This window comes from Pleurodeles waltl, chromosome 1_2 (genome assembly GCF_031143425.1).
Source record: "Pleurodeles waltl isolate 20211129_DDA chromosome 1_2, aPleWal1.hap1.20221129, whole genome shotgun sequence".
Classification (NCBI taxonomy): Eukaryota; Metazoa; Chordata; class Amphibia; order Caudata; family Salamandridae; genus Pleurodeles; species Pleurodeles waltl.
In genome coordinates this window covers 1,068,408,179-1,068,552,357 of record NC_090437.1, presented here as the reverse complement: position 1 = coordinate 1,068,552,357, position 144,179 = coordinate 1,068,408,179, and positions in this window count along the sequence as shown.

Here is a 144,179-nt window from a genome sequence, read left to right as displayed (position 1 = left end):
ATATGCATCGGAGTCATTTTTTACGACGGGAACGCCTACCTTGCATATCATTAACGCAAGGAAGGTGTTCACGCAAAAAAATGACGCTAACTCCATGAACTTTGGCGCTAGATGCGTCTAACGCCAAAGTATAAATATGGAGTTAGTTTTGCGTTGAATTTGCGGCGAAAAAAACGACGCAAATTCGGCGCAAACTGAGTATAAATATGCCCCTAAATATTTCGGGATGTGGACCCTTACTTCAACAGTAAACACTGTAGGTATGCTGCCATCATTGCTGCTAGACTCTACTTGCATGGCTTGAATACCCAGCTGCCTGAGGCTCAGCTTATGGCCTATTTGCTTTTCCTTCATGGCCAGCCTCTTTTCCTCTAGAGCTTGCTCCAGCTCAATTTTTTATTTGGCATGCTCTAGTTTCAAATTGATGAAGCATGACAGCATGGGTGTGTGAGGTTACTTGCTCCTAAAATTTAGGACTCTCCCCCTGTATCCTTTCTCTCTTGCTTAGCTGGAACAGTGATTTATATATATCGACGTATTACTTGGGCTCTCATACACTGGACCATAATTCCTCCCCATCCCTCTGATTATTATTCTATTGAGTACAGAAGCCTAGCTGTGGGATTCTTTTTTCCTTACACCCCCAATGATGGATAGTTTCCAGGGTCTTAGTTTTGATGATGACATCGTGTCTGCGATTCTACAGACTCCATCAATCTTGGGAAACGACGGGGCTGGACCCTCATCTCCGTCTAATGAAGAGTGGGACAAATTATCTACACTCAAGCGTGATCTTATCAAAACTGTCCTACATGGGACCCTTATGACTGAATATCTGAGAGCAAACATAGCTCCAAATGGTCTCCTTGTATCTAACATACCTAGGATCTTCCTTCAGGATTTAGCCTTTAGGAAAGACTGGGCCCAGATCGCCTGGAAATGCACCAGGGATTGGTTGGTACTTATCATAAATACATCCAAACGGATAGCAGAATCTATCATGGTACATATTAGTCTCATGGAGGGTACGCTCAAAGCTACAGTTTCACTTGCCGCTTTCAAGAGTCGGCTGACTGAAATCAACTCCGAACTCAATGAGACAAATGAATTCTTAACCCAACAGAAAATTACGAAATTACAAAAGGATATCACGAGGTTCTGCAGAGAAAAAGTCTATCCTTATATTACAGATGACTTCACTGCTGAGACACTATAATTTTCCTCAGATGAATCCTCCTCCTCTATTAGGAAACCTCGGAAATACAGCAATAGTTCTTCATCTGATGGGTGTAGTACAGATGATGATGGAGCACATCCTTTCTATCACTATCCCCAATATCCTCCTGGGCAACCCCTTACATGGCAACAGCCCTTCCCGTTTTACCAACCACGCCCCATGTTACCGTATCTGCCTTTTTTAGGCCGGGGCAGAAGAACAGGCAGAAGGAGAGGAAGAGGCAGGAGGGTACACTGGGCCCAGGACGAACCTCAAATGGTGACTCGCAGCCAAGGCAAGAATCCACCAAATCGGACCTAATGGTGAATCTTTCATCTAGACCGCTCTCCTCAGCTGAGACCCAGGTCTTGAACAAAGGGTTGGGCTTTGTACCCACACCTAAAGAAGATTCCTTTCGTCTCCATTGTGGACTGTCTCAGCTCTTCAGCAAGATCAGACTACGATTTTTCTTTAACGATAGACCTAGTATGGAACAGCTCCTAGACTCAGGTCTCAAGAGACCGTCTAAATTTATGCCCCCAGCCTCATCGATGCCGTGCGAAGTATTGGCATTTGAAAAAGCAGTACTAAGTGACATCACTTCTTTACAACCTAAACAGTGTTTTCTCAATACTTCCAATGTTGAAAAAAGTGCCCTTAAGACTTTGGCATCCAAAACTAATATTGTTATCAAACCAGCAGGTAAAGGTGGGGCCATAGTCGTGATGAACTCGACTGACTACAGACAGGAGTGTCTGCGTCTACTTGGGGACTCTACCTACTACACCCAGATTAGTAATGATCCTACTGAGAGATTACAAGCTGAAATACGTGGGATGATAGAGGAGGCCTTAAGTAATTCATGGATTTCGCACAGAGAAGCAGAATTTTTGGACACAGTGAATCCACGTACCTCCTACTTCTACTGCCTCCCCAAAATTCACAAAGGTAGAGTGCCTCCACAAGGTTGTCCAATAGTCTCTGGTATAGGCTCAGTCCTTGAACCGTTGTCGGTTTTCTGTGACCATTTTCTACAACCTATTGTCCAGGAATCTGCCACTTATCTCAAAGACACTAAAGATGTCCTCAATTTGATAGTGACTATTAATTCAACGGTTCATGTTCATGCTTTAATTAACCTAGATGTCGAGGCATTGTACACTAACATCCCGCAAGAGGCCACATTGCAAGTAATCAAAACTTCTCTTCTGTCTGTCAATCAGCCACTTACCACCCCGGTTCATTTCATTATGCACTGTACTGCCCTAGCTATGAAAGAGAATTTTTTTCAATTTGAGGAACCAACTTTTCCCCCAGATCTGCGGGACATCAATGGGTAGTACTTTTGCCCCTAGTCTCACTTGTCTCTACATGTTTGACTTTGAGTCACGGTTCATATTACCGAATATGAATCCTTTTCACGGCAACATCAAATTATGGCGTAGATATATTGACGACATCCTGATAGTGTGGCAAGGCACTCTTGCTGAGGTCGATCAATTTACAACCTGGGTCAATACTTTGGATCCTTTTTTGAACTTCACTTCTTCTGTATCTAGTACACAGATACCTTTTCTGGACTTCCTGATCTGCATAGAGGGTGGCAAATTGTACACTTGCACCTACCAAAAAACACTGATCGCAATAGTCTTTTGTTATATGAGAGCCATCATCCAAAAGCACTAAGAGATAATCTACCCTACAGTCAGTTTCTTTGATTACGACGCAATTGCAGTAGTACGCATACATTTAGATCTCAAGCAAGCGACTTGTCCACCAAACTCGGCAGCCGCCACTAGCCAAACCCGGTGGTCAAAGCAGCTTATAAGCGGGCGAAGTCTTGCAATAGAGACACTCTGCTATCTACTATTCCACGGACTTCGGATACTAAACTAAACTGTGTGTCCACTTTCACCCCTCTGTCTAATTCCATTACGAAAGTTGTGAATAAGAGATGGTCCATATTGTGCAGCGGAGATGACATGTGACAAGCCCACGCAATAATACCAGTTCACTTTTCGCACTAGAACAACGGTAGGTGTTTAAATTACGCACCAATATAAATGCACGTAATGATGATATCCCATGGACCAGTTTGGCCCATTAATATATTTTTCTATACTGACGCTACACCAATATGCTCTTAAGCATTTGCTTTGTCTTGACCAAATACACCTCTCTGTTATGATAGAAGAAACATTTTTTCATGTCTACTTGCTCTTATTCATCATTTACCATATGCACTCCATCTCTACATTTTGGAAAGTAACTGTCAATGGAACTTCAATTGTATGTTGATCTATGGACTCCTTAATGTTCTGAGTCCTTTCTTTGTTTCCACTCTTAGGGCTCTCAGAGATCGAGTCCTTCTTTGCTCTCCGTTTTTCGAATGCTGGATCCCGGCAAATACTATTCCAGGTGACTCAGCAATGTTTCCTGGTCACGTGGGATTCACTTCCGAATCGCGGATTTTTATTCGAATGTACCCCAGTGTTCCACACTCATTCAGGAACTCAGACCCGGGTAGGTTACCCGTTCTGGCAGCGATATTACCAATTAAGTCATCATCGAATACTGTCTTACTTTTATGATAACGATGACCCACGTCTTTTGACAAGATTCTTACCGCGCCGAGACCTTCGCATTAGCGACTCTGCCTTTTTACTACACGCGCGCTCAACTCTCCTTTTTAATTCCTCAGGGGAGCATGATTTACTTACCCACGCTGTGCCTTGTTTAAATCAAGTATTACTCTTTTTAGCCACAGCCTTAGCTACTTTCAACAATTCATTCCTTTTACATCTAACGAACGGATCGCCTCCGTTCGTACTCGCATTGGGTGCTTGACTGTATACTATAAGACCTTACCTATGTGACTAAACAGGATAAGCTTTACCCTGTCAGACCTATAGCTGTGAGTTGATTACTTACCATGTAGTTAGATGTTTATAATTTGAAAAAGATTACTGGATCAGGCTTGAGATAAAAAACATTAGTACCATGCTATACATTTTTGTCCTTGGGCATAAATACTTTTCTAGGTTTTTCCCATACATTTGACCTAGACATTTCACTTTTTATATCATATAATAATTGTACTACTTCATGTTTATTTTTTTGTACCCCACCTTTAGAGTTGTTTTGCGTCTGACCACTAGTCTCTATGGTCCCATGAAGCACGCTCCCTAATGGGGATGGTAAGCTGGCTTACTTCTATGTGCATGCTGCTTGTATCACGAGTTGACACTCTCACTGTGCCGCACCATTGTTTTGACACCGTCGCTTCCTTAATTGATGTTGATGACGCCTTCGCTATGTAAATATGCATTGCCCTTGTTTGACCTGGGCTTATTTAATTACAGGTCGACAGTTAGGAATAATACATCCTTCTCTCGTGAACTAGTGTAAGTGACTGGATACGTCTTACTTAGAATTTCAGACTGTAGTGATCCACACATTTTACATTTAGGAGATAACACATAGTCATAAGGTCCTGAAGAAGCGTCGATGGATCCCACACATTTCACATTTAGGAGATAACACATAGTCATTGGTCCTGAAGAAGCGTCGATGGATCCGTATGGACCAGAGAGACGTGAAACATGTTGACCCCTGAGAGGGATGGTTTGTAAATTTCTCCATCCCTGTTTTTCTTGTGTTATAGAGTGATTGACCATTACCTCTGTTTCACTCTTGCGACTATCTTTTAATCTTGGCCTCTATCCTTTATTTGGACTAACAAATTAGTTACCCGCTATTTAGGTTTTGAGAGCCAATTTTAATCCCTCGCTTTCATCTCCTATTTTTCTATTTTTCTTACCCACACTTGGGGTCGTGGCATCATCACTAAAAAGATCTCCGGCAAAGAGCCCCCCCTTTTGGGGTGGGGCCCGTCAGACATTGCAGTGCCGGTCTGACGAGGAGCAACTCCGATGATGAAGCATGACACCCTTATGGGTGTGTGAGGTTACTTGCTCCTAAAATTTAGGACTCTCCCCCTGTATCCTTTCTGTCTTGCTTAGCTGGAACAGTGTATTATATATATCGACCTAGTTTCAAATTCCTTTACTCCCTCCGGGCCTCCATCTCCTATGGATAACACACTGCTCGCTGCACTTGAGTAGACTTCCAGTCCTGGAAGAGGTTTCCCCCCTCCTCAACAGGCTGCCTGTCTCCTCTGGCAGGCCTTGTTCCAACTCCTTCTCGTTGTCTGTTTCAGTCTGGTGGGTCTCTCAACCCATGCTTTCAAAACCTGATAGGGCTCTGCCTTCCGTTAGCAAGCAACCTCCTCTCCTGGCAGAATCCCTAGAGCTGGGGCTCTGTGTAGCACCTTAAAACATGTCCCAGGCCTGAGTGAAGGTCTAAAAAAAATGTTGACTTGGCATTAAATCCTCCATGCCAAACCCTAAACTCCCCTTTTATTTCATATAAGTCAACACTGAGGTAGGCAGTAGCTAGCCCATAGGTCAGAGTGGCTTGTAATTGTAAGGTGGGACTTTTCAGTTTTGCAGACCTGATAGTGAGAAAAGAAACTCCTAAATTTGTTTTTCAATATTGTGAGACCTATGCCTCCCATGGGATAACTTTGGAGATACCTTATTATATTTAATAAGCTGTAAATTCCAATTAGGAGCAGGTACCTTTGTTAGTTTGTTGTCTTTGTCATTGACATGAAAAACATTATTTAATGGTAAAGTTGGGGTTTTGGTCACAATTTTAAAAATGCCAGTTAATGAAGAAAGGGGTTGGATCCTTGCAAACAGGCAAGGTTGTACCAAAACAAATTGAAAAGGAAAATAAATACCTCGCCTAGAACAATTTAAATAGCCACATTTGTCCTGATGATCAAGAATTTATTTTGCATGATCATATATATTTATCACCATTTATAAATGAAATTCTTGTTCATCACATTTGTGTCTAGAAAAAGAAATTCCACAATTCATAAACATCATAACAACACTGTCAAACATACTCAAAACAATGAAGCAGTGAGGAATATGATATCCTTGTTAGACCTGACATCCTTAGGGTGGTCTTCCTCCATACCTTTTCCCTGTTTGCCTCACTTTTTTGCTGATTTCAATTGTGTTGGCCTTAGGACTCTGTTCACTTTATCATTGGTAACCAGTGCTAATGTGCATGTGCTCTCTCCCCTAAACCTGGTTTGATTGGTACATCCACAGTTGGCATACCAATGTACTTATAAACCCCTAGTAGATTGCAGTACATGTTTCCAGGGCCTGTAAATTAAATGCTACCAGTAGGACTGCAACACTATTTGTGCTACCAACTCAAGTAGCTCATAAACAGGTCTCAGGTCTGCCATTGCAGTTCATGTGCATACAGTTTACACTGCTGTTTCGACTTGGCATTTGCCAAGCTGTACACTCCCATTTTATTACACATGTGTCAAACCTAAGGTAGGCCGTAGGTTGCCCACAGGGCAGGGTGCTAAGTAACTAAAAGTTAGGATCTGTAGTTTTACGTTTTACATGTCCTGGTAGTGAAAACCCCCAAATTCATTTTTTACTACTGTGAGGCCTAGCCCTCTCATAGAATAACATTAGGGATTTCTTATTACGTTTTATAAGCTGTAATTCCTATTTGAGAAGCATTAGATATGTCATGGTTAGTAATTATGGAATTGTAATAATAAATCCTCTTTGATAGTAAAGTCAGATTTATTCTTGTAGTTTGGAAAATGCAACTTTTAGAAAGTTGACATGTTCCTGCTCTTAAGCCCTGTGTGCCTGCAGTCTATCTCCAATAAATGTCTTGGTTGGGGTAATAGCGTTGATTGGATTGTGCATTCCCTCTTGACGGTCACACACAAAGGACACTTAGGTGTGACTAATGGGCCATCAACATCCTGATGGGCCATCCTGGGCAGGATAGGAGAGAGGAGCTGACATTTCCACCTGAATAGAGGGTCCTGCTTCAACAGAAAGGGCTGCATACTCCCCTGTAGTGAGTCGAGAGCTGGTGCAGGAAGAACAGACCACTGTACAAAAGACCCTTCTCTGAAGTCACCCCGAATTCAAAGGCATAAGTACTGGACCTTTGAGCTACCAACACAATACACTGTGAAGAACTCTACCTGGAAGAAGGACTGCTGTGCTGCTACAAGGACTGCCACTATGGGCTGCTGCTCTGGATAACTGTTTTTCTGCTGTGCTGCCCTGATGCCCTCTGCCCTGCTGAGGAAGGACTGGGCCCATCTCACTTGATGCTAGAGTGACTCGAAGGGCATGTTGGCCTGCCACCTGTTCTAAGTCTTAGGGAAATCAAAGACTTCTCAACATCCTGCAACAGCACCTGGACTTTGCTTTCTCTAAGTCTTGCCCTGCCAAGTGGTGCCAACCCAGTCCTGGGCCTTGAAGTGGGTATAAAGTGCTGCAACTGGCCGAACCAGCTCATCGGTGCAAGTGCGCCAATCAAAACTGGTACATCTCCATTGATGCCGATGCATCACTGCTGCTCTGAGGATCGAGGACACCGCATTGTGGTCGATGCCAGTGGATTGCCACTGCTGTGAGGATCAGGATCATCACATTGCTAACTGTGTGACACATTGCCTCCATTCCTGATGTATCTTTGACTTTGCCCAGTTTGGAGCCGATGCATCACCTAGATCTTCAGGATCAACACCAACACATTGCCTTCCTTGTTCCTCTCATCTTGTTCTCAACATCAACGTAACTCTGAACCAAGGTACTCTTTCGGCAGGCCAAGGCTGGTCCATGTATGCAACCCATTCTCCATTGCAATCAGCCGGTTGGCACTTCATGCCTCTAAGTACTCCAACTAACTTTATTCTTAAAAAATGCATATTTGAACTACTTATTGGATTTTTGATGTTTTCATCTTGTTTTGTTCATACTTATATACATTATTTTTCTTACCTGATGTGGAGGTCTTTTGTGTTTTTTTCACTGTTTGAAGGGTTGCACAAATATTTTACACATTGCCTGCCTGCTCTGCGCCAAGCTACCAGAGGGTGAGCACAGGTTAATGTATTACATGTATCTGACTTACCCTGACCAGGATTGTGGTTCCTGCTCGGAGACGGTGCTTACCTCTGCCAACCAGAAACCCGATTTCTAAGCATCGTTAATCAGCAGTGAGGATAGGACTTGTGCAGTGCTATGCAGTGACTTGGTGTACCCTACTACCCATATCTAGACCAATTCAAGTCAATTTGTCCTGATTGACACTTTGGATTTTTCTAAATGTTCCCTAATCTCATGTTTCACTGTTGTGTCTGTGGACTCAACTGTCAGGATGGAGTTTGAACTGGCTACCTTACAATTACAAGGCACCCTGCCCTATGGGCTAACTATTGCCTACTTCAAGGTTGACCTATATCGAGTAAAAGGGTAGTTTAAGGTTTGGCAAGGAGGATTTGCTGCAAAATCAACATTGGGAGTTTAGACCTGCACTCTGGCTGCAGTGGCAGGCCTGTGAAATGTTTTAGTGTGCTCTTTAAGCGGGTGGTACAATAAATATTGCAGGCTCACTGGTAGCATTTCATTTATAGGTTTTGGGTATATGTTATACCACTCTACAAGGGACTTATAAGTAAACTAAATATGCCAGTTCAGTATAAGCCACTTTAACTGTGCTTAGAGTAGTGAGCTCAGGCACTTTAGCACTGGATAGAAGTGGTAAAGTGGACAGAGTCCTAAGGCTAACAAAAACAAGTTCAGCAAAATGGTTGCTGAGTGGCAAAAACTGTGGGGGAGACCACCCTAAGCTGAGAGGTTTAACATCATATGATAGCAAGATGCAGCTGCCTCCAAAACAGATAGAGAAAGTGAAAAATAGAAAGTATAGACCACAAACTCAGGCTTTCTTGATTTCAAGAAAAGTGATTTTAACACAGCTGACACAACAATATTGCAATCAATGCTGAACGAATTAACTGATTGGCCAAACTGAGGAATATTTTGAGAAAGACAATAAACCAATACTCATTTTACGTAATACAGAAGACAGTACTTCACATAAACAATCAACAATAGTGATTTGTTACTTCTTTGATTGCTGCACATAAACAACCATTAATGGTGTTTTGCACTTTCTATGTATGGTGCACAATGCACCATACACAGAAAAAGCAACAACGAGGAGAAATACAAATAATTTTCCTTGTTGCACCACTCTAACATCAACCCTTGAGTAGTTTTTGGTGCTGCCTCAAGTTTATGATTTCTCGTCAGTCTGGGTCAATGCCAAAAGCAATGGATGTTGCATGGAAACACCCACAGCAACACCCATTGCACAGCCCTCTGCCGTAGAAAACTGTGTCAGGCCCATATTTACAAGGCAGTATTGAGCCAGACAAGGTGGCTTAGCGTCACCTTATAAATGTGGAAAAGGGCACAGCGCCACCAGAGTGTCACTGAAAGTGATGCTTCGGTAACGATAGGGGCTTGTAAATAAGCCCCTCTAAGTGTTTATAACTTGTGTAAGAAAACGGCACAAACTTCACATTCACAGCGTCTTATGTAATTCAGAATGACATTATAAACCGAGCCATCTGATTTTTATTACCTGTATTATTAATCAATGTTTTAAATTTTGTATTACTGGCAGCAGTGTTTAGCAAAAGTCTCTACCATTTTGTACCTGAGCTCTGACTAGCCATAACCCATTGGCTTTCTAGACACCTAATTCCTCAGTGACCAAGAGTTTGCTTCAAAGTCAACCAATCCATAATCATAAATGTAATTATGGAACTAAAACGTAAATGCCCATTTGCCGAAGAACTCTCTAGGTTTCATGTTGTATATTAAAATTCCAAGCTATTAGAACGATCTTTAGACCGTGCCTTGTTCATTATTCTCAGATGTTTGCAACATGCTCACCAGCGGTATCTACTACTATTGATTCTATATGGTATTGATATTTGTCCTTACAATTAAAGATAGTGAAGGATCAATAGTGATATAGTCATGGTTTCAAATGTCATTCAGGCCAGTGTGAGCACTGGTGCAAATGCATTTTAAGTCACCCCAAATCCTCATCGTCAACTCAACCGATATACAACCTTAAAATTCTTTGATAGTTTCAGATTGACATTTTGATGTTTCTGTTTCAAACATGAGATCATTGCCTAGCCATAGGAATTCATTTCTGCATTTACCCTACTATGTTTCAAGCCATAACAGTTTTGTGTGGGGAAATGCAGTGACTTACAAAAGAGACATCATCTATCCCCCTTACAATATGATGTTAGAAATCTATAGTCAATCCAATGATTCATTGTCAACAAACCTGGGTTCTGAACTCAGGGTGCATGAGCCTTATCCAGGAAAGATTTGAGATCCAAATCGGCTGACTTGGTTTTGTCAGTGAATGGCCGACTGTGGGTGTGTGTACATACAAATAGAGGTTTGAATGGGGTTTAACTTCCCAAGCAGTAGTAGTATGTGGATTGAATATGCTTGAGCCGACGGATCAGGAAGGGTAAACGTGAACATGGGTGTAATTGGATGGTATAACCTCTCATTATACCCTCTTCATATTGCCAGAGCCACCACCTTCCATTTTTGTGCTTGATTATTTTACATTAGTACTTCAATCGAGAAAAGGTAACATCGTAACAGGTCATCTCTGCGTGATGTACTGATGTAGCAATTACATCTCAGAGCAAGTGGCAATGATGGCTTATAGGGACAAGTAAACATAACTTACGTAGCAGTGTGGTAAGCAGAAATATGCAGTAATAAATAGTGCAAAAAAGCATACAAAAATGTATTGCACAGTTTCAGTCTTTTCATAAGATGCTTGACACCCAGTAATACGAAGAGTAACTGAAAGGATAATGGGTAACTGATTGTTCAGTTTGTAAGTCAGACGTTCGTGTGCCACTGTTGTCACCATGCCCTCCATCCAGTCCTCCAGAGTTTGCACTTTGGTTGTCGAACTGTTCCAAATTAGACAGATCTTCACCGAAGCTAGCGCCCCAGCTATCCACCCTTCAAATAGTGTTTCTAAAGTGCAGCTACACACCTGTAAGGGTCTCAAGGTGCTGGGAGTATTTGTGTTCTGAGCCTCAGTTGAAGAGCCAGGTTTTGAGGTCCTTCCTGAACTGATGCATCAAAGGTGACTGCCTGAGGTGCAGGGGCAGGGTGTTTCAGGTCTTTTCCATGAGGAAGGTGAAGGATCTTCCACCAGCTGAGGTCTTCCATATGCAGGGTATGGTGGCTAGTGCTTGTTGAGCGGAGTGGAGAGGTCTGGCGAGGGAGTAGAAGGTGATGTAGTGGTTGAGTAAGCGGGTCCTACGTCATGGAGGGCCTTGTATGCGTGTACAAGGAGATTGAAGTTAATCCTTTTCTCGATAAGAAGCCAGAGGAGGTTTCTTAATTGATTGGAGATGTTCATGACAGAGGCGTTTTGGATGTGCTGTAGTTTCTTCAGGTTCTTCTGGGTGGTGCAGGTATAGAGGGCATTGCCATACTCGAGCCTGCTGGTGACCAGGGCATGGACCATGGTTCTGCGGGAGTCCTTTGGGATCTATTTGTAGATCTTCCAGAGCAGTCAGAGGTTGTGAAAACAGGATGATGCAACTGAGTTAACCTTGCGGGTCATGGTGAACAATGAGTCCAGGATGAAGCAGAGGTTGTGTGCATGGTCTGTAGGGGTGGGGGAAGCAAGGGTGGATGGCCACCACAAGTCATTCCAGTCTGATGTTGACTGTTACAGGATGAGGACCTTGGGCTTGTCAGAGTTTAGCTTGAGGCAGCTCCCTTTCATCCAGGTGGCAACGGCTTCCATTCCGTTGTGGAAATTCGTCTGGCAGTTTTGGGTTGTCAGTCAGAGAGCTCATTAGCTGAGTGTCGTCTGCATAGGAGACGATGTTCAACCCATGGTTCCTGAATTTGGATGTGAGCTGGCCATGTTGATGTTGAAGAGTGTGGGGCTCAGGGAGGAGCCCTCAGGAACTCTGCAGCTGATCTCTAGAGGTTCTGACAGGCAAGGTGAGAGTCTGTCTCTCTGGGTTCTGCCAGACAGAAAGGAACGTATCCATTGCACGGCCTTTCCGCCGACGCAGTTGTGTGGAGTCTGTTGCAGAGGGTGAGGTGTGAAACCATGTCAAAGACAGGCGATATGTCCAGTAGGATGAGGGCTGCTGTGTGGCCATGGATGAGGAGTGAGCAGATGTCATCTGTGGTGGTGAGGAGGACCGTCTCTGTGCTGTGGTTGCTCCTGAAACCTGATTGGGAGATGTCCAGGATGTTGTCCTCAAAGTGCCTGCGGAGCTGAGTGCTGATGGCCTCTTCGATGACCTTGGCTGGGAAAGGCAACAGGGAGATGGGGCAGTAATTCTTGAGGTCCACAGGGTCAGCCGTTGGTTTCTTCAGGAATGGGTGGATCTCGGCATGCTTCCAGTCCTCTTGGAAGGTGGTTGTATCTATGGAGCAGTTGAGGGTTTTGCGGAGCTCGTGTGTGATGGAGGTGTTGGCTTTGTTGAAAATTTGATGAGGACAGAAATCTGGAGTGGATACTTCTCGTGATGGTGAGGGTCTTATCCATGAGGAGGGTGGACCCGCAGTGCAGGATCTCTCATGGTTTGGGGTGTTGGAGCTGGGGGCTTGTAGGAGGGCTCGGAGGGTCTTGGCGTCAGAAGCTGTCATATATGACTTTGATTCTCCCATGGAAGAAGGTGGCTAGTCTGTTGCAGCGGTCTTGAGATGGAGGGATGTTTGTTGCTTCCTATTTGGGTTTGGCAAACTGCTTGACCATGGTGAAGAGCTCTTTCGTGTTGTGAGTGGTGGTGCTGATACGGTCCCGCAGGGCAGCTTTTCTAGTGACTCTGATGAGGTGGTGATGGGATTTGGTGGCAGATTTAAAGGCCTCAAGGTCTTCCGGGGACTTGCTGTTTCTCCATTTTTTCTCCAGCTGTCTGCAGGTGAGTCTGGAGTTCTGGAGTGCAGGGGAGAAACAGCTGGCCTTCTTGGGGTGGTGTTTGGCTGAGGTCTTTCGGGGAGGTGCTAGGGTGTTGGCGCATTCCGAGATCCATTGGTGGATGCTCCATGCAGAGATGTTCGCATCTGCAGTGAGGGACGAGGGAGACTTGCTGAGGTTGTTGGTGAGCTGTTTCTCAGTAATCTGGTTCCATTTTTTGCTTCGGGCTCAGAGTGTGCGGAGGAGGATGGTCGGTGAGATGATGGTGAAATGGATGTAGTGGTAGTCAGTCTAGTGAAATGTGGAGGTGTTGTTGACGGTGATGTAGTTGCTGGTGGAAAAGATGGTATCCAGCGATGTGTGTTGGCGAGGTGACCAGTTGCTTCAGTCCTATTGTGGCGAGGTTATCAAGCAGGGAAGCTGTGTTATTGCCGTTGTCAATGTGGTAGTTGAGGTCGTTGAGGAGGAAGTAGTTTGAGGTTTTACCCTGTAGATGAGGGTGCCATGAAAGTTAGACTTGGGGGTGGTGTGAATCTGGAAATTGATATGCTCCATGAGTGGGGAGTGTTCTTCCGTGTTGGTTGTCAGGTGGATGGTGGATTTGTGTATGATGGCCAGGCTGCCGCCTGAGCTAGACGGGCAGTCTTTGCAGAGCATTTTGTAGTCGCTGGGGATGATGATGGCAATGGCCGGTGCCGACACTGGGTCTGTCCATGTCACAGTGAAAAAAGGTGATCTCCGGGTGGTTGGAGTCTAGAAGGTCCCATAGTTCTACGGTATGTTTGTGAAGGGATTGAACGGTGAGGAGGATGCAGCTTAGGTGCTCTGGGATGGTGTTCAGTGGCTCAGTGGCAGGAGGGCCAGAGCTTGATGTAGAGTGAGGGTGTGCTAGCAGTGGAGACAGGAAAAAGGTCCATGGGTGTTCCTAGGTGATGCAAAAGGTTCATGGTGCTGGGCGCGGTCCAGGCGCAGATGGGTGCAGTTGGGCTTGCCTTTGACATGCGTTCGGTGCACCCTCTGCATGCGCCCGCTGCACAGCCACCATTAAGAAGGGGAGGTCCATTCGGCTGGGAGGTGGAAATGTGGAAAAGCACTTAATGGGGAGGGGCTACAGGGACAGCACCAGCAAGGAACGGAGTGCTGGGAGATTAAGAGGCTGAAAGAAAGGTTAAGAGACACAAATGAAAAAAAGGAAAAAATAAATAAAGATGACAGAAAAAATAGCAAAAAGAAAACAGACAGCAGATACTTACACTCAGATGGCCACTAGGTCACCAGGGATGAGGCGCAGGCTGGAGCCTGGGGTGGATGTGGGCCTCAAATGAGAGTCAAGTGGGCTCTCAGTTCACTCACAGCAGAGGCAGCAGCAGCAGCAAAAAGATGCAGCGTCACATAGGAGGGTGAACAGACACTGACCAGGTGGTCAGAGGAATTCGCCCTCTCAGTGTGCAGCGAGTGCTATTACAAAGGGGAGGGAAGGAAATGGCTTTGCAGGTGGGAGGGGGCGTGCCGCAGGGGCCGCAGCAGCAGGGAACTGAGCACGGGGAGAGAAAAAGGCTGAAAGGAGAAAGAGACAAGCATGAAAAGAGAGGAAAAAACAAATAAAGATCACAGAAAATAGCAAAAAGAAAAAAATAGCAGATACTTACACTTAGATCGCCTCTAGGCCACCAGCGATAAGGCACAGGTAGGAGCCTGCGGGTGCAGGTGGGCCTCAAACTGAGAGTCAGGCAGGCTCTCAGTTCACTTGCACAAAGAAGGGCGAACAGACACTGACCAGGAGGTCAGAGGAATGGAGGCAGGGGGTCCATTCAGCTGGGAGGCACCTTGTCTATGGTTGGACATCTCCAGAATATTAGAAGTGTCATGGAGCCAGGCAAGGGCTGCATTCTATGTACCCTGGAAGTCCAGCGTCTCCAGCATCACCCTCCATATTCAGGACCAGAGTTTTTGTATCCTTGAGTAGGACCAGAGAATATGTAAACAACCCCCTCCTGGTTGTTTGGTTTGTTTCTTGAAGTATTGAAAATTCAATAGATTTTTAGCATTCTATGTAGCTAGTTTCAATGTTAACATTAAAAGACCAGACATTTTGGGGCCGAAGTGTGGAAGCATCCCATTATAGAATCACAGTATAGCTATGAGTCAGTCATGGAGTGGGCGATATTGAGGGTAGAGTTATCCTCACTGCAAGCGGATGGAGACACAGTGGCAGGAGGTCCATGCACTTTATGATCAAAGTCTGTCCTCCGGATCTCAGCCCTGAATTATTCTTTTTTTGCACCGCATTTGCATCATATTATTACGCAAAAGAGGTGCAAACTTACAAAATACAATTGTATTTTGTAAGTTTACGCCGCTTTTGTGTCAAAAAATTATGCAAATGCGGTACAAAAAAGTATAAATTAGGGCCCTAGAGAGTTGTGTGGATGGAGCTTTCTGTCATTCATCTGCTGAACTATCTTTGGTGTGGGTAGCAATAACATCCAGGAGTCCAACCGCTACTGAGTTCATAACAGACTTCACATTGATCCTCGTATGAGACAGGAGAATATTGTAGGGATGTTGTCTCTGAAATGCATGATGGTCCTCTTTCAGCTACAACTAGTTCTATTTGCTCAGTGTTTAGACCCAGTATGAATTCCTGATTGGGGAGCAATTAACAAGCCCAACTCAAAACTCCAAGAAGTCCTCAGAAAGGTTAAAGCAGGAAAATGTCAACTTTCTAATTGAACAGATGATGGACAGAATGCTGAACAATGCACATATTCAACCCCAGTTGCATAGATCTGGGTTTAAGCCATCGTTTTTTTTGCCCACTTTTAGAAATGGGTCTTTGATTGGCAGTCAGGTTACCCCTGCCCAAGCAAGGACCCTCACTCTAGTTAGGGTAAAGGAGACCCCTCAGTTAACCCCTGCTCACTCTGTTGGTAGTTTTGTACGAGCAGGCAGGCTTTACTTCAGAAGCAATGTGTTAAGTGTTTGAACCAACACATACAGTAATACAGTGAGAACACTACAAAATGAACACCACACCACTTTAGAAAAATAGGTAATATTTATCTAAATCAAACAAGACCAGAACAGCAAAAATCCAACATACACAAGTCAAGATATGAATTTAAAAATGAATAAGTCTTAGGGCCAGATGTACTAAACTTTCTGCATGTCGCAAACAGTGAATTTTGCTGTTTGCGACTTGCAAAAAGCACATCGCGATGCCCAAACCCCATTTTACGATTCAGTAACCTGGTTACCGAATCGCAAAACGGGATTGCAAGTCGCAATTAGGAATTGCGAGTCACAGCCCAAAACTGTATTGTTTTGTGACCGCGAACGCGGTCGCAAAACAATTGCAGTTAGCACCCATTTCAAATGGGTGCTAACCTATTCGCAAAAGGGAAAGGGTCCCCATGGGACCCCTTTCCCTTTGTGAATGGCATTAAAAACATTTTTCCAGAGCAGGCAGTGGTCCTATGGACCACTGCCTGCTCTGAAAAAATGAAACGAAAATGTTGAATTTTTTTGTTTTGTAATGCATCTCGTTTTCCTTTAAGGAAAACGGGCTGCATTACAAAAAAAAACTACTTTATTTAAAAGAAGTCACAGACATGGAGGTCTGCTGTCTCCAGCAGGCCACCATCCCTGTGAGTGCCGCGAGTCTCAAGGGGGTCGGAAATTGCGACCCACCTCATGAACGTACATGATGTAGGCCTTTGTGACCCCCTTGCGAGTCTCAGATTGTGTCAGGGACACCATCCTACATTCCGATTTGCGACTCGCAGTTTGCAAGTCTCAAATCGGAACCTACCTACATCTGGCCCTTGATCCGTAGAAAACAGTGAAATTGCTGTTGTTACACAAAGTACCTGGTTGGCGTAAAAAATAAAGCTTCGTGGGCGAGCGCGCATCGAAAAAGGACAGCAATACGTTGATTTCTCACTTGCAAGTGAGACAGTTCATTGTTCCTTCTCTGATCAGGTCGGCATGCATTGTTTCCTCTCTCCTGCAAGAGAGCAATGTGTTGATTCCCCGGCGGGCACCTCAGGTCTGGGCAGGCTTTGCGTTGATCTTTCATACCCAGCAATGTTGTGTTTGAAATCCTGTCACCTTGTGTCAGGAAACCACTCTGCCTGGGGCTTGCGTCATTATCAGCAGCCACTAATGGGTATTGCGCATTGTCTCTCCAGCCATGATGCGTCAATCTCCCAGCCACGATGCAGGTGGAGCATCGAATTTAGCCGCAAGGTTGGCAGCTCGTCGTTTATCAGACGCCTTGTGAATGGTGTGTTGAAGGGTGATACCCTGAAACCGGTCCCAGAATGCTTGTTTCTGGTCCAGGGAGGACCTGGCCTGTCAGTTCGGGCTGGACTGTTCCCCTGGGGAACAGGGTCAAGACTGATTTGCATATGGCTGGGTCCAAACTGGGGTGGCATGGTGAGCAAAAGAACGATGGATTAAACCCAGATCCATGACTGGGGGTGAGTGGTTGAAAAGTTTCAGCACTCCGTTCATCATCCTTTTGTGTTGCTATAGTTGCCCTAAGTGGGAAGGGTATGCCCAGATGTGGGGCCCTTGCTCACTGTGCCACTGGATTCAAGCTAGCCTGGCTGATGATGGGTGATACCCTGAAACCGGTCCCAGGATGCTTGTTTCTGGTCCAGGGAGGACCTGGCCTGGCAGTTCGGGCTGGACTGTTCCCATGGGGAACAGGGTCAAGACTGATTTGCATATGGCTGGGTCCAAACTGGGTTGGCATGGTGAACAAAAGAATGATGGATTAAACCCAGATCTGTGACTGAGGGTGAGTGGTTGAAAGTTTCCCCACACTGCGGTCTGTGCCTGAATTTTGGTCCTTTTCCACCAGCTTCACCTTTCAAGGGCCCAAACACAGATTAGGGCACCACTTGCCAGGGCAGGAGTCTCAGGAGAGAGACCAGGTGCTGGCAAAGAGAAGTCTTTGTTGTCCCTGAGACTTCAACAACAGGAGGAAAGCTCAGTTCAAGCCCTTGGAGATTCTTTGCCAGTGGAAGGTCACTCAAAAGTCTTTGCTCCCTTTCAGGCAGAAGCAGCTACTGCAAGCCAACCCAGCAAAACACAGTCACAGGCAAAGGGGCATTACTCCTCCTCCAGCTCTACAGCTCTTCTCCCTGACAGAGGTTCCTCTTGATTCTACATGTAATCTGATTTTCAGGGTTTTTGGGTCCAATACTAATACGCCTTTCTGCCTTTGAAGTAGGCCTACTTCAAAGCAAAGTCTCTTTTGTTCACAAGATCCTGCCTTGCTCTGGTCACGCCCCAAACACACACCAGGGGGTTGGAGACTGCATTGTGTGAGGGCAGGCACAGCCAATTCAGGTGTAAGTGACCACTCCTCTCTAGCTCAGATGGCTCATCAGGATATGCAGGCTACACCCCGGCTCCCTTTGGCTCACTGTCTAGAGAGGATTCACACACAGTCCAACTGTCAAACTGACCCAGACAGGTAATCCACAAACAGGCAGAGTCACAGAATAGTTTAAGCAAGAAAATGCCTACTTTCAAAAGGGGGCATTTTCAAACTAACAATCTAAAAACCAACTTCAATAAAATATGTATTAATAGATTGTGAATTCAGAGACCCTAAACTCCAAATTTCCCTCTGCTCCGAAAGAGAAACTGCACTTTAATAATATTTAAAGGCAGCCCGCATGTTAACCTATGAGAGAGATGGGCCTTGCAACAGAGAAAACTGAATTTAGCAGTATTTCACTATTGGGACATGTAACACACAACATTATATGTCCCACCTTTAATATACAGTGCACTCTGCCCATGGGGCCACCTAGGGTCCACCTTAGGGGTACCTTACATGTATGAAAAGGGAAGGTTTAGGCCTGGCAAGTGGGTGCACTTGCCAAGTGAAATTGGCAGTTTAAAACTGCACACACAGACACTGCAGTGACAGGTCTGAGCCATGTTTACAGGGCTACTATTGTGGGTGACACAACCGGTGCTGCTGGCCCACTAGGATCATTTGATTTAAAGGCCCTGGGCACCTCTATTGCACTTTACTAGGGATGTACTAGTAAATCAAATATGCCAATCATGGAAAAGCTAATCTACACATATAATTTATACAGGGAACACTTACACTTTAGCACTGGTCAGCAGTGGTAAAGTGTCCAGAACAAACAAAACAGCAAGAACAGAGTCCCGCACACAGAAACAACCTGGGAAGTAGATTCAAAATGTTAGGGGAGACCACGCCAAGGATTCTAAGTCTAACACCCACCATGCTGCCAGTTTGGACCCAGCCATATACAAATCAGTCTTGACCCTGTTCCCCATAGGAACATTCCAGCCCAAACTGCCAGGCCATGTCCTCCTTGGACCAGAAACAAGCATCACTCTGTTGGTAGTTTTGTACGAGCAGGCAGGCTTTACTTCAGAAGCAATGTGTTAAGTGTTTGAACCAACACATACAGTAATACAGTGAGAACACTACAAAATGAACACCACACCACTTTAGAAAAATAGGTAATATTTATCTAAATCAAACAAGACCAGAACAGCAAAAATCCAACATACACAAGTCAAGATATGAATTTAAAAATGAATAAGTCTTAGGGCCAGATGTACTAAACTTTCTGCATGTCGCAAACAGTGAATTTTGCTGTTTGCGACTTGCAAAAAGCACATCGCGATGCCCAAACCCCATTTTACGATTCAGTAACCTGGTTACCGAATCGCAAAACGGGATTGCAAGTCGCAATTAGGAATTGCGAGTCACAGCCCAAAATTGTATTGTTTTGTGACCGCGAACGCGGTCGCAAAACAATTGCAGTTAGCACCCATTTCAAATGGGTGCTAACCTATTTGCAAAAGGGAAAGGGTCCCCATGGGACCCCTTTCCCTTTGTGAATGGCATTAAAAACATTTTTCCAGAGCAGGCAGTGGTCCTATGGACCACTGCCTGCTCTGAAAAAATGAAACGAAAATGTTGAATTTTTTAGTTTTGTAATGCATCTCGTTTTCCTTTAAGGAAAACGGGCTGCATTACAAAAAAAAACTACTTTATTTAAAAGCAGTCACAGACATGGAGGTCTGCTGTCTCCTGCAGGCCACCATCCCTGTGAGTGCCGCGAGACTCAAGGGGGTCGGAAATTGCGACCCACCTCATGAACGTACATGATGTAGGCCTTTGTGACCCCCTTGCGAGTCTCAGATTGTGTCAGGGACACCATCCTACATTCCGATTTGCGACTCGCAGTTTGCAAGTCTCAAATCGGAACCTACCTACATCTGGCCCTTGATCCGTAGAAAACAGTGAAATTGCTGTTGTTACACAAAGTACCTGGTTGGCGTAAAAAATAAAGCTTCGTGGGCGAGCGCGCATCGAAAAAGGACAGCAATACGTTGATTTCTCACTTGCAAGTGAGACAGTTCATTGTTCCTTCTCTGATCAGGTCGGCATGCATTGTTTCCTCTCTCCTGCAAGAGAGCAATGTGTTGATTCCCCGGCGGGCACCTCAGGTCTGGGCAGGCTTTGCGTTGATCTTTCATACCCAGCAATGTTGTGTTTGAAATCCTGTCACCTTGTGTCAGGAAACCACTCTGCCTGGGGCTTGCGTCATTATCAGCAGCCACTAATGGGTATTGCGCATTGTCTCTCCAGCCATGATGCGTCAATCTCCCAGCCACGATGCAGGTGGAGCATCGAATTTAGCCGCAAGGTTGGCAGCTCGTCGTTTATCAGACGCCTTGTGAATGGTGTGTTGAAGGGTGATACCCTGAAACCGGTCCCAGAATGCTTGTTTCTGGTCCAGGGAGGACCTGGCCTGTCAGTTCGGGCTGGACTGTTCCCCTGGGGAACAGGGTCAAGACTGATTTGCATATGGCTGGGTCCAAACTGGGGTGGCATGGTGAGCAAAAGAACGATGGATTAAACCCAGATCCATGACTGGGGGTGAGTGGTTGAAAAGTTTCAGCACTCCGTTCATCATCCTTTTGTGTTGCTATAGTTGCCCTAAGTGGGAAGGGTATGCCCAGATGTGGGGCCCTTGCTCACTGTGCCACTGGATTCAAGCTAGCCTGGCTGATGATGGGTGATACCCTGAAACTGGTCTCAGGATGCTTGTTTCTGGTCCAGGGAGGACCTGGCCTGGCATTTCGGGCTGGACTGTTCCCATGGGGAACAGGGTCAAGACTGATTTGCATATGGCTGGGTCCAAACTGGGTTGGCATGGTGAACAAAAGAATGATGGATTAAACCCAGATCTGTGACTGAGGGTGAGTGGTTGAAAGTTTCCCCACACTGCGGTCTGTGCCTGAATTTTGGTCCTTTTCCACCAGCTTCACCTTTCAAGGGCCCAAACACAGGTTAGGGCACCACTTGCCAGGGCAGGAGTCTCAGGAGAGAGACCAGGTGCTGGCAAAGAGAAGTCTTTGTTGTCCCTGAGACTTCAACAACAGGAGGAAAGCTCAGTTCAAGCCCTTGGAGATTCTTTGCCAGTGGAAGGTCACTCAAAAGTCTTTGCTCCCTTTCAGGCAGAAGCAGCTACTGCAAGCCAACCCAGCAAAACACAGTCACAGGCAAAGGGGCATTACTCCTCCTCCAGCTCTCCAGCTCTTCTCCCTGACAGAGGTTCCTCTTGATTCTACATGTAATCTGATTTTCAGGGTTTTTGGGTCCAATACTAATACGCCTTTCTGCCTTTGAAGTAGGCCTACTTCAAAGCAAAGTCTCTTTTGTTCACAAGATCCTGCCTTGCTCTGGTCACGCCCCAAACACACACCAGGGGGTTGGAGACTGCATTGTGTGAGGGCAGGCACAGCCAATTCAGGTGTAAGTGACCACTCCTCTCTAGCTCAGATGGCTCATCAGGATATGCAGGCTACACCCCGGCTCCCTTTGGCTCACTGTCTAGAGAGGATTCACACACAGTCCAACTGTCAAACTGACCCAGACAGGTAATCCACAAACAGGCAGAGTCACAGAATAGTTTAAGCAAGAAAATGCCTACTTTCAAAAGGGGGCATTTTCAAACTAACAATCTAAAAACCAACTTCAATAAAATATGTATTAATAGATTGTGAATTCAGAGACCCTAAACTCCAAATTTCCCTCTGCTCCGAAAGAGAAACTGCACTTTAATAATATTTAAAGGCAGCCCGCATGTTAACCTATGAGAGAGATGGGCCTTGCAACAGAGAAAACTGAATTTAGCAGTATTTCACTATTGGGACATGTAACACACATCATTATATGTCCCACCTTTAATATACAGTGCACTCTGCCCATGGGGCCACCTAGGGTCCACCTTAGGGGTACCTTACATGTATGAAAAGGGAAGGTTTAGGCCTGGCAAGTGGGTGCACTTGCCAAGTGAAATTGGCAGTTTAAAACTGCACACACAGACACTGCAGTGACAGGTCTGAGCCATGTTTACAGGGCTACTATTGTGGGTGACACAACCGGTGCTGCTGGCCCACTAGGATCATTTGATTTATAGGCCCTGGGCACCTCTATTGCACTTTACTAGGGATGTACTAGTAAATCAAATATGCCAATCATGGAAAAGCTAATCTACACATATAATTTATACAGGGAACACTTACACTTTAGCACTGGTCAGCAGTGGTAAAGTGTCCAGAACAAACAAAACAGCAAGAACAGAGTCCCGCACACAGAAACAACCTGGGAAGTAGATTCAAAATGTTAGGGGAGACCACGCCAAGGATTCCAAGTCTAACACCCACCATGCTGCCAGTTTGGACCCAGCCATATACAAATCAGTCTTGACCCTGTTCCCCATAGGAACATTCCAGCCCAAACTGCCAGGCCATGTCCTCCTTGGACCAGAAACAAGCATCCTGGGACCTGTGTGGGGGTACGACCCCTCATCAGCCAAGCTATCTTGAATCCAGTGGCGCAGTAAATACGGGATCCAATCAAGTGCAAGCCAACTGTAGCATAATTTAGGCAGAGAGCACAAGAACTTTCACACTGGTTACCAATGGTAAAGTGTACTGAGTTCTAAAAGCCAACAAAAGGGATTAAGAAAACAGGAGGTGTAAAGGCAAAAAAATTGGGATTGACCAAGACCAACACCAACACCAATTGATACTCAAAGCTAGATAACAATACTTCTTGCTAAATATTTTCAACACTAAAACAGAAGATAGATCAATTGTAAGAGCCAAGTTCACATTCAAATTATGAGAAACAAATATCTATATATTACCCAAGAAACTATGGCCACACTATTCCAGTTATATAGGCACACATCATTTTCTTCATCATAGTCACTTCTTTTTCCAGAGTTCATTCATCTTTACGCTCGCATCAAACCACATATATATTGAACTCCTAAATAAGGTGGTCAGACATAGAACATTTCGATGGCCAAACCTCTGTATAATGCCATTTGGTATTGGGCAAAGGCCATCTCCAGAGTATGAGGTTTCCAAGAATTCTCCATACTCTACAAATTTATTGTAAGGGTGAGAACAAAATGATACCCAAAAAAGTACATTGTCTTAAGTCTTGCATCCCCTTTCTTTTTAGAAAGGAGAAGGACACAGAGTAAAGTTTGAAGAGATCTGCCCATTTAAGTTTTGTTTCATATGTCACCTATGACAAGAATATTACATTCCTACAGCTCAATACCCTTTAAGCTTTCTTGTGACAGTTGGAGGGGTACACTGACATTAAAACATTAACCTATAAGCAGTAAACATCTACCTAAGAAAGATAAATATTGAATAGACAGAGTAGAGAGCAAGCGCATCATTAGCATCCTGGTGGATGGCTCACTGGTCTGCCAGAGCAGCTGAGGCTATCGCCTTTACCCTCTGGCACAGGACTATCTATCCTATTCAGAGATGACTGTCTGATAAAATGTCTTTGTAGAGTGAGAGAACTATGGGGCATATTCCTGTTGTGACAGATTTCCTGTCACTGATAGTGCCTACCGCCATAGTTTTCATGGCAGTAAAGAAGCCACGAAAGCCATGGCAGTAGGTGGGGTCATATTCCCGCAGGTGATACAGTGATGGCCGCCGGGCTGTAGATTGATATCTCGTGCCCGGCAGCCGTTACCGCTGTGGTGGTCGGTGTGGTACATTAGTCATAATATTGTGGAAAGTACCACCAGCCTGTTGGCAGTACTTTTCACCATATTACCGCCAACTGCCAGGGTTATAATGAGGGCCTGTATGTGCTTTTGTATTTTTGTATACATTTTTGAGTATTGAACAAATCTAATTAGAAAAGCAATGTGAGAAAACAGGGCTGATTGCAGAGGCCCCGTAACGTTTTGCACCCATTTTCCACTTTTTGCTGGTGTTTTCCTGACTCTGATGGTGCCCTGGGTACTGCTAACCAGTCCCGGGGCCCGTGCTCTGTGTAAAATGGATATGCAAATTAGGCTAATTATAATTGGCTAAGTTAACCTACCTATAAGTCCTCAGTATTTGGTAGGGCATGTAGGTTTAGGGACCACAGCATAGGTAGTGCACCCATAGGCGCACTGCTGAGGTGCCCAGTGTCATTTTAAAGGCAGGCCTGCCTTGCTGGCTGCTTTTAATTTAAAGTTATATGCAAATTCGACTTTGGAATTAAAAGTAGTTCCAAAGTCTTCAACTACCTTATATTTACATATAAGTCACCCCTAAGGTGTGCCCTATGTGCCCCTAGGGCTGGGTGCCATGTAACTATAAGCAGGGACCTTATAAAAATAGTTTTATAAGCCCTGGTGAGGTAAAAACAGCAACATTAATTTTTCCCTCATTGTCGTAAATGGCCTTCATAGGCTAGAATGGGGAGACTTTATTTTAATTTTTAAAGTCTCCTTAAATGATGCATACCAAGAGTTTGGTGTCAAATTAATTGTTGTAATAAATCCCACAACTTCCAGTTGTTGGATTTAATATAACTTGTTCAGGTGAGTTTTAAACTTTACCTGAAAAGTTGCCAATTTCAGCCCTGCATTGATTTTGCTGCTGTGCTCTGATTGGCCAGCCTCTAGCAGCTTGGCCAAGCTGCCTTGATGAGGTGTGATGTGGCCTTTCTTCACACAAAGGAATGTGACTGTGGGAAGGAATCTCCCCTCAGCAGATGGTAAGGCAGAAAGGGGGAGGACTGCCCCCTTGATTAGATTAGGAGAGGGCAGGAGAGGGGTGTGTTTATGATTTTTAGCCACACCAGTGGGTGGGCTAAGCCAGATGTAACCTCCAAAAATCAGATTCAGCCATGATGGATTTGTAGAGAATGTTGACTCCTGGGATTGATTTTTGCCACACTTCCCAGGAAGTGGTCATCACAGGGGGAAGGACCCTGTACCTGATTGGAGAACCAGGACCCCCCTGCTTTTCACCGAGGAGCAAGGATAAAACTGGCAGACCTGCACCCACACCTCAGTTCCCTACCACATCCAACAAGGAAGAACAACAGAAGAAGAAGGACTGCCCTGCTGGACCCCTGGCCTGCACCTGGAACCTGCACTCAGAAGGACTGCACCAGCTGCACACTTGGGCTTCACCACAAGAAGGACTTTGCCTGCCTTCAACTGGTTCAAGGAGGGACTCCCTGTTTGCTACAGGTGAAAAATTGCTAACCAGAGTCCCCTGCACCAACTCCTGAAGAAAGCGACCAGCTGACCACTGTCCAGTGGCCAAAAAGGAGTTTGCACCAGGTGCATTCTGGGAGTTGTAGTTCGCACCCCCAAGGACCATCTCAGAACTTCTGGACCCTTGGGGTGATCTGTGGACCTCAAAAGAACCTTAAAAGGACATCTGGGAGAAGACCCAGAAGTTTGGAGAACTTTTGTAAAAAAGCTCCATAGAGGGACCGACACGCCGCGGCAACTCTAGCCGGCTTCCCTCAACTGCGACCCGGCCTGATTTGCTGGTTCGTCCCGGTAAAGAAAATCTCAGAAAAAGAGACTAAGTCCGAAGGTAAAAAGTTGACCGGGACCTCCCAGCCAGCGTATCCGAGGAGGGCTCCATGGACGTCGGATCAAGATCCAGGTTTACCCCGGTCGAAGGATTTTCACCTCGAAAAAACAACTAAGTCCGAAGGTAAAAATCTCCACCGAGGATTCCCGCATCGCGTATCCGGAGAAGGGCTCCAGGAGGTCGGGTTGGACTGGCGGGTTCGTCCTGCTGAAGAAAATCTTCGAAAAAGAGACTAAGGTGGTCATTATGACCCTGGCGGTATTATAACCGCAGGGCCAAAACGACGGGAGCACCGCCAACAGGCTGGCGGTGCCTCCCGGCGTATTTTGACCGCGGCGGTAGCACCTAGGTCGAACCGCCGGCGGATGTAATCCGCCAGGGCAGCGCTGCCCTGGGGATTATGACATCCCTACCGCCAGCCTGTTTCTGGTTTTTTTTGCACCGCCAGGAAGAGGCTGGCGGTAAGGGGTGTCCTGGGGCCCCTGGGCACCCCTGCACTGCCCATGCCACTGGCATGGGCAGTGCAGGGGCCCCCTAACAGGGCCCCAGCCAGCTTTTCACTGTCTGCATAGCAGACAGTGAAAAGTGCGACGGGTGCAACTGCACCCGTGGCACGGCCGCAACACCGCCGGCTCCATTAGGAGCCGGCTCCTATGTTGCGGCCTCATCCCCGCTGGGCCGGTGGGAGCAAACTTGGTTTGTGCCCGCCGGCCCAGAGGGGATGTCGTGATGGGGCGGCGGGAGTGCGCCCGCATTGGCGGCTACCGCCGCCCGCCAATGCCGTAATGACCCCCTAATTGTAAAGGTATACTTTTAACCGAGGCCTCCCGCGGCCTGAAGCCGAGCAGGGCTCCATCGCGGTCGGCCTGAAACTTTGACTTTGCCCCGGTCGAGGTGCAACCAGATGACCCGATTGGCGCTTTTTGTTGCTAGGTGCTAAAAAAATAATAATTCTTTAAAAATTTATATCTCCGGTTCCCCTTATCCGATTTTATTCGTTTTGGTGTCATTTTAAAGATAAAAATATAGGTGGTCATTATGACCCTGCCGGTATTATAACTGCAGGGCCAAAACTACGGGAGCACCGCCAACAGGCTGGCCCCGCGGTCGCACCGCCGGTGCCAGCGGTTTACCGCCACAATGCAGCGCTGCCCTGGGGATTATGACATCCCTACCGCCAGCCTGTTTCTGGCGGTTTTGCACCGCCAGGAAGAGGCTGGCGGTATGGGGTGTCCTGGGGCCCCTGGGCGCCCCTGCACTGCCCATGCCCCTAACAGGGCCCCGTCCAGCTTTGTCCAGCTTTGCACAGTCTGCACAGTGAAAAGCGCGACAGGTTCAACTGCACCCGTCGCACGGCCGCAACACCGCCGGCTCCATTAGGAGCCGGCTCCTATGTTGCGGCCTCATCCCCGCCGGCCCAGCGGGGATGTCGTGATGGGGGCGGCGGGAAGGCGGCCGCATTGGCGGCCGCACGGCTGCCGTAATGACCACCATAATCTATTTTTATAAATTGGTTTTGGATTTTTAAACTGTTTCCTGTGTTTTATTTAATTACTGTTTTGTGATATTTGAATGTTTTACACTCTGGGGGTCATTTTGACCTTGGCGTACGGCGGAGGCTGTCCGCCAAGGTACCGCCGCTGAATGACCGCACCGCGGTCAAAAGACCGCGGCGGCCATTCAGACATTTCCTCTGGGCCGGCGGGCGCTCTCCAAAAGAGCGCCCGCCGGCCCAGAGGAAATGCCCCTGCAACGAGGACGCCGGCTCAGAATTGAGCCGGCGTAGTTGCAGGGGTGCGACGGGTGCAGTTGCACCCGTCGCGTATTTCAGTGTCTGCTTAGCAGACACTGAAATACTTTGCGGGGCCCTCTTACGGGGGCCCCTGCAGTGCCCATGCCATGGGCATGGGCACTGCAGGGGCCCCCAGGGGCCCCGCGGCACCCCCTACCGCCATCCTGTTCCTGGCGGGAGACCCGCCAGGAACAGGATGGCGGTAGGGGGTGTCAGAATCCCCATGGCTGCGGAGCGCGCTCCGCAGCCATGGAGGATTCACAAGGGCAGTGGTAAACCGGCGGGAGACCGCCGGTTTACCCTTTCTGGCCGCGGCTGAACCGCCGCGGTCAGAATGCCCTCGGGAGCACCGCCAGCCTGTTGGCGGTGCTCCCGTGGTCGGTGACCCTGGCGGTCACCGGCCGCCAGGGTCAGAATGACCCCCTCTGTCTCCTAAGTTAAGCCTTGACGCTCGTTGCCAAGCTACCAAGGGTTGAGCTGAGTTTAATTTACTGAGACCTAACTGGACCTTAGTGGAGGTTAGTGGCCTATTGCTAAGTGTAGGTACCTACCTGCCCTTACCAATAACCCATTTTCCAACAAGCAAATTTAGATAAAGTAGCGAATAAGACTTCCCACTGTACTAGGTCAAAAATGTTTTCTACCTGCAACATAATAATGACCACCTTGGTTTAATGGGTGGAATAAAAAAACAATTGCCCTGAATCAAATAATTTATATCGATACTAATACTTCTGCAGGGTAAGAGATGGTTTTGATAATTATGGACCATTGTTTGGGCTAGTGGTGCTAATCTGTTTGCTAAACGTTTAGTAAACAGTTTATAATCACTATTAAGCAGACTAATCAGGTGATAAGAGTTTTATCATTCTCTGTTTTTTTTTTGTTTGTTTTAGAAAACTAACTACCATGGATTCTGTAAAAGTATTGGGGATTTGGCAGCTTGTGAGAATTTGGTTAAACAGTCAAAATAAAAACATATCTTGTTGGGAGTCTCATACAATCTAGCCATCTGTTTATTGTCTCAATGGTGGGATTCTGTAGAAACAAGTATGGCTTTGGATAATGATACCTAAAAAAATCGACTATCGATTGAGGCTGAGCTGCAACTCTGCCTAGATCTGGATCGTTCTTATGCAATTATTGTTGTTTTTGCATTTTATTGACCAGGACAAATATTTTTCCATGTGTTCACTCTCCTTGTATCTTTTTGGGAGAAATATGTTATGGTTTGATACTTCTACTGAAGCACTACTTTGCATTATTTTAGAGGTATTTCCCAAAGCAAAACAAGATTTGTGTAGGAAAGTAAATCCCATTTCTACAAATTGTCAATTTTTTGTCACTTTTGTGAGTGCAAAGTGTTTGTAAATCTGCCCCTATCCTGGCTATATGTCTGCTAGCACTAGATCAAAAAATGAATACATGCGTGGCTGTATTCCTTTGGACACATCCTTCAAATAAAGGATAATTTAGAAACTACAAGGAGATGGTGGCCCTTAGCCAAACATGAATGCTCCTGGTGCTCTCAAGTATTTGTGATAATCTCTTATCCTTCATCATTAGCAAAATTAAAATCTAATTGAAAGCATCACTTCCACTGAACCTTGGCATGTAAAATACTCACAAAAGAGAGCCAATCTGAGCTTGCTTGTTTTTATAGATTTATACCATAAACCAGGGTTGGACTGGTCTATATATGGGGCTACCAGGCAGTGCCCCACAGGCTGGTCTGACAGGCCAGAGTATGGGCTTTTTACACTGTGTGTGGGCCAGTTTTTTTGGTCTGCTGGGACTGTTGTTGCTTATAATCAAATGAACATTGCCTGCAGCAAGCTCAAATCCATACCTTGCAAAACAATTATACAGCATGTATTTTCAAGTTCAAAACTACCACAATTGGCAGACATGGGACACGTTTTTAGCTTACTCATTTACTAATGGGGACACTTTATTTTGTTGCCCGGGCCTATGTGCTGTCCCAGTATGACGCTGCTAAGACTGATATCTGTAAAATGTTCCTATCTTTAACAAAAACACTCCATGACTTGGGATGTCTAGAAAGCTAAAAGTGTTTGTTTGGGTCTTACGGCATAGAATAGTTACTGCTCTTCAGCATGCTATACATTTCCTCCCTCTTGAACAGATCCATTCCATTAATCCAAATTTTGCATCATTTCCCCTTTACTAAAGAGACCTAGGTGGACCACAAAATCATTTCAACTGCAGCCTTCCACCATTTATGTTTACTAAGATGGTCTTATCATTCCTTACTATCTCTCAAGAAGTTGCCCCAATTCTTGATTTGGTAATGCCCCAACAGAATCATGTTTGACTGTGGTCTTCCCAGCAAATGAGTCTCTAAACTGCAATGAATCCAGAATTTTGTTGGTCACCTTATATTCAGCCTCAAATATCACACCTTATCACATCTATTGCCTGCCTGTGTTACAAAGAACATGTTTCAATCTCCTGGTTAGTTCAAAAACGTTATAAATAACCATTTGCCATAAAATATTTTAAGTTGTTCTTCTCTTATTTTCCAACTAGAAGTTAATCGCAGTCCCTACAGTCGATGAAGAACATAAATGATTGATCCTGGATTCTTCTAATAGGAAACAAGTCCCCTGTATAGCACCTAAATCTCTGTTGATAGCAAGGTAGAACAGTCCAAAGCCAACTGAAGTCTTTGTGCACACAACAAACAACACAATAAATATCTGTCCTGCTAGTGCTTTTACAAAAAGGAAACATGCGTTATTACAGGCAGACTACTTAATAACACAGGGTAGCTTATAAATATATCTAAGTTGGCAGATCGAAATACCCATGTAGATACTTTTTGATAGTTTACACCCCAGTGATCCTTGAACCCTAATATCCCTCACATATGCCGTCCACAAGATAAAGGTGTATAGTCATAGTCATTAAAAGACAGAACTACTAGTTGTGTAAGGTGTCATACACTCATCTGGTTTGAATCAAGGAGATGATGCCGGACCTTTTATCATTTCGGAGGGCCACTATTGATCAAGATATCAAAACTTTAAATCACACACCACCCCTGAAGGGAAGGGGAGTTGGGACAAAATAAGAAAATATAGACTTATAGACTTGCAGCACATGGTCTGCTGTGCTGCCTTGTGATACTGCGTATTAGGATTTGCACTCCCTGGGACTTTTGTGTTAGTGAGGATGCAGTGCACCTGAAACAACAAGAATAGTTTACCAACAGTTCTTCATTACACAATGATTAACAATTTCAGACATTTACAGGCTTCACAACAAATACTGCTTGAGAGCAGTTACAAATAAAGATTAAGACTGGAGTTTCTGGCACTCCCAAAAATAACTTTACATACAGGGCCCCATTAACACATATTTGGCGTACGGCAGCGCTGCTAGCCTTTTAGCTGTGCTGCCCTATGCCAAATTGAAGGGGCAGGAATGCACCGCAATTATGAGATATGGAACATCGCTGTCCTTATTGCCAGTACCGGCACAGAAATTACTGCCCATGCCAACGCAGGCACCCTTGCACCATGGTGCAAGAGTGTCTGCATAGGTGGTATGATTGTTTTTGTGAATAAAGGGACACCTTCCTGCACAAAAACAATCAATGAAGGTGTTTTCCTCTTTCTATGTGGAATGCAGCACACATAGAAAGAGGGAAAAAAGAGGATATATAACAATACAGTTTTGAGGCATTCCCAGGTTTACAGGTTCTTGTAAATCTGGGAATGTGTCAAAACCCATGTGTGTTGGTGTGAAAACCCACTGCAATGCCCATGGAATGCCTCCCTGATGTAAAGTAAGACAAGGCAGTGGTTTGCGCTGCCTTGCCTTACTCCGTATCTATGAGGCCATGCAAAGCCATGCAGGGTGTCCTTGTGTCGCCTCATAGATAGGATTGAGTGGCCTGTGCCACTGGAGCCTCATAAAAAGTGACACTCTGGTGGCAGAGTCTTCTTGTAAATGAGGCCCACAGTTTTCTCTTCAAGTTTGTATACATATATCATGATCTCCAATCTGTCCAATAGGTTTGGCTGATTTCTGTGAGGCACGTGTCTCACGCGGAGGACAGGCCCTGGGAGAGAACATGTCAGCATAATGGGTTTGACCTTTAATGGAGGCAGGTGCAAAATGACAGTTGGAGCCAATAAACCGTAGCAGGTGGAACCAATAAATATTAGCAGGTGGAATTAATAAGCAATGACAGTTGCAGTCAATAAAGCAAGAATCATGTGTCATTCCTTCACAAGTGTGCAAACCAAAAGCCTAATTAAACAATGGTACATAGTATTCAATTGGTTTGTGTGCCCTGGGAGGGGCCCAGCTATAGTTTTACATGCAGTTGGACCATCTCCTTAGGGAAGGTCTGTCTTGGTGTTGAAGTAGGCCATGAAGTGCTACAAGGATAATATGACATGAGCCCAGTGCACCAAAACCACTAGAGGGTGCAAGAGGGGGTAATGAGAAAAGGGTATCAAAATAACAACAAAAATATGCCATAAACACCCAGTGCAACAGATATCAAAACATCTTAAAACAGAAACGTCTTACAAAGTACATCAACATTAAATTTTCCAGTTAATGAATTTTCACATGCTGCTAAACACCCTTAAGATCCAACAAGGGCCCCTCTGCCTTAGGACCATAATTCTGAAACCCCCAGTTCCAAGAGTGCAGAATGAGAACAATACAAACCTCTCACAGGTTCATCATTACAAACCCATAGGAGACTTATGGTTCCAGACCACATTTTTAATAAGGGCTCTAGTGGGGGCAACTATACTCATGGCAGCCCCCCAAATGTGGTCCTTTCCTACCTGGGACACCACAAGAAGAAGAATTCAAATGTTGAGCCCACCTGTGGGACTTGTGATGTGAGCTTCCATCAGCTGGCAATATTCTTGCCTTGTTGTCATGGGAAACTCCTACTTTTTTTCTTGGTTTTGGCTCATGCACATTGACTCTGTGTAATCTGAAATAATTTTCCCCTTCTGAGGGTCAGCCAGGTTAACCCCAAAGGAGGCCATGTGAGAGGCTTCCCCATGTGGCATGGCTAGCTTCCAACATCAACACAGCTTTGATATGTTTGCATGGACCCAGTATCCTCATTCTCCCACCTTGGGTCATCTCAGGGCTGGATCTCAACAACACTCTTTTACTTTCGAGGATGATCCATGTGAAGAGGTGGAGCCCTGAGGACTATCTATAAAAATATAAGTGGGGATACCATGCAGGCCACCCAAGGAGTTTTCTTCTGGAAGATGTGGCCCTAAACAAGGAGTTTGAAAAACTTACAGAGCAGGTTGCCTTATGTACCCACTCTGAGGTAGTATGGGGTTGGGAGAGGCAACCTTCCTGGCCTGTTTTCTCAGGTCTCCTGTTTTGTCATTTTGCTCCTGGTGGTATGTTCCAGTCACAAAGAAGGTTCCTGTACGGCCTTCCAGCATCTAAAGTTTAATTTCCATAAGAGCTGTATTTTTACTGTCCTCATACTGATGAAAGATAACTCCTCACATACAATCTGTCTCCTGTCTGGGTGTCTGGCATTGCTTCTGATCATGGGATTTTTCTTAGCATCACACCAGAACTGCAAGGGAGAGTGTCCTTCCAGCCTGCACCCCCCAGATCACAGAGAGTCCTTTGGCCACTTGCAAGGCACACGTGTCAAGAGTGCTCATGTGTCCCTTTACTTTGAAGTTCACACTCTTGAAGAACTAGATCACAAAAGATCCAGGTGAACCCTTTGTGTCCACACAACAGGTCATTACTACTACTGCCCCCAGGAGTGCATGGGGGCCAATACGTTTGGCTCTGAAGAAATAAATCCTCATCCCTTTAGCCCATCTCTGCAGTAGGAAAATGTCACTTCCAGCTGAGCATTCTTCCAGTGTCACTTTCCCCAGATCCAGACTATTCTCAAATATCTCAGCTTTGTGCAGGGTTTTTTCAGTTGGTGTGGAAAGTTTCAGAAGATGGGCCGAATCCTCGGTTGGAATATCATCACTCTACCCTTCCCTACCCTCCTGCATAGTATGTTGATGTTTTCCAAGATTGCACCTTCTTGTTGTCTACTGAAATCCCCATCCCTAAGCATCACAGCTGCCCAGTCCTAAAACCTCTAAGGAGAGACCCTCCTGTGACTGGTTCCAAAGATGTGGCAAACTACCTTTTTTCCTGTGGAGTCAAACCATCACAACACAGGTGCTCAGTGATATGTAATCTGAACACAGAGTTTCTGTCCACACCCTTTCCTCTAGCAGGGTCATGAATGGTTACTGCCATATGGCCCCACTTTGTGGTTAGGTCTTTGATCCTCCTGGACGAAAGCCCTATACTCCATGGATTGCTGTGGCCGAGAGGAACACAGGCATGCACGTAGTCTGGAGAGAGAAGCAGTGAGCTCTGTGTACCAGTCACAGGTCACAGTCTGTGCTACAGCGTGGGAGAAAGCGTGGCATGGCAACACAACATGATACGACGGCTAAGCAGTGGGAACTTTAGTCATCCCCAGCTGACCCTGCTTGACCCAGCCCGGCTTAACTGCCAACTGGCCTGACTTAGCTAAGTGGAGCGGTGCCACCGGGACCCTGTGGAGGACCAAGGGGCTCCACATGTTAAGACAGAGGCCCCAGGAACCAGGAACAGTAGGAGTAGTAGGAGCAGCATAATTAAAGTCCCACCCTTCACCCCCTTCATCTGTGCCTCGCAGCACAAGAGCCAGCGCAGCAAGTAGAGGCCGGGGCTGTGGAGGAGGGGTGCAGTTTGTGCGGGGCAATTCAGTGGGGGAAGGTGCCACATAACCTTCATTTCACCCCCCCAAAGCAAAGAAGCTCCAGACAAGCCCCCATGTCTTTGGAAGGGGGCCTCTAATGTGGGTCAGACCAGTGCCAGCTCAGCTCAACCAACCTCAGTATTTCATCTGGGTATGGAGGTGCACTAGGAGGTCTAGCCAGGTGGGTGAGAGCATTGGGGGATTCACATAAGCGCCCCAGCTAGGCCTGGCTGCGGCTTGTTTTACCCTCAGCCAGACCCTCTTGTGCTGCACCCGGGGGCCTCCAACTTTCTTCCCTCCCACTTTATTATCACCATTACTGGATAGAATTTACCAATTTCATCACCATTGGAAGAATCCTTGAGCAGTTTGGACCTGTTCTCACCCTTTGCACCCACAGTTGGTAGCCTGAGCTGGCAACCATGATGGCAAACATGTATAAAAAACAGCTCTGACATCTACGGGACTAACAACATATTGCTCCAACAATATCACAGGTGTCGATTAAGTGTGTTGATCCTCCTTGTGAATACCCCCAAATGTTCAATTTAGCAGTCAAGTGCAATGCGATTCGGCAAGTCCCAGGGGGGCCCGCATGGGGCAAAAAAAAGCTACCAAAAAGAACAAGGCAAAGATCCCTGATGAACTCATCCATAGCACGCCCAGGCATCCTGATAAACGAAGGAATACAGCTCATGAAACAGCTGGAAAATGATATCAAAGCGCCATCAGCAAAAAAAGAGGGGTACAAAATAATAGATTTTTTAAAGATCCGGCACCTATGGCCACAGGAATCAATAGCTACTCCAAGAGGGGCAATCTTTGAGCAAGTTCCACTTGGGGTTGCTTCTCCCGGCTCCAAATCAGCAAACTGTAAGTGCCAGAGCGACCAAACACCAGCCATAAACAAAAAGCACAATCTCCTTTCAAGTCAGAGAGCACGCTGATCTTTTGGAGTCAATTTTTTCTTTGGACTTCAGCAGTTGGGAGGATCCATCCCCAAGCTCATGAATAAGGAATCATCCAGGGCAGCTTGACCCCGCCAATACTCATGACCACCCTCTAATCCTCAACGTGGACTCCTATGCGGATGATGCCAGCACCGCGCAGGATAAGAATGTCTAGGCTTTTCCTCTCGGGTCTGACCGAAGGGATGAAGAGGAAACGATGAACACTGCAATCATGTTAAGGCCTTTCCAGGACTGCACGTATAATCTTCGGTCACAAACAGAGGTACCAGCCAGCACATGAGGCTCACTTCTATCAACACTATGGCCTCATTACGACCTGGCGGTGGTGATAAAGTGGCAGTAATACCACCAACAGGCTGGCGGTAAGTAGCACCAAATTATGACCATGGCTGTGATAACTCCCATGGACAGCCAATGTTGCACACCAAACACCAGGGCGGAAACAAAAGCCACTACTGCAGAACTGCCCACCATATTAGGACATACGAAACCTCCACTTTTTCTGGGGTGGTACCCACGCCAACAAAAGCCTGGCAGAAACAGAGCTCAGAAGTCAAAGGACTCACCACTGGAGACACAGGGAAGAACCACGCCACCATGGAACTCTGCCTCCTGGGTCCTGTGGGATGCAGCTCCCTCTGTCGCTGGTACCTCTACTTTTCCGCCAGATGATGCTAATGCACACAAGGACAGGGTGAAAAAAACAAGAAAGGAGGGGAGAGAGACAAAGGATACACTAGGTCATTGACTGCACCAACACCACCGTTGGCGTACATAGCACCCTCACACACAGGGAACAGGCCTATGTACTATTGTAGGAAAGTACCATCTTACCTGGCATGTTACCCCCATTTTTACATGTATGTAAGTTTGTTTTTGCCTGTCTCACTGGGATCCTGCTAGCCAGGACCCCAGTGCTCATAATTGTGGCCTGAATGTGTGGACCTGTGTAGTGACTAACTGTGTCACTGAAGCTCTGCTAACCAGAACCTCAGTGCTTATGCTCTCTCTGCCTTTAAAATTGTCACTATAGGCGAGTGACCATTTTTACCAATTCTAATTGGCACAATGAAACACCCTTATAATTCCCTGATATATGGTAACAAGGTACCCAGGGTATTGGCTTTCCAGGAGATCCCTGTGGGCAGCAGCATTTCTTTAGCCACCCATAGGGAGCTCAGACAAATCTTACACAGGACTGCCACTGCAGCCTGAGTGAAATAACGCACACGTTATTCCACAGCCATTTTCACTGCACTTAAGTAACTTATAATTCACCTATATGTCTAGCCTTCACTTGCTGAAGGTTAGGTGCAAGTTACTAAGTGTGAGGGCACCCTTTCACTAGCAAAGGTATCCCCACATAGTTCAGGGCCATTGCGAGTGTGGAGACGACATTACACGCGTGCACTACATCTAGGTCAATACCTATATGCAGCTTCACAATGGTAACTCCGAATATGGCCATGTAACATGTCTAGGATCATGGAATTGGTCCCCCCTTGCCAAATCTGGTATTGGGGTGCCAATCCCATGCATCCCCGGGGCTCCACTATGGACCCCGGGTACTCTACAGCTACCGCTGCTGCCACCCCACAGACAGGGTTATGACCTCCTGGGGTCTGGGCAGCCCAGTCTCAGGAAGGCAGAACAAAGAATTTCCTCTGAGAGAGAGTGTTACACCCTCTCCCTTTGTGTTAGAAATGGGTCTTTGGTTAGCAGTCAGGTTACCCCCTGTCCAAGCCAGGACCCTCACTCTAGTCAGGGTAAGTCACACACAATCCAAATTATCCTGTGCCCACCCTCTGGTGGCTTGGCACTGAGCAGTCAGGCTTAACTTAGAAGGCAATGTGTAAAGTATTTATGCAATAAATCATACAATAACACAATATAGCACCACAAAAATACACCACACAATGTTTAGAAAAATATATAATATTTATCTGGATATTTGCAGATCAAAACACTGGCGGTCAGTGTTAAAGCGGCGGGAAAATCGCCAACAGGCCGGCGGAAAAAAAAATGGAATCACGACCATGGTGGAAACCGCCAACAAAGACAGCCACTTTAACACTCCGACCGCCATGGAGGTACAAACAAACACCGCGGCGGTAACCGCCAACAGACAGGCGGAAGACAATGTACCGCCCACAGTATTACAACAGGCCAATCTGCCACCTTTTCCGGGGCGGTTTCACCGCGAACAAAAACACGGCGGAAACAGGACTTGGAAGGGAAAACGCGCACCTCTACACACCCCACAAGGAACCAGGACTGCCTTTGTCTTCCTGCTCCTCTCCCAGGAGCACGAACACCGGCGGTGAAGACCACGGTGAGTACTGCACCTACGACACAGGGGAGGGGGGAGGTAAAAGAGAGTTGCACACACACGCAACACCCCCACCCCACTCCCACCCTCACCCACTACAACACACACACTAATACATGTTGATACATTACAGTTACACACCCCCTAACCCCACCAGAAGAATGCAAAGACAAAAGGAAATGATTTGAACGATTGTAATCTATTAAAATCCAGTACTCAAAAATGTATATACACTATAAACAAATATATACACCAATAATACAAGGCCAGGTATTGCACCATTAAAGTCTGTGGACCACTGGGCCCAAAATGCATGGGCGAGGCCCACACTCAATACCCGATCAAAACGGAGAGAACACTGCAGGGGCATCAGACAGAAATACAACAGGCACCTCAGGGGGAAGGGAAGGGGGGGCACCTCAGCTGGATGAGTGCACAACGCCAGATCCACGAGGGGGCTCCATGCCCACTGCTGTATCCTGGGGAGTGCAAAGCCACAGTCTCTCAAGTCTCTCCAGTGGGTGCTTAGCCCACTGCTTTATCCTGGGGAGTGCAAAGCCACAGTCTCTCAAGTCTCTCAAGTGGGTGGTTTGCCCACTGCTTTATCCTGGGGAGTGCAAAGCCACAGTCTCTCAAGTCTCTACAGTGGGTGGTTTGCCCACTGCTTTATCCTGGGAAGTGCAAAGCCACAGTCTCTAAAGTGGATAATAGTCTCCACTGGTCCTGGAGGGGGCTGGGTGACCAGAGTGCTTCATCCTGCCAAGGACAGAGGTAGTGGATGCCTTTCTCCACTGGTTCTGGCAGGGGCTTGGTGCCCAGAGTGCTTCATCCTGCCAAGGACTGAGGTAGTGGATGCCTTTCTCCACTGGTTCTGGAGGGGGCATGGTGCCCAGAGTGATTCATCATGCCAAGGACTGAGGTAGTGGATGTATCTCTCCACTGGTTCTGGATGGGGCATGGTGCCCAGAGTGCTTCATCCTGCTTATGGTGGCCTCAGTAGCGGTGGTGCTTGCGGCGCTCATTGTCCTGCGGTGCTTGTGGGTGGTTCAGTGAGTGTGCTGGTGGTGGCGGTGTCCTGGCCAGCGGTGCTGGTGGTGGCGGTGTCCTTGGCAGCGGTGCTGGTGGCGGCGGTGTCTTGGGCAGCGGTGCTGGTGGCGGCGGTGTCCTTGGCAGCGGTGCTGGTGGCGGCGGTGTCCTGGGAAGCAGTGCTGGTGGCGGCGGTGTCCTGGGCAGCGGTGCTGGTGGTGGCGGCGTCCTTGGCAGCGGTGCTGGTGGCGGCAGTGTCCTGGGCAGCAGTGCTGGTGGCTGCGCTGTCCTTGGCAGCAGTGCGGATGGCGGCAGTGTCCTGGGCAGCGGTGCTGGTAGCGGTCTTGTCCGCTGTGCAGGTTGACGGCGGCTTCCCTTTCTTTCTGTGCCCCTTCCCCAACTTGGATGTTGTCGCAGCTTTCTTCCCACTCCCAACTGTAGTCCTGGGAGGGCCCCTGGTGGAGGGGTTTTACCCTTCTCCCTCCGGGCAGTGACCAACTTCTTATGCTTCTGAGGTGGGGGACTGTCCGTGGTCTGGCTCCTTGGCACACTGGCTGCCCTGCTGCTTGGCGCACTCCAGAAGCCGGTTACTGCTGGCACCACTGTTCCCGCTGATGTGGTGGCTGAGGTGCTGGGTTGGGACTTGGAAAGGCGGGCCCTAGGGGACTGAAGGGGTGGGGGAGGTGAGGAGAAGAGGTCAAGGTTGGACAGGAAAAGTTTTTTAGACACACTGGGACAGGTAGATGGAGGGGGTTTGGGAGTGGAGGAATGGGTAGTGGTTGTAGGAGGTGTACGTTTGTTGACTTTGGGTGAAGGTGCATGGGCTGGAGGCTGTCGTGAGGTGGATTGCTGTTGGGTGGGTGGTTGACTGCGCTTGTGTACCTTGGGAGGTGGGCTCACAGACACACTGGGAGAGGACACAGGGGATGTGTGAATGGTAGTGGGGGTGGTGACTGCACATGAGCAGTGTGTGGTGATGGGTGTGCTGGTGATGGACGTAGTGGCTGAAGATGTAGTGCATGCAGGTGTGAGTGGAGACGTGACAGGGAGGGAGGAGGGAGACGAGGAGGAGTGGGACACAGTGGAGGCAGTGGCTGTTGGTATGTCTGCATGGGTATGATGCTTGTGTAAGTGCCTGTGGGATGTGTGGTGCTTATGTTTGCCAGAGCTTCCCTTGTGTGTTGAGGTGTGTGCATGCTGGTCTGATGGTGTGCTTGGGATAGGCTGAGGTACAGGGGTTTGGGTTTGGGTCTGGGTGGAGGAAGTTGGAGGGGGGAGGCTGGACACAGGGACAATGGCTGCCATCAGTGCTGAGGCCAGAGTCTGAAAAGCTCGCTGTTGGGATGCCTGACCAGAATGAATGCCCTCCAGGTATGCATTGGTCTGTTACAACTGCCTCTCTACACCCTGTATGGCATTCAGAATGGTGGACTGCCCAACAGTGAGGGATCTGAGGAGGTCAATGGCCTCCTCACTGAGGGCAGCAGGGCTGACAGGGGCAGGGGCTGAGGTGCCTGGGGTGAGGGGGATGTCCACCCTCCTGGGTGAGCGACCAAGGGGCACACACTGAGGGGCTGCTGGGAGGGCAGTGCTGGTAGTGGGGGTGGCAGCTGTCCCTGTAGATGCAGGAGCACAGAGGGGCCTGCCACCGCAAGGGAGCTCCCATCAGAGGAGGAGTCTGTGTCGCTGGTCTCAGCTCCTGTCCCCGCTGTGGAGCTCCCCTCGCCCTCCGTCCCACTGGTGGCTTCAGACTCCATCGTCTCACCCTCCAGGGCCATGTGGGATGCAGCTCCTTCCTGCTCCGGTGTCACTGTTCCTCCGCCTGATGATGCTATTGCACACATGAACAGGGAGACCAAAAAAAGGGGGGTAAGACAGAAGAAAGACATATTGAGTGCATGCAATACCGCTACCGTTGGCGGACACTACAGACACAGAAGACCTCTGAACTACTCCGTGCACTTAGAGTTCCCTAATTAATCACAGGGACATGGGGTACAAGGCCTATGCCCGATTGATGCACACATGGAAGTCACACAAGCCTGACTAGGTGTAGTTGCCTCTGAACACTGATGGGGTGGGGTGCCACATGGCCTGCCTTACGAAGGGACCTTGCCAAATAAACTCCCCTGGCCTAGGGGAACCCACAGCCCACCTCTCCCACCCAGACACCTCATAATGCGCGCTGAATCATCTGAAGGAGAGTGTACTCACCCCCTTTTGGCTGCTGTGATGCTCTCAATCACCCATCCAACTCTGGATAAGCCACTGCCAGGATCCAGAACATCAGGGGGGTCATGGTGTGACGGGCACCCCTCCCACGTTGGGAGGCCATCCCCAGATGGGCCTCTGCCGTCTTCTTGCTCCAGCGGCGAATGTCCTCCCATCTTTTCCGGCAGTGGGTGCTCCGTCTGTGGTGGACCCCCAGGGTCCGGACTTCCTTGGCGATGGCACGCCAAATATCCTTCTTCTGGTGGACGCTGACCTAGAGGAAGGGTACAGGGGAAAAGGAGAAGATATAACTGTCCGGACCGTCACAGTCATTGGCCCGCGTTCCTACCCTTGTCATGACGCACATTCACTCACTGTCGTTTCAAGCACGCCTCATTCTCCCCCCCATCTTCCATTCACACCACTCCACACAGGCATTGCCCATACAGCATGCTCACAGTGTACTTACCTGTTTGTCTGGAGGACCGTAGAGTAGCATGTGCTTGGGGAGGACCGCATCCACTAGTTTCTCCATCTCCTCCGTGGTGAAGGCAGGGGCCCTTTCTCCAGGCACATGAGCCATTGTCTCTTCCAGACTGAGGACACAGCAGCACTTGCATTGTAGGACCTATCCTGTCGAAGATCAGGTATCAAGTGAGTGAAGAGATAGAAAATGGCAGTCACGTCCGCGGCGGTGCGTACTGTCACTGCCGGCGTACATCGTCATTGGCTTCTGGGACCCATAGGGTCCAATGTTAACCAATGCAGGATTGCGTTGCGGTCTTCGACCGCCTACTGCGACAGTGTACAACGCCAGCGCAGTTACCGCACATCCCCTTGTCCCACATTACAGGTCAGGCAGCTGCCATTTCAGGGGGCCGCATGGCATTAATTTTAAATGCGTCACACATATCTAGGCCTTGCATACACATTACGGCAGGGACATAACAGATTGTAAAAATGTGTGCAATAAAGTAGTGTTTTCGTACCTCAGTGTTGGCTGACCCTCTGATCACACTTCTCCTCCATAGAGCACGTCCACTGGGGCAGGTGAGGAGATGGCGGCATCCTCCGGTGTACAGACCGCTGGTGGACCTGCCGACAATGGAAGAGCGACATGTAATTGTCACCTACAGACTGGACCGTGCCACAATCCTAGAACTCTGTGCCCAGTTGGTGCCTGACCTGATGTCAGCTATCTGCCATCCCACAGGTATCCCTCCTCTAGTGCAGATGCTGTCAGTACTCCATTTCCTGGCAAGTGGGTCTTTTCAGACGACAGTGTCCATAGCATCAGGGATGTCCCAGCCTATGTTTTCCATCGTGTTGTCCAGAGTATTGTCTGCCCTGCTGAAACACATGCACAGCTACATCGTTTTCCCTCAGGTGGAGGATTTGCCAACAGTGAAAGGTGACTTCTATGCCCTGGGACATATCCCCAACATCATAGGTGCCATTAATAGGACACATGTGGCCTTGGTCCCCCTGCAGGAGTGAACAGGTGTACAGAAACCGGAAGAGTTACCATTCTATGAATGTGCAGATGGTGTGTTTGTCCGACCAGTACATCTCCCATCTGAATGCCAAATTTCCTGGCTCAGTGCATGACGCTTACATTCTGAGGAATAGCAGCATCCCTTATGTGATGGGGCAACTCCAGAGGCACCGTGTGTGGCTATTAGGTGCGGACATGGACTCTATACAGTGTGAATAGTTGTCTGGGTCTGGGGTCGTCCCTAAGGGTTAGTGTGTGTCTAACAGATGTCCCTCGACATTTGCAGGTGACTCCGGCTACTCCAACCTGTCATGGCTACTGACCACTGTGAGAAATCCCAGGACAAGGGCAGAGGAACGCTACAATGAGGCACATGGGCGAACTAGGAGGGTTATAGAGAGGACCTTTGGCCTCCTGAAGGCCAGGTTCAGGTGCCTCCATATGACAGGTGGTTTCCTATTCTCCTCACCAAAGAAGGTGTTCCAGATCATTGTGGCCTGCTGTATGCTTCACAACTTGGCTTTGCGACGACAGGTGCCTTTTCTGCAAGAGGATGGTCCAGATGGGGTCTTGTGGCAGCTGTGGAGCCTGTGGACAGTGAAGACGAGGAAGCAGAAGAAGAGGATATCGACAACAGAAACACAGTGATTCATCAATACTTCCAGTGAGTCACAGGTAAGAAGACATCACTGCCTGCCACATCTGATACACTTGTTCTACCTCTCATCTGTCTCTCACTTTCACCCATTGTATGGAGCCTGAGTTGTCACTTTCTCTTTCGATTTCACAGATGTGGGTCCCACTGTGTGACATCTGCTTTGTTTCCTCATGGACTAGAGCTGTGTGACATAGGTATGTTGACAATACAATGGATATATCATTTTTGTTCAGTTATTGCAAATACACATTTTCGAAAGCACAGACTGACTCCAGATAGTTTTGTGATTTAAGGGTGTTTATTTTAGTGCTAAATAGTGGAGTAGGTTGTAAAATGTCAGGGGTGAATGTCCATGGCAGAGTCCAGTTTATTAGTCTCACAGGCGCATTGCCCAAAGGGGCATAGGAAGTTGAGCTGGGCAGTTTAAGGATGGACAGGGTGACAAAGTGGGACAAAAGGATGACAATCAGGGTGGTCTCATTTATTGGCGTGGTCTTGGCATTGTTCTCTGTCTTTGTCCTGGATCTCAGGGACCTCTTGCTGGGTGGTTCTCCATCTGCAGGGGGTGGGGTGCTGGTGTCGTGGTTCTGTGGCAGTGCCTCCTGTCCACTAGAGCCGGAGAAGGTGGTGGGCAGTTCATCATCCAGGTTAGTGTCAGGGGCCCCTTCTTGTGCCACAGTGTCCCTCCTGGTGTTCACGAGTTCCTTCAGCACCCCTACAATGGTGCCCAGGGTGGAATTGATGGCTTTGAGTTCCTCCCTGAACCCCAGATACTGTTCCTCCTGCAGCCACTGGGTCTCCTGAAACTTGGCCAGTACTGTTGCCATCATCTCCTGGGAATAGTGGTAGGCTCCCATGATGTTGGAGAGGGCCTCATGGAGAGTGGGTTCCCTGGGCCTGTCCTCCCCCTGTCGCACAGCAGCCCTCCCACTTCCCCTGTGTTCCTGGGCCTCGGTCCCCTGAACTGTGTGCCCAGTGCCACTGCCCCCAGGTCACTGCTGTTCTTGGGGTGGTGGGAAAGCCTGGGTTCCCTGTAGTGGGGGACACACTGCTGCATGACGTGTCCTAGGGACAGAGGTATGGGCCTGCTGGGTGGGTGCTGTGCTGGTGTTTCCAGAGGGGGAGGCTCTGTTGTGGCTTGTGCTAGTGTTAGGGGAACCGACTGTCCTGAGGTCCCAGAAGGTCCGGCTGGTCATCTTGATCCAGTTGGACAGAGCTGCTGTCATCACTGTGGGCCTCTTCTGTGGGTGGAGTGGACATGTCTGGACCCTCCTGTCCAGTGATGTTGGGTAGGGGACCTGCAGGTACAATTGTTGCATCTGTGTGTGCCATGGTGTGCAATGGGTGGGTGACACTGTTCCCCAGTACTTGCATTCTTGTGTAAGACCTGCTCCTCCCATGTTGTTAGTTGTGGGAGAGGAGGTGGGGGTCCGCCGCCAGTCCTCTGAACCGCTATGTGGTGTCTTGAGACTATGGAACGCACCTTCTCCCGTAGGTCGTTCCACCTCTTCCTGATGTCATCCCATGTTCTTGGGTGCTGTCCCAATGCGTTGACCCTGTCCACGATTCTGCGCCATAGCTCCATCTTCCTAGCTATGGTAGTGTGCTGCACCTGTGATTCGAATAGCTGTGGCTCTACCCAGATGATTTCCTCCACCATGACCCTGAGCTCCTCCTAAGAAAACCTGGGGTGTCTTTGTGGTGCCATTGGGTAGTGTGGGTGATGTGTGAGGTTGTGTGTTGTGATGTGTGGGGTGATGTTTAGGGGTGTGTGGTGTGTTGTGCGTGGATGTGTATGTGTGATGGTGTTGTGTGCCTCTGTATGGTGGGGTTGTCTTTGCTGTGCTGTTTCTCTGGCCTTTGTCTACATTTCTGGTCATAAGGGTTTGTGGGTGATGTGGGTGTGTGTTTTATATTGTTTTGAGTGTGTGGGAGTGGTGTGTGTATGTGTATCAGGTGTGTGTATTTGGAATGGTACAATGTGGTTGTGTTTTGTAAATGTGTGTGTATTTTGAGCGCGGCGGTGCGTACCGCCAATGGAATAGAAAGACCGCCGCATGGATTCATGGGTCGTGATAGTGTGGGCGTAATCCTGTTGGCGTGACGGTGGAGGTTTTGTTATCGCCAGTTTATCACTGACCTTTGGTGTGGCGGACTTGTGTGGGTGTCTGGATTTTGGCGCATTCCGAGCTGTGGGTCGTAATAGCTGTGGCAGGACTCCGCTGCCGCAGCGGTGTGTTGGCAGTCTTCTGCACAGCGGTAAACAGCATTTATCGCCAATGTTGTAATAACCCCAAAGCGTCTTAAGTCTTTTAAAAGCAAACAAAGTATCTTTCAAGCACAAAGTACCTGGTTTGCGAGAAAAATCTCTGCAAAGCGCCGCAGAGGAGGAGGAGCGGAGAAACAAAGGTGTGTGTGTAGATTTCTTGGGCCGCACACGGTCGATGCATCATTTAGTTTCCACGCAGGGACGGCTGGGTGTCGATTTCCAGCGCTCGGTCGTGGATCCTCTTTGGGTTGCGGGGTTTTCAGATGCCCCGAGGTCTGTGCGTGGAATTGTGGGCTTGTGACAAGATCTGCGTCGGTCCGGTGGGCGGTGTGGGAAATTTCTCCCTCACGGCAAGCGCTGCGTCGATTTTCCCTCTGGAAGTCGGACGGTATCATGCCAGATCAGCTGCGAGGCGATCTGGTGGGCCGTGCATCGAAGTTCTGGTCACACCGCAGGTGCCGCGTCGATCTTTTCCTTGTGAAGTCGAGTGGCGTCGTCCCGGTTCGGCGTGCGGTCAATTTTTCATAGCGGGACAGGCTGTGAGTTGTTTTTAGCCAGCTGTGCGGCGATTTGTCGCCACACAAGGAGTCCAGTTGCAAGAGAGAAGTCTTTTTGGTCCTGAGACTTCAGGGAACAGGAGACAAGCTCTATCCAAGCCCTTGGAGAGCACTTCTTCACCACAGCCAGGGAGCAGCAAGGCAGCAGGGCAACAGCAAGGCAGCAGTCCTTCACAGGAAGCAGTCAGGGGTTCCTTTGGGCAGCCAGGCAGTTCAACTTGGCAGGATGCAGGTTCTGGTTACAAATTTCTTCTCCAGGAAGTGACTGAGGTGGTAAGGCAGAGGTCCTGATTTTATACCCAAATGTGCCTTTGAAGTGGGGGAGACTTCAAAGAGTGGTTTAGAAGTGCACCAGGTCCCCTTTCAGTTCAATCCTGTCAGCCAGGGTCCCAGTAGGGGGTGTGGCAGTCCTTTGTGTGAGAGCAGGCCCTCCACCCTCCCAGCCCACGAAGACCCATTCAAAATGCAGATGTATGCAAGTGAGGCTGAGTATCCTGTGTTTGGGGTGTGTCTGAGTGAATGCACAAGGTGCTGTCAACTAAACCCAGCCAGACGTGGATTGTAAGGCACAGAAAGATTTAAGTACAGAGAAATGCGCACTTTCTAAAAGTGGCATTTCTAAAATAGTAATATTAAATCCAACTTCACCAGTCAGCAGGATTTTGTATTACCATTCTGGCCATACTAAATATGACCTTCCTACTCCTTTCAGATCAGCAGCTACCACTCCAACAATGTATGAGGGCAGCCCCAATGTTAGCCTATGAAGGGAGCAGGCCTCACAGTAGTGTAAAATCGAATTTAGGAGTTTTACACTACCAGGACATGTAAACTACACAAGTACATGTCCTGCCTTTTACCCGAACAACACCCTGCCCTCGGGGTTACTTAGGGCACACCTTAGGGGTGATTTATATGTAGAAAAAGGGGAGTTTTAGGCTTGGCAAGTACTTTTAAATGCCAAGTCGAATTGGCAGTGAAACTGCACACACAGGCCTTGCAATGGCAGGCCTGAGACAAGGTTAAGGGGCTACTAAAGTGGGTGGCACAATCAGTACTGCAGGCCCACTAGTAGAATTTAATCTACAAGCCCTGGGCACATACAGTGCACATTACTAGGGACTTATAAGTAAATTGAATAGTCCAATTGGGTATGGCCCAATGTTACCATGTTTAAAGGGAGAAAGCATATGCACTTTAGCACTGATTAGCAGTGTTAAAGTGCGCAGAGTCTAAAAACCAGCAAAAACAGTGTCCAAAAAGTGGAGGGAGGCAGGCAAAAAGTTAGGGGTGACCACCCTAAGGCTGCCAGGTCTAACATGTGTCCCCCCCAGCTGAAAGTGGGGAGAGCTACCCAACCTCCTGGAAGCTCTCATCGCTAAGGCAGAAGTATCTGGAGAGACCATCAGCGTTGGCGTGGTCAATCCCCGGGTGATGCTCCACCGTAAAGTCCATCCCCTGTAGGGAAATGGACCACCTCAAGAGTTTTGGATTCTCACCCCTCATCTGCATGAGCCATCTGAGGGGCCTGTGGTCTGTCTGAACCCGGAAGTGAGTCCCAAACAGGTAGGGTCTTAACTTCTTCAGCACCCAGACCACAGCAAATGCTTCTCTCTCAATAGCACTCCACCTCTGTTCCTGTGGTAATAGCCTTCTGCTAATAACGGCTTCTGGTTGGTCTGAGCCCTCATTCAGCTGTGCTAGAACAGCCCCTATGCCATGCTCTGAAGTGTCTGTCTGCACGATAAATTCCTGGGAGTAGTCAGGGGCCTTGAGCATGGGGGCCGTGCACATGGCTTCCTTCAGAGAATCAAAGGCTTTCTGACAAGCCTCTGTCTAATTCACCAATCTAGGTTGCTTCTTGGAAGTGAGTTCTGTCAAGGGTGACACAATGGTAGCATAGCCCTTGACGAATCTGCGGTAGTATCCAGTGAGTCCTAAAAAGGCCATCACCTCAGTCTGTGTTCTAGGTGGTTGCCAGGCCTTGATAGTTTCAATCTTGGCCTGGAGTGGCTGCACCTTGCCACCACCTACTAGGTGTCCTAAGTACACCACAGAACCCTGCTCAGTCTGGCACTTACTAGCCTTGATGGTCAGGCCTGCCTGTTGCAGAGCCTGAAGCACCTCCTTGAGGTGGAGCAGGTGTTCCTCCCAGCTGGAACTGTAGACAGCTATGTCGTCCATGTAGGCTGCACAGTAGGCATCCTTGCCAACTAGGATCCGTTAACCAACCGTTGGAAGGTAGCAGGGGTATTTTTCAACCCAACTGGCATCACCTGGAACTGGTAATGGCCATCAGGTGTGGAAAATGCTGATCTCTCTTTAGCCCCCTCCGTCAGGGCGATCTGCCAGTACCCTGAAGTAAGGTCAAACGTACTCAGGAACTGGGCAGCACCTAGTCTGTCAACTAGCTCATCAGCTCGGGGGATGGGGGGAGCATCAGTCCGTGTGACTGAGTTGAGACCCCGGTAGTCCACACAGAACCTGAGTTCTGGCTTCGCACCGGGGGAAGCATCCTTAAGGACCAGCACCACAGGGCTGGCCCAGGGACTACTTGATTTACTCAATAACCCCTAAAGTCAACATCTTGGAGACCTCCTCCTTGATGCTGGCCTTCACCTTATCTGATAACATGTACATTTTGTTCTTCACAGGGGGACTGTCACCCGTGTCAATGTCATGAACACATAGGGGGTCAGTCCAGGAGTAAGGAAGAACAGGGAGGAGAACTGCTCTAATAGCTCATAGCAGTCTTCTGTCTGGTTTAGAGTTAGGGAGTCAGAGAGAATGACACCCTCCACTGACCCATCACCTTCTTTGGCATTGAGGAGGTCGGGGAGAGGTTCACTCTCCTCTTCCATGCCCTCATCTGTGACCAGGAGCATACTGATCTCAGACCTCTCCAAGTGAGGTTTGAGCCTATTGTGATGGAGGACCCTTAGGGGTGCCTAGGGGTCTTGAGGTCCACTAGGCAAGTTACGCTCCTTGATCTCAAAGGGGCCAGTCCGGCAGTCCTGGAGAGCCCTGGGCTCTACTGGCTCCACCACCCAAACTTTGTCTTCAGGTGAGAACTCAACCAGAGTGGTCTTCCGGTCATACCACTCCTTCATCACCTCTTGACTGGCCTCAAGGTTACTCTTGGCCTGCTTCCAGAAGCGTTGGGTTTGGTTGCGGAGGGCCAGCATGTAGCTGACCACATCCTGGGGAGGTGTCTTGGGAGCTTTCTCCCAGCCCTCTTTAACAATGCTTAGGGGTACCCTGACAGAGTGACCATAGAGAAGCTCAAAAGGGCTGAACCCCACCCCTTTCTGGGGCACCTCTCTGTAAGCAAACAACAGGCATGGAAAGAGGACGTCCCACTTATGCCTCATGGCCACTAATCATGCCCTTCAGGGTCTTGTTGAATCTCTCAACAAGCCCATTGGATTGAGGATGATAAGGGGTGGTAAACCGGTAGGTCACCCCAGACTCATCCCAGAATTGAAAAAACACAAGGGTAGTAAGGGTGACGGAAGCCGCACTTCTAGGTAGTAACACAGTAGTTTTTAGCAAATATATATGGAAGAACAATGTCTGGTGCAAGCAGGCCCAGTGCCCTACTACCCAGCAGGCACAAAAGTGAGTAACAGAATACCCACAACCAAGCCTAGAGAGAAAAAATTGGCCAGAGCACACAGAATGTAGTGTCCAAATGTGTTGCAGGGATGAGAAACCCTGATGGTATGTTGAAGGTGAGCGAAAGTTCGAGGTTGAAGAAACGTCCAGAGTCTTGTTAGTAGAAAGTGCCTTTATTTGTAGGTGTTGTAGAGCATGATAATCGTCATAGATAAACAGCCAACACGTGTTTCGTCACACAGGTGACTTCATCAAGGCTGCAAAGAATATTGATAAAGGCAACAGTTGGTATATATATACAGTACATGTAAGGAATCCGTAGTGAACTCATGTAGAAAAGATACCGGAACCAAAAGCCAGTGCCTTAGTGTGGGAGCTAAAAAAGATTGATGTTGAAGTGAACATGACGAGCATACACAGTGCGACCAGGACACCCATAGAGAAAGGAGACATATTATGAATAAAAGTGATTAAGTACGTCCATGCAGTAAATATAGAGATCCAGAATGTTTACAATAGTGGGCTAATACATTATAAGTAGTGATACGAAGTGAGGTGAAAGTGAGACTAAGGCAGGGTTGGGAGAGACCAAGCAAATAGCTGAATACGAACACCTATAAGTGAGATGTAGAGTGGTACATGGTAGGTGAGTGACAGAGAGAGAGAGAAACGGCCCAAAGTGGTTGGGAGCCATCGTTTCTGTACCTGGGCCGTCCGGCCTGCGTAATCAATGTTAATTAGATCTGTGGGCTGGAATAGGTGATAAAGGTCTGGGAAGGAAATAAAAAAGGGAGTAAAACAAGTAAGACTAACCCGTAGGGGAATATGATCCGAGAATATCCGTAGGCATGAGGTACGGAGAGAGAAGATAATAATTGTGTACATACCTTTGAAGATTGAGAAAATTCAAAGTGGTAAGGCTGCCTGGGCAGCAACAGGGTGATAAGGTAATTGAACACGTAGGTAAAAAATGGTATGGGAGGCCTTGATAAGCCGTAAAGACACGACCTAGGAGGTGTCAGAGAGATGAGTATAAAATGAAACGGTCGACATGAAGGAAGCAGATGCAAATAAGAAAACAATTAATAGAGACAATAACAGGTCATTGACGAATAGAGCTGAAGTCTAAGCTTGGAGATAAATAGTAACACTAGCCCCATAGGGCTGCAACGTGTAAGTGGTGGGATATGAGGTGTATCACAAAACAAAAATAAAAACGGGGAAAGTGAGGTAGGTACGGTAGACAATATCAATATACACATAGCTGGCGGTACGTAATGTAAACACAGAGCGCTAATAATAGGCCTGTAAAAAGCCAGAGTGCTGGAGACTAAGCTCAAGAAGGTCCATGTACTAAAGGTGGAGGGCCCCTGCGGCAGTGTGAACGCATGTTGGAACTTGGGAATAAGGCCAGGGCATATATCGGTACTTTAAAAAGGGCCCGAGAGAGAATGCGTCCTTGTATTATAAAAGCGGGTAAGTAGAAACGCATTTAGCCTATAATAGTACGTCGGTGCTAAGTAACAGGCTAGCGTACATCTAAAATGGGGAGTTGAGAAAAAATATATTAAAGCGCGTTCCGAAACGAAATGTGTCCAGGGATTATAATTGCGGCTGGAAATTTGGTTAGGCCATAAGCGGCAATAGTGTAAAGAATGACAAAAAGACATCTAACATAGGTTAAACATTAAGCAGAGTCAAGAACGGAGTGTCTAAATATCATAAAAGGAGGACATACCTTGGAAATTCAGGCCGGGGAGGCGCCGTGAGCAGTAAGAGAGCGTCTGATGGTCGTTGCCGACCCACGCTCTTATGGAGAAAAGGGAGTTGGGGTGCCATAGAAATGGAGGGGGGACCCAAAATTGAGGCTGAGGGGGACAGTGTGGCGGCCATATTGGGTGTATTGAATAGGGGTCTGAGCTAAATGGATTGAATAGAATTGATGGGAGAAAGAAGGGGGGAGCAAGCGGCCACTCCATAAGTAAAAAGAATGAGAACATGGAAAGTGAGGTTGAAGAAGGGGGGAAGGAGAGAGGGAAAGACGGAAGAGATATAACCTAAGTAGGTAATCACGGTGTAAAAACCATTACTGGAGTAGTGAGAGAAACACAAACACCGAAGAGTGAAAAACGAAGTAATGGGAGTCCAGTGAACCGAAGACAATAATGTACGTGAAAAGTCAGGCCATAATGTTGCAACGAGCCGCAAACAATAAGTATGTAAATACAAACGAGCATGCGTACAGGATGGAGGATCAGAATGGTTATGTCAGAAAGAAGTGTAATTCACGGTCCGTGTTGAGGCCTAGCTCAACTGCGCGGAGTTTTATGATCCATTTGGCCTCGCATTTGCGCAGTTCCCTGGATCCTCCATCCTGTACGCATGTTGCACCATTTCCACCTTTGTACAATCCCGTATGTTCAAACTTACTATGTTCTACTAGGCTTGGATCTATCTCTGTGTACTAACAATGTACTCATTCATTTATGATTAGATGCTAATTCTGTTACTCTGTCCTTATATTTTATGTTCTTGACCTTACTCTGCACCATGTGTCTGTCAACACCTAGCATTCACTTACTTTACTTGCATAGACATATGTGGTGTATGGGGATCTTCCACTTCATTACACGTTGCATCATATCTTCCTATAGACAACCCTTCTGTATAAAGCTTAACCATGTACATAATGTTTTATAAATGTTCTACTATATTTGGCTATATCTATGTGTACAAACAACGCACTCACCACATTATGAATAGTTGTTATTTCCTTTAAGTTATCATTGTAATCCGTTTCTGTCCTTGACCTCACCATGCACCATTAGGTCAGTAATACGAGATACTCACATAATTCGTTTGTATACACTGACTTACTATATGCGGATCGTTGCATTAATATGACCTGACTTTTCACATTTAACATTGTCTTTGGTATAAATAGATGTCACTTCTTTAACTTATCATTGTACTTCTTCTCCATCCTCGACCTCATCATGTACTATGTACTATGTACTATTTGTCCAGTAATACGAGGTTTCCATATAGTTAGTTTGTATTTACATACTTATTGTTTGCGGCTCGTTGCAACATTATGGCCTGACTTTTCACGTACATTATTGTCTTCGGTTCACTGGACTCCCATTACTTCGTTTTTCACTCTTCGGTGTTTGTGTTTCTCTCACTACTCCAGTAATGGTTTTTACACCGTGATTACCTACTTAGGTTATATCTCTTCCGTCTTTCCCTCTCTCCTTCCCCCCTTCTTCAACCTCACTTTCCATGTTCTCATTCTTTTTACTTATGGAGTGGCCGCTTGCTCCCCCCTTCTTTCTCCCATCAATTCTATTCAATCCATTTAGCTCAGACCCCTATTCAATACACCCAATATGGCCGCCACACTGTCCCCCTCAGCCTCAATTTTGGGTCCCCCTTCCATTTCTATGGCACCCCAACTCCCTTTTCTCCATAAGAGCGTGGGTCGGCAACGACCATCAGACGCTCTCTTACTGCTCACGGCGCCTCCCCGGCCTGAATTTCCAAGGTATGTCCTCCTTTTATGATATTTAGACACTCCGTTCTTGACTCTGCTTAATGTTTAACCTATGTTAGATGTCTTTTTGTCATTCTTTACACTATTGCCGCTTATGGCCTAACCAAATTTCCAGCCGCAATTATAATCCCTGGACGCATTTCGTTTCGGAACACGCTTTAATATATTTTTTCTCAACTCCCCATTTTTGATGTACGCTCGCCTGTTACTTAGCACCGACGTACTATTATAGGCTAAATGCGTTTCTACTTACCCGCTTTTATAATACAAGGACGCATTCTCTCTCGGGCCCTTTTTAAAGTACCGATATATGCCCTGGCCTTATTCCCAAGTTCCAACATGCGTTCACACTGCCGCAGGGGCCCTCCACCTTTAGTACATGGACCTTCTTGAGCTTAGTCTCCAGCACTCTGGCTTTTTACAGGCCTATTATTAGCGCTCTGTGTTTACATTACGTACCGCCAGCTATTTGTATATTGATATTGTCTACCGTACCTACCTCACTTTCCCTGTTTTTATTTTTGTTTTGTGATACACCTCATATCCCACCACTTACACGTTGCAGCCCTATGGGGCTAGTGTTACTATTTATCTCCAAGCTTAGAGTTCAGCTCTATTCGTCAATGACCTGTTATTGTCTCTATTAATTGTTTTCTTATTTGCATCTGCTTCCTTCATGTCGACCGTTTCATTTTATACTCATCTCTCTGACACCTCCTAGGTCGTGTCTTTACGGCTTATCAAGGCCTCCCATACCATTTTTTACCTACGTGTTCAATTACCTTATCACCCTGTTGCTGCCCAGGCAGCCTTACCACTTTGAATTTTCTCAATCTTCAAAGGTATGTACACAATTATTATCTTCTCTCTCCGTACCTCATGCCTACGGATATTCTCGGATCATATTCCCCTACGGGTTAGTCTTACTTGTTTTACTCCCTTTTTTATTTCCTTCCCAGACCTTTATCACCTATTCCAGCCCACAGATCTAATTAACATTGATTACGCAGGCCGGACGGTCCAGGTACAGAAACGATGGCTCCCAACCACTTTGGGCCGTTTCTCTCTCTCTCTGTCACTCACCTACCATGTACCACTCTACATCTCACTTACAGTATAGGTGTTCGTATTCAGCTATTTGCTTGGTCGCTCCCAACCCTGCCTTAGTCTCACTTTCACCTCACTTCGTATCACTACTTATAATGTATTAGCCCACTATTGTAAACATTCTGGATCTCTATATTTACTGCATGGACGTACTTAATCACTTTTATTCATAATATGTCTCCTTTCTCTATGGGTGTCCTGGTCGCACTGTGTATGCTCGTCATGTTCACTTCAACATCAATCTTTTTTAGCTCCCACACTAAGGCACTGGCTTTTGGTTCCGGCATCTTTTCTACATGAGTTCACTACGGATTCCTTACATGTATATATATACCAACTGTTGCCTTTATCAATATTCTTTGCAGCCTTGATGAAGTCACCTGTGTGACGAAACACGTGTTGGCTGTTTATCTATGACGATTATCATGCTCTACAACACCTACGAATAAAGGCACTTTCTACTAACAAGACTCTGGACGTTTCTTCAACCTCGAACTTTCGCTCACCTTCAACATACCATCAGGGTTTCTCATCCCTGCAACACTATTGGACACTACATTCTGTGTGCTCTGGCCAATTTTTTCTCCCCAGACTCATCCCACATGGACTTCATGTACGCAGACATGAAGTTTGTGCCCCTGTCAGACCCAACCTCCTTAGGGAATCCCACACGGGTAAATATTCCCAACAGGGCTCTGGTGTCCACCGGGGCAGTCACTGTTCTCAGAGGGATGGCCTCTGGATAGCGGGTGGCATGGTCCTCCAAAACCAGGATAAACCTGTTGCCCAAGGCAGTTTTGGGGTCCAAGGGACCAAAACTGTTGATGCCCACCCTTTGAAAGGGAGTGCCAATGACCGGGAGTGGGAGCATGGGAGCCTTAAGCTGTTTCCCTGTCTTCCCACTAGCCTGGCAGGTGGGGCAAGCTCTGCAGAAATTATCTGAGGCTATCCTCATTCTGGGCCAATGGAAGTTGGTGACAAGCCTGTTAAAGGTCTTGTCTTGGCCCAGGTGTCCTGCCAGGGGGATGTCGTGAGCCAGACCCAGTTGGAAGGCCCAGTAACACTGGGGGACCACCAGCACATGTACTGCCCCAGGACCCGGAACCTTGGGCTCACTGTAAAGGAGATCATTCTCCCAGTAAATACGGTGAGTGCCGGAGGCGTCACCTGCTGCTTGGGCTGTGGCCTGTCGCCTCAGACCCTCAAGGGTTGGGCATTCCTTCTGCGCCTTGCAGAATTCTGCCCTGGTTGACCCACCCTCTACTTGCCAGACAGCAAGTTCAGGTAGGTTACCCAGGTCAGCTATGTCCTCCCCAGTTGGCTCAGTGTCCTCCTCCTCCTCAGGGGCCCCATTCACCACTGTGGGAACATTTGAGGTGGGTTTCCCGCGCCTCTTGCCCTTCCTCTTTGCAGTTGTCTGGCCCATGGTTCCAGACTCCAGACGCCCTTGACTCCCTTCCCGGGCAGCCATGGACCGTGTGGTCATGCAGACCCACTCAGGCAAACATAACATCTCCAGGTGGGATCAGAGCTCTACCTCTTTCCAGGCAGTATGCTCAATATCATTGCCTAACAGACAATCTACAGGCATGGCAGGACTCACAGCTACTTTCAGAGAACCAGAGACCCCCCCCCCCACTCAAAGGGAACCAGAGCCACCGGTAGGTGACTCTCACGATTGTCAGCGACTATAACCCGGTGGAATGTATTTGGAACTATCTGCTCTGATGACACCAGCTGACTCTTGATAGTAGTCATACTGGCTCCTGTGTCACGCAGAGCCTCCACCCTTTGCCCATCAATGGTGACCCACTGCCTATACTTTGAAGTATTTTCTGGCATGTAGGCTTTAGGCACCATCTCTCTTTCTCCCAGGGACACTAGGGAAACCTCTGCCTGCTCCCCAAAGCTAACTGGGACTGTCTCCCTCCCAAGCGCTACACTAGCCAACCCAGGTGTCTGTCCAGTGGTGGACTGTGCCCTCTTGAGGCACTGGGAGTCACCCTTAGAGTGCCCAAACTGGTAGCACTCTAAGCATTTGGGGATGAACGTCTCTAATGCTTTATCAAAATACCCTGGCTTCTTTGCAATCCTAGAAGAGGAATGGTATCCACACCCCCCCCTCGGGAATTCTTTTGGGGGCCTTTTGAGAACTCCTTTTCTTTACGTTTTTCTCCCCCCTCTTTCTTCTGTTGGGAACCCTGACCACCTTTGTGGGAGTCCCCCCCCAGATGCCTTTTTGGACACTCTGGTGCTAACCCAGAGGTCCGCCTCCTCAGCAAGCTTCCTGGGGTCAGTCAGCTTACTATCTACCAAGTGCTGGTGCAACTCTGTAAAAGAAATACTGAGCATATGCTCTCTCAGAATCAAGTCATATAACCCTTTGTAATCATCTACTTTGCTGCCCGCACCCATCCATTCAGTGCCTTACTGAAAAAGTCAAAGAAATCTACCCATGTTTGTGTGGACTGTTTGGTGCTGGCCCTGAACCACTGACGGTATCCCTCAGGGGTCAGCCCAAACTTGGCAAGTAAAATGGCTTTCTGAAGTGGGTATGTGTTTCGATCCTTTGGATCCAGTGTGAGAAGTGTGTCCCTCCCCAGTGCTGGCAAATAACTCCACATAGCTGTACCCCATTGCCCCTCAGGAACCTCATGATCCCCTAGTGCAACTTCATAAGCAGCTAGCCACTTTTATATGTCATCTCCCACCACAAAACTGGGCACCACATTTTTGGGTATACGAACCATCTTTTCTCCAGCAGGTCCTGTCTGTAGGCTGCCACCATTACTGCTGGACTCAGCCTGTCTCGCCTTGATCTCCAGCTCCTTGAGACTCAGTTCATGAGCCAACAATAGTTTCTTCTCAGCCAAGGCTCTCTAAGCTGCAGCTTCAGCTCTTTCAGCTTCAATCTTTTTGGCTGCTCTTTCAGCCTCAGCTTGCTTGGCTTCTCTCTCTGCCCTCCTTTCCTCCTGTTGAGCCTCAATTTGTAGCCTTGCCATTTGCAACTGAAACTCTCTCTCCTCTCTCCTTTCCTCTGCGGTCAGGCTTTAATCAGAGACACTGCTCCCTGGTTTTGCAGGGGGCACAGTTGCAGTGGTAACATCCACTGGTGGCAAACAATCCTCTGGGGAGCCATCTTCTGGCTCCTCCTCCTCAGAACCCTCCTCTGAATGGGCTTCTGTCCAGGCCCTCAGCGCCTTTTGAAATTCCTCCTTTCTGGAGGTACCTTGAGTGGGTACTCCCATATCCCTGCAGAATCCTTTCAGTTGTTTGACAGTGTATGTCTCCAGCAGGGCTAGGTCAAAATCTCCTGCTTGAGACCCAGCCTGAGACATGTTGAGTGAGGATTTTGGTCAAAAAATTGACAGGAAAAACAAAATTGCAGAAAGAATATAAAAATCAAGTTAACCTCCAACTGTGGGTAGGTAGTGAAATACTTAGCTCCTGTATGTCACTGCACAAATACAAGTCCTATCCCACCGCTGATCACCAATGTTAGAAATGGGGTCTTTGTTTGGCAGTCAGGTTACCCCCTGTCCAAGCAAGGACCCTCACTCTAGTCAGGATAAGTCACACACAGTCCAAATTACCCTGTGCCCACCCTCTGGTAGCTTGGCACTGAGCATTCAGGCTTAACTTAGAAGGCAATGTGTAAAATATTTGTGCAATAAATCATACAGTAACACAATATAGCACCACAAAAATACACCACACAGTGTTTAGAAAAATATATAATATTTATCTGGATATTTTCAGATCAAAACGATCAAAGATGCAATAAGAAAGGATACCACTGAAAAGTGATATGAAGGTGGTCCTTACAACACTGGCGGTCAGTGTTAAAGCGGCTGTAAAACCGACAACAGGCCGGCGGAAAAAAAATGGAATCACGACCATGGCAGAAACCGCCAGCAAAGACAGCCACTTTAACACTCCGACCGCCATGGAGGTACAAACAAACACCGCGGTAGTAACCGCTAACAGACAGGCAGAAGACAATGTACCGCCCACAGTATTACAACAGGCCAATCTGCCACCTTTTCCGGGGCAGTTTCACTGCGAACAAAAACACGGCGGAAACAGGACTTGGAAGGGAAAACGCGCACCTCTACACACCCCACAAGGAACCAGGACGCCATGGAGCCGGAACTCCATATTCTCCCTGCCATTGTCTTCCTGCTCCTCTACCAGAAGCACGAACATTTCTCGGGCCACACACGGTCGATGCGTCGTTTAGTTTCCACGCAGGAACAGCTGGGCGCCGATTTCCGGCGCTCCGTCGTGGATCCTCTTCAGGTTGCGGGGTTTTCAGATGCCCGAGGTCGGTGCATGGAATTGTGGGCTTGTGACAAGCTCTGCGTCGGTCCGGTGGGCGGTGTGAGGAAATTTCTCCCTCACGGCAGGCGCTGCGTCGATTTTCCCTCTGGAAGTCGGACGGTGTCATGCCAGATCAGCTGTGAGGCGATCTGGTGGGCCGTGCGTCGAAGTTCCGGTCGCACCGCAGGCGCTGTGTCGATCTTTTCCTTGCGAAGTTGAGCGGTATCATCCCGGTTCGGCGTGCAGTGAATTTTTCACCATGGGACAGGCTGTGCGTTGTTTTTAGCAAGCTATGCAGCGATTTTTCGCCGCACAAGGAGTCCAGTTGCAAGAGAGAAGTCGTTTAGGTCCTGAGACTTCAGGGAACAGGAGGCAAGCTCTATCCAAGCCCTTTGAGAGCACTTCTTCACAACAGCCAGGGATCAGCAAGTTAGCAGGGCAATAGCAAGGCAGCAGTCCTTCACAGAAAGCAGTCAGGTGAGTCCTTTGGGCAGCCAGGCAGTTCTTCTTGGCAGGATGCAGGTTCTGGTTACAAGTTTCTTCTCCAGGAAGTGTCTGAGATGGTAGGGCAGAGGCCCTGATTTTATACCCAGATGTGCCTTTGAAGTGGGGGAGACTTCAAAGAGTGGATTAGAAGTGCACCAGGTCCCCTTTCAGTTCAATCCTGTCTGCCAGGGTCCCAGTAGGGGGTGTGGCAGTCTTTTGTGTGAGAGCAGGCCCTCCACCCTCCCAGCCCACGAAGACCCATTCAAAATGCAGATGTATGCAAGTGAGGCTGTCTATCCTGTGTTTGGGGTGTGTCTGAGTGAATGCACAAGGAGCTGTCAACTAAACCCAGCCAGACGTGGATTGTAAGGCACAGAAAGATTTAAGTGCAGAAAAATGCTCACTTTCTAAAAGTGGCATTTCTAAAACAGTAATATTAAATCCAACTTCACCAGTCAGAAGGATTTTGTATTACCATTCTGGCCATACTAAATATGACCTTCCTACTCCTTTCAGATCAGCAGCTACCACTCCAACAATGTATGAGGGCAGCCCCAATGTTAGCCTATGAAGGGAGCAGGCCTCACAGTAGTGTCAAAACGAATTTAGGAGTTTTACACTACCAGGACATGTAATCTACACAAGTACATGTCCTGCCTTTTACGCACACAGCACCCTGCCCTAGGGGTTACCTAGGGCACACCTTAGGGGTGACTTATATGTAGAAAAAGGGGAGTTTTAGGATTGACAAGTACTTTTAAATGCCAAGTCGAATTGGCAGTGAAACTGCACACACATGCCTTGCAATGGCAGACCTGAGACAAGGTTAAGGGGCTACTTAAGTGGGTGGCACAATCAGTGCTGCAGGCCCACTAGTAGCATTTAATCTACAAGCCCTGGGCACATATAGTGCACATTACTAGGGACTTATAAGTAAATTAAATAGTCCAATTGGGTATAGTCCAATAGTACCATGTTTAAAGGGAGAGAGCATATGCACTTTAGCACTGGTTAGTGGTGGTAAAGTGCAGAGAGTCTAAAAACCAGCAAAAACAGTGTCCAAAAAGTGGGGGAAGGCAGGCAAAAAGTTAGGGGTGACCACCCTAAGGCTGTCAGGTCTAACACTTTGGAAAAAGGTGTTAAAGGCTGGGGAGTGGTAGCTTCTCCCAGACTCTGGAAATGCTTTGAAGGTCACAGATGGTGCCCTCCTTGCATAAGCCAGTCTACACCGGTTCAGGGAACCCCCAGCCTCTGCTCTGGCGCAAAACTGGACAAAGGAAAGGGCAGTGACCACTTCCCTGTCCATTACCACCCCAGGGGTGGCGTCCAGAGCTCCTCCAGTGTGTCCCAGACCCCTGCCATCTTAGATCTAGAGGTGTGAGGGCACTCTGGAGGCCTTTGAGTGGCCAGTGCCAGCAGGTGACATCAGAGACCCCTCCTGATAGGTGCTTACCTGACTAGGTGGCCAAACCTCCTCTGAGGGCTATTTAGGGTCTCTCCTGTGGGCTTTTCCTCAGATAACAACTTGCAAGAATTCACCAGAGTTCCTCTGCACCTCTCTCTTCGACTTCTGCCAAGGATCGACCGCTGACTGGTCCAGGATGCCTGTGAAACTGCAACAAAGTAGCAAGAAGACTACCAGCGACATTGTAGCACCTAATCCTGCCGGCTTTCTCAACTGTTTCCTGGTGGTGCATGCTTTGGGTGCTGCCTGCCTTCATCCAGCACTGAAAGCCATGAATAAATCTCCTGTGGGTCAACGGAATCTTCCCCCTGCTTCAGCCGGCACCAAACTTCAGCGTCACCGGTACACTGGGACCCCTCTCATCCTGACGAGCGTGGCCCTTGGAACACAGGTGGAGGATCCAAGTGACCCAGACTGTCCAGTGGTCCAACTGTCCAAATTTGAAGGAGGTAAGTCCTTGCCTCCCCTCTCCAGAGAGTAATCCTGTGCACAGCATGAACTGCAGCTGTTAGGACTTCTGTTCACATTTCCATGAACTCATTCATGCACAGCCAAGCCCAGGTCCCCAGCACTCTGTCCTGCATTGCTCAACTCCCTGAGTTGACCTCCAGCTTCGTGGGACCCTCTTTTGCAGTGTTGAGATGACTGCTGTGTTCAGTCTTCTTGAACCTGTGTTCAAGGACTTCTGCGGGTGCTACCTTCTTGTGCATGGGCTCTTTACATTGCTGAGGGACCCCTCTGTCTCCTCTCCCAAGTGGCGACATCCTGTTCCTTCCTGGGCCCGAGCAGCACCCTTTTTCTTCAACCATGACTTTTGCAGCTAACAAGGCTTGTTTGTGGGACGTCTTCTGCACAAAGGAGAAGTTCCTAGCACCTTCTGTTGTAAAATCTTCAGCTTTTTCCATCCGGAGGCAGCCATTTTGCACCTTCATCCAGGGTTTAGTGGGCTTCTGCCCCCCTTGGACACTTTCACGACTCTTGGACTTGGTCCCCTTCCTTTGCAGGTCCTCAGGTCCAGGAATCCATCTTCAGTGCTTTGCAGTCTGTTGTGGTAGTTGCAAAATCCTCTATCACGACTTTAGTGTGTTTCTGGGGAAATAGTAGTATGTTACTCCTACTTTCCAGGGTCTTGTGTATCTTGGACACCCTTAGTGTTTTCTAACACTTCCAGCTAGCCTCTACCCACTACACTAGCCTAGGGGTCCATTCGTGGTTCGCATTCCATTTTCTTAGTATATGGTTTGTCTTGGCCCTAGGCCTATTGCATCCTATTGTATTCTACAGTGTTTGCACTACTTTATGGCTGATTTACTGAGTGATTTTGGTTTGTGTGTATATTTTGTGTATTTTACTTACCTCCTAAGGTAGTATATTCTCTGAGATATTTTTGGCACATTGTCACTAAAATAAAGTACCTTTATTTTTAGTAACCCTGAGTATTGTGTTTCTTATGATATAGTACCTATATGATATAAGTTGTATGGCAGGAGCTTTGCATGTCTCCTAGTTCAGCCCAAGCTGCTCTGCTATAGCTACCTCTATAAGCCTAAGCTACTAGAGCACTACTAATCTACTAATAAGGGATAAATGGACCTGGCACAAGGTGTAAGTACCATCAGGTACCCACTATAAGCCAGGCCAGTGAAATGGCTAGTCACCAAGGCACGAGCAGGAGCACACACCACTAAGTGCAGCACACCTGGGACCCACGCAGCCCTGCCTAGAAGTAAATACTAACAAGCTAGTTTACCTGTATTTGCCATCAACCATTACCCTGCTGAGGACGAACGCTGCTATGTCTGACCTTGCCTTAGGGGCACCCACTAACACACAACCACCACCCGGATACCACCCCACCAGTCATAAGCTGTAATGATATTCACTGTATTCACCCCCTTGTGTCTGCTGTGATTCCCCAAGCACCCATCCAGCTCATACTAGGCCACCGCCAGTATGTGGGCCAACAGTGGTGTCAGGGTCCGACAGGCACCCCATCCTCATTTGGAGGCCATCCCCAGCTGGGCCTCTGCAGTTTTCTGTGCTCAGTGTCTCAGGTCCTCCCACCGTTCCTGACAGTGCGTGCTCCGCCTTCCTTAGACCCCCAGGGTCTGCATGTCCTTGGCAATGGCACGCCATAATTCTTTCTTTTGATGGGCGCTGACCTGCAGAGGTAATACATACAGGAGAACTCCATTTAACAAACAGTCCAGCCTGTCACACACATGACGCACCATACCCGATCCCATCACCATTGTAACACACATAGGCCAGGTCACATGTACACCGCCAACAGACATTCCCTCACCCCCCATCCACCCATTCACGATGCCTTCACACACATCTCCATGCATTCATGCCACATGCATCGTGCCCACAGTGTACTCACTTGTTGGTCTGGAGTCCCATATATCTGTCTGTACTGGGGTAGGACCCCATCCACTATTCGCTCCAACTCCTCCGAAGTGGAGGCTGGGGCACTTTCACCAGTCACATGGGCCATGGTAGGTTCCAGACAACAGGTCACAGCAGAACATGCATTGTAGGTCTTCTCCTGTGGAAGGTCAGGAAACAAGTTATGATAGAGTTAGAAAATGGTGGTCACGTCCGGGGCGGTGTACACCGTCACCACTGGCGTAGATTCCTGTTGGTCACTGTACCCCACAGGGTCTAATATAATCCAACGAGGAATTGCATGGCGGTTCGTGACCGCCTACCGCCACGGCACACAACTTCGGCGGAATTACCTCACTTCCACCTGTCCCTCCACACAGGACAGGCGGTCACCATTGCAGAGGGGGAAACCAGGCCTATCGATAATTTTTGCGTCAAAGGATAAATAGACACATTCTTTTATATTACACTGTCCCAAAACATGATTGGACTGCTGTTGTGGTATAGTTGTTCAAATTCTGACAGCCTGCTCACTCTTGTGTCCCTTAGATTTCTACTGCTGTGGATGAATAGGAGATGGAGACATACCCCTGTGTACAGACCCCTGGAGGACAGGCACATAATACTCACCTATAGACTGGACAGGGCCACAATCACAGAGCTGTGTGCCCTGATGGAGCCTGACCTTATCTCAGCTATACGTCATCACACTGGCATATCCCCTCTTGTGTAGGTTCTATCAGTGCTCCATTTCCTGGCGACAGGTACTTTCCAAGTGACAGTGGGCTTTTCAGCAGGAATGTCACAGCCAATGTTCTGAATTGTGCTGGCAAGAGTCTTGTCTCCCCTGGTAAAACACATGTGCAGCTACATTTCTTTTCCCCATGTGAAAGAGTTGGCCCCTGTGCAGGCCGGATTGTATGCAATGGGACATATCCCCAATATCATTGGGGCGATTGATGGTATCCATATTTTGTTTGTCCCCCCCCCTGCCAGAATGAACAGGTGTACAAGAATCATAAGAGTTTCCACTTCACGAATGGGCAGATGGTCTGCCTGGCGGACCAGTACATCTCCCACGTCAATACTAAGTATGCTGGGTCAGTGCATGATGCCTTTGTCCTGAGGAGTTACAGCATCCCAAATGTGATGGCTCAACTACAGAGGCACAGGGTGTGGCTTATAGGTGAGCCTTGGTCCCCACCCAGTGTATGTTGGAATATGCCTCTGCTGTTAGTGAAATAGGATAGTGTGTGGCTAAATGTTGTCCCTCAATACTTGATGGTGACTTTGGCTACCCAAACCTATTGTGGCTGCTGGCCCGTGTGATGAATGCCAGGACAAGGGCTGAAAAATGTTGTAATGAGGCACATGGGTGAACCAGAAAGATAATTGAGAGGACTTTCGGGCTCCTGAAGGCCAGGTTCAGGTGCCTCCGTCTGACAGGTGGATCCCTGTGCTACTCACCCGAGAAGGTCTGCCAGATAGTAGCGGCATGCTGCATATTGTACAACCTGACCCTCAGATGCCATGTACCTTTTCTGCAGGAGGAGGAGACTGGAGATGCCCCTGTGGCAGCAGTGGACCCTGAGGACAGTGATGATGAGGAGGCAGAGGATGAGGATGTGGACAACAGAACATTAGTGATCCATCAGTACTTTCAATGACACACAGGTGAGACAGTGCAACTTCACATTTCTATGACTACTGTATTCTGTGTGGCACTGGCATGCTGTCAATACCCAATTGTTTCCTCTACATACTCTCACCTATGGATTATCATCTTGCAGATGTTGGTGATATGACAACAATGTCGTGATGTGATCACAACAGCAAGCAACAGGTCATTCATTCTATACTGTCACTATGTACAGTTCATTTACAATGGATGTAGCTGTTTCAATCAATACAATTTTTCAAAACATGAAATATTAGTAGTCGAGTTTTATCCAAGGGTGTTTATTGCAGTGCTAATAAATTTAGGGGAAGGTGCAATGGAATGGGGTGATGATGGAGAAAAGTCCAGGGTATTGTTCCAGTCTGTTTATAGCACAGGTGCAGTGTCCAAGGGGACTTAGGAAGGGGAGCAATGGCAGTTCAAGGTGGACAAGGTAGCAGGGTAGGACATAAGGGGGACAATCAGGAGAGTCTCAGTTCCTGGTGGTGGAGTGATGGGAGTGAGGGTGAGGGGATGTGATGACATGCCGGTATGGGGGATGATAAGTGTTAAATGTTGACTTACCTGTGTCCAGTCCTCCGGCTACTCCGAGTCCCTCAGGATGCCGTATTGCCAGTACCTGATCCTCCCATGCTGTGAGCTGTGAGGGAGGAGGTGGGGGTCCACCGCCAATCCTCTGTATGGCGAGCTGGCGTCTTGCTGATATGGAATATACCGTCCCTCATAGGTTGTCCACCTCTTCCTGATATAGTCCCTTGTTCTTGGGTGCTGTACCACGGTGTTGCCCCTGTCCACGATCCTCCGCCATAGCTCCATCTTCCTTACTATAGATATCTGCTGTACCTTTGCTCCAAACAGCTGTGGCTCTATCCTGACAATTTCCTCCACCATGACCTCTAACTCCTACTCAGTGAAACGGAGGTGCCTTTGTGGTGCCATTAGTATTGTGTAGTGTGTGTTGATGAGAGTGTGTTGAGTAATGTAATGGAGTGTGTGATATGGAGTGCGTGAGGTGTGTATGGCTATATGTGGTGTTTGTGTCTAGTTGTCTCTGTGTTCTTCTTCTCAGTCTCCTTGCAGTAATTGTTGTTGGTAAAGGGTTGATGGTAATGTGGGTTTGTGTTTTATAGTGGTGTGGGTGTGGTGTGTGTATGAATGTCAGATGTGTATTTTTCGTATTGGCCAATGGAATGTTGTTTTGTCTGTGGGTGTACATTCTGAGCGTGGTGGTATGTACCGCCAATGGTTTACCGTCATTCAATGTCCACCGTGGTGATTCATAGGTGATAATGTGATCGGCATTGTTTTGTTGGCTTAACAGTATGGGTTTTGGGACCGCCACTTTATCACTGATCTTTGGTCTGGCGGATTTGTGTATGTGGCTGTATTCTGTCGGATTGGTGTGCATGTGTCTTAATATGGTGAACGGATATCCGCCACTGTGGCGGTAAGTTTGCAGCCGTCAGCGTGGCGGTAAGCAGGATTTACCACCAGTGTCATAACGAGGGCCAGAATGTCATGTCAGTGGCAACAAAGTATCAGGCTGGTAAACAAGACATCAAAGTAGATTTACTTAACATCATAGCTCATTATGAAGGGGGCATCGACTCAAAGTTACAAGCCCTCGATGACCTGATTCACTGAGCCCAAAAGTAAAATTACGTACAGCAAGCTGTATGTGACTGTGCCACCTCAGGGGATAAGCCCCAGGTCATCTCTCCTCACCAAGGGTGTCATTGATGTCAAAATCCAAGCTAAATATACGGCACTCAGACCTCAGAAGGACATCAATCCGTTCACATCAAGGAGTTCATAACATCGGGGAAAAGCTCAAGAGGACAGGTGCAATCACATCAATGAGACAAATGACCCTCATTGCATTCCACAAAGCTTTGTGCATTGAAAAACTAAAAGGGAAAAGAAGAAGAGAAGAAAAGCACACAAAAAAGAAAGAACTGCTCAGCAGAAAAACATATGGCAATTTTTTGCATAAGGAAAACAGCCATCCCCGTTAAAAAGTTTTAATAAATTGAGATCCCACCTATATCATTAGCTTTTATGAAGGCCATAACATCAGACGACTGGTCCAACCCAAGTTTATGCCCTCAAAGACTAATTCCATCATCGGCAGTTGGGGGTCAGAGAACAGAGGAACAAATAATCATCTTCGAACAACCCGCAGAAGGAAATAGAAAAGAGGCTAATGAGGCAAATACAACAAGCAGGCTGGGTTCTATGAAATTAGTCCACCCGGAAAATACACCAGTGCATACCTCCACAAGATCCGAGTTTTGCAATCTAACAGGAAACTTAATTTATAAAAACAAGGAGCCCAAGGAGGTGACCACGGACCATAGGGGGAAGAAGTGGAGCACATCCAGTACCAGTTAGCAGTTAAATAATTTGATTCAACACAGACAAGAAGTAGGCCTCAAGGGGTCCCCATCGAACCAACGAACAGAAAGGAATCCAGTGGTTTTGCCGGCTGCTATGCCTTCACACGTGCACAAACTGCTCCTTATTCCACATCATAAGTCAGAGGGAAGTTTCAATATCCTTAATAAAGGAAACATTTTAAAATTGATAGGGGAAATAAGAGAACTTTCCTACATGTCACAGTAGTACATCAAATAGTCTCCCTTTTTGACATCTTTGACTCATGGGGCATTGAGCTAAGACAGGTAGAACACCCTTGCTAACCAGGTCTGCTGCGGGTTCCCATGACCCACAATAAGTGAATGCTAAGAGGGGTGACAGGCAGTGAATAAAGTCTTGTGATATAGAAAAACGAATAGTCGTGAAGCACGCTGGCGAGACTGGTATAGGCCAAATCTATCCTTCAGCCTTCAGAGAGCACCAGCCCCCCAAATCACAAAAACATTCCTGACAACATTGAAAAGCCAGGGGGCCAGGGCTCAGTGAGGATGTACGTTGACATCTGTTCATGGAATGTCCATGGACTTGAGTCAATACTGCAAGACCCAGAAGCGTGGTCCTTCCTGCAGGAGTACATTATTTTACTTAAGGAAACCTGGAGCCCAGGGCCGATTTTAGTGTCAAGATACGTAGCCATGCACATTCCTGCGAGGAGTTCCTGCAAACATGGCCATTCAAAAAGGAGTCTGACAACCTTGGTTTCTTCGGCAATTAGGTCCATATTTATACTTTTTTAGCGCTACTTTTTTACGCAAAAGCGATGCAAACTTACACAATACAACTGCATTTTAGAAGTTTGTGCCGCTTTTGCGTCAAAAAATTACACAAATGCGGCACTAACAAAGTATAAATATGGGCCTTATAGGGTACAAAGTCATACTTGACACAGGGTCAAGCTGGATCCAGGCAACAAAGGTAAGCCTAACATTATTAATCAATAACTGCAAGAAGGAGACTCCAGGATCCATAACATTCGCAAGCAGCAAAACTTGCTCAATCATCCATTACACTCTGATGAACAACTCTACAATGCCTTTGGTGCGGAATTTCTAAATCAAATGCAAAGCTCAGAGTGACCATTTCCCACACACAATGGAATTGCTATCTACATTTGAGCAGCTGCAATTCTCAAGTGGCCTAATTGCACCTCCTTCAAGGTTCAACCATAAAAGATTAATATGGCGTCTGCAGGGGATAGTGGCTGGATGATGTCTCTTCTAGAGCAGTGTCACTAGAGATGAGAACAAATCTTACAGCCAGGCAAGAAAAACAATCCGCATTTAAAGGCATTTGGAACGAAGATTGGGCTGAGTTAATTCGCTTTCTGCTAGCAAAGTTTCCAGCTACTTCTAAGTCAACAATTCAGCGACAGGCTTTCAACTGAAAGAGGGGTTGAGATCAACAGCTGTGGTTTACTTAAAAATCAAAAATCGTGCAACAGTCTAGGAAATTGTTAAAAGTGGCCCTCCGAGGTGAGGATGCAGATAAACTCACCCTATGGGCCATGAAAAAAAAGTACTGCATCGACTGCTGGACTGCAAAGAAATGTTTTTAGGAAACTTCATGGTCCAAGTTATTCTGGGGAAGTAGAATGTCAAGCAGCAAGTTATTTTAGGAACTGGTGAACGAGCTGGCTCATGGTAAAAACAGACATCACTGTTTTAGGATTAACTCATCTTCCTGGGAGAGTCAGTCAGTCAAAAATCTTTATTCGGCACTATGCCATAAAAGCACATGTACATTTGAAGCTAAAAAGTTTAAATAATTAAAATACAATACAAATAAATTAAGACAATAATGACAAAACATCTTCAATCGACTAAATTTCAAAACTATATACACTGCTTTTATCAGTCTATCCAGCGACCCATATATATAAACAAAAATAATTTGCATATACAAAAGTAAAATCCCAACATCAAGATAAAATCATATATTTCTGGTTTATGTTAGTATGTAACTACTTCGACAAATTCATATTGATTCCTAATGGCCATGGCAGATTTAATAAAACTTAAAACAGGATAACACATTTGTATTGAAGAAAGTCTTTGAATGCTAATCAGCGCTTCCTTATAAGAAGTAATTTGCAATTTGTGCAAAATTGGCAATATAAAAACTTGTCTGGGAACAGAGTAGAGTGAGCAAAATAAAAAAAAAGTGACAAGTGCTTTGCTTAGAAGAGTTGTCACAGGGACAGTTCGGGAGTGTTTTTGCCATGTACATTTCTTTAGAAAAGCCAATCTAAAATGTATCAGATTTAATCTGAATAAGACAAGAAAAGAATATAATGAGGAGCTCAGAAACCAAGTTAGATATGGTTCTGTTGAACCTGAACATAAGAATCAAATGTTTTCAATTTTACTGCCCCTTGATATCTGAGGTTCGCAGCATACTCTATATATTGTGTTTTAACCAATTCCTTAGCGTTGGTAGGCAGAGACCCAGGGTTAATGAACATATTCTCCAGCCCTAAGTTCCGAAAAGAATTATGCACAAAAGTAAGCCACAGAATTTTATTATGGTTAGCTGATTGAATACAGTCTGTTAGGCAGTCTTGTACCAAGCTAGCCGCAGGGTTTGACCAGACTTTTAACCATAACAGGAGTGGGGCGACGCTAATCAAATCCTCAATATGCCGTACTTCCAACTCCTCATGGCAGATGATATTTGCTACATTCTTAGATACCAAAAGCAACCTGTGCAAACATTTAATCTCCGTACGTTGTAAAAGGACTGATTTGGTGTAGCCCCAAAGACCCACCCCATAAGTAGCTGCAGTAAGACATTTAGACTTATAGAGCATGATGATCTGATGAACATCCTATGCCTTAGTTTACGGGCGAAGAGAAAAATCGCTTCTAGATTTCCCTCCATTTGTTGGGTCTTGAAAATGAGATGAGGGTTCCATGACAAGGAAGAGCTTAAATATAGTCCTAAATAGCAAAATACCTTTATTTTATTTAAACTATTTCCACCCATGTTAAAACATTTGGTTTGTGTGTTTCGGGGGCCACATGTCATGACATGCGACTTTGTAAAATTAACTTTCAAGTCAAGATCCTGCATAAAGGTTAAAAAGAGATCCAATAAGTTCTGAAGTCCATTTGCTGTACGAGCAATTACGACAGCGTTGTCGGCATACAGTAAAACCGGAAGTTGTCTAGATCCCATCCTGGGGAAGTCCTTACCATTTTTTACTAGAAATCTGTAAAGGCCATTAATATATAGCAGAAATAAAAAAGGTGCTAGGATACCACCCTGTCTAACTCCTTGCATGGATGAAAAGGAAGAGGACCTATTGCCATGCTGGCCCTATCGGACTGAAATCGTAAGGTCAGTGTATAAATGTTTAATTAAATCAAGCACGTCCTGGTCAACCCCCACTAGCATCCATGAGTTGCCACAGCTTCTCTCTATTCACCAAGTCAAACGCCCTAGATAGATCAATAAAAGCTAAGTGTATAGATCCTCTCCTGGCAATAACATATTTACTGAGGATGAGATGCAAATTTAAAGCCTGATCCACTGTACCTAAGTCAGGCCTAAAACCATATTGGATTGGGGAGAGAATTTTAGTTTTTCCCACCCAATCCTCAAGCCAGGTCAAGATGACACTCCCCAAATCTTGGCAGTAGAATCCATAAGGGAGATTGGATCATGTCTATTTCCCTTTTTAAAAATAGGAACAATAATTGACGTTTTCCATGAAGAGGGGATGTTGCTTTTAGCTACACTGATCAGTACATTTGTGATTAACGGGCACCAGAGGTCAGGTATAGATTTAAAAAGATCAACCGGAACTCCATCCGGGCCAGGAGCTTTCCGTGATTTCAATCGTTTAATAGCTGTAATTACCTCATGTATCTCTAAGGATAAATCATTCATATTCGTGTTTGGTACCACCATATTCAAATTACTACAATCCCCTTTTTCATTGGGGGTCATTTTCGGGCTGAAATATCTTTGTAAAAGGTTTCACCCAGACCCCTTCAGGTATCAGACAGTCATCCTCCTTGTTATCATATTCCAAAAAGTAGGGATGGTTAACTACTTTCCAGAATTGTGCAGAGTCCTTCAGTTCCATGGCAGCCAGACGTTCTTCCCATGCTCTAGTTCTAATTTCATTTCTTCTTTCCTCCAGGGCTGTCTTATATTGGCCCCTTGCCCGTCTAACTAATTCCCGACTGAACGGGGTTGTTTTCAAAGCTACTTTTAGATCTTTATGGGCGGCTGTACAGGTAGAATTGAACCATCGCCGAGGCTTGGGGCCCTGAATGGGCCTATTACTCACTAGGGCCTCAGAGATGGCATGGCTTAAGAGTTCAAATTCAAATACAAGGTGGGCATAAGTTGGCTGTAGCAACAAACATTTATTGATAAAATCAAGATTTCGCTCAATGATTTCCTTGTGAAAGGTTTTTAGATCTACTCTTTCCCATTTCATGCGAAGACCGGAGTTTTTGTTAAAAACTGGTTTGCCCCGCGTTCTATACTAGAGGAAGCGAACCTGTTGTTAAAAACTAAATTGATACACAAGGGATTGTGGTCACTAGCACAATGTGGTATTAGCTTGAAATCCAGAATTGAATGGAAATCTGGGGAACTAATTAAAATAAAATCAATGATACTTCCTTTAGAATTCCCCGTATAGGTGGGTATCTTTTGGATATGTATAGCAGCCTTCTCCCAGAGTAAGCAAGATCAAATTTGTAACTAAGGGTATTTAGGGCTTCACCTTGATTAGAATGAGTAAAATGGGTAGACGTCTCTCTCCCCTCTATAAAGGTGCCACACACATTTGAAAGTTCCTGGTTGCATAGCAACACATTAAAATCTCCAACCCAAATCATAACTAGCTCACTGTCCTGAAGCTTCCGAAAGGAATCAAGGAAGTCAGTTAACTCCTCGAGGCTTCCTTTCAAGGAATCACACAGAATATTATTATAAAAATGTATAAGCTAAATTCCCTTTTTCCCCTCCATCAATAATTGAACCACCAGAAAGAATGCAGAAGACCAAATCAAGGACACCTCCATTTTGGGAAGTCACAAAGAAACAAGAACCAAAAGCCCCCCGCCTGCTCTACCCACTGGGGAAGGGGTTGCTAGTCGAAATGCAGAAAAATACCCATCCAAATGGAAAAGGTCCATAGACCAGGTCTCCTGAAAACAAATAACATCATAGGTGGATATAAATTCCAGCCACTCTGGGATTTTAGCCTTTGACCGAAGCCCTGCAATGTTCCAACTAATCAGTGTTAAAGGTTTGTTAATATTAGAGGTCCCATCCACTGACTCCTTATTTGTGGCAACATCTACTATACCTTGGAGGGGAGTGTCTATCTAATGAGGCCCTTTCAATAATATAGGAGGCACCTACCCATCACCCACCACTACTCCATTTGGGGCGCCTGTTGTAAGCCTGTTTTTAACCGCCTGTCAATCATTCGCGTCTAAAGGGGTCGAGGCCTGATGGTGGCTAAGAGTAAGGGTATTTTCCTATAAAAGTGTCATAGGCAACCCCACGTTAAGATCACAATAAGCCTCAGCGGGGGGGGCAGATAAAACAATTGAATCATAAAAGAAGCTCAAAGGGTATATTTGAATCCCTCCTTTTCTCTTGGCACAGCGTAATGAATCCATCAACAAGCGTTCAACCAAGCAAGGATTAGCAAAGTTAATCACAATACAGTCACCATCATAAACCTTCTTTGAAAGACCTACCCACTTCACTCTGCGAGCCATAGGTATCTTGTTATTTAAATTATCTTGGTGACTAAGCTTTAGCCTCAGCCAATGAACACATTTCCTCATTAGTGCCTGGGTGTCTTCCCTGTATGAGGGATCAAGAGGACGCACATTAGCTAAGACCAAAACATATGGCATACAATCTGGAAGAAGTGGCAAAATCTCTTTTTGGGCAGTAATAGGATTAGTTTGAGGAGCGGTTACACATTCTGAAGGGGTTCCCATTCTACCTGCCAAAATTGGGACGGTCTCGGTAAATAAAGTTCCACGGCTGACTGTGGTGTGAGCCACAGGTAGATCGTGGATGATTGATTGATTAGTTTGCAATACTTCTTTATATTCAGGCACAACCTCCTGTGTGTGGTGATTACCCATTTTGGAAGAAAGTCTTTGGGTGATCAACTCAGTCATATTGTTCTGCAGTTGTTCAAACCTTGTGGTTATTAGAGTTACTAGCTTCTCCTCCAGAGCGGCAAAAAGAGGTTTAAGCATGGAGTCCATTTTGTGTGTGCGATCATCCCGAGTGACTCTCTTCTCCCTAATGTCAGAACCTAAATCATCTGATGGTAAACCTTGAGCTAGTAATAGATCGACTGGAGAATCCAAAGATGAATGGATGTTTCCCTTTGCCCTTAGGATCCGTTTTGAGGACTTAAAATGTTTTGAAGGGCCTCCCTCTTTTCTTTATTTGGATGGTGGGGAGACCACAACAAAACGGTCCACAATGACTTTGTCACATGCAATAAGGCATTGCGGGCAGGAAGCACCAGTTTCAGGCTGGGATGAGTCATGATTAAAAGTACTCCTGGAAAGGCCCTAAGTCCCTTGGTTGGACATTATATGGACCGAGGGCTCAAGGGGAATTCTCTTGGTGAGTTTGTGAGCAGCCCTAATCTTTTCTTCGACCTGCACGATTTCGGTTTCAATGGTCCCGATCACAGAAGATAGATAACTGGTTATAGTTGGTTGAAGATGCGGGCCCTGGGTACCGTCTCTCCCTTGTATGGTACTTTTCCTTTTACCCATTATATAAAAGGACTAGAAGACTTATATAACTAATCCGGAGGACCGAACCCAAGGAAATATATATAGAGGAGAAGACTGCCCAGGTACTAATCCTAATATTAGTCATGCACTATGCTGCTTTAAAAGTAAGGCTTAACTAAACATAAGTATGGGGCTAAGTTCTGCTCAAAACTGCCATGTCTTGAGGAGTATCCTGAAGGCGAGATGGTCCTGGGTCGTTCTTAGGTGTGCGGGGAGGGAGTTCCATGCTTTGGCTGCCAGGTAGGTGAATGATCTTCCTCTGGCGGTGGTTCTGCGGATCCATGGGACGGTGGCGAGAATGAGGCTGGCTGAGCGGAGCTGACGGGTGGGCGTGTAGAACGAGAGGCGGCTGTTGAGGTATTCGGGGCCTATGTTGTGGAGTGCTTTGTGTGCGTGGGTGAGGAGCCTGAAGGTGATCCTCTTGTTGACGGGGAGCCAGTGCAGGTGTTTCAGGTGGGCAGATATGTGGCTGTGGCGAGGAATGTCGAGGATGAGGCGTGCGGAGGTGTTCTGTATGCGTTGTAGACGTTTCTGAAGCTTTGCGGTGGTGCCTGCGTATAGGGTGTTTCTGTAGTCTAGGCGGCTTGTGACAAGGGCATGGGTAACTGTCTTTCTGGTTTTGGCGGGGATCCATATGAAGATTTTTCGGAGCATGCGTAGGGTGTTGAAGCATGATGACGAGACGGCGTTGACTTGCTTGGTCATTGTGAGGAGGGGGCCCAGGATGAATCCGAGGTTGCGAGCGTGATCCGAGGGGGTTGGTGCTGTGCCCAGCGCCGTGGGCCACCAGGAGTCGTCCCAAGCGGATGGGGATTGTCCGAGGATGAGGACCTCCGTCTTGTCTGAGTTCAGTTTTAGGCGGCTGAGCTTCATCCATTCTGCGACGTCTTTCATTCCTTCCTGTAGTTTGGTTTTGGCGGTGGTTGGGTCTTTGGTGAGGGAGAGTATCAGCTGGGTGTCGTCGGCGTAGGAGATGATGTTGATGTTGTGTTTGCGTGCGATGGCGGCGAGGGGGCTCATGTAGATATTGAAGAGGATTGGGCTGAGCGAGGATCCTTGGGGTACGCCGCAGATGATCTCGGTGGGTTCTGAGCGGTAGGGAGGGAGGTGGACTCTCTGGGTTCTGTTGGAGAGGAATGAGATGATCCAGTCTAGGGCCTGTCCTAGTATTCCAGTGGTGCGGAGGTGGGTTATTAGTGTGCGATGGCACACGGTGCCTAGAGGTCCAGGAGGATGAGGGCGGTTGTTTCTCCGTTGTCATCAGAGTCCTGATGTCGTCGGTGACTGCGATGAGGGCGGTTTCTGTGCTGTGGTTGGCTCAAAATCCAGATTGGGATGGGTCGAGCGAGTAGTTAGCCTCGAGAAAAGCGGTCAGCTGCTTATTGACGGTCTTCTCGATGACCTTGCCGTGGGTTTTTTCAGGAGGGCGTTGATTTCTGCGTGTTTCCAGCTCTTGGGGAAGATGGCTGATGCGAACGAGCTGTTGATGATGTTCCGGAGATGGGGGGCAATGACGGAGTCAGCTTTTTTGAAGATGTGATGGGGGCAAGGGTCCGAGGGGGAGCCGGAGTGGATGGTGTTCATGATGCTTCAGGTCTCTTCTGAGCTGATAGGGGTCCAGGAGCTGAGTGTAGTGGAGGGGGCTGCTGGTTCGGTGGTAGGGGGCGGGGTCTGGGGTCCGAAGCTGCCGTGTAGATCAGCGATCTTTCAGTAAAAGAACGTAGCGAGGGAGTTGCAGAGTTCTTGTGAGGGTGTGATGTCACTGGAGCTGGCGCTGGGGTTGGAGAGCTCTTTGACGATGTTGAAGAGTTCCTTGCTGTTGTGGGTGTTGTTGTCTAGTCACTCTTTGAATGATGTCCTTTTGATGGAGCGAATCAGCTGGTGGTGTTCATGGGTGGCGGTCTTGAGGGCTGTCATGTTTTCTGTGGTTCGTTCCCTGCGGCAGGTTTTATCGAGGGTTCGGCAGGATTTTTTAGATTCTTTGAGGGCGTCCGTGAACCAAGGGGGCTTCCTGATGCTGGTCCCGCCTGTTTTTTTTTTAAGTGGTGCGAGGCTGTTTGTGCAGTTGCTGATCAACTGTGTGAGGCTGAGGGCTGCGTTGTTGGCGTCAGTGATGTTGGCTGGCAGTAATGAGAGGAGCTGCTCTGTGGAGATTTTGCTCCAGCGTCTGCGAGGGATTTGTTGTGTGCGATGGTGGTGAGTCTCCCGTTTGAAGGTGAAGTGGATGCATTTGTGGTCGGTCCAGTGTAGTCCGGAGGAGTGGCTGAAGGAGACGTGGTTGCTGGCGGAGAAGATGGGGTCGAGTGTGTGGCCAGTGGTGTGGGTGGGGGTGCTCACCAGTTGCTTGAGTCCGAGGTTGGCGAGGTTGTCGAGTAGGGTGGCGGTGTTGTTGTCGTTGTTTTTCTCCAGGTGGAAGTTCAGGTCCCCGAGGAGGATGTATTCTGGTGAGGCTAGGACGTGCTGGCTGATGAAGTCTGTGATGGTTTCGCTGAACTGGGCGAGTGGGCCTGGGGGTCTGTAGATGAGAATTCCTCTGAGGGTGGTTTTGGGGTCGGTGTGGATCTGGAAGTGTATGTGTTCGGCGGCGAGGGGTGTGTCTTCGGTGGTGGTCGTGACGTTAAGGGTGCTCCTATAGATGATGGCGATTCCTCCTCCGGTTTGGTTGACGCGGTCCTTCCGGGCGATCTTGTAGCCATTGGTGATGGCTATGGCGATGTCTGGGGCCGAGGAGGCGTTCATCCAGGTTTCTGTGATGAAGGCGACGTCTGGTGCTGTTGTGTCCAGGAGGTCCCATAGTTCGATGGCGTGCTTGTGGACAGAGCGCGTGTTGAGGAGGATGCACTTGAGGTGGTTGTTTTGTTGTGAGGGCCGGTGGGTGGTCTACAGGATCGGAGGAATGTGTATTTGCAGGCTTGACAGTTGAAGGGTCCATGGGTTCGTTTAGGGCTGGCTTGGTAGCAGGTGGCTTTTCGTCCGGGGTTGAGGGCGTTGAGGGAGATGGCGTCGTATCTTAGTCGGGTGTTTTGAGTGCGGTGGAGGCCAGGGGTTCTGGCACTGGGCGCGGTCCAGGTGCGGACGGGCGCAGACGGGCTTGCCTTTGGCGCACCAGCGGCGCACCAGCGGCGTGGCCGCCATAAGAGGGAAGGGGGGGAGGAGAATGTGAGCAGGGGGGGCGGGGCCGCAAGGGTGGCAGCAGCGGGAATAGCGGGAAAAGCGCAAGAAGAAAGGAAAAAGTTTAAAAAAGTGGAAGACGCCAAAGAAAAACCTAAAAACCTTAAAAAGATGTGGCAGGGGCCTGGGCAGGCGCAGCTGCAGCGGCGGGGAAGCGACCTACCCAAGGGTCGCTGTCTCTGCCGTGCAGCGGGCGCCATAAGAGGGAAGGGGGGGAGGAGGGGTCAGCTGGGAGGCGGGAGGTGGGAAGGAGGTCAGCGAATGGGAGCGGGGGCGGGGCCGCACGGGTGGAAGCGGCAGGAAAAGCGGGAAAAGTAAAAACAGTGGAAGACGCCAAAGAAAAACCTAAAAACCTTAAAAAGACGTGGCAGGGGCCTGGGCAGGCGCAGCTGCAGCGGCGGGGAAGCGACCTACCTGAGGGTCAAGGGTCGCTGTCTCTGCCGCGCAGCGGCCGCCATAAGAGGGAAGGGGGGAGAAGGGGTCAGCTGGGAGGGAGGTTAGCGAATGGGAGCAGGGGGGGGCGGGCCGCACGGGTGGCAGCGGCGGGAAAAGTGGGAAAAGCTCAAGAAGAAAGGAAAAAGACGTGGCAGGGGCCTAGGCAGGCGCAGCTGCAGTGGCGGGGAAGCGACCTACCCGAGGGTCAAGGGTAGGAGCGCAATGCAGTCTGGCCCTGCCCCCTTGTGCCTTCACGGGGTTCCGGGACCTGTTTTCCCTAGTAGCAGCATTTCTGTGTTCCTGCGACGCAGGTTATATGAGCGCTTAAGAGCGCAATGCAGTCTGGCCCCACCCCTGGTGCCTTCAAAGGGTTCTGAGACCTGTTGTCCCTAGTAGCAGCATTTCTGTGTTCCCGCGCCGTGGGGTTCCGTGAGCACTTAAGAGCGCGATGCAGTCTGGCCCCGCCCCGTGGTGCCTTCATGGGTTCTGGGACCTGTTGTCCCTAGTAGCAGCATTTCTGTGCTCCTGCGACGGGGGGTTCCGTGAGCGCTTAAGAGAGCAATGCAGTCTGGCCCCACCCCCTGATGCCTTCACTGGGTTCTGGGACCTGTTGTCCCTAGTAGCAGCGTTTCTGTGTTCTGGGAAAGTCACATCTGTAGCTTGTATGATCCAACAGAAGGTGGAAAAAGTCATTAACCCAGTTGCTTAGGGCCCAGCTGCTTCCAGGAAGCAACCTGCCTCCAAGTCATCAAGCAGACGGGAAGCATTTGACTATCTCAGAGAGTGCAGCTAATGACCAAGTCTGGGTGCCATAACTACTAGCTGGTCTGATTAAGAAAATTAAGTCTGAAGTGGCAGCCAGACCTAACGGCCTCCCAAATGCCGTCTTTAAAGGTGATCCAGCATATTGGATGCAGTATTTCTTGCCACTTTTCAACACCATAACTAGCACCAATCGGATCCCAGAGTCGTGGTGAGGCAACATTGTGCACAAAATTTATAAAAATCCTGTCTGCTACAGCACCGCCAAACCTCGGGGACAAAAAAAGCTATTCCCGAGATTTCAGACAGGCTTCAGGGCAGGCATGGGAACAACAACAAACGTAATTCTCTCCTTCAGTGTAGAAAAGGCCATCTACAGGTATCCGAGCCTTTATGCCTGTTTTATCAACCTTAAGTCCACCTTTGACTGGGTCCCCAGGGAAAGGCTTTGGGCCAAGCTGGCAAAATGGGGAATCCTAAATAATTTGCTCTGGGCTATTATAGATCTTTACACCCACACCTGGGTTCAGGTTAAAATTGGCGAAGGCACCAGTCTAACAAAACGAATGCCCACAAAGATCGGCCAAAAGCAAGGTTATGTCTTGGCTCTAAGACTGCTTAATTTATATCTGGCAGATCCTGATGGTGTGCTAGCACAAGTAAACAGCCTTCCTCCAGCTTTGGGCCCAGAGAAAGTCGGGTGCCTACAATATGTCAACAACATTTTACTTCTGAGTCATACACCATTGGTTCTGCAACGGAGCAAAATAGCTCTTAAAACTTTTATGGATCAGCAAGGCCTAGAAATAAACCTGGCAAATACAAAATCGATACGGCTCCTTGGTGTGAACTATAAATCATTTTCTTGGTTTCTGGGGGGCAAAAAGTGGAGGTGGTGCAGCCATACACATGTCTAGGAGTCCACCTTGAACCCCAATTGAAATGGAATCATCACCTGATCTCGATTCAGGCAAAAGTCCACTCATTAACATATAGCTTTAAGCTGCTAAAGAGGAAGCTGGACAGTCCTAATTTGTCTCACCTTTTAAAGCTCATGTCAGCTCATGTGCTCCCAGCCGTTTCATACAGGACTGAAGTTTTGCAGGGCCAGGTGATTCTTCCATTAAATAAGAGCCAAATTAAAGTATACAAGGCTGTTTTCAACATCCCAAAAAGTGCTTCCCCGGCCCAAGTCAGGCTGGAGTTTGGCCTAAAAAATCTGTTTTTTCAGTGTAAGGGAGCCTTTCTCAAAGCATCTTAGAGGCTAAGGGTCACAGAGAATACCTCCATAAATCATTCTTGCTGGCCAGAAGTGCAGGCTCAACAAACCAGCAATACAAAAGGAACTTGGTGTAACTACCTAAATCAAGTCATCCAAGGCTTGGGTATGGAAGAAGCATGGAAGTGCAGCTTGGGGAAGTCTGCATTTAACAGATTAGTTAACATTTCTGTTCACTCCCCATCGCTTATCACAGCCAAGGCCTCGTTGGCTAAAAGATGACAAGCCTGGGCAGTTCTGGGGTCTTACTTGACTCTGTCCCCACAAGGATATCTTGCAGAACATTTTTCTATCTATGTAAAACATCAGTTCTTGTTATATCAAATGGGGTTCTTCGATGCCAAAGACACACGCCCTCTCTTGAAAAAAACAGGATCCTAACCAATGTTGCCGTTTATGCGGCCATAACTGAGAAACTTTGTTGCATGCCCTCTGTACCTGCCCGTCTTTGAACCTGGAAATAAAAAATCTGTTAAAACAGCATTTTTTACTCCATCATGTCCGATCCTGCAGACAGGCTGTAATAAGCTGGCTCAAGGGTAAGTCGATTCTGTACTGTTGCATGGGGGTGACGTTTTTACAGCTGTTTCATAAGAAGCTGGCTATGGCTGACTCTGGGTAATTGTGGGAATAGCAGTAACCAGAATGCAGTGTGCCTCATTTAGAGATTCATTCTTAGTCTTTACTTTTGCATTACAAAAATGACAGGCCACGTTTTAGGCAGTATTACCCTCTCTTAGAATCAGACTTTTAAAATGTATTTATCATTGGCTCTATTGGACTTGGGTCCCTAATTAATCATTGACTTAATTTCTGCCCGACTGTTTTTTGTATTTTAAGGTCTTAACTTTCTGACTTTTGTAGTTGGTTTTATTAAACGAGCAATAAATATTATGTCTATCTATCTAGCTCTCTCCTTCTGTCCTGTAGAGTAATTACTGTGACTCAAAGAGGGTGATTCAAAGCCAGCATCTAATTAGAATCTGAGGGGGTCATTCCGACCCCGGCGGGCGCCGCCTGCCGGGCGGAGACCGCCAGAAGACCGCACCGCGGTCAAATGACCGCAGCGGTCATTCTGACTTTCCCGCTGGGTGGGCGGGCGACCGCCAAAAGGCCGCCCGCCCGCCCAGCGGGAAAGCCCCAGCAACGATGAAGCCGGCTCCGAATGGAGCCGGCGGAGTTGCTGGTGTGCGACGGGTGCACTGGCACCCGTCGTGATTTTCAGTGTCTGCTAGGCAGACACTGAAAATCTTAATGGGGCCCTGTTAGGGGGCCCCTGCAGTGCCCATGCCAGTGGCATGGGCACTGCAGGGGCACCCAGGGGCCCCACGACACCCGTTCCCGCCAGCCTCTTCCTGGCGGTGTAAACCGCCAGGAACAGGCTGGCGGGAAGGAGGTCGGAATCCCCATGGCGGCGCTGCATGCAGCGCCGCCATGGAGGATTCCCTGGGGCAGGGGAAAACCGGCGGGAAACCGCCGGTTCCCCTTTTCTGACCGCGGCTTTACCACCGCGGTCAGAATTGCCCCGGAAGCACCGCCAGCCTGTTGGCGGTGCTTCCTCTGCCCTCTGCCCTGGCGGTTACAAACCGCCAGGGTCAGAATGAGGGCCTGAGTCAGGAAAACATGGTACTTAGGCCCATATTTATACTTTTTTAGCGCCACATTTGCATCATTCTTTGATGCAAAAGTGGCGAAAATTTACAAAATACAATTGTATTTGGTAAGTTTGCGCGGCTTTTGCATCAAAAAGCGGCGCAAATGAGGCACTAAAAAAAGTATAAATATGTGTCTTAAAGTGCTGGAAGGAGTTTAAATATGAGGAAATAAAATCCAATTTACATTTAAGATCCTGATTTACTATAATGTTGCTACTTCTAACTTGTCTCTAAGAAAATAATGTTTCCTATTCATGTTTTGATCCATTGTACTTTTCTTGTATATAATCGCAAAGCTCTTTTAGGCTATGTTATGATAGTCTCTCTCACTTTACATCAATCTCCAAAAATAAAATAAAGTATGTTACAGTTAATGGCTTCAAATGGTGAAGAAAACCGTTCTGCAAACTTTATTTTCTAAGTGAAATAAATCTATTTTTTTTCTAAATGTTTAGGACAGCATCAACAACTGGGACCAAATTATTGAAACGAGCATGGTCCCTGTCTGTGATATGAAACATTTTGCTGGGTGCATCTAGTGCAGTCTGGGATTGTTCACCCACAAACAATAATGTCCCTAGCATTAAGAAACAGTATTGTTACTTAATTGGAGGCACAGGTTCAGTCTTAAATTGAGTTTTTGCTGAGTTCCAATTCAGTCTTAATATAAAGTCTAAAAATACAGAATACACTTTCTAAGCTTACCCTCAGTACTAGCGCAGGCCAGCATGGTACTTTTTATATACAAATGCATTAGGTGCATGTACAGCAACACTATGTAAACATCAAACTTTGATAATATTAAACAGGTTTTGATTCTCAAAGGATATTTGGTAAACGAGTAAAACTTGATTTGCTCATAGAAAACAATAAAAAGCTCAAAAGTAAAGGTTGTTTTTCTGCCAGATAGTAGACACCAACTGTGGGAGACCCTCAATAAATGTGGTCAGGAAAGAAGGAGATGTTCATGCAGGTTAACAGTTTTACCTTCTAACTTAGAGCGTGGTGGGTGTTGGACTTCTGCTATTAACCGCCTAACGTCCTGCTTCACTATGTTTGGGTTGTCTTTGCCACATTAAGATTCAGGCAAGCTGATTAGCCACCGATGACAAAGTGCAAAGAGAAAAGAGAGGAAAAACTGAGAAATATCAAGATATTTCTCCCTGTTGCATCACTCTTATGCCACCCCTGAGGCAGCATAGGAATCTGACACATTGTAGTTCTGGGAATGGATCCTATTGCTCCGGGTTCTATGGGTGTTGTGTGGAAACACTCCAAGCAACATCCATGCAACGCCTCTTTCACATAGTGTTATCCGTGAGAAGGGTTCATATTTACAAGGCCTTGAAAAGCCACGCAAGGTAGTTGTTAATATGGGGTGGCACACTGCACCACCAGAGCTCTGCTGTGTGCTGCTAGGACCACATAAATGAGACCCTCAGTGAGGATTGCATCTTTTTTCACAATGAAAGTACCTGAAAGGTTTATGGGGGATAAATTAATGAGAGTATCATCATTTTGATGGGTTCTGTTCTTCCCCACCAAGTGATGAATCTGGCAGACTTCTTGTCTAAGCTGTTCTAATTTTGTCTAGTTTCTTTTTTCATGAAGCTCAATGGATTATTTGAGGATTTAGGTGAACCAGATTCCCAAATATTTTGTCTTATCAGAGGCCTACCTGAGACCATAAGTGCTGATAAGAGTGCTGTTACAGTACACATTGAGCGGAAGTACCACTGCTTTCTCTATATTGAGACAGTAACCTAAAACTTCAGAGTACTCATTGATACTGGTCATGATATGAGGGATGGCTGAATCTGCTTGGGTGGGAAAGAGGTGTATGCTGTCTAAGTATGCGGCTAGTTTCTGCTGACCTGCAGAAAAGGGGAAGCCAAGGATAAGGGAACTTTCTCTTATTAGTATGAGCAGAGGTTCTAGAGCTAATAAGAACAGGAGGGAGAGAAAGCACCCTTGTCTGATGCCTTGATGAAGGATAAAGGAATTGGTCAAATTGCCAGTAGCTTTAGGTTATTAGCGAGAATCACCCTAGATAAGGAGTGTCCCAAACTTAAGGAGGTAGGTGTGGCATGGAGGAAGGCCCACAATACATTATTAAATGTCTTCTCTGCAACCAATGCTATCAAGATGGTGGGCTTTTTAAATGGCATGACTACAAATTCTGGTGTTATGTGCACTGAATCTCCCTTTGTTGAAGCCATATTGTGAAGGTGTATTATTTTTTGAGAATAGGATTTTTGTGTAGATTTTGCAATCAATATTTATTAGGCTTATTTATTAGGCTACTCTTTTGGGAACTGGATGCGTCTTTCCCTTATTTGGGAATTACTATTATAGTTGCCTCAGCAGAAGAACCCTCAATGGCACCAATGGTGAAGAAGTGGGCAAAAAGGTCTTCTAGTGGAGTGATTAGGGAGGTACCCCTGGTTTGAGAGAAAGAAGTTGGGTAGCCATCGAGGCCCAGAGCCTTTCTGGCTTTCATTGTTTTAATAGCTTTTGTGATTTCAGGAGATTGGATAGTCTAATGAGCTTTGTTGTTTCATATTACTTGGTAATATTATTTTGTTGCGGTATTCGAAGCATGTTTCATAGGGTGTATCAGCGTCTGAGTGGATCTGTGAGTGGGTGCATGAGTGTCTGAGTGGGTCTGCCCAGGGTTGTGTCAGTGTCTGAGTGGGTCTGTGAGTGGGTGCATCAGTGGCTGAGTGGGTATGTCACTGGGTGCATGAGTGTTTAATTATGCAATGCAACTTATAACCATTCACAAAGTCAATGGTGCCGGCTTGTTAAAGGTGTAATGTTAGTTGTTGTCAGACGTATCTTGAGTCAAACACAAAAACAAGCAGCAAAATATTAGTTGATGGCGCACTTTCCCTTATGAGAGAAATTCTAGTTTTATAATTTCAATCAAATGCCTGCAGGTAGTAGTAGTATTCTTCAAATGTGTGTGTTGCCTCTCCCATCTATTTTCTTGTTCTTTTAAAAAAAATCCGATATTTGCAAATTCTTCTTGAATTGATCTGTTATGTTTTGTGTAATATTTGTGAATCTTGCTGTGATTTTCACAAAGTGATAAAATCACATGTAGACATTCTTAAAATTATGTTTGGAGTGAGAGATTTATTGTTGTTTTGTTTTGAAATATGTAATAATGAGTATTTTAATTTTAGAGTCACATTTTAATCTATATATTGGTATTGGCAGTTACATCACCATGTCCGACACATATCCGTGAAAGTCATGTGACACAGAAATAAAGAGATCTGATTGGTTAAAGCATAGTTCATGTTTGAAAAGGAATCCCACATCTGTCTTTGACGCATTTGTCTTTAGCTCCCAACACAGACAGGCTGTTACACGTCTGTGCCTATTTTTTTTTCGGGGTGGGGGTTGTGGCAAAAATGGCTGCTTCAACATGGAAACAGGCTCCTTCTAATCATGAAGATTCCTCATCATACTCTTCTGAGGAAAGGCACCCTACAAGGAAGGAGACTATCGCCTGGAAGTTTGTTCACACCCTTTTAGGTGAAAAAAGGTGTTTCATGACAAGTCCAATGTAAGTTGTGCAGAAAAATGATTTCTATAGGCACCTCAAAGAAATACAGCCATGGGGCAACAGCGATGTTAAAGCGTCTACAGGCTATGCACGCGTGCCTCCTATTTTGTGCAGAAAAAGAGTGAGAGCAGTCATCTCAGCTGAAAACCGAAGAGCTTTTTGCCGCAAGAGCAATACAATTATATTGATGGGAGAGCACCTTTCTCATCTACTCTTGCAGCAAAGCACTGTCATAAGCGTTAGTTTTTTTCAACTTTATTGTCTATGAACTGATTATGTGCGTTCTGTTTTTGTTGCTTTTCTAAAGAAGTTTCCATTTTTAAAAGCAAAACGCATCCCAAAAAAATATTTAGAAAATCGCAAACAAATTTTAAAACTATTCCTGAATACCCAAGAAAATAAAGGTTCTTTTTAGAATCACCAATCCTGGTTAAAAGAAAGATGAAGTATATGTTTTTTGTTTCAAAGTCATTGCATTCCCCTGTTAGTATGTGTATTGATATATCACTGTGTGCCTGGGTGTGTTAGTGCTTGCATCAGTGTGTAGCAGGTTGTGTTAGTTTATGCATCACTGTGTGTGTGAATATGTTAGTGCATACATTAGTGTGTACCTTTTTGTGTTACTGTATACATTAGTGTGTGCATGGATGTGTCAGCATATGTAACAGTTTTTGACTGGGTGTGTTAATATATACAAGCGTGTGTCTAGGTATGTTTTTGAATGTATGAGACGAGGTTTGTCAGTGTATCTGCATCAATGTGTTCCTGGGTGTGTCACTGTGTGCATTGGTTTGTTCCTGTGTGTGTCAGTGTATGCATCAGTGTGTCTGTAGGTATGTCAGTGCATGCATCAGTATGTGCCTGGTTATGTCAGTGTATGCAACAGTGTGTGCATAGGTATGTAACTTTGTGCATCAGTATGTCCATGGATATGTCAGTGTATGCATCAATGTGTTTCTAGGTGTGTCAGTGTATGCATCAGTGTCTGGATTGGTATGTGCCTGCATGTATCATTGTATAGTTGTATCTGTTAATCTGTAAATCAGTGTGTGCTTGGGTGTATATATGTGAATGAATAGGTATATATCTGTCTATGTTTGTGTATGCATCAGTGTTTGTCTGGGTGTCTCAGTGTATTCTTTACTGTCTATATGGGTGTGTTAGTGCCTGGATTAGCACCTGCCTGCATGTTTCTTTGTATACATGAGTGAGTTCCTGGGTATGTCAGGGCACATACCAGAATGTGCCTGGGTGTGTTGGTGTATGCATTAGCATCTGTCTGGGTGTGTCACTGTGTATATCAGTTTGTGATGGGTACATTAGTGTATGCATGAATGTGTGCCTATGTGTGTCAGTGTATATATTAGAGTATGTCTGGGTGTGTCAGTTTATATGTTAGAGTGTGTCTAGGTGTGTTGGTGTATACATCAGTGTTTTATTGGGTGTGTTAGGGTATACATCAGTGTGTGTCTGGTACGTCAATGTATGAATGAGTGTGTCTGGATGTATCAGTGTATGTATAAGTGTGTGCATGGGTTTGTCAGTGTTTCATTAGTATGTGTCTGGGTGTGTCAGTGTATGTATCAGCATGTGCCTGGGTGTTTTACTGTATGCATCAGTGTTAACCTGGGTGTGACAGTGTATGCATTTATCTATGTTAGGGTGTGTTTTAATTGGTCTGTATTCTGTTGTAGTATTATTAACTATGTGTACTAAGTATAAGTGTAGATGTATAAAAGAAGCAAAATGAAATTAGCTACCTACATCACTGCAGAAAGACATCCTTTAATCTGTGTTGAAAGAGAGAAAAGATAAATACAAGTTAAAGTTTCATATTGTTTTTTTATGTATTAAAGCTTCACAATGTATAATAAAAAGGCTTTTGGTAATAACAAAACACAAGCAATGTATATCATTGTATAGCAATTATGTACAATATTTAAGCATCTTATGTTCCCTTTTCCACTGTTATCAGAGTCTATACTTTTGCACTATAAATAAAATGTGTTTAAATACTCATCAAAGAACAGGGGAGGGAGTAAACAGTCATATGTACTGTAAAAAAACAGAAGTACATTAAATGTTATTCAAAATTAACATTACTATGTATCATACTCAGTACAAATATTTGCCAATCTCTCATATCTATACTTGTTAAATAATGAGAATTGCGATGGTGCTGGGTAGGGGGAGCCATCATGAAAAGGAGAACCAGGTCGTAATCAGCAGGGAAACCCTGCATGCAGCGTCGCCCTGGTTGATTCAGGCCTTGGACACCTTTAGCCCACAGGGATCACCAACCCCAGTGGCGACAGCGGTATACTGGTGATCTGACCACCAGGGTCCTAATGTAGCAGTTGGTTAGCCACAGCAGCAGCGGACCTGACAGCCGCTACCAGGCTGGTGGTCTCAAGACTGCCAGTCTCGTAATCAGGTCCAGTATCAATGGTGTTATTATTTTTAGTTTTCCAAGTGTCCTTGAAACAGAAGTTTAGCAGTATTCCATTTTCTCTTCATTGGACCTTTGACCTGGTTTGTAGTTTGTGACCTGTGTTTCAAATTTAGTGCTATGTCTGGTGTTTGCTTGCTCGTTTAACTAGATTTGAAGATTTGAAATCTGTTATAAGGACATCACCCCTGGTAGGCCCTATAGGCCCTCATTCTGACCTTGGCGGGCGGCGGAGGCCGCCCGCCAAAGTCCCGCCGTCAGGTTACCGTTCCGCGGTCGAAAGACCGCGGCGGTAATTCTGACTTTCCCGCTGGGCTGGCGGGCGGTCGCCTTCAGACCGCCAGCCAGCCCAGCGGGAAAGAGGCTTCCACGATGAAGCCGGCTCGGAATCGAGCCGGCGGAGTGGAAGCTGTGCGACGGGTGCAGTTGCACCCGTCGCGTATTTCACTGTCTGCGCAGCAGACAGTGAAATACATGTAGGGGCCCTCTTACGGGGGCCCCTGCAATGCCCATGCCAGTGGCATGGGCACTGCAGGGGCCCCCAGGGGCCCCGCGACCCCCCCTACCGCCATCCGGATCTCGGCGGTCCGACCGCCGGGATCTGGATGGCGGTAGGGGGGGTCGGAATCCCCGCGGCGGTGCAGCAAGCTGCGCCGCCGCGGAGGATTCAATGGGGCCGCGGTACACTGGCGGGACCCCGCCAGTGGTGCCGGTCCGACCGCGGCTTTACCGCCGCGGTCGGAATCCCCATTGGAGCACCGCCGGCCTGTCGGCGGTGCTCCCGCGGTCCTCCGCCCTGGCGGTCAAAGACCGCCAGGGTCAGAATGACCACCATAATGTCTTATTTTGTTGTATTGATAGTGCTAGAAGTGCAGTATTCCACTTCTTGAACATTGGTTCAAGAAAAGAAGGTAAGAATATGACCGTTTATAGGATAATCTCTGTTTTCATTACACTCTGCCTATCCAGTTTTATTTTTAAATAGATGTTGTAGAGTAGAGATGTAAAATTCAGTCCTTCATGAAAAATAAGGGCTATACAGGTGTATGTTTTCTCCAGAAATAGAGATTTGTCCAGCTTTAAAATTTGTACTTTGAGTTTTTAATGTAGTTCCATCTGTATTGCAATGCATTATTCTGTGGTGCATCTTTAAACAATTTGTCAAAACTGACAGTTTTACAGATTAGTAGATGTATGTAGATAATTGTTCCAAATCTATTTCTGTTTTTAAGGAAAAAGCACAATTTTCAGTCATGCTGCCATATGAACTTAGTCTAAATAGGTCATCAACAGGTACCATCTCTTCTTCTAAGATAGCAAGTACGACATCAAGAATTCATGCACATCCTCTTGAGTCTTTTAACTGAAGTGTTCAGATCTAGTGCACAGATCTGCAAGATCTCTAATAAAATAAACAGAATTGTTTTTTGTTCTATCACTGCTCAAGCATTCCAACAAAGTAAAGAGTGAGTGAGAAGCACAATCTTGTATCCTTTTTCGGTTTAATTGCATAAACTAGAGAAGATAAGGAGAATAGTGCAGGGAGAACTATATTGGCATAGCACATAACTCCAGATATGTTTGAGAACTGGTAAACAACAACTTCATCAGTTTTTTAGTGTTTATTATCTCCAATCTTTCTTTCTTTTCTTTTTAACTCTTTTTCTCAGGAACCTCAGTATAATCTTTTAGAATCTTTCGTTTCAGTGAGATTGTAGGCGTTTTGTAAACTGGATACTGTCCTAAATGAGGAGCATACAGGCTTTGCAAATGGTTATACTCTATTGCACAACTCAAATCAGCTTTAACGTTACTGTCATCAAACTCTATCAGATACAAACCAGACAAAGTTCTATCCTTAGAAAATGCTACATGTTAGAAATGGGGTTTTTGGTTGGCAGTCAGGTTACCCTCTGTCCAAGCAAGAACCCTCACTCTAGTCAGGGTAAGTCACACACAATCCAAAATTATCCTGTGCCCACCCTCTGGTAGCTTGACACAAGCAGTCAGGCTTAACTTAGAAGGCAATGTGTAAAGTATTTGTGCAATAAATCATACAATAACGCAATATAGCACCACAAACATACACCACACAGTGTTTAGAAAAATATATAATATTTATCAGGATAATTGTAGGTCAAAACGAATAAAGATGCAATGTGAAATTGTAGAGATATCACTGAAAAGTGATATAAAGTGTCTTAAGTCTGTAAAAAGCAAACAAAGGCCCTCATTCTGACCTTGGCGGGCGGCGGAGGCCGCCCGCCAAAGTCCCGCCGTCAGATTACCGTTCCGCGGTCGAAAGACCGCGGCGGTAATTCTGACTTTCCCGCTGGGCTGGCGGGCGGTCGCCTTCAGACCGCCCGCCAGCCCAGCGGGAAAGAGGCTTCCACGATGAAGCCGGCTCGGAATCGAGCCGGCGGAGTGGAAGCTGTGCGACGGGTGCAGTTGCACCCGTCGCGTATTTCACTGTCTGCACAGCAGACAGTGAAATACATGTAGGGGCCCTCTTACGGGGGCCCCTGCAATGCCCATGCCAGTGGCATGGGCACTGCAGGGGCCCCCAGGGGCCCCGCGACCCCCCCTACCGCCATCCGGATCCCGGCGGTCGGACCGCCGGGATCTGGATGGCGGTAGGGGGGGTCAGAATCCCCGCGGCGGTGCAGCAAGCTGCGCCGCCGTGGAGGATTCAATGGGGCGGCGGTACACTGGCGGGAGCCCGCCAGTGGTGCCGGTCCGACCGCGGCTTTACCGCCGCAATCGGAATCCCCATTGGAGCACCGCCGGCCTGTCGGCGGTGCTCCCGCGGTCCTCCGCCCTGGCGGTTAAAGACCGCCAGGGTCAGAATGACCACCAAAGTCTCTTTCAAGCACAAAGTACCTGGTTTAAAGTGGAAAATCTCCGCAAAGGGCTGCAGAAGAAGAGATGCAAGGAAAAATGGTGTGTGCGTTGATTTCTCCCCTGCACACACGGACTTGCGTCGTTATTTTTCACGCGGGGAAGTCGTGCGTCATTTTCCGGCGCGTGGACAGTCTCTTTCTGTGGGTCACGGGATTACCAGATGTCCCGGGGTCTGTGCGTGGGTTCTTCAGCTTGTTTTTCGGCTGCGCGTCGTTCTGGGAGGCTGTGCGTGGAATTCTCGCTCTCACGGCAGGCGTTGCGTCGATTTCCCCTCTGGAAGTCGGGTGGCGTTGTCCTTGCGAGGCCGTGTGTCGAAGTTCCGGTCGCCCCAAAGGTGTCGCGTCGATCAGCGTCGGTGTACAGCGATTTTCTCGCCGCGGAGCAAGCTGTGCGTCAACATTTTTGGCGCACGAAGAGTCCAAATGAAAAAGAGAAGTCTTTTTGGTCCTGAGACTTCAGGGAACAGGAGGCAAGCTCTATCCAAGCCATTGGAGAGCACTTTTACAGCCAGACAAGAGTTCAGCAAGGCAGCAGGGCAACTGCAAGGCAGCAGTCCTTTGTAGAAAGCAGTCAGGTGAGTCCTTTAGGCAGCCAGGCAGTTCTTCTTGGCAGGATGCAGGTTCTGGTTCAGGTTTCTTCTCCAGCAAGTGTCTGATGAGGTAGGGCAGGGGCCCTGTTTTATACCCAAATGTGCCTTGGAAGTGGGGGAGACTTCAAAGAGTGGCTAAGAAGTGCACCAGGTCCCCTTTTAGTTCAATCCTGTCTGCCAGGGTCCCAGTAGGGGGGATGGCAGTCCCTCCACTCTCCCAGCCCAGGAAGACCCATTCAAAATGCAGGTGTATGCAAGTGAGGCTGAGTACCCTGTGTTTGGGGTGTGTCTGAGTGAATGCACAAGGAGCTGTCAGCTAAGCCCAGCCAGACGTGGATTGTAAGGCACAGAAAGATTTAAGTGCAAAGAAATGCTCACTTTCTAAAAGTGGCATTTCTAGAATAGTAATATTAAATCCACCTTCACCAGTCAGCAGGATTTGGTATTACCATTCTGGCCATACTAAATATGACCTTCCTACTCCTTTCAGATCAGCAGCTACCACTTCAATACTGTATGAGGGCAGCCCCAATGTTAGCCTATGAAGGGAGCAGGCCTCACAGTAGTGTAAAAACGAATTTTAGGTGTTTTACACTACCGGGACATGTAAACTACACAGGTACATGTCCTGCCTTTCACCCACACAGCACCATGCTCTATGGGTTACCTCGGGCACACATTAGAGGTGACTTATATGTGGAGAAAGGGGAGGTTTAGGCTTGGCAAGTACTTTCAAATGCCAAGTCGAGGTGACAGTGAAACTGCACACACAGGCCTTGCAATGGCAGGCCTGAGACAAGGTAAAGGGGCTACATAAGTGGGTGGCACAACCGGTGCTGCAGGCCCACTAGTAGCATTTAATCTACAGGCCCTAGGCACCTATAGTGCACATTACTAGGGACTTATAAGTAAATTAAATAGTCCAATCAGGTATGATCCAAGGTTACCATGTTTAAAAGGAGAGAGCATATGCACTTTAGCACTGGTTAGCAGTGGTAAAGTGCACAGAGTCTAAAAGCCAGCAAAAACAGTGTCCAAAAAGTGGAGGGAGGCAGGCAAAAAGTTAGGGGTTACCACCCTAAGGCTGTCAGGTCTAACACTACATATGACATTTCTTCTTTGAATACATTGCTACCAATGCTGCATGTATATTTAAACCAGGAGACTTATGTATTGTTACAGTATATGCTAAAGACACTGAACACTGTTTTCTGTGGTCATACAATACTTTTACAAGCAAGAAATGCGCTACAGACCTTGCTATCTGTTTTACACCTTCAAGATCATCAAATTTAATTGCTAGATATTGAACATCATTTCTGTTTAGATACAAAATGAAATCAAGTATTTTACCAATGGCTCCATTAACTCATCCTTCTTCAACATTGTAAAATCACCCTATAGTTCTTAAAAACATATAAACACTTTTTTCATCCTGCAGTTTTGGAAAAAGACTTTCCAAAGAATTGAGTTTTGATTGTAATTTTTCACTCAACAGTATTGTGACTCCTTGGTGTTCCGTTTCATCAGTTGATATTAATTCCAAAATTTATTTTTCTCCAGTTGCAGTCATTTTTCATTGAAAGAGGTACAGTCTTGAAGAGTAGGCATTAGACACACAATACATTTTTCTCATAAAACAAATTCAAACATTAGCTACGCTGCAGATGTTTTGGAAGGAGATATGTTCTTTATGAGTCAGGTTTTCTAGCAATGATTTCCTTCTTTTGACAGCATTCCATCTCTAATATCCTTCAGAATATTTCCATATTGCATATCAGATGCTTGACACATGTTTCTAAATAGTTCTTTGCATTGGAAACTCAAAAAATGTTGACATCACAAATGGTTCCTAAAAAAAGTTCAAGTTTCTTCATGTACGAGTACCTTAAACATAGGCTGGGGTGAGATGTAATGAATCACCAAAAACAATTAGATGCTTTTCTCCGAAAAGTACATCATACTCTGTCTTCAATATCTGCTGCATTCTTAAATGTACAAAGGCGAGCATTTAGTTTGAGACCATGCTCACCTCATCAAGAATTAAAAGATTCAATTTCTTCAGGACTCTTGAAACTTGGTGACAAGCTTCTCCACATAGCTTTCAGTACTCCAGTTTGTTATTTTGTTCAACAGGGAGCATAAGTAGACACTGTAAGATAATTCCTTGGATTTTGTGTGCAGCCAATTCAGTAGGGACTGTTATTACACACAGTAAAATGACGTCTGTATTCTTTTGCAGATAAGTGGTTAGAAAGTCTATTAAAAACTTTTTCAAGTGCCAGCTTGTCCACTGACATACAAAAGAATTGGCTTAAAATGTTGTCAGTTACATTGATTGTTTTCATGGAGGAATACATGTTCTACTTATTGATTTAACTTCCACATATATCTCTTTCTGTTCTTCATTAAGTCGTTCTACTAACTGTTCAAAGTCAACATTTTTTCTCTTGCTTGTTGCATTGCTGTCTCCACTACACTCATCGCTATGGCAGCTTCATTTTCAATTCTGAGCTGTCCAAGAGGATTTTGAATGAGAGGGCCTGAACTCTGGCTGCTTTGTGAACTATCCTTTGCTATCTCAGTAGCAACTGTTTCCTCTTGTTCAGTTTCTTCATTTAACATTCTCAGGTAGTTGGGAAATATTGGGCACTCAAATCTGTTTTTTAGTGCATTGAAAGAGTCTTCATAGCAGTAATACTGTCCAAGTAACTCTGTTTCAGACTGCCAAAGTTTGAATAGCTGGGGAAGTGCTAAGTAGAAAAATTATTTTTCTCAGCAGTTTGACAAGTACGTTTTCTATGGTTTATTATGTTACATTTTGCATGCCAAAAAAACAACCGTCACAACCACCTACACCATATTTGCCTACATCAATGTTTTCCAAAACATTATTTTTATACCTATAGTGCTGCAGAATTTCCACACACATTTTTGAGGTGTGGACTTCTTTTTGGATAGTATGTATCCAACATATTTGTTTTTACAATATCTGTACACTCTTCTAGGTCCTGAATTTCTGGGAAATATTTTAAGACTGTTTTATGTGTTGGCAAGGCCTAGGCTAACCCAAACAATTCCTCTAGGTTGTGAGAACAAGCTAGCTGAACTCAACCTGTCACAGCACTCAAATGAGCTTATCTCCCTATGCGAGACCATATTGGAGCTGAAACTGTAAAATTATTTCGACAAAGATTTTTCTGCAGAAATCTCCTCCCACATTTCCTTCATCTCTGGTTTCTCTGATTTTGTGATATATGAAGTGACATGTGGAGCTACAGCAATGACATTTTCTGCAACAAACTGTATGTCCATATTTGCAATCCATAATTTTGAAATGTGAGAAAGTGTCTCTTTTGACATGGTTAGCTAGCCCCCCCCACCCCCACTTTTTGCCTGGAACATGACATGGTTTGACCCATAATTGTCCTGGGCCCCTGCTGAACATTTTACCAGTACAAACTCTTGTTCCCCAAAACCATACTGTGGTTGTCACTTCAGCCACTCTTGTAAGTATCTAGTAAATTATACCTCTGGTACCTAGGGCATTGGTACTGAATAGGACCCCCCAGAGTTGCAGCACCCATTGTGCCACTTTGAGAGGTCCCACAAAAGTCTCATGCTAACTGCCATAGCAAGTTGCATGAAAAGTTGTCCTCTAAATTGCAAACTCGAAATAGCACTTACCCTGGCTGCCATGTCCACTAACACTGCATGCAAAAAAGATAAGACACCCCTCTTGCAGGCCTTGCAGTGCTAAGGCAGGGTGCACTATAATACATGCGAGGGCATATGTGCATGAGCAACTATGCCCCTACTAAGTCTTTGTTAATTTCTAGACACAGGAAGTGTATGGGGAAGTCTTAGTAAATGCATGTGCTGGACACTGGTTGTGGTAATTACCATAAGGTAGGTAGGCCATTGGCTACTACGGGGTACACCATCGATCGACCCCTAAACACAGTTTTTAGAGGGCATCCCTCGACCAATACCTCAGATTCAATAGACACAAGAAGAACAGCACATGGAAGACCCAAGGAACGAGAATTGAAACCCTGCGGTTTCAATTCCCGTTGCACTTTATCAACAAACTTGCATGCAGAATGTTTTTGCAGATTGACTTATGTTTTAGGAATATAGAATAAACACCTTTTTCTGTTTCGGTGTATTTCCATTCAGTAGACTGAGAGAAATTAAAGAAAATGCAAATGTGTATATATAGGGGCACGAAGCATTCACAACCCCTCCCAAACTTGTACAGAGATCTGATTGTCTGATAACACTTCAACATCAGAAGCCATAGAAGTATTGGCAGCCATCTTGTGACTCGGCTAAAGGCGAGTCCTAGAAATGTGGTAAAAAATAAAGAAAAGGGGCCAGGAAACATATACCCTGACCCCTTAGCTCTGGTGGTGGGGTCCCAAAAGGACACCCCAGGGCTAAAAAGCATTTTTAAAAATGTTATGAACAGAGACATGGTGGAACAGTGCGTCTGCCGTAAAAGCAAAAGCAAAGCATGGGCCCCCACGGTTTGTTATTATAACAAGCGGGACCTCGAAGGCAGGTCCTGCTGTCAAAAACTGAACCTTTCATCTCTGTCCCCTTCACAGGTGCAGGGGACAGAGACAAAATGTTTCAGCAAGCACGGATCTGCTGTCAAAGTAATGCTGTGCTTGCTAAAGCAATGGCACTGCAAAGGAAGCCATAGGCCTTTCCTCGTGGTGTCAAATAGCCCATAAAGGGCATTTTTGAAAAATATAAAAAATGAAATGAAATAAAATAAATATGGAGGGACAATGTGGGAGTACTTGAGGGCTCCCTCATTTTCCCAGACCATCCATAAAGTGTTAAAAAATGAGAGGAAAAAACGAAAAAACATTAGCTCATTGCAAGACCTTCACATTGAGCACTCATGGTTAGAGTCCAGCTGGACTCCCTTCCTTCTTTTTTTATAGTACAAATTAGCTTTATTTTTAAATATGACAGATGCATTTTTTATTTTAAATTGTAGAGAAATATATCATTCTAAGTACATCATACATCAAAGCTTAAAACTCTCTATCTCACTCCTACTCACTTTCTTTCTCTCTGACTCTTTTAATTGATTTCCCCCAGTCACACATCCACTTAGACACTCACATACCCACTCACAGACCCACTCAGACACTCACATACCCACTCACAGATACACCCACACCATCTTACACCCACTCAAATCCCCGGTCAAGCAATTATTCACACACACACACAGACCCACTCAGACTATCACATGCCCACTGAGAGACCCACTGACACCATCATGCACCTACTCACAGACCCGTGCACACACTGATGCACCCACTAAAACACTGGTGTATGCACTCTCACACCCAGACAGTCAATCTGACATCCATTCTTACCCCCAGATACACACTCTCACACCTATCCTCACATCCAAAGGTGCCAGGGACAGCTCCCACCCTGCACAGCATGCATGGGGTTGGGTAGTTAGGGTGTGTTGGCCGCAGGGTCTGGCTACAGACCAGGTCTTGCGGGCATCCTCCCCTGAACATGGATGAAGGCCGTGCATGGTACAACGTTGGGTAATTATAGGGGTTTGGCCTCAGGGCCTACCGCGCTCAACCACCACTATGCATGGACGAAGGCCGTGTGCTGCAGTGGTTGGATTAATGCATAGTAATGAAAATAACTATATGTTAAAAAACATATAAATTCACTGAAAAAAACAAAGGCGACAGGAACGTTATGGTTAAGAAATAGCATTTAGAAAAAGAACCATAGAAAATTCAATTATAAAACCAAAGGTTATAGGGATGTTAGGCTTACATTTTAAACATACAAAACCATAGAAATTCACCAGTTATAGTAAGAGTTACCTCAAGTAATTATAACTCGTGCCCTAAGGTAGCTATAACTTGCGCCATTGCCATGCCCTGCTAATTACTCCACACATTACAGCACTCATTACATCTATGATTTTATCATTAATAATATCATGTAATGTTTGCAGTAACATGTTTGCCAAAAAACTATGTTGGATGCTGGAAGAATGGACCAACCATCCAAGAGAAAAGGCAAGAAGATTGGAGAATTAGCTTATAAACAGATCACAAGTCAAAATCCCTCTTCGAAGCAAGAGCATTTGTTAACTTCAGAGGGAACTGAGCTTTAAAAGCTTGGGCTTTATCAACCAGGCCACCTGCAGGCCTCCTTAATTCCAGTACCTGTGGTTGGGGTGCCCTTCGAAAGGGCAGGGGTTGATATTGTTGGCCCCCTAGACCCTCAACAACCTCAGGAAATAGATATATCCTAGTGATAGTGGATAATGCCACTAGATATTCTGAAACTATTCCTTTTAGGAGCATCACTGCCCCTGCAGTGGCCAAGACCCTCTAGTTTTTTTTTTTTTACTAGGGTTGACATTCCTAAAGTGTTCATATCAGAAAGGGGTTCAAACATCATGTCTGCATACTGAAACACATGTGGCAGGAATATGGTGTGACTTATAAGTTCACTAACCCATACCCTGCACAGATCAATGGGTTGGTTGAAAGATTTAACCACAAATTGAAAGACATGATTGGAGGACTCATTGAAAAACTCTGAAGGAGATGGGATGTCTTACTCCCATGTCAGATTTTTGCCTATAGGGTAGTGCCACAAATGGGAGTAGGTGTTCCCCCGTTTGAACATGTGTTTTGGCATCCTGTTAGGTGTCCATTGGGTCTTGTGAGGGAAGGCTGGGAGAGGCCTCTCAAAGAGCCCCAACAGAACATTGTGGATTATATACTTGGCCTTCATTCCAGGATGGCTGAGTAAATGAAAAAAGACAACAAAAATCTCCAGACCTGCCAGGAGCTTCGGAAGCACTGGTATGACCAAAAAGCTTCCATGGTGGAGTTCCAACCGGGGCAGAAGGTTTGGGTGTGTGTTACACCTGATAGCTTAGGGTGGTCACCCCTAACTTTTTGCTTTCCTCCCTCCACTTTTTGGGACAGTTTTTGCTGGTTTTAGGACTATGCACACTTTACCACTGCTACCCAGTGCTAAAGTGCATATGCTCTCTCCCTTCAAACATGGTAACATTGGTTCACACCCAATTGGCTTATTTAATCTCCTTATAAGTCCCCAGTAAAGTATACTCCATGTACCAGGGCCTGTAGATTAAATACTACTAGTGGGCCTGCAGCACTGATTGTGCCACCCACATAAGTAGTCCCTTAACCATACCTCAGGCCTGCCATTGTAAGGCCTGTGTGTGCAGTTTCACTGCCACTTTGACTTGGCATTTACACATACTTGCCAAGCCTTAAACTCCCCTTTTTCTACATATATGTCACCCCTAAGGTATGCCCTAGGTAACCCATAGGGCAGGGTGCTGTGTAGGCAAAAGGCAGGACATGTATCTGTGTAGTTTACATGTCATGGTAGTGTAAAACTCCTACATTTGTTTTTACACTGCTGTGAGGCCTGCTCCTTTCATAGGATAACATTGGGGTTGCCCTCATACATTGTTTGAGTGGTAGCTGCTGATCTGAAAGGAGTAGAAAGGTCATACTTATGATACAGAATCCTGCTGGTGAAGTTGGATTTAATATTACTATTTTAGAAATGCCACTTTTAGAAAGTGAGCATTTCTCTGCACTTAAATCCTTCTGTGCCTTACAATCCACGTCTGGCTGGGCTTAGTTGACAGCTCCCTTGTGCATTCACTCAGACACACCCTAAACACAGGATACTCAGCCTCACTTGCATACATATGCATTTCAAATGGGTCTTCCTGGGCTAGGAGGGTGAAGGGCCTGACACTTGCATGTCAAAGGACAGCAGCCTGCCCTCACACAAAGGACTTCCACACACTCTACTGGGATCCTGGCAGGCAGAATTGAACTGAAAGGGCACCTTGTGCACTTCTAAGCCACTCTTTGAAGTCTCCCCCACTTCAAAGGCACATTTGGATATTTAAACAGGGCCTCTGCCCCTACTAACTCAGACACTTCTTGGGGTAGACACTCTACCTCACAGACACTTCCTGGAGAAGAGAACTTGAACCAGAACCTGCATCCTGCCAAGAATACCTGCCTGGTTGCTCAAAGGACTCACCTGTCTGCTTTCTGTGAAGGACTGCTGCCTTGCTGTTGCTCTGCTGCCTTGCTGGTCTCTGGCTGGGGTGAAGAAGTGCTCTCCAAGGGCTTAGATAGAGCTTGCCTCCTGTTCCCTGAAGTCTCAGGACCAAAGAGACGTCATCTCTACAAGAAGGACTCCTTTTGTGGTGAAATTCAACGCACAACCTGCCAAAAACAAGGCACAGCATGCACCGCAGTGAAAATTTCACTGCACGCCGAACCGGAATAACGCAGCCCAACTTTGCATTGAGAAGATCGACGCAGCGCCAGCATAGCTACCAGAAATTCGACGCATGGCCTCACTGGATCAACACACAGCCGAGCCGGAAAGATGCAGCTCAACTTCCAGACAGGAATTGACGCAGCACCTGCCGTGCGGTAGAAACTTTGACGCAATGCCCACCGGATCGACGCAGCTCCTGTGACTTCATCCTGTCAGCGCCGGAAATCCACGCATCGTCCCCAGGGCATCTGAAAACCCCACAACCCGAAGAGGATCCATGAACAAGCGCTAGAACTCGACACACAGCCGTCCCTGCATGAAAACTAAATGACGCATCGACGTGTGCCGGCCCTAGAAATCGACACACACCCCTTTGTTTCCACGCTTCTCCTCCTCTGTGGTACATTTTTCTAAACACTGTGTGGTGTATTTTTGTGGTGCTATATGGTGTTATTTTATGATTTATTGCACAAATACTTTACATATTGCCTTTTAAATTAAGCCTGACTGCTCAGTGCCAAGCTAACATAGGGTGGGCACAGGATCATTTGGATTGTGAGTGACTTACCCTGACTAGAGTGAGGGTCCTTGCTTGGACAGGGGGTAACCTGACTGCCAACCAAAGACCCCATTTCTAACAGTGTTGTAGCTGCGGATCTTAGGGCTCTCCAAGATATGTGGTCTGGGCCCTATCCCATACTAGAAAGAAAGAGAGAGCTCACCTGCTTCTGATTCAAGAATCCTAAAAGCATAATATATGTCTAGCACCAGAAGCCTTATTTTGTCAGAGCTGATATGACCATGCTCAGGGTTACACATGAGGGACAGCAAGAAGAAAGGGAAACTCTCCCTGATCTCATCTCCAACAAAACAAAATATAGTTCTGCTGATAGAGTGATCTTGTCAGACACCTTCACAGAGCAACAACAGGCTGTTTGGAGGCAACTCCTCAACCGGTTAACTGAGCTATTCTTTTTGACCACTGGTAAGACTAACTGCTGCTCCCATCACATGGACATTGGATACAGCTTGTCTCTCAAAAACAAAATTGATAGACAGTCTGACCATGTCAGAGAAAGCATCCAAGTTGAAGTAAACAAGATGCTGAATTGGCATTGAGTCCTCTGAGAGCCACTTGGCTAGTCCGGTAGTTTTAGTCCCCAACCTCACTCTAAGGGAGAGAAAAAGGAAATTAGGTTCTTTGTGGACCATTGGTGCCTCAATACTGTAACAAAAAATAATGCACACCCAATTCCAAGAACTGATGAGCTCATAGACAGATGAGGGGCAGCCAAATATCTGAATACCTTTGATCTTACCTCTGGGCAAAACGAGATAGGCCTTACCCCTGGAGCAAAAGAACGATCAGCACTCTCCACACCAAACGGGGCCACTACCAGCTAACTGTAGTACCCTTTGGATTAAATAATGCCCCTTCTACCTTCCAGAAGTTAGTGAACCAAGGCCTAGCTGGGTTGGAATTATTTAGTGGAACTTTTCTAGAAGATATTTCTCTATACAACTCCACCTAGCAGGATCACCTGATCTACCTGGGAAAGGGCCTTGAGGCTCTGCTAAAGGAAGGCCTCACTGCCAAGGCCAGTAAATGCCAGATAGGGCAGGGAAATGTTATATTCTAGGCCACATGGTAGTTGGAGGTGAAGTGCAGCCCCTACAGCACAAGAGCCAGACAATTCTGACTTGGGAAGCTCCAACCATCCAGACTCAAGTCAAGGCATTCCTTTGCTTGACTGGGCACTATAGGAGTTTTGTGAAGGATTATGATACCATAGTGGCACCCCTCACAGAACTTACGTCTAAAAAAATGAGAAAAAAAGGTTAACTGGATAGTGGGTTGTCAAAACGTGTTTGACACTCAAGACCTCAGCCTCAGGAAATAGATATATCCAAGCAGGGCCGGCTTTAGCACTGTTGGCACCCTGTGCGACAGTATTTTTTGATGCCCCCCTTTCCCCATGGCCACCTCCTCGCAGTCACTCACTACCACCCGGAAAATGTGCCCCTCATCGCTCCATAGCCCCCCTTTCACATACTTTAATTTGTTTTAGAGTGCTTGTAAAGACTGGCTTTACTAATCCACTCAGCTAGCCACATAAAATATAGTTCTGTTCTCTGCAGCAGGCATATTAATCCTCTCTGGCACTTTATGGCTAGTCAAAGCTGCCACTAGGCAAAACACCCAGCTCTGTCCCTAGCAGGAACATTAATCACAAGAGGTATCTTGACATTTTAATTGTTTACTGAAGGCTGGACGCACAAGTACATTTTCAGCAGGTGCTATTAAATTGCAAGTTTCGAAAGTCATTTCTAAACACAGCTCCTCCCTGAGGTCAGCACCCCCCATCCAGGTCAGCACCTGGTGTGGCCGCACTGCTTGCACTGTCCTAAAGCCAGCCCTGATAGTATCAGATGGTAGTGAATCATGCCATGTTATGATCATGCCATTGTACTTAGCGAAGGCCATGTGTAGCGTGGGGTTGTGTGGTTATATGGCTAGGCCGCAGGGACTGACCAAAGGCCAGGCCCTGTAGGCAACCTCCTCTTTGCATGGCCGAAGGCCACATGCAGTGCAGAGTTGGGTGGTTATAGGGGTTGGCGGCAGGCCCTGTGGACAGCACAGCACGGGTTTGGGTGGTTATAGGGGTTGGTCTCAGGGACTGGCTGCAGGCTATGCCCTGTGGCCAACACCAGCCTTGCATGGCTGAAGGCTGTGCATGGCATTGGTTGGATTAACGTCTAGTAATGACAATTACTATATTTAAAAAAAAAACATAGAAAATCACTGAAAAAAACAAAGGTTATAAGGACCTTGTAAATAGGAAGTAGAATTTTTAAAAACATAGAAATTCACTTATAAATTAAGAGGTTGCAGGGACATTATAGTTAGGCTCCCATTTTAAATGCACAAAACCATTGAAATTCACCTATTATAGTTAGAGTTATCTCAAGTAACTATCATTCTTGCCCTAAGGTAACTATAACTCACTTCCTTAACATGCACTGCTAATTACCCCACAATTTACGGCACTCATTACATATTTGATAACATCATTGATAATATCAATGTAATATTTGCAGTAACATTTTTGATGAACAAACTGTGCATGGCGAGGGCACAAGTTATAATTACCTTAGGGCACGAGGCCACATTTTAAAAGGAGAAAAACAACAATAGAATCACTGTGGCTCATCGATACTATAATATTCACAGCTTTTTGCATACTCACTTCATAATGCTTTGCAGGGCCTTTTATTTTACTTGCATTTTTGCCAATATCACAACCTGGGAGGGACCCAGGATCATAAGACCAACACCAACTTGTTTAGCACTATATGCTCTTTTGCCTCAGGTTATCTTCTGGGTTGGGGGTGGGCTAAGTCATGAGCTTTCTCACTGTTCAAGCCATTTTAAAGCATTTCTATGGCTGGAGCTTTTGTTCTACAGCCTGCAGTAGTTCGCTTTCTAGAGGCTTGTTTATGGTAACATTTTAGAAGGCCTGGAAGGCCTAAAAATGTGTAAGGTATTGTTCATGTGGCTGTGCTTTATGGAGACGGATTATATCATTATACTACAATGCTTTACCCACTTGCTGTTTTACTGTGATGACTCTAGGGTTTGTGCTGACCATTGCAGTTTACTGCCATGATGCACAAAAACTAAATTACTTCATCAGAAATGTTTGATTTAATTTCCATGATGATTCCACATGTTTTATTGAAACATCCTCATCACACTACTGCCAACGATTTATGCCAAAGTAATATAATTATTACACAATGACTGTAAAATCTCACTTGATATGTTTGTGTGACCCCTCTAGGGGGTCATCAGTGATTATACAATGTCATCTATACAATGTTTAATCTGCCAATGTATATTTGAAAATTGCTGCATAGTATTTAGTAGTGTGTGCGTAATAAATGTACTTATTTTTAAGATCAAATCTGTTTATTGTTTTATAGAAATATAAACATACAAAACACCACTCATCGCGGGACATAAGATGAAATATATCAGCACTGAATCAATGTTGTATCTTCATACAAAGGTCCCTCTCGTAAATCCCAAAACCATGCTCAGGGGAACCAGCCAGGCAGTCCTCTCCTTGCTGAGCCATGTGCCCACTGGCAGTGTCCAATAGTCATCCAAGGTGTCAGGTCCGCGGATGAGAACCACATAAACATATAAATAAAAACACATCAACAATGCCTCCCTCCGAGAGTCCATGTCATCCTTCTGCCTCTCCACTCCTCTACCCCTTGCATCGTCCAAGGTCACTCCCCCTCCAGCAACCTCCCCCACAGCACTCCAACCAAGAATTCAAATCAGCCTCAAAACTCTCAGGTAGGTCGGGCATGTCAGCTCAGTAAATTCTGCGGAAAGAAGCAGAAGAAACGGCTTCCACAATGCACCCAGGTCTCCTTTCCGCTGCTGGGAGGCTAATGTAAGTTTCTCCATAGCAAGGATAAACCACAGCTTCTGGAGCCATGAGACACGCGTCGGGACCCTATCTGTACCCCAGAGAGCTAGAATCAGCTGCAGCGCTGCATTAAGTGCTAGGGTCATCTGCCTCCCCTTTAGAGATCTTAAAGGAAAAGTAAGAGGATTGGGCAGCCCCAATGAAATGTACGATGGGAATCTCGGGATCTTAACCTGAAACGCTGCATCGATATCATCTATAATGTTTTCCCAGTAACGATGTAACTTGGGGCAGTGCCAAAGCAGATGCATCAGTGTACCTGTAGCTCATGTACTTCTTTTTTCAACAAAAAGTACTGACAATCATTTATTAGTGCTATTTTTGTGTGCCAGTGATTGGCGATAACTAGCCCACACTACCTCCCTTGACCAGGCATTAGACTGCTCCGCCTTGCTACCCTCTGAGAGTAAAGCACTACAATGGGGTCTTTGGTTCACACCAAAGACAATGGAGGAACTTTTTTTTGTGCTGGCCACACAATTAATAACCCAATTTCAGACAATTTCTCATTGCTCCTTCTCTGGCTTTAAGGTGCTAATGCATGCATACACAAGTATGCATATGTGTGCACTTGTTGATGCCCGTATTAGCCTGCCGTGGCACATAAAGAGAAGCCCCACTGGCTTTCTTAATGCTTGCTGTAGTTTGCTCCTCTCCTACGCACTGGCCCAGTCACAGCTTCCTAGCTGCTTCATAGCTCTCCTGCCTGCCGCTGACAGCTGCAGCCACATACCTGGGCCTGATCATGACAGCTCTGCTCACATTCCTGAGCCAAATTCCAAAAGCTCCCCCCACATTCCTGAGCCTTATGCATCAGCTCCATCTGCATTCCTGAGCCTGATTTCATCTGCTGATGCCTCTGCCGCTGCCTCCTTTGCGCTACTGCTGTGCCTGCCCTTCCACCTCTCACCCCAGCCCTTCCCACCTCCCATAACATATAATGAAGGCCACAGTGTGCATAAGGCAAGCCAGTCTGTGCCCTCTCCATACCTGAGCCGTGCCCAGCGCCAGGACCCCGGGTCCTCCCTTCTCCAGGACCTGAACCTCAGACACCCCATCAACAGCTGCTTCACAGCCTCCCCCTGCTCAACCAAAGGTTCTCTCCTGCAAAGTGGGTCCACCTTTGCACACTAACATCTGCACTGCATACAGAAGACTATGAACAACCAAGCACCACTCCAGTGATTTCTGCTAAATACCTGCTCCTTATGCAGACATGCCAAATAAATCTGGGACACCATCACTACTCATGACCCAGACGTCACCTTCATCACCGAAACATGGGTAACACCCGCTTCAAAAATGGGTATCACCCTCTTCAAACCCCAACACCCCTGATGGCTACAAGATGATACCCCAAGATCGCACCAAAAAACATGGCAGGGGCATCGCAATCATCTTCAAGGAAACCATCCAATCCATCATCACCGACGAAGACCAAACATCCGTCAGGGAGTGCTTGAACGTCCAGCTCCAGTCAGGTACCAACACCATGGTGAGAGGCAAACTTGCATACAGACCACTCCTAGCCTCCTGCAACACCATCGCCAACCTCATCGCCCCCCTTGCCATCCACTGCCCCCACTATGTCCTGCTTGGCAATCACAATTTCTACCGTAACTACCCCAACTGCACCAACTCCTCTTCCCTTATAGAGACCCTCAGCAAAATCAGCCTCACCCAACTGATCACCAAACCCACACACAAAAGCAGAACACACACTGGACACCAGCTTCACTTCTAGTGACAGAATCAATTTCATCCATGTGACTTAACTCACCTCAACCAACCACATCACCGTCCACTTTACCATCTCCAATTCCCAGCACACCACCTTCAAGTACCTTAGCACCCCCAGCCAAAGCTGGGGCAATGTAACCAAGACTTTGTGGGCACAGGCCCTAAGAACCACACAATCCGAGCCCCTGGCAGACTTCAACCTCAACCAGGCAGTCCAAAACCTCAAAACCTGGTTCACTAAATCTGCCGACAGTCGCCCCGCTGAAACCACCTAAAACCAACAACACCTCCAAGCCAGTGAGATGGTGCACTCCGAAGCTCAGAAACTAAAAACACGACTGCCACTGACTCGAGAAACAATGGCGTGTGACCAAAGACCCATCCAACAGAGCCTCCTAGAAGGCGGCCCCTCAACAACTACCACCATGACGTCAAGCCTGCATCGACACTGCAGCCAACCACATGAAAGAATTATTCAGACTCATCAACTAATTCTCTAACCCAATAGCCACAGAGACCACCATCCACCCATCCAAGGAGCTCTGTGACACCCTCTCAGAGTACTTCCAGAGCAAGATCACCACAATATACAACAATTTCGAACCCCAACCCTCCACCTCAGCATAGACAATATTTGTCAAACAGCAAACACTGGCTACACAATAACCTCCTGGTCCCCGATAACCGCACAGACCACTGCAGCAATCATGCCATCCATTCGCTGCAGGGCACCCACCGATCCCTGCCCCCACTGGCTTTTCAACTACAAAACCAACACTAATAGCACTGAACTAACCCATATCCTCAACGCCTCAATCTCCAAGGCAACCATTCCGGGCGAATGGAAGCATGCAGAGGTCAGACCCCTCCTAAAGAAACCATTGGTCAACCCCAGTGACCTTAAAAACTACAGACCGATCTCCCTGCTCCTCTTGCCGGCCAAAGTGCTTGACAAAACCATCAACCGACCGCTCACCGACTACCTCAAACTAAACTACCTTCTCAACACCTCACAATCAGGATTCTGGGCCAACCACAGAACAGAGACTGCACTGGTCACCACCACAGACAACATCAGGACCCCCATTGACCGAGGAGAGTTCACTGCTCTGATCCTTCTGGACCTTTCTGCAGCGTTCAATACAGACTTCTACCACACTCTACTCAACAGAGTCCACAACATAGGCATTCAACAAAGCGCCCTTAGGTGGGTCGCCTCTTTTCTCTCAGGCTGCACATAGAGCATCCGCCTTTCTCCCTTCACTTCTACAGCCAGGAACATCACCTGCGGCATACTGAAAGGATCCTCCCTCAGTTCAACCCTGTTCAACAGCTACCTGACCCCCTCTCAGACATCATCAGATCCTACAGACGTCGACAACACTCAACTAATCAAATCACTCACCAAAGACCCCCACAACCCTAAAGCCACCTTCCACAACATCATGACCAACGTGGCAACATGGAAGAAAAACAGCTGCCTCAAACTAAACACTGGCATGACAGAAGTCCTGATCTTTGACAAGAACAGCTCCGTATGGGAACACAGCTAGTGGCTAGCAGTGGCCAGCAGAAATCTGACCAACACCCTCTCGATCAGACGATGCACAAAACCTTGGCATCATCCTCGACTGCCAACTATCCATGAATCAACAAGCAAACTCTTTCCCCTACTCCTGCTTCTACATCCTCTGTATGCTTTGCTGAATCTTCAAAAGGATCCCTACCGACACCAGAAACACAGCCTGCCCGTCCACCTTTGAACATCTTCTTCCCTGGGAGACTTCAGAAGGAGACTCAAGATGTGGCTCTCCAATGGAGACATCACACCCTCAGCATCCAGATACCCTTAGAGATGATGGTGCTGTACTTTGCAAATGTTTTGTTTGATTTATTGACTGGTTTCAAATGTTGCACTCAGAAAGGACTCTGCCACACTTTGGGATCTTGTTTACACTATACAAAAATGCAAATGTATAAACAAATACAGAAATAAGTAAATAAACAAATGAATGAATAAGTATATGAAAAAGAGACTAATATCAACTGCATGTCTGGTCTGAACTAAAAAAGCTCTGATGAAGTGTTGTCTGAAGACATGCCAGTAACATGGTAAGAGTTTCAGCTTATTGTATTCCTTTTGATATCAAAGATTATTGAATTATACGTTTAAACTTCATTAACAGGGCACAAAAAAACAACCAAAAGCTCAAACTACCTGGTGTCTGCCAGCCAAAGAATACAAAAAATATATTGAATCAGCATTTCATTTTGAGCTTGCAAAAACAGCATTATATGTGCCACACTAACTTGCTACCCACATTCTACACTTAGAGTGACTTGGTAAATGTTTAGTGGACTTGTAAAAAATAGCACAATAACACATGGTCTCAGTGCTTAAAATGGTAGCTTTATTTGCTGGAAATTTGGAAGTACAAATATATCCCGCTTCACCACTGGCATTCTTGTTACAGCAGTGAAAATTGAAGCTTTGCTTTGAGGATTTTCACCATCTGATTGGGTAAAATCTGATACTCTTCTCCTAATATCTCTTTACCTTTCTGGTCCCTATTCCCTTTTCTACATATGTGCACTTCTCTGGCTAGACAGATACTTGTGGGCCAGCTGAATAAGTGAAATGGGGCGGAGCATGACAGGAGAAGGACAGAGGCATAAATTGGATAGTATAGCAAGAGATGTGAGTTAGAGGGAGAAGGGGACAGAGATTGGGATGATGGACAAAGATAAATGAGATTGGCAGAGGAATGAAGTAAATGGAGAAAGGTGAGAAAGCCAGAAGGAAATGAAAAGAGAAGTAGAGAAAGAATGATGTAGGTAGAAAATGATAATGAATAAGGCAAGGTTTTAGAGTGTGGTAAAAAGGGGCCTTAGGACTTGAGACCTCAAGTGCCTTGAGACCCTGTGGGTGATTAACCACGCTTTAGAAATAATTGATTGATTGATTGACAAGGGGAAGGAAACATAAAGAGAGCAAAAGAGGTACAGTGCTCTAAATTACTGTGTAAACTCTACTAGGTGTGCTTTCCCACTCACAGGTAACTCATGTGAATTTGGCTCAATGCACCAATAATGAATGTGAAAGACAGGTTACTGTAGCCATGCAGAACACTAATCAATGTGCTGTTGAAGTAGAGTTACTGCTTTTGGGTTACTAAAAATCCCTGTGAAGGGATCAGGGACACCTTCATAACAGAAGCAACCCCATTTCATTATACACAAACACACGCATGCTTTGATAGTAGGAAGGTTATAAAGCAGATCGAGGCAAATAGAACTGCACTTTTAGTTTTTTGATACAGTCGCTCGAAGCTACCTAAACACACTACGGGGACCAGTCCTCATAAAGCCCTGGTCTTCACAAGGATAGTGTTTGCCTTAAACTGACAGTGTTTACCCATGCTATGAGGACTGAACAGTGGACTATACATGCCCACACACACACGCACACCAACACACACACACATACTGTAGTATGAAGAATGAACACTTTTAAGTAAAAGCATTAATTACTACAGGAACAATATGTTTCTCAGTCCATCTAAAACAACTGAACATAATATTCTAAAAACAGCAAGAAGGCACAATATAAATGAAAAGAATAAAATATATGTTCTTAGCATGTAAAAAGTCATCCAAACCAAACATCCTAATGCCTATTTCTACGCACGACACTAAGAGAGCATGGCAGTAGAGCAACTTGCAGTTTAGAGTTTCCTAGGGAGGAGAAACGCACTGCATATCTTACTGACAGCAAAGGATGTATTTATTAGCAGAGGTCCAAAGACAGTGTTCCCTGAAGAGGACAAACACATGATGCAGTCTTCCTGTGGGACTCAGCTTTATTGACTTCGAGCTTCAGGCAAGATACAGCATCTACAAAGTACAAAGGGGGTCATTACGACCTTGGCGGGCGGCTACCGCCGCCCTTAAGGCGGTAACCGCTGTGCGGCCGCACTCGCGTGGCCCCCATTATGACATTCCCACTGGGCCGGCGGGCGCAAACCAAGTTTCCGCCCGCCGGCCCAGCGGGGATGAGGCCGCAACATAGGAGCCGGCTCCTAATGGAGCCAGCGGTGTTGCGCCCGTGCGACGGGTGCAGTTGCACCCGTCGCGCTTTTCACTGTCTGCTATGCAGACAGTGAAAAGCTGGCCGGGGCCCTGTTAGGGGGCCCCTGCACCGCCCATGCCACAGGACACCCCTAACCACCAGCCTCTTCCTGGCGGTGCAAACCGCCAGAAACAGGCTGGCGGTAGGGATGTCATAATCCCCAGGGCAGCGCTGCCCTGGCGGATTATCACTGCCGGGGCTAAAATGGCGAGTAATGACCACCAAAGTGTGCTGGCAGTAGGTGAGACCATTACTGGAAGTATCTTGGGCAATAATGCAGGTGAGGGACTTCTCCAGACATGTGATCAAGTGTTAATCCTTATTTGCAAATCCCTATCCAAAACTGTAATTTATTGTGATAGCTTTAAGAATGTGCAACATAACTTATGTGCACCAAGGTGCACGTCACAAACATTTTCTTATGAACACAAAGTAAAAGGACGTCAATTCAGACTACACTATTTGGGCTAAATGTCTGTAAGTCTTCTTATTTAACATTGACCTGATGAGGAGTAAACATGTGACTCGGACAAATGTTGCATCAAGTGTTGTATATATGTCATTATCAAATAGCTTGATGCTTTCACAGCCCTGAGAAAGATAAGGTCTGGTGACATCTGTTTCTGATGGCAGACATGATAATGATTCAGCATCAATCAAGGAATATGGTGACTTCCATTATCCAAGAGAAAGAAGATGGTCACCTTCATTATCCAAGATGGAGTCAGGGCCTGCATAAATTGGAGTTAGACTGCAGGAGCATTACATCTAAATAGTAAGGCAGACAGAGAGGTCATGTTGAAAAAAAATGAATTAGGAAGAGGTAAATGTAGCATCAGGTAAAGGTAGACAGAGAGAAATGAAGAAAAACAAAGAGATGTACTGTAGAAAGAGCACAGAATGAGCATAGGTATATAAAATGCATCCGGTAACGAGTTGTGGGGAAGAGAGAAAGAAAGCAGTGTGATGCATAGAAAGAGAAATGTGATGTAGAAAGAAAGGAGGAAGCTGAGAGATGTATATGAAATACAAAAAGAGAGATGAGGATGATACAGAAGCAGAGTAGAGATAGAGACAAAGAATAGAGAACTCTATAAAGAAAGATGTTCAGACAGATAGTTGGGGTGGAAATCTTGAGTTGAAATCAAGAAGAGGTAATGAAAGACATACATTTTTGTGAGAGAGATAAGAGAGTAGTTGATGATGGAGCAAAACAAATAGCAAGAAAGGAGTAGAATGTTTAGAGAGGTGAAGTAAAGGGAAAAGAGATAGAAACAGAGAAAAGGGAAATGGCTAGAGTGGTAAGGTAGTGAATTAATGGTGACGTAATTTGAGAGGTTAGGTAAGACAGAGAGCGCTGTATTGAGGGAGATATGAGGCCAGTGTGAAATGAGTTACAGACATGAGGATGAGGATTTTTAAGAATTAAAAAGCAATATAGTGCTAAAAAGCTTAAAGCACCAACCAGGGCTATCTAGTCATGATAGATCACATGATATCTGAAAAGTCAGGCCTACCACAATGGTGTGTGGCTTGGATATATATACCCAACCTTGTCCTGCTAAAATCAGTACCCTGGTTCGGGGTAGTGTCAAACAAGGATGTGAGGAGTGGTGCATCATCATTAATCCTAGCAATGTAGTAGATACAGTGATTGTGAACCAGGCAATCAGGGATACGTCACTGCAGATCCCCTTAGGTGTAGGTGATGCATCATCACAGAGCTGTGCAGCATACGTGATGTGTTCTGAAGAGATGCTATGTCGTTATAGAAGGAGATGCTTATTTTTCCACTAGTGCAATGATGGTGAGGTGTGGATTTTACAGTTGTAGTGCCTTATACCCAGTTCCAAGGGTCCAACATTGGATTGGTACCACTTGACAGGGCAACACTAGCAGCAAGCAAGGTCCAGGTGCTGTTGCAGGATTGAGTGAAGTCTCAGTTGCCCCTGAGAATCCAGAACAGAAGGCATGCCAGCAAGCCTTTGGAGTCACTTTGGTTCTGGGGATGTGGAGATGTAGGTCCAGTCCTTCTCATTCCCAGGCAAGGAGGGCAGAAGGGCAGGCACAGCACAACAGGAGCCCACCAAGAGTTTATCTGAGTGACAGTTCCTTGAGCAGCTCAGCAGTCCTTCTACCCGTGTGAATGTTCTCAGGTCTAGATGTGTACTGATTTGGAGGGGGAAGAAGTCCTCTTCTTATACCCAGTGGTGCCTTTGATGTGGCAAAGACTTCAAAAAGAGGCCTTTGAAGTGCACCAAGTCCCTGTCCTGGCTCCAGACTCATGACAAGGGGTTACACATCCCTTTGTGTGGCATCTAGACATAGCCGTTCAGGTTTAAGTGCCAGCTTCTCCCTCCCATCATGGCCACAGTAGACCATCAAAATGAAGATAGCCACTAAGTCACACCTAAGCTCTCTTTGCGTGTGGCTATCTGGAGGAATGCAAAAGACCCAACTGTCACCCACCCAGCCACGTATTCAGAGAAAGGCAGAAGACATTAGATTATTTAAGGTAAGAAAATGCCAACTATCAAAAAGTGACATTTTCACAACAACCGTTTAAAATATGACTTCACCATCAGTTGTGATTTTAAATTGTGTCTCCAGGGACACCAAACTTTAGAGTCCTATCACTTCTCAATTGAAAATTACACTTACAACATGTAATAAGGCAATCCCAATGATATCCTATGGGAGAGATAGGCCTTGCAGTAGTGAAATACAAATCTAGGAGTTTTTTTGCTAGCTGGACATGTAAAATTTAAAAGTACATGTCACACTTTTTAAATACACTGAACCTCGCTTTTGGGGTGGCCCTGGGCCTACCTTTGGGTTTATATATACATATTGAAAAAGAAGGTTTGGGGCTGGCAAGAGATTTGGCTTGCCAGGTCGACATGACAGTTTAATACTTCACACACTGACACAGGAATGGCAGGCCTGAGTCATGTTTAAAGGGCTACTAAATGGGGTGGCACAATCAGTGTTGCAGCCCCACCAGTAGCATTTAATTTACAGCCCCTGGGCAGAGGTAGTGTACTTTACTATAGATTTATAAGTAAATTAAATGTTCCAATTTTGGATTAGCCAATGATACCATGTTTTAAGTGGATAGTCCATGCACTTTAGCACTGATTAGCAGTGGTAAAGTACCCACAGTCCCAAAGCCAGCTAAAATGAAGACTGCAAACAGGCGGTCAGTAGGCAAAAAGTCAGGGGAGACAATGCAAAAGATACTAGGTCTAACATGTGCTCCTGAACCTGAAAATTAAAAGAGCTACCAAACCCCTTGGGAGTTCTGTTCACTAAGGTGGAATATCCTGGTGAGGGAAACACCACTTACAATGTAGTCAATGCAACACAATGCCATTACAACGCATATGTGGTTAGCATAGCTCCCTTTAGCACACATGTCTTTACTATGCATGTGCGTGGTGAAGGCAGAGAGAGAGCTCTAGCTATCTCAGGGCGGAACAGGAAGGAGTAGAGAGCAGATGAGAGGGAGGTAAGTGGGGCTGAGGCCGCGTTTAGGGGGAGGATGGATCCGTTTTTAGTACGGGCAGGGGGCTCGGTTAGTTTCTAGGACAGAGCTGGGTACGTTTTAGGTTTCAGGGGGCAGAGTGGAGGGGTATTTTTAGGACATGTCAGGGTAGGTTTTATGGTTGAATGTGCAGGCAGGGGTGGGGTAGTTTTTAGGAAAGGGCGAGGTAGGTTTTAGGGTTCAGGGTGAGGCAGGGGTGTTGCTGTATTTTTTAGAACAGGGTTGGATATGTTTTAGGGCTCAGGGTGGGGGCAGGGAGGTTGGAGTCGTTTTTTAGACAGGGTGGATAGGTTTTAGGGTTCAGGGCAGGAGTAAGAGGTCAGGTAGCTTTTAGGACACAGCAGGATAGGTTTTAGGGTTCAGGGTAGGGGCTGGATGGACGGGGTGGTTTTTAGCACAGGGTGGGGTAGGTTTTAGGGTTCAGGGTGGGGGTTGGGGTTGGGGTAATTTTTAGGACAGGACGAGGTAGGTTTTAGGGTTCAGGGCAGAGTGTGTGGTTGTTTTTAGGACAGGGTGGGGTGGGTTTTAGGGTTCAGGGTTGGGACGGAGGGCCAGGTATTTTTTAGGACAGGGCTGAGTAGGTTTTAGGGTTCAGAGTTGGGAAATGGGGTCAGGGTCGTTTTTAGGACATGGCAGGGTAGGTTTCAGGGTTCAGGTTGGAGATGGGGTGTTGGGGCTGATTCTAGGACAGTGTGAGGTATGTTTTAGGGTTCATGGCATGGGTGGGGGATCAGGATAGTTTTTAAGACAGGGTGGGGCACGTTTTAGGTTTCAGGGTAGTTTTTAGGACAGCGCAGGGTTGCTTTTAGGGCTAGGGCAGTGTCAGTGGTCAGGGTAGTTTTTAGGACAGGGCAGTGCAGGTTTTAGGGTTCAGGGTGGAGTGGGGGTAGTTTATAGGGTAGGATGGGGCAGTTTGAAGGGCTGGGACAGGGTGGATTCAAGAGTATGGTGTCAGGTATAAGGGGGCATGGCGGGGACAATTTACCATGCAGGTTCCTTTACCAAATATGCTTTTACAACGAAATGTGTTGTAAAGGCATGCGTGTTAAAGGGATGTGTGGTAAAGGCATGGTCGTTGTTGAGACCACGTTCTTAAGGCATGCGTGGTTCAGGCATGCATGATTCTATCATACAACCTGCTGGTGAGACCTCAGCATTGACGTTGTCTGTCTCAGGATAGTGTTACACTGTAAAGTCCATTCCCTGTAGGGAGATTTATCATCTCACCAGTTTAGGAATCTCACCTCTCATTAACATTAGCATGGTCTGTCTGAACCCGGACCTGAGTACCAAAAAGTATGATCTCAGCTTCTTCAGAACTCAGACGAGAAAAGGTGTCCCTTTCTATTGAGCTCCATTTCTTTTTCCTTTGAAGTATACTTCCACTGATGAAAGCTATATCTTTATCTAGGCTCTCTTTATTTAGCTGTGAGAGCACGGCCCCCACCTCATGCTCTGAGGCATCGGTTTGGCCAATAATTTCCTGTGAGAAGTCAGGGGCCTTGATCACAGGTGATGTGCACATGGCTTTCTTCAGGGTGTGCAAAGATTTCTGGCATGCCTCTATCCAGATCACCTGTTATGGCTGCTTCCTGTAAGTCATGTCAATGGGGCAACAATTGCGCCATACTTACTGATGACTCTTCTGTAATACCCATTGAGGCCTAAGAAGGCTCTCATTCCTGTCTGAGTCTTGAGGGTGCGGGGTTTCCCAAGCCAGAATGAATTTCATTTTGGCTACCTCCCACTTGGTGACCAACGGAGACCACAGAACCCTGTCCTATCTGGCACTTACATGCATTGATAGTCAGGCCTGCACTTTGCAGAGCCTGGAGCGCTGAGGTAGCACAGGTGGTCCTCCCAGCTGGAACTGAAGAATGCAATGTCATCTAGGTAGGCAATACTGACATTCACCAATCAGCCAGGCCAGGGAAGTTGTCAGGGGTGGTCATAATCACAAAGGGCATCAGGTACAACTGGAAGTGCCCTTCTGGTGTAGACAACACAGACCTCTCTTTTGCCCCCTCAGTGAAGGAATCTGTCAGTACCCACACATTAAGTCAAACGTGTGGAGGATCTTGGCAGCTCCAAGCCAATTTATGAACACATCAGGTCTGGGTGTTGGGTACATGTCAGTCTAGGTGACCACATTGAGCCAGGGAAGTCCACACAGAACTTCAGTTCAGGTGTGACATCTGGAGGGGCAGCCTTGAGGACCAACACCACTGGGCTGGCCAAGGTCTGTTTGAGGGCTCAATTACCCCTAATGCCAACATCTTGAAAACATCTCCCTTGATGCTGGCTCTCACCTTATCAGACAACCTGTAACTATTGTTCTTTACAGGTGTGCTGCTCCCAGTATCAACATCATGGGTATACCATGGAGTGAGTCCTGGGGTAAGGGAGAACAGAGGCAAACTACCCCATCAACTGGCAGCGGTCTCTCTTTTGGTCTAGGGTCAGTGTAGGGGAGAGGCTGACATCCTTCACTTACCCATCCTGCTCCTTGGAAGATATGAGGTTAGGGAGGCGCTCACTCTCCTCTTCCTCCCCATCATCAGTGATCAAGAGCATGGGCATGGTAAGCTCAGACATCTTAAAGAGGCTTGAGGTAATTAACACGCAGGACCCTTAAATAGTTTGTTCGGGGTCTTGCGGTCCACTAAGTAGGTGACATTGCTCTTGCGCTCCTTAACCTCATAAGGCCCAGACCAGCAGTTGTATAGAGCCCAGGGCTCCACAGGCTCCATCTCCAAGAGTTTCTGGTTAGGCTGAAACTCAACCAGAGTGGCAGTTTAGTTATACCTGCATTTAATACCTTCCTGGCTTGCTTCCAAATTCTCCTGGCCCACCTTCCGAAAGTGAGCTGTTTCATTGCAGAGGGCCAGCATGCAGCTGACCCCATCCTGGGGAGCTTTCCCAGAAGGTTACTTCAAGCCTTCCTCCACCAAACTAAGAGGCCCTCTCACAGGGTGCCCCTACAGAAGGTCAAATGAGCTGAAGCCAACCCCCTTCTGCAGTACCCCCCAGTATGCAAACAAAAGACATGGCAGGAGAATGTCCTAACTTCACCTCATGGGTTTTGGTATACCCATTGTTATGCTATTGATGGTCAGTTGAACCTTTTAACCAATCCACTGGTTTGGGGGTGGTAGGGAGTCAAGAATTTGTAGGTACCTTCTACACCACCTTCATGTAATTAGCCATGAAGTTGGTACCTCTGTCAGCTACCATCTCTTTGGAGAACCCAACATGGGTTAAGGTTCATTGAAACACTTTTGTTTTATTTTGTGAAGATTCATCAAATGGCACCAAAGAAATAGGGAAGTCAAAATATGCTTTTCCAGTACTAACATGGTCCTTAACTATAACTACCTGCCACATACCCTGACCATGCTGGATGCTGCCACCATCCTCAGAGGTATAGCTTCTGGATACTGGTTGGCATAGTCCATCAAGACCAGAATGAAGTTGTTGCCTGTGGATGTCTTCAAATCCAGAGACCCAATGATGTTCATATGGATGCTCTAAGAGGGGTGCTAATGACCGGCAAAGGATTTAGGGGGACTTGCACTTCCCTGTGTCTTGCCCCTTGTCTGAGAGGTACAACAGGACCTTTAGTACATATCTAAGGACTTCCTCATTTAAAGCCAATAAAATTGGGGTTTTGACATACCCCAAATGGTCTACTTGTGGCACATCATGAGCCCGACCCATCAGGAAGGCCCTGTAGCACTGGGTGACCGCCAACCCATGTGTTGCATCAGGCTCAGAAGCCTTAGGCTCACTATAGAGGAGACCATTCTCCCAGTAAATCAGATGTATGCCGGAGGCATCACCAGCTGTCCCCCAGTTCGGCCACATCCTCCCCCATAGGTATTGGGGAGTCCCCCTCAGGTTCAGCCTCCAGCCAAACCGTGGAAGTCTTAGGAGTGGGTTTGCTGCACCTCTTGCCCTTCCTCTTTTTAGCAGGTACCTGGGCCATTCTTCCAGGCTCCAGGTCCTGTTGACTACCACCTCAGGCTGCCATGAACCATATGGTCAGTCACACCCATGCAGGCAACCCTATCATCTCCAAATGTGACCTGAGCCCCACCTCCCTCAAGGTAGTATGCTCTAGGTCTTTGGAAGGAGACAATCTACAGGCATGAATGGACTCACAGCTATCTTCAAGGAGCCTGAGACCACCCCCACTCAAAGAGAACCAGAGCCAGTGGATAAAGGTTCTCACGATTGTCAGCAGCAACAAGTTGGTGGAACCCTTTTGGGACTACCTGATCTGAAGATACCAGATGGAATCTGACGGTTGTCATGCTGACTCCTGTGTTTCTCAGAGTCTCCATCTTATCCCCATTGATGGGGACATATTGAGTATACTTCCTAGTATTGTCAGGCATGTGGATTCTCTGCATCATCTCTCCATCGCCCAGGGACACTAGGATAACCTCTAATCTCTCCCAAAAAATCTCCTCCTTCAGCACTACACTAGCTATTCCCTGTGACTGTCAACCAGTGGGGGCTGTGCCCACTTAGGACACTTAGGCCCATATTTATACTTTTTGACGCAAAACTGCGCCAACGCAGTTTTGCGTCAAAAAAATTAGCGCCGGCTAACGCCATTCTGAAGCACCATGCGGGCGCCGTATTTATTGAATGACGTTAGCCGGCGTTAGCCGGCGTTAGCCGCCGGCGCTGTCTGGTGTGCGTTAAAAAAAAACACGTACACCAGGCAGCGCCGGCGTAGGGGGAAAATGGCGTATGGGCGTCCACAAATGGTGCAAGTCAGGCTGAGGCAAAAAAATCGCCTCAACCCGATTTGCGCCATTTTATTTTCACTCCCAACCCCCATTGAAATGACTCCTGTCTTAGCAAAGACAGGAGTCATGCCCCCTTGCCCAATGGCCATGCCCAGGGGACTTCTGTCCCCTGGGCATGGTCATTGGGCATAGTGGCATGTAGGGGGGCACAAATCAGGCCCCCCATGCCACAATTTTTTTTAAAAAAATATACTTACCTGAACTTACCTTAATGTCCCTGGGATGGGTCCCTCCTGCCTTGGGTGTCCTCCTGGGGTGGGCATGGGTGACAGGGGGTGTCCCTGGGGGTATGGGGGGGCACCTCGGGGCTCATTCTGAGCCCACAGGTCCCTTAACGCCTGCCCTGACCCAGGCGTTAAAATCCGGCGCTAATGCAGGTTTTTTAGACCCGCCCACTCCCGGGCGTCATTTTTGCCCGGGAGTATAAATCCCACGCATATGCATCGGAGTCATTTTTTAAGACGGAAACGCCTACCTTGCATATCATTAACGCAAGGAAGGTGTTCACGCAAAAAAATGATGCTAACTCCATGAACTTTGGCGCTAGACGCGTCTAACGTCAAAGTATAAATATGGAGTTAGTTTTGCGTCGAATTTGCGTCGAAAAAAACGACGCAAATTTGGTGCAAACGGAGTATAAATATGCCCCTGAGCATCACACTTGAAGTGTCCTTCTTGCTGACAATCAGAGCACTTCAGGCGTGTCTTCCCTTCAGACCTACTGTCAGGGAACAATTTATTTTTCTTCTCAGTAGGGTGATTGGAGTCCTAATAAAAAAAATAAAAAAAAATATTTTTGGGCCCTTTAGAAAACTCATTGCTTTTGTTTTTGTCCCCCTTCCTTCTTATGGTGAGGGCCCTGACTACACTTATGGTAATCCCCCCCACCCCGAGGAACCTTCTTGTGGACATGGTGCTGACCCAGCATCCGCCTCCTTAGCAAGCTCCCTGGGGTCAGAGAGCTTACTGTAAATAAGGTGTTAGCACAGATGTGGAAAATGAAGACTGAAAATGTCTTTGTTTGCAACTAAAGTATACAATCCCTGGTAATATTTTACCTCACTGCTCTCACCCAAACATTCACTGACTTGCAAGAGCAATCCACACAGTCCACCCAGATCTAGTGGGAGAGCTTCTTACTGCCCCTGGGCTTCTGTCTTTCTCTGGGGTCAGACCAAACTTCTTGATTAGGGCTTACTGCAAGGGGAGATTCTGCATCTTGTCACACCCCTCTAAGGCCAGTAGAGTGGCCCTCCCCTCATTAGGGTTTAGCCTCCACAGACTAGCTCCCCAATGATCCACTGGGACCTTTCTGCCTCTGCAAAGCAATTTCACAGGGCTCAAACCATCTATCTATATTATCTCCCAACACAAAAGCATACACCCTACTGTTGGGTATGGGTGCCCCTCTTGACAGAGGACACTGTAGAATTGCTACCACCACTGTACTCCACCACCACTGGAGTCAGTTTGCATAGCTTTTCTGTCCAGTTATTTTAGGATCTTCTCATGAGTCATCCACTGCACTCTCCTTCATCGCCAGTTTCTTTTGCTCTGTTTCCACAGCCAGCCTTTTCTCCTCCAAGGCATTTTCCTTCTCTAATTTGAGTTTACCCAGCTACAATTTCATCTTTCTCTCCTGCCTCCTGTCCTCTGAGGTCAGGCCTGTGGATGATATGCTGCCTCTTTCCTGGGGGGAACCACTACTCCAGGCAGAACATTGGCCTCCTGTCCCAAAGGCAGTCCTGAATTATCCAATATATCACCCTCCTCCTCTGAGGTATCAACTGCTGCATCATGAGTTCCTATCTAGGCCCTCAGTGCCTTTTACAGCTCTACCTTCCTGTAGAAACCTTTCCTGGAGAAGGCTTTTGTAGAAAATTCAAACCCCTTGCAGAAATCCTTGAGCTTAGATAGTTCAAAATCCATGTTTACAGGTGCAGGTGCAAGTGCAGATAGAGAACCTCTTATCAGAGAATTTAGTTTAGAAAAAATCAAAAAGTCTACTCAGGGAGAATCGAAAAATGTAAACGGCCAATCATAGCGGGCAGAAACAAATGCCATTAAGGAAAACTCGGACTCGGATTGGTCTTAAGTATAGTGTAGTAGTGTACTTCAAACTACTACAAGGTACTGCACAACATATGTCCTATCCTCACCACTGATCACCAGAGCTAAAACTTGGTTTCTGGTTGGCAGAGGTATGCACCCTGTCCAAGCAGGAAGGACAATTTTAGTTAGGGTAAGTCAGACACACCATAAATTAGCCTGTGCTCATCATCTGGTACCATGGCATGGAGCAGGCAGCCTTAACTTAAGAGACAATGTGCAAAGTATTTGTGCAACACTGCTAATAGTAAAACAGTGAAACACCACACAAAAAGATATTACACTTTGTTGGAAAAGTAGAGAGCAATGTAATGAACAATACAAGGCCGATGCATGTGGTTTACCCTGTCTTTTTGCCTCTGCCTTCTGTATTTTTGACTGTGTGCTGGTTTTTGGTACTCTCTCCACTTTACCACTGCTGACCAGTGCTAAAGTACAAGTGCTCCATGTGTAAATCGTGATTTCGATTGATTATCCATGATTGGCATATTTGATTTACTGTTAAGTCCCTAGTAAATTGTACTAGCGGTACCCAGGACCTGTAAATAAAATGCTACTAGTGGGCCTGCTGCACTGATTGAGCCTCCCACATGAGTAGCCCTGTAAACAAGTCTCAGACCTGCCACTACAGTGTCTGTGTGTGAGGTTTTGCAATGCCAGCCATTTGCAAATCAGTCTTGAACCTGCTCCCCTTAGGAACAGTCAAGCCCGAACTTCCAGGGCAGGTCCTCCATGAACCAGAAACAAGCATCCTTGGACCCATTTCAAGGTATCAACCCTCATCATCCAGGTTAGCTTCAATCTGGTGGCATGGCAAGCATGGACCCATGTATGGGCATACCCTTACCACTTACGGTAACAATTGAAAAAAAAAAAAAAAAATGATGGACAGAATGCTGACCAAATCAAACATTCACCTCTAGTCACGGACCTATGTTAAATCCATACTTTTTTTTGCACTCCATGTCGTTTCAGTTTGGACCCAGCCATACACGGATCAGTCTTGACCCTTCTCCCCAAGCCTGAGCTGCCAAGCCAGGGTCCTTCCTGAACCATAAACAAGCATCCTGGAACCAGTTTCAGGGTATCACCTCTCATCATTCAGACTAGCTTTAATCTGGTAGCATGGTGATCACAGGACCATTTTCTGGGCATACCCTTCTCACTTAGTGCGACAAATGCAAAAAAATGCAAGAAAAACAGATGATGGATGGAATGGTGAACAATGCAAACATTCAACCCCAGTCACTGACATCTGGATTTAATCCATTGTTTTTTTGCCTATCACGCCAAACGAGTTTGGACCCAGCCATATGCAAATCAATGTTCACCCTGTTCCCCATACAAACAGTCCAGTCCGCGCTGCCAGGCCAAGTCCTCCCTGGACCGGAAACAAGGATTCTAGGACCAGTGTTCCGGTATCATCCCTCATCAGCCAGTCCTGCCTCAATCTAGTTGCAAGGCAAGCACGACACCCACATCTGGGAATACCCTTTCCACTTAGGGCGACAAAAACAAAAAAGCAGACAAATTTCCGAAACAACGGAGGACCAAATGCAACTAACCAGTGGACTAAACATAGACAGAGCTGTTAAGCCTTTTGGTCCCACTGTTTTACTGCAGATTCTACTGATGGGAGAGCACCTTGATTCTTTTTTCTTACATTTTGAGCAGGCCATCAGGACTATTGATGGACCCTTAGACAGATGGCCATTTTTCTTAACCCCTCTCTTGACTGGAGAGGTGAGGGCAGCCTATCAAACAGCTCATGTCAGGGGTGAAACCCCAAATGAGGAAATCAAAAATACTATCCTTGATAGGCTTAGTGTGGATTAAATAAGCCTGGGTGGAGTTTGCAGAGTTGTGCTACATGGAACTCTGCAAAGTGGGAGTTCCGTGGGTGGGCAGAGTTTCCCCATTGAACCCTTTCTTGTTGTGTTTTATGTCAAATGCAATATAGAGTACATACAAAATTGTGCGTAAACGGCAACATGCGGTTTGCATGGGGACTGCCATCTTGTTTTCTTACTCTGTTCATGGTGCTGAGCCTGTTTTTTGAATTCCTTCCTAATCTTTTAAATTCTCTGCCCTTTGAATTAAATTACCCCTCATTTGTATTTATTGTATTAGTGTGTGTTTTGGTGTTTATGTATTTTATGTTTTGTTCATTTGTTTGTGTTTTTTGTGACTTTTTATATCTTTGTTTATTTTTGTCTTTACTTCTTTTATTCTTCCTTCCTTCCTTCCTTCCTTCCTTCCTTCCTTCCTTCCTTCCTTCCTTCCTTCCTTCCTTCCTTCCTTCCTTCCTTCCTTCATTCCTTCCTTCCTTCCTTCCCCTGTTTCATTTCTTTACCCCACCCAGCACCATGGCAGAGCAGGGCGGTGGCAACACCAGGCCCCCCTAAGTAGAAGCAGCTGCCTACCTTGTGGGCAGCAGAACCACCAAGGGATAAAGCCCAGCCAATCTTAGGGGGAGGTAGCAGCACTGGCTTTTTATGTGCAGCTCCTTCTCCCCTCAAAACTGGCAGCAGGAATGGAAGCGGATACCCCCTGCAGGTACATTAGCTGCATAGGAAGAGGGTGGGCAAGTGTGTGCAGCACACCAGCAATCTCAACCGTACGGACCAGCAGCTGATGCACTGTCGGTTGGATATCCTCAACCGGGAGCAGGACCTGCTTAACCTGCTAGGCGTTGAGATTCCATGGCTTGGTGAGTATTAAATATATTATTTGTTGTGTTTGTGTTCCACAATGCTAACTTTTTTTCCGAATAGCTGATGCTCACAGTCAGAGGTAAGTTACGTTTAGTTTATGTTAAGATAATTATTATGGGTTCCAGATCTGAGTTAGGCAGGTGCTTAGTGCTACCTAATCGTACTTGCCGGAGATTGTTTTAGCTGAGTATTGGAAAAGCCATTGCAATACATACTCTTCTGTCCTCCTGTCACTATAGCGAATTAGTGATATCAGTGAGTAAGCTTTCTTAGTGTTTTTTATGTTGCTCGTCCAATTCCAAACAATTTCAAAGTGAAGTGTAGTAGCAGTAGTGTGCATCTGGGCATTGCAAAAAATGGAGACTGAGTTGGTCCATCAAGGGAATTAAAAAATGAGAATAGAATCAAAGATCATTTGTTAGCGCCAAATGTAGTTTATGTTAAGGAAATTCCAACTAGGGGTTTTAGGATTAATTTAGGCAACTCAACGATGGACAATACTAGCACTATAGGTCATCTGATTTTGATCAGGACAATGTTACTGTGTTTGCCTGTTATAATAATTTTGTGGAGATTAACAGTACTACTAATCTATTTTGTATCTTCTTTATTTCTTACATCAGCACCCAAGAGCAAAAGGAGAGGTAGGACTTAAGAAGGTCCAGAAAGAGCTGGGGAGGAGGCTGTGCCAGCCAACATTGCCACTGCTGAGGGCTCTGCTCACCCAAGTAAGTCCTATTATTTATTATTAGTATTTACCTAACTTTTACCTCTGCTCACTATTATACTACTTTTAATTCTGACTTTTTTTTTATACTATCTCCTTTTTTTCAACTTCCATATCCAATTTTTTTAAAATCCTGTTACATCTGCATTATCTTTTGTTTTCCTCATTTTGGTTTTTTTTGTAGCTGACTTTTTCTGGTCTGAACTAGTCTGTAGATTTCATTTTCTGTGATGGTACTCTTTCTCTCTCCCTATATATCTTGTGGTACTGTAAGACTAAGAACAGATTTTTGGGACTCTACTGTCTCCCATTATGTTTGTAGGCCCAAGTTAGCTAATATTATGAATAATATTCACCATGTAAGATTGTTGAGAAGGCTTTCTTGTTCTTGCTCCTGCTCTAACAGTTAACAAGAGAGTGGCCATGGTTATGGACCATTCCCTCCCAACCCCCAATGTTGTGCTATGTAATTCATTTATACAGTATACCAGCAGTTCCCATGACAGTGCAGCATAGCTAGAAAGTATGAGGTACCATTGCATTTGTCAACAAACACCATATGTCTTTCAACGTCCATTATTATTACACCCCTTCATCATCAAAGGCTATGGCTCTGCCTCTGCTTCACAAAAGCTTTTAGTTGGCTTGAATAACTGGCTTTCTTAACATTCTGAACCAACAAAGTTCCCAGGGTGATGTTTTTGATAAAAGATACTGCAGTGCTAACCCAAACTGTAGTGATATATTGTAGTGGTATTCTTATTTAAAAAAATTAAGGGGAGGCATATCTGTCATCTAAAAAATGTCTAATGCTTTTTCTAGCCACACAGAGGACCGCCGGCTCATGTTCTGCTGCAGGAGGAGATTCAGTTGGAGGGAGAGAAATGGCAGCAGAGAAGGGCAGTGGTAAGTCACATTGCTTGCTTATTGACAATTACTATTATACTCTCTAGCTACAAGGGCCTTGTCATGACTCATGATCGTGAACCCCCCCACCTTACCAGCTACAGCAGTTGTTGAGTTATAGCCTCTTCTATCTGCAACTCAGCAAAAGCTCACATAGTGAATGCTAAATATGATGGCTTGATGGAAACAGGAAATATTGGAAGGGTAAAATAAAGGATGGTTGAAATGAGTAAAAGGAAAGGATGCATTGGTGGGTGAAAGGATGTGTGGGAGAGCATTGAAGAAATTAATGGATGGGTGAATGGATGATTGAAAGAAATGGTAGATACTGAATGGATGGATAATGGATTGGAAATTTGGTGAAAGACTGGATGCAAGAATGTAAAGCTTAAACCATGGTGGCTATAGAAGAATATAGTAGGAAAAATGAATGAATCATTGTTTGGATGAATAAACAAGGGAGATCTTCTGGAGTGGGGCAAGCTGCTCACCTACTTCGCTTACTTTGTTTTATTGTTATGGAAGCTGTGGTTCAAAGTGGGGAGTATTTTAATTTGGTGTTCTAATCCCTTGACTCACTGTATTTGTTAAGGTAGGTACATATGTAACCCATCTATCATTATTCATCAACCCCTTCCCTTCCCATGGTATTTCGCTACCCATGACTGAAGAAGTGCAGTATAGTTCAATTTGTGTCTGCAGTGATGGCTACAAAGTTGTCAATGCATTGCAAACAGAACACACAAGGTGTGTTTCCCTTCACCGACTCAGTCACCCCTTAGTACTTCGCTCCTTTATTCTTTCCTAAGTTCCTCCATCCTAACCTACCCAAAATATTTGAGAAATCCATTCTTGCATGTGCAACATTTTTATGGCCATGTGAAGTGATTCCAAAATACATTTAATGGCTTCCCATAACAGATTTATTTTATGCCTGTTCAGATTTTACCCTTTAGACTTTCATCTATTGTGGTGACTGAATAAGCCAAAGCTTAGGCACATGGCAACTCAATGATCAGTGATGCCCCTCTCTAGTATAGCAAAAGCCCTCCCTACCTGCCTCATCCCTCTACCTTACCCTGCCGTACAGTAAGTCACAGTTTCTTTACTTACTGCCCAACAAATTAATTTGTTGAAAATAATTTGTGGTGGTGGGTGAGGCCATTGAGTAAAGTGGGACTAGTAAGTGCCTGATTTGATTTCAATTTGACGAAAGGGATACTCTATGCAAACGTGTCAAGTGCAATCTATATAGCCCGTTCCTTTCCCTGTAGTGCAGTCCATCATTTTCTCCACCATCTTCTTACAGCAGACAGAATAACATCTGCATTTTAAATGTGAAATGTGTGATGTAGTTTCATATTTATTATTTATCTGCCTCTTTGGAGTCAGGATAGAACGTGAAAAGCATTATGTGAAGCATGTGTGGATAAATAAATAACATTGGCCTTGTGACTCTCCTAACCATAATCACATCAAATTCCAATGTCCCTAGGGAACCAGCAATGTACTACTACTGTGTCACCCATTACTTAATTTTAAACAAAGGCTTTCACAGAGCATTACTTACAATTTTTGTTTTCTCAATATAACTTCTCCTGGTCCACAAGCACCACCTAGCAGGCAGACGAGAGTGGCCCACCTGCAGCAGCAGATGCTGGAGTCTATCCGGGGAGAATACTGTGGGCTGGTGGTCCTGAAAGATACAGAGGTGGAAATACCTGCCACTGACCAGGGCCCTAGTTCACCAGCATGCCAGTCCCAGCCTCGAACCTCCTGGCCATTACATCACCAGCTCCGCTGCCAGCTGTCAGGGGCCCTGACTACAACTGCTGCTGCCGCCTCCCACTCTGGCAGGGCATTGCTGTGCTGCATCACATCCTGCAGTGGATGGACCGTATGGAGAGCTCGGTTGGAAGGATAGATGAGAGCCTGGACCAGTTCTGGACCCAAAGAGACAATGCCTTCTTCTGAGCCTTTATTAAAATGTTTTAATTTGGTTTGAGGGACTTGTTGTTGGTGGTGTTGTAGTGTTAAAAGTATTGGGACCAGGTTTTGCTTTGGACTTTCATTGGACTTTCTGGGGATGGGGCTAATTGTTTGAGGAGAGCGGTTGGGCCTGTTATTGGTGGAAAGGGTGGGTTTTCTATTCGTAAAAAATAAAAGGGGATTTTTTTTAACTTAATTTATGCCTCAGATTTAAATTTTTGTGGTTTAGTTTGCACTGCTGTCTTTTAGTGTAGCCTGTTTTTTTTTTAATCTTCTAAAGAAAGTGTATGCCATTTACTCTTGTTTTACTGCCCTCTAGGGGATGATTTCCTTTACAGATTTTGCCTGCAAAAACCTAGATACACACAAACAACATCTTCCTTAGTAGAGGTTAAGTACCAACTAAACAAAAATACTTCAATATAGAGTTCTCTTACCTGAATAGATGTAGGGGGGGCTGATATCGTTGTCTTCTTAAAGGAGGGTTCTCCCAAGGTGGCATCTTATCTTACTTAAGGAGGTAGTAGTAGCAGTAGAAGGTTAGAACTCTAACAGGGAAGGCACTAGGCGCCACTCCCACTTCAGCACACTCCAACTGCAGGATTAATCAAAGGGCTATCCTTCACTGTCAACTAGACTGAACAAAACAGAGAGTTAGTGGGTTAAACACTGTATCCTAACTTTGAGACCACAATGACAGTATTTGAAACACAACAAGAACACCTGATATGATAGTAAAAACTAGTAGCAATATCAACTTCTTCTGAGCAATGGGGAGCTAGTATGAAAACTAGACGTAGGAAATTAAATGCTTGAGTCAGGAGAAGTGGGCTCAGAGTCAGGAGTAGTGAGGCAAGGTTAAGCAGTCACATTACACAAGGCCTTAACAATGATGTTGATGGAGCCATTGTGTAATATTGCTCAGGTAATAGAAGGTTATGCAGAGAGTTGGTGTAGCTTTCACCACATCCGCCCCAGCAAGAGCATGATCCATTTATGGTGTACAATTAAGTCATATCTCAATAAATCACATAGGCCGGGTGAGGACGGTTAAGGGCTCAATGAATGAATGGGAAAGAGAATTTGGGGAAAGGTGTGACAAAGACAAACACTACTCAAAAGAAACCACAACAATGTTCATTGGGGCACTGAGCAGCATACCATCATCAATCTGTAGTGGAAGGACACGATAAAGTGATAAGAATGACATAGTTCAGTTAAATGCATTGCAAACAGTCCTTCTGCCCCAGAGAGACCAAGGATAGTATATTTATAATTGCTATGTCTTCTCGGTTTGCAAAATACAAATCATGGAGGATTGAAGTTAACCCATCCAGTTATCAAAATTAGTATAGTTAAAAGGAAAATTATACTGTATTGCCTAATTGGACAGTGCATTTCGCTTCTTCTTGGAATGTCTGTTACTCTAGGGTACCTTACTGAATCTGCCCAGTAGGTAAGGTGGAGTGTGTTTGGCTTTCACCAAGTTTTGTTCATGCAGGACAGGAGTGGACAAGAAAAGACCTGCAGATTGAAAAAATATGAACTGTAGTAAGAGTAAAGGAGAAGGACAAAAGGAAGCAAGGTAAGCTTCATGAGGAGTCAGGAGCATACCAAAAACATTTGGAGGCAGAGCAAGAAAATAGAAAGGAGTTTAATTTTTTGAGCCAGCAATAGAGCAAACACAAACTCAGCAGCATATCTAAACTCAACAGTCCTCTCTCCAGTCCACAGAGCTGAGTGAGTACTAGGCCTCAGAGTCCACGCCATCATAATGGTTTCTCTTTGAAGTCAATAACTTTCTCCTTCTAGCTGCCCTGACTCCTTCCTCCATCCTCCTCCTCCTCCTGATTCTGAGTAACTTTGTCACAGTCCCCAAACTGAGTGAGGTAGACCTGCATAGAGTACTGCTCTTGAAGCACAAATAAAGAAACAGAATTGGAGTATTTTCTGTAGATCTGGTGACTGGTTTGTTCTCTGAGGAGCCAGAAAAAGGAGTGGACTTTGCAGCTTATTTTTGCTAAGTTTGAAAGGCCAATCACTTTCAGGAAATAAAGCCCTCCAAATATTACAAATCATCTGAATCAAGTTTACAAAAAATTTCGAGCTCCCTCTCTCACTGTCAGTCAGCCACCACATTACAATCATTCAAAATATCCCTGTCATTGGTCCAATGGATAGTTGTTAATTCTTCCAATCCAAGCATGGTGGTTGATGATACATAGTATTATATCCTCTTTGATGATAGAAACACATTGGAATTTGACACTGGCAGGCTTTTTATCAATGATCATCTTGGGCAGCCCTGGTAGATGATGTACAAAAAAATGATAGGCAATGGCATGTGAGATAGGAAGGCATTGTCTCCAATGTCATGAAGGGAATGTGGGCGCTGCTTAACATTGCACATGGGTCCATCTCCAACCAGGCCATATATGTGAGTGTGACTAAAAAATGGGGGGCATCATAAATCCAGCACAATCATAATGTTCCACTATCCTTTTTTTTGTTTTTACAAAAAAACACAAAAAAAATGCAATGAGAAATAATTGAAAAGTTCTATGGTGGCACTGGTATATTAAGTCCAGGAAGTAGAGTTTGTCCTCAAACTCAGGTGGTTCACCCGCATGTTGGACAGCTAACACACTTGATTCTGATCAATCATTCTCGTCCTTCTCCTATTTTGTTTTAGGAACGGTGAAGGTGGTGTAAATTACTGGATCATTTTTATCATGGTTAATCTCTTCACGTTTTGAGGCAGGAGACCAGTCTTTCTCACTTTAACATTTTACCAGTTTCACTGAGCACACACTCAGCAGACACGCTGGCTGCAGGAAAAGCCAGATACGTTATTGCCAGCCTGATGAGCTGTGGCTATTGGCACATCTTCTTATACCAATATATCAATGGGTTTTGATTGACATTCACCTCTTTTGGGTCATCAAGATACTCCTGTGACATCCTCTGAATGGTCATTGGTGCTGCCACTTGATCAACTGCTTTTGCATTTTCCTCTGCACCGGACTTAAGACCTGCCACTTGAACCCAAGCAAATGAAGAGGTTGGGTCTGACTCTTCTGTTGCTGTTGTTGCTGGTTGTCCTGTTGCTGGTGTTGGCTGCTGTGAGACAAGAATGCATTCTCTGAAAGTTGAAGTTGGCACTACAGAACTGTGAAATGGGACTTTAAGTTCCAGCCATTCTTCTTCCAGTTCTCCTACTCAATCAACAATCCACCTCTTGTATTTTGAAACATCCTCTTCAGAAAAATGATTGAAAATAGGAAGAATATTTTTATAGTGTGGGTCAAGTAGGGTGGCACACGTGTTCTCTTTGGATGAGATGATGTCATATTGAAGCCTTGCATTACAAGTCAAGCGAAAGCTTAGGCTCTCAACTAAGGCATGCACTTCTTGGTTTTCGTTCACACCTATGAGTGCAAACAATTCAGACATCTTCTTTAGCTGCTCCTGTTGCAGATGCACCAGCAGGACAACTTGGCCCATCATACTATCCTCCTTGTGAACTTTCTATGTGAAAACCTTAAAAGGGGAGCAGCTTCTGTGTCATGCATTTGACCAGGCTCCATTTGTCTGTATCCATTGTAATAGCTTCCCCAATTGCATCCTGTTTGAATGACATAGTCATCAATGTGTCTGTACTACTCAAACAGACATTGCAACATATAATAGGTTGAGTTCCATTGTGTTGGCACCTCCTTTAACAGGGCTTTAACCGCTACTCTGTTGGCTCGCTGAATACTCCACAACTGCTTCTGGGCTTTAACAGAATGTCTGAAATGAGTGCAAGATTCCTCTTCAGGTGGTCAGTATGTTGCTAACTATGTATTCTTTCTTGAAAAATTCTTGAACAACCAGGTTGACACAGTGTGACATATGCAGGACCCTGAAATAGCCACTCTATGACATGTCCCTGACTATGTTACTGCCATTGTCTGGGGCAACAAATTCAATTCAGAGACATCTGGGTCACAACCATTCAGATACCTTGTTATTAAATTTATCCAAGAGGTTTGCAGCTGTATGTGCTTTCTCCATGGCAAACATGGCTACTGTTACATGCCACCGAATGCTCTTAAACATTTCTGCAGAGCCAAGACCTGTAGGTAGCATTTGCTTTATCCCTGCAAAATAGATCCAATATGTAATGATGCACTTTGCTGCAATGCTTGTCCCACCAATTGCAGCACATTGTGATGGAGCGCTGGAACTTTAGCACAATAGGTCTGACTTTGAACCTTTCATTTCGGGCAGATGGCTGCCACAAATTCTAAGAACCCCACTCCTTCCACAAAAGAAAAAGGGAGGAGTTCCAGCGCTAACATTTTTGAGAGCTTCCCATTGTACGAACGTGCCAGTGGGTAGTTGTAGTCATAGGGTCCCTCCTGCCTAAGCATGCCCATAATAGTGTCTGGATTTTCTTATTTTCTGGGGCCATTGATGCAGACAACTTTCAAAAAGTGGGTGGTGGTAGACTCAAGGTACGTCATGGGACAGTTACTGTGTGCATTAGTGTCCCCATCTGACACTGAGTCTTCCTACTCCATTGTGAGGGTGCTGAGGCAGGTAACTCTAATGCACTCTAGGTGCATTCTAGGGCTGCTTTGAGTGAGATTGTCACCCTCTTCTTCCTCACCTTCCACTGTGATTGGACCAGTGTTTGCTGATATTCCCCATCTCTCCTCACCTTCACCACTACAACCACCTTCAGTAATTCCTTTTAGGTGCTCTTTCCACTGTATTTGTGATGGTTTTTCATATGGTTTATCTGGCCTCCTTTACCATAGTGTGAACCAGGCTTACCTTGACGAACACTTGCATGGCAAATGGAGCATATTGCAATGCTCTCCTCCTCTTTGCTATTAGTAAAACAATGTCCCAAAGTAGGGAAAAGTACTTTCTTACTGGACTACTGCCAATGCCTGAGAAAGAACTAGAGGTAGGTGGGTGTGTTGATTGCCACTCTGCAATGCATATTTCAACTGAGGTAGGGGCTGCTGGAGGTCTTAGTTGTGGCATTTCAAATATGGGAGCTGGTGATGCTGCCTGTACCACATCCCTTGGAACAGGTTGGATAGTAATGTTGGACTCCTCTGTGCCAACTTACACAATGACTTTCTCATCATTGCTATCCTCTTCCTCATCATTCCGTTCCATGGATCTAAGTCTTTCTGGAACTTTCCTTTTCCCTTGCCTCTTCTGGAATTTCCAGGACGCTGCCGGGGTCCACTCCATGTCCCTACTATTGTCATCAAAAGTGGTGCTTGAAGAAGATGGTGTGGTAATACCCTTTGTAGGAGGCTGGCCTAGTTTGTAGTCGGTACCTTGAGTACTTACACCTTATAACAAGCCCAGTTATCCCTTATTAGTGAAGCAGTAGTGTTCTAGCAGCTTAGGCTGATAGAGGTAGCTATAGCAGAGCAGCTTAGGCTGAACTAGGAGAAATGCAAAGCTCATGCAATACCACTTATAGTTACACAGTAAATAAACACAAGTAAAGACCATACTCAGTATTACCAAAAATAAAGGAATTTATTTGAGTGACACAGTACCAAAAATATCTTAGAGACAATACTCCTTCTGGAGGTAAGTATCATACATAATATATACACTAGACACCAGAATTAGACAAGTAAAGAGTCACAGAACAATGCAAACAGTAGGAAATCCAATAGAATGCAATGGGAGAAAATAGGTATAGGGGCAACACAAACCATATACTAAAATAGTGGAATGTGAATCACAAATTCCCCCCTAAACAAGTGTAGTGTGTGCAGAATCGCTGGGAGAGTAAGAATATAGTAAAGGTAAGAAAATTACCCCTCCCCAGAGCCCAGAAAAGCAGGAGTAAAGTACTGCAAGTTTCCTTTGGACACACTACGTTTTTGGGATTTTGCAGCAGTCAACCAAGTCTGCAAAGAACAACTGCTGGATTATTGGATCTGAAGCCCTGCAAAGGAAGGGGACCAAGTCCAGAAGTCAAAAGAAGTTCCAGGAAGGACAGGAGCCCCTGCCAACCCAGAAGAGGGTGCAAAAGAAGAATCCCTGGTTTGTCGAAGACTACAGAAATTCACCCTAGGTAGATGTCAGTGGGTTACTGCATGATGCAAAAGATGTCCCACAATGTGAAGATCGTTACAGATGAGATTTCATGTTGGAAGGCACCAACAAGCCTTGGCTACAAAAAAAGTACATTTTTCATCAAAATGGCACTGAATGGACCCATGAGGGACCTGGGGGCCTCAACTCTGTGTGAGGGGGAAGAGAGGGCTCTCAGCACTTTAGAGAGCCCTCAGGATGCCAGCCAGAACCCCAGAAGCCGCAGGATCTGGGTTAAAAGGAGGTGCAAAATATGGTTGATGCAGCACAACAAGACGGTCCCACGCCGCTGGAGAACAACTCAGCAAGTTGAGCATCGCAAGGTGGAGTGCTAGAATTTTGCAAAGAGTGCACAGCGGCCTCAGAAGGTGTAGAAGACACAGTACACAGGGGTACCATCATTCTCGGGGAAGGCAAGGTCTTACCTCCTCCAAACTGCATCAGCAGGACCTCAGGACAGTCTGTGTTGATGATGTCCACCCTCCTGTGTCCTTAGGAGCATGTTCGTCATTGTGAGAGGAGTCGCAGGGTGGCGGTCGTCGTCTTGGAAGGTGCCTGTTAGGAGCAGGGGAGTGACTCTTTCACTCCACGGGAGATTTCTGCGGTCCTTCTGGTGCAGAATGAAGACAGGGAGTCCCCAGAGAATGCACACCTTGGAAACTGTTGCAGTTGCTGACTTGGAGCTGAGGTTGCTGAAGAAAAGTGTCTCTTGTAGACAATTTATTTCAGTTACAGCGTTTCTTGGAGCAGGCTGCAGTTGATCTGAGGTCAGAAGAGTCTGAAGTTGTTACAGACGATTCCTGAAGGAAACTTGCAAGAGAGAACCCACAGGAGAGACCCTAAATAGCCCTGAGAGGGGGATTGGCTACCTTATCAGGTATGGACCTATCAGGAGGGGTCTCTGATGTCAGCTGCTGGCACTGGCCACTCAGAGCCCTCCAGAGGGCCCCCACACCGTGCAAAGCATGATGGCTGAAGTCTGGGACACACTGGAGGAGCTCTGGGCACCACCCCAGGAGTGGTGATGGACAGTGAAGTGGTCACTCCCCTTACCTTTGTCCAGTTGCGCGCCAGAGCAGGGGAGAAGGGGTCCCAGAACCGGTGTGGACTGCTTTATGCAAGGAGGGCACAACCTGTGCCCTTTAAAGCATTTCCAGAGGCTGGGGGAGGCTACCCCTCCCCTGCCTGTAACACCTATTTCCAAAGGGAGAGGGCGTGACACCCTGCTCTCAGAGGAAATGCTTTGTCTGACTTCCTGGGACAGGGCTGCCATGACCCCAGGAGGGAAGATCCATGTCTGTGAGAGGGCAGCAGCTGTAGCTGCAGTGCAAGCTTCAGAGAGCTGGTTTGGCAGTACTGGGGTTCCATGGTGGAGTCCCCAGGATGCATGGAATTGGCTCCCCAATACCATATTTGTAATGGGGGCACAATTCCATGATCTTAGACATGTTACATGGCCATATTCATAGCTACTATTGTGATGCTACATATCGGTATTGACCTATATCTACGGGACGCCTGTAATGGGGTCCCCACACTCACAAAGTCTGGGGAAATGGCCCTGAACTATGTGGGGGCACCTTTGCTAGTGCAAGGGTGCCCTCATACTTAGTAACTTTGCACCTAACCTTCAGCAAGTGTAGGTTAGACATATAGGTGACTTATAAGTTACTTAAGTGCAGTGAAAATGACTGTGAAATAGTGTGTGCACTATTTCACGCAGGCTGCAGTGGCAGTCTTGTGTAAGGGTTTGTCTGAGCTCCCTATAGGTGGCAAAAGAAATGCTGCAGCCCATATGGATCTCCTGGAACCCCAATACCCTGGGTACCCAGGTACCATATACTAGGGACTTATAAGGGGGGTCCAGTATGCCAATAGAAATTGGGAAATGAAGTCACTGGCCTACAGTGACAAATTTAAAAGCAGAGAGAGCATAAGCACTGAGGTTCTGGTTAGCAGAGCCTCAGCGACACAGTTAGGCACCACACAGGCAAACACATTAGGCCATAACCTATGAGCACTTGGGTCCTTGCTAGCAGGATCCCAGTGAGACAGGCAAAAGATACTGACATATAGGTTTTTATCTATGAGCACTGGGGCCCTGGCTAGCAGGATCCCAGTGACACAGTAAAAACACACTGACACACACTCACAAACATGCCAAAAGTGGGGTTAACCATGCTAGAAAGAGGCTACTTTCTCACACCCTTCCCTTGTTGTGCTGGAGATCTGGGAGCTATTGATTCTAAAGAAAGACGTTCTTGCTCAGCAGGAAACTGAACCTCTAGCTCTGCTCTAACTTTGGGATAGTTCTACTATTGCTACCTGTGGCTATTGTTTACTTTGCTTTGTTTCCTGAAACAATTGGGTACTACTTGGCGAAATGGACAAATCCAAATCAACGTCAGTGCTCATTGGCACTGCCATGATTGCATTTGCTGCCTCACTGACAGTAATGGTCTTGAGTTTAGGTTGGGGTGGTGCTGCTGATGCAAGAGTGATGCTCCCAGGTTCCTCCTTGGAGACCGGTGTGGCAGGCACACATCTCCCGAAAATGTTGCAGTCCATACCCCACTTGGTGGAAAGCTCCTTCTTCTCAATTACCACTTTCTTGAAAGCAACTTTCTTTGGAGCCATCTTAAAGCTCAGTTGGCAGTGGCATCAAACTGCACAAGCGGAAGGGATTGGAAGACTGAAAAATAACTGTACAGGCCTTCTCTTTGGCAATATAGCTGGTGATGTGATGTCTGTTCTCTTGTGCACCTAAAAGCAAACAAGCAAGAAAAAAATGTAGTAGGTAAAATTAGGCATTGTTGCAGATTGAAATAGTACAGATAAATGCAAAATTAGTGTGGTTGGTTACTTATTCAATAAATACCAATGTAATCAAACATTGTAAAGTCAAACCACACCATCACACCATAAAGTGTCATTTAAAATCAGGCAACACAACATGCAGATGTAGCTCTTTGCTTTATTACCATCTGTTTTAAAGGAGACACCTGTAGTAGTAAGAAAGAGGTGCATGGTTAAATTGAATAATCCCTAATAAAGCTATGACAGCAACTTTGTTCAGGGGAATGAAATCATCATTAACAAAAAATGAATTATGCTGCTGTTGTGTCTGCAGTGCACCACAGCCAGGGTGTCCAGTGGGAAATTGAATTATTATACACCTAAAGAAACCAAATACTGTAGCGCGGCTGTGGGCCTTTGGTGGATGGATGAGTGGATGGCTAGATGGATGGATGGATGAATGGATAAATGGATGGATGGATAGATGACGGCAAAATGTGGAACTGAAAAAATTGAAAGAATACAAAAATAAAAAATGGAAAAAAAAACTAACAAAATGAAAAATGAGAGTAAAAATTTGAATCAAATACAAGAAATCAAATTTAAAAAAGAAGAAGTTAAAACAAAAAACAATAGCATTAAAATAAAAACAAAAATAAAAACAAACAAATTAACCCCTTCGCTGCCAGGCCTTTCCCCCCCCCCCCCCCCCGGCAGGCCTTTTTTTGCCTATTTGGGGCAGTTTGCGCTTAGGCCCTCATACCTTTTTGTCCACATAAGCTAACCAAGCCAAATTTGCGTCCTTTTTTTCCAACATCCTAGGGATTCTAGAGGTACCCAGACTTTGTGGGTTCCCCTGAAGGAGGCCAAGAAATTAGCCAAAATACAGTGAAAAGTTTGTTTTAAAAAAAAAAAATGGAAAAAGTGGCTGCAGAAGAAGGCTTGTGGTCTTTCCCCTGAAAATGGCATCAACAAAGGGTTTGCGGTGCTAAACTCAGCAGCTTCCCAGCTTTCAAGAACAGGCAGACTTGAATCAGAGAACCCAAGTTTTCAACACAATTTTGGCATTTTACTGGGACATACCCCATTTTTGCAATTTTTTGTGCTTTCAGCCTCCTTCCAGTCAGTGACAGAAAAAGGCATGAAACCAATGTTGGATCCCAGAAACTTAAACATTTCTGAAAAGTAGACAACTTTCTGAATTCAGCAAGGGGTCATTTGTGTAGATCCTACAAGGGTTTCCTACAGAAAATAACAACTGAAAAAGAAAAATATTGAAATTGAGGTGAAAAAAACATAATTTTTTCTCTACGTTTTACTCTGTAACTTTTTCCTGCAATGTCAGATTTTCGAAAGCAATATACCGTTACGTCTGCCGGACTCCTCTGGTTGCGGGGATATACAGGGCTTGTAGGTTTATCAAGAACCCGAGGAACCCAGAGCCGATAAATGAACAGCACCCTGCAGTGCGTTTTCATTCTATACTGGGTATACAGAAATTAATTTGCTGAAATATAAAGAGTAAAAAATTGCTATCAAAATAACCTTTGTATTTCCAAAAAGGGCACAAGATAAGGTGTTGAGGAGCAGTGGTTCTTTGCACATCTCTGAATTCCGGGGTGACCATACTAGCATGTGAATTACAGGGCATTTCTCAAATAGATGTCTTTTTTACACACTCTCCCATATTTGGAAGGAGAAAATGCAGAGAAAGACAAGGGGCAATAACACTTGTTTTGCTAATCTATGTTCCCCCAAGTCTCCCGATAAAAATGATACCTAACTTGTGTGGGTAGGCATAGCACCCGCGACAGGAAATGCCCCAAAGCGCAACGTGGATACATCTAATTTTTTGAAAGAAAACAGAGGTGTTTTTTGCGAAGTGCCTACCTGTAGATTTTGGCCTCTAGCTCAGCCGGCACCTAGGGAAACCTACCAAACCTGTGCATTTCTGAAAAGTAGAGACCTAGGGGAATCCAAGATGGGGTGACTTGTGGGGCACGGACCAGGTTCTGTTACCCAGAATCCTTTGCAAACCTCAAAATTGGGCTAAAAACCACATGTTCCTCACATTTCTGTGGCAGAAAGTTCTGGAATCTGAGAGGAACCACAAATTTCCTGCCACCCAGCGTTCCCCCAAGTCTCCCAATAAAAATGATACCTCACTTGTGTGGGTAGGCCTAGCGCCCGCGACAGGAAACGCCCCAAAGCGAAACGTGGACACATCCAATTTTTTGAAAGAAAACAGAGGTGATTTTTGCGAAGTGCCTACCTGTAGATTTTGGCCTCTAGCTCAGCCGGCACCTAGGGAAACCTACCAAACCTGTGCATTTCTGAAAACTAGAGACCTAGGGGAATCCAAGATGGGGTGACTTGTGGGGCTCGGACCAGGTTCTGTTACCCAGAATCCTTTGCAAACCTCAAAATATGGCTACAAAAACACATGTTCATCACATTTCTGTGGCAGAAAGTTCTGGAATCTTGAGAGGAGCCACAAATTTCCTTCCACCCAGCGTTCCCGAAAGTCTCCCGATAAAAATGATACCTCACTTGTGTGGGTAGGCCTAGCGCCCGCGACAGGAAACGCCCCAAAGTGCAATGTGGACACATCCAATTTTTTTAAAGAAAACAGAGGTGATTTTTGCGAAGTGCCTACCTGTAGATTTTGGCCTCTAGCTCAGCCGGCACCTAGGGAAACCTACCAAACCTGTGCATTTCTGAAAACTAGAGACCTAGGGGAATACAAGATGGGGTGACTTGTGGGGCTCGGACCAGGTTCTGTTACCCAGAATCTTTGCAAACCTCAAAATTTGGCTAAAAAAAACATGTTCATCACATTTCTGTGGCAGAAAGTTCTGGAATCTGAGAGGAGCCACAAATTTCTTTCCACCCAGCGTTCCCCCAAGTCTCCCGATAAAAATGATACCTCACTTGTGTGGGTAGGCCTAGAGCCCGCGACAGGAAATGCCCCAAAGCGCAACGTGGACACATCTAATTTTTGGAAAAAAATACAGAGGTGTTTTTTGCGAAGTGCCTACCTGTAGATTTTGGCCTCTAGCTCAGCCGGCACCTAGGGAAACCTACCAAACCTGTGCATTTCTGAAAAGTAGAGACCTAGGGGAATCCAAGATGGGGTGACTTGTGGGGCACGGACCAGGTTCTGTTACCCAGAATCCTTTGCAAACCTCAAAATTGGGCTAAAAACCACATGTTCCTCACATTTCTGTGGCAGAGAGTTCTGGAATCTGAGAGGAACCACAAATTTCCTGCCACCCAGCGTTTCTCCAAGTCTCCCGATAAAAATGATACCTCACTTGTGTGGGTAGGCCTAGCGCCCGCGACAGGAAACGCCCCAAAGCGCAACGTGGACACATCCAATTTTTTGAAAGAAAACAGAGGTGATTTTTGCGAAGTGCCTACCTGTAGATTTTGGCCTCTAGCTCAGCTGGCACCTAGGGAAACCTACCAAACCTGTGCATTTCTGAAAACTAGAGACCTAGGGGAATACAAGATGGGGTGACTTGTGGGGCTCGGACCAGGTTCTGTTACCCAGAATCTTTGCAAACCTCAAAATTTGGCTAAAAAAAACATGTTCATCACATTTCTGTGGCAGAAAGTTCTGGAATCTGAGAGGAGCCACAAATTTCTTTCCACCCAGCGTTCCCCCAAGTCTCCCGATAAAAATGATACCTCACTTGTGTGGGTAGGCATAGCGCCCGCGACAGGAAATGCCCCAAAGCGCAACGTGGACACATCTAATTTTTTTAAAGAAAACAGAGGTGTTTTTTGCGAAGTGCCTACCTGTAGATTTTGGCATCTAGCTCAGCCGGCACCTAGGGAAACCTACCAAACCTGTGCATTTCTGAAAAGTAGAGACCTAGGGGAATCCAAGATGGGGTGACTTGTGGGGCACGGACCAGGTTCTGTTACCCAGAATCCTTTGCAAACCTCAAAATTGGGCTAAAAACCACATGTTCCTCACATTTCTGTGGCAGAAAGTTCTGGAATCTGAGAGGAACCACAAATTTCCTGCCACCCAGCGTTCCCCCAAGTCTCCCGATAAAAATGATACCTCACTTGTGTGGGTAGGCCTAGCGCCCGCGACAGGAAACGCCCCAAAGCGCAACGTGGACACATCCAATTATTTTAAAGAAAACAGAGGTGATTTTTGCGAAGTGCCTACCTGTAGATTTTGGCCTCTAGCTCAGCCGGCACCTAGGGAAACCTACCAAACCTGTGCATTTCTGAAAACTAGAGACCTAGGGGAATCCAAGATGGGGTGACTTGTGGGGCTCGGACCAGGTTCTGTTACCCAGAATCCTTTGCAAACCTCAAAATTTGGCTACAAAAACACATGTTCATCACATTTCTGTGGCAGAAAGTTCTGGAATCTTGAGAGGAGCCACAAATTTCCTTCCACCCAGCGTTCTCCCAAGTCTCCCGATAAAAATGATACCTCACTTGTGTGGGTAGGCCTAGCGCCCGCGACAGGAAACGCCCCAAAGCGCAACGTGGACACATCCAATTTTTTGAAAGAAAACAGGGGTGATTTTTGCGAAGTGCCTACCTGTAGATTTTGGCCTCTAGCTCAGCCGGCACCTAGGGAAACCTAGCAAACCTGTGCATTTCTAAAAACTAGAGACCTAGGGGAATCCAAGATGGGGTGACTTGTGGGGCTCAGACCAGGTTCTGTTACCCAGAATCCTTTGCAAACCTCAAAATTTGGCTAAAAAAACACCCTTTCCTCTCATTTCGGTGACAGAAAGTTCTGGAATCTGAGAGGAACCACAAATTTCCTTCCACCCAGCGTTCCCCCAAGTCTCCAGATAAAAATGATACCTCACTTGTGTGGGTAGGCCTAGCGCCCGCGACAGGAAACGCCCCAAAGTGCAACGTGGACACATCCAATTTTTTTGAAGAAAACAGAGGTGATTTTTGCGAAGTGCCTACCCGTAGATTTTGGCCTCTAGCTCAGCCGGCACCAAGGGAAACCTACCAAACCTGTGCATTTCTGAAAACTAGAGACCTAGGGGAATCCAAGATGGGGTGACTTGTGGGGCTCGGACCAGGTTCTGTTACCCAGAATCCTTTGCAAACCTCAAAATTTGGCTAAAAAAAACATGTTCCTCACATTTCTGTGGCAGAAAGTTCTGGAATCTGAGAGGAGCCACAAATTTCTTTCCACCCAGCGTTCCCCCAAGTCTCCCGATAAAAATGATACCTCACTTGTGTGGGTAGGCCTAGCGCCCGCGACAGGAAATGCCCCAAAGCGCAACGTGGACACATCTAATTTTTTGAAAGAAAACAGAGGTGTTTTTTGCGAAGTGCCTACCTGTAGATTTTGGCCTCTAGCTCAGCCGGCACCTAGGGAAACCTACCAAACCTGTGCATTTCTGAAAAGTAGAGACCTAGGGGAATCCAAGATGGGGTGACTTGTGGGGCACGGACCAGGTTCTGTTACCCAGAATCCTTTGCAAACCTCAAAATTTGGCTACAAAAACACATGTTCATTACATTTCTGTGGCAGAAAGTTCTGGAATCTTGAGAGGAGCCACAAATTTCCTTCCACCCAGCGTTCCCCCAAGTCTCCCGATAAAAATGATACCTCACTTGTGTGGGTAGGCCTAGCGCCCGCGACAGGAAACGCCCCAAAGCGCAAGGTGGACACATCCAATTTTTTGAAAGAAAACAGAGGTGATTTTTGCGAAGTGCCTACCTGTAGATTTTGGCCTCTAGCTCAGCCGGCACCTAGGGAAACCTACCAAACCTGTGCATTTCTGAAAACTAGAGACCTAGGGGAATCCAAGATGGGGTGACTTGTGGGGCTCGGACCAGGTTCTGTTACCCAGAATCCTTTGCAAACCTCAAAATTTGGCTAAAAAAAACATGTTCCTCACATTTCTGTGGCAGAAAGTTCTGGAATCTGAGAGGAGCCACAAATTTCTTTCCACCCAGCGTTCCCCCAAGTCTCCCGATAAAAATGATACCTCACTTGTGTGGGTAGGCCTAGAGCCCGCGACAGGAAATGCCCCAAAGCGCAACGTGGACACATCTAATTTTTTGAAAAAAATACAGAGGTGTTTTTTGCGAAGTGCCTACCTGTAGATTTTGGCCTCTAGCTCAGCCGGCACCTAGGGAAACCTACCAAACCTGTGCATTTCTGAAAAGTAGAGACCTAGGGGAATCCAAGATGGGGTGACTTGTGGGGCACGGACCAGGTTCTGTTACCCAGAATCCTTTGCAAACCTCAAAATTGGGCTAAAAACCACATGTTCCTCACATTTCTGTGGCAGAAAGTTCTGGAATCTGAGAGGAACCACAAATTTCCTGCCACCCAGCGTTCCCCCAAGTCTCCCGATAAAAATGATACCTCACTTGTGTGGGTAGGCCTAGCGCCCGTGATAGGAAACGCCCCAAAGCGCAACGTGGACACATCCAATTTTTTGAAAGAAAACAGATGTGATTTTTGCGAAGTGCCTACCTGTAGATTTTGGCCTCTAGCTCAGCCGGCACCTAGGGAAACCTACCAAACCTGTGCATTTCTGAAAACTAGAGACCTAGGGGAATCCAAGATGGGGTGACTTGTGGGGCTCGGACCAGGTTCTGTTACCCAGAATCCTTCGCAAACCTCAAAATTTGGCTACAAAAACACATGTTCATCACATTTCTGTGGCAGAAAGTTCTGGAATCTTGAGAGGAGCCACAAATTTCCTTCCACTCAGCGTTCCCCCAAGTCTCCCGATAAAAATGATACCTCACTTGTGTGGGTAGGCCTAGCGCCCGCGACATGAAATGCCCCAAAGCGCAACGTGGACACATCTAATTTTTTGAAAGAAAACAGAGGTGATTTTTGCGAAGTGCCTACCTGTAGATTTTGGCCTCTAGCTCAGCCGGCACCTAGGGAAACCTACCAAACCTGTGCATTTCTGAAAACTAGAGACCTAGAGAATCCAAGATGGGGTGACTTGTGGGCCAGGTGCCTGCAACAGAATAAAGCCCAAAACTTGAAGAGATAGAAGGAATAGCACAGCGAGTTTATAAGGGCATATTCTTTTATACATCTTTAGACGGACTCTGCTTTGGGGACCCACATAAGTGAGGTGTCATTTTACTTGGGAGACTGAGGGGAAAACGAAAAATAAATCCCTGGTGTCTAGTGGATTTCGCCCCCCCCCGGGGGCAGATCCGCTGAAAAAAATGCGATCTTCCCCCGGGGGGGGGCTAAATACAAAAAAAAAAATCCCCCGGGGGCGGGCGACCCTTGCCCAAGGGGTCGCCCCCAAAATACACACACAAAATAAAATCCCTGGTGTCTAGTGGTTTTCGCCCCCACCCCCCCCCCGGGGGCAGGTCCGCCAAAAAATCGAAATAAAAAAAAAAAATCGCCCCCAAAAGAAACCTAATAGAAAAAATCCCTGGGGTCTAGTGGAGATTGGCCCTGCCCGCGATCGTGGAGCAGGAATCTTGTGAAAACAGGCACAGGGGGAAAGGAAAAACCCTTTCCTTTCCCCCGTGTCTGTTTCCCCCCCCGCCCCCCAAAAACAGAAAAGACTCACCTGTTGTGTCCTTTCCTCCTCGCGCGCTGGAAGCAAATGGCTTCCAGCGCGCCCGGCAACACTAGATGACGTCGGCGCGCTGTGCACACGCTGATGTTATCGGATTGCCGGAGGGGTCGGGGGTGGAAGGGGAAGGTCTTCCCCTTCCATCCCCGCCTTGGGGGGGGTGCACGAGGGGGCGCACTAGCGCTCCCCCAAGTTCCCCTGTGCCTTGGACGAGGTGACCTCGTCCAAGGCACAGGGCAACTGTAGCCATGGACGAGGTCACCTCGTCCAAGGCACAGAAACGGTTAAAATAAAAACTTTAATTAAACAAATGATCAAAAATTGCTTATATTTCTTTGGGAGGAGAAGAATAAAAAACTATTGCAAGGAAAGGACAAAAGCAGCACAAAATAAAAAAAATGCAAACAAGGAAGGAAATAATATAAGCAATGCTCTTCAGCATCATATGCTTTTTGTAGACATATGCTACAATGATTCCCACGCATACCAGTATTAAACTGGTATCACATCCTTCCATGCAAGCCTCTGGTAAAGGCACACTTGCTGTATGTACATAATGGCTGCCAGCCACATTGCCAAACAAGAACAAGGAGCAAGGAGACATGGCAAACAAAGAACAGAATGCCTATGGCAAAAGCATATTGGCTCGATGCACATAATCGCCACCAGTCACATGATCAATCAGCAACAACAAATAGTAAGAAGGCATGGGGAACAAAGAACACATGCAAGCCTATGGGAAGGCACACTGGCTGCATGCACAAAATGACTGCTAATCACATGGTTGAACAACAGCAAGGAGGCATGGCAAACAATGAACACATGCAAGCCTATGGCAAAGACACACTGGCTGCATGCACAAAATCGCGGCCAGCTACATGGTCAAACAACAACAAGGAGCAAGGAGGCATGGTAAACAAAGAATACATGCACTTCAATGGCGAAGGCATACTGGCTATATACACAAAATGGCCTTCAGCAAAATGGTCAAAAACAACAAGGAGCAAGGAGGCATGGGGAACAAAGAACACAGGCAAGCCTATGGCAAAGGAACACTGGCTGAATGCACAAAGTGCCCACTCATACTAACTTGTAAAAGAGCCCAGACAAATAGGTCTATGATGAAGGAAAACAATGGAGGACCTTCCAAGCAGGGGACTGGGTGCTGGTTCTGGTAATTTTGGAAAAATCGATGTCCATGTGCAGCATGATACGTTCAAATTAAAAAAACAAATTAGCATCACTATTGCCAAATTCACCCATCATGATCTCCCCCTCAACCCCGACTCAAAAGTCTATGATCAGGTAGATCTAAGCCTGAGGTTAATGATTGACAGGTCACAGGTGGGGTAGCA